A 144,179-nucleotide genomic window follows, 5' to 3' on the forward strand; every position below is an offset into this window, starting at 1 on the left:
AGTCTATGCCGTTAAAGGCAAGGAGGATGTGAACTGCATGAGTTAATGCCCTAGATAGTCCAACCAGCCTGACCTAACCCGTCGCCACTCAGGAGAGGGTTGGGTCTCAGGACCCCGGGTGCAGGCGGGGATCCCTGGAGGAGAATGTAGAAAGGGCAGGACTCTTGCGATCTGCAACAATTGGTAGCAACTGGTGCGCATGCTCAGGCCTCAGACTCCCCAGGGAATAGTGACACATTCAGAGTCTTAGATTCCCCAGAGCAGACTCAGAAAAGAAACAGAGTTCATAGGTTTCATTCACTCGGTGAGAGATTGGATTGTAAGGGAAGAAGGCTCCAGGTGCCCCATTACCTTTAATGTTGACTGTGAAAGCGTCGTGCCAGGAGGCGGAGTTAGAGCTAATCGCTGGGAACAGAAGGAAAGCAACATCTTTGATGTGTTGAGAACTGGGAACTAAGAGGGACCAAACTCCCATCACGCTGCCCATGCCTTTCCAGCTTTTATATCTCACAGTCCTGAATAGCAATCTTGGAAGAGCTAAGAATACAGATATCGGGTCAATTTTTTTTAAGGGGAAGAAATAAACATATTGTGAAACAGAGACAAAGGCAACAACAGAAGAATTATCTAAGGGCACAAGAGAAAATACAGTAAAAATATAATTACAAAAGAGAAACTACTGTTTAAAAAAAAAAGAGCCTCAAACTGTCTGTATCCTAAGCACTGGCATTTGTGAATATGTGTTTCCTCAGCAAAAGGGACTCGACAGTGAGATTTACTTAAATATCTGGAGGTGGAAAGAGTGTCACGGATTATATAGTTGTGGATCATAACACAAAGGACCCAAGAAGAGGTTAGGAGAGTAAAGAGAGATTAGAAGGTGGTAGCCTATGAAGATCTTTTTTTTTTTCTTGTGGTGAGGCTCAAACAGGAAGACTCACAACCACCAGACATGACAAACAAAACTGATAAAGGTTTTAAAAAAAACTATTTTGGGGATTTCAGGAAAGGTTAAGTCTCAAATAACGTCACAAGGGAGGAAGTGTTCAGCACCAGCCGTTGGTGGACTGCAAATGGAAACACAGATAAAATTATTCTTCTTTTAAAGTGGAAAAAAGTGAAAGAGAAAGAAAATCCCATTTGCACAGGTATTTGTCAACATCACAAAATACTGCAGGTTTATGTCCGTTGAATTCAAAACGCAAGATGAAGAATAAACCCTCGTGGAGCCCTTGTGTGTCTTACAAGGAATCTTCGCACTTATTTCTAAGAGCAACAAGAACCAGAATCACATGGAAATAATGTAAATGACATCGAAGATAGTAATACAATTTTCCGTTATAGTATTTGTAATAGAGAGAACAAACTAGATATATATGCGTCAAGACAACCAGACAGATCCCGAAAGCATGAATGTAAGAGAAAATGGTGAACATTCCATGGGTTCATTATACTGTGTAACCATTTGAATTGTGTAGATATGTGGATAGAAAGGAGACATTCTATTTGGATTACCAGTCTATTCAAAAATTGGTGAATGGAAAAGTGGTGAGGAATCTTCTATTGCAATTACATTTTGTTATATATGGTTTTATTAAATATTTATATTATATATAACATGTATAATATATAAATATATAATAATTATAATTTATTACTTTGTTTCTTTAAAAAAAATTCTGAAACAAGAGCTGGGTTAACTAGGGAGCAGAAAAAGGAGATGACAAAATAAAGTCCGTGATATTGTTTTCCTTCTCAAATTACCTTGAAGGTTGGACTATATATGTAAACAGGTTTTTATTCTTCTTACTCTGGATCACTTAAATGAGCCACTAATTTTTAGGGTACTCAGTGAGGAAAAGAGGCTGAACTATGGGGAGAAAAATCCCTTTATGTCCTAAGAAGCTCCAGTTGGCTTCTTTAAGGTGGCAGAACACAGCTCCCGAATAGACAGCTTCTGCTTCCCTGGCTTATGAAAACACTGAGGGCTGCTTATATGCATCTGAGTGCTGCCTTCCTTCTCCTAAGTGTCCCCTCCTCCACCTGCATAATGATGCCTTCCTGTTTGGATGGATGCCATGTCCTAGCTCCTCAAATTTCACAGTGACCATGGAAAGAACCCTACAGGAGCTGTATTTGAGCCAGACATGACACCAGCTATTTTACTTTCAGAAAAAGATAATTTTTCTTCTGAAATACAAGGATACAAAAGGCTGCTTTCAGATCTGCTCACATGATTTAATATGTTGATTAAAAAAGAAAGAACTGTATAAAATGTAAAGATTCAATGCCATCGCTTGTCTCACTATTTGTAATTCTTAGCAAATTTTAAGCACCATTAAGAATACATAAGCCATAACGGGTAATGCATATGATAAATAAAAATCTGAATTAATGAGTTTATTTTCTAAGAAAGTTTAGAATACATTTAAAAAGAAGTACGACAAATGCCTTTCAAATGCTTTCCCAAAGCTTCTCTCAGCTGTTGCTATAATTTTAAAAATAGGAATAGTCACAGCTCATCTATTTCTAGAGTTTCTACTTTAGAAATAAATATCAAGAAGTTAGCTGCTCAGTGTCTGTGTTAAGTCTGAGGTCATTTATGTGTACATGAATGACTGGTATGGTCATGGATGTCTTCTATGTCAGCATTCCACAGGCTTTATATTACATAGCATTGATATATTTAAAAAAGAGAACATGTAAATTTTTACATGTCCCAGTATTTCTATAAAATCCATTACACTCCATTTACTGTTGGTGTCCTGAAATGAGACATATTAAAATATATTTCTATTTCAAGTTTTAAGATATATCATTGAACTGGAGAAAATTTATGCAGCGAGCAATTCATTTCTCAAGTATGTTTTCTTTCTTTTTCTTCAAACAATTAAAAAAGCATTCTATTCACAAGAGGACTTTTAACATAATATGATATCTAAGATACAATGGTCTTATTTTGATTTTGACAATTTGTAATTCTAAATTCTGTCCTTCCTTAAAAATCATTACTTGGAAAGGCTTCATTCACACACCTATTAGTTGTTCTATTCTATTATTCTGTTACTTTTACATAGGAAAGTTTAATTAGAATGAATGAGAATATAGTTTTGTTAGAGCTATAACATCAAGAATTATATCTATATTTTAAAATAAAATATATATATATATATATATATATATATATATATATATATGGGCATCCTAAGGTGTACAGAAAACAAAACAAAGTAAAACATTGTCCTTTACGCCAGAAAAAAGTATGTAGCTCTTGGACTACATAAAATATCTTTGGCCCACTACACTACACAATGTGAAAAACCTAAAAGGCAAAACAATGTAACAATGAAGATGAATTAACACGTAAAACCAAATGCTCCCAAGTGTAAAGCTCTTATCCTGTAAAGGCTCAGTTCCTTTGCTGCAAAACCAAAAAGAAATAGCTACTTATTCAGCCTTGAACCAATCCAGCAGGAGCCCAGAGCATGATTTCACAAATGACAGATTGTCTCTAGCAATTACATTACTTCAGTTTTAGTACTCATAGGTATCATTGTAAATCGGGCTTTCCAAGAATTATCCAATGCTGCAATGTCATAAAGAAATACAGTTGACTTCTTTCTCCTTCTATTTGGGTCCAGGTGTCGACTCTGTCAGGAAAATTATTCTTAAGACTTTCCAAAACAAATCATTTTATTCTTTTGCTCTGTCTCTGCCCATACATTCAAGTTAGGTAATTTGCTAATACAAAGAGGAGGCGAGCCAAACTAACTGCAAAAGCAGGACCCGTCACTGACAACAACTGACCTGCTCTAGACTTTGTATCTTCAGCAACATGACGGGAATGTAATGTTTATATACTGAGCTAGTGAGGAAGGGCATGCATTTGTGTATGAAAAGCCAAAGAGTGAGGTAAGTTGGCTCAGAACTGAAATGAGAATGCACCTGTGATTGGATCTCTTGGCAGCCTATTACATTTTAGCTCCAGCGGAGAAATCAATTCAATGAACACATCTAAACCTTGCATCTTGACACTTTCAGCAATTATTTTTTGATTCATAGTTGGAATATAACTGGTACTAGAATGAGTTTGATTCTGAGGGTTATAAAACTCTATGCCTGAAGATGGATTAACAAAATAAAATGATCCCAGGATAATCCACCTGATTGGCTTTCGCGTTTGTAAGGCTTTCTACCTGGAATATGTTCTCTGTTGGAGTTAAGATCCAAAAGATGGGGTTCCTAGCAAGTGCTCATGGTGGAGAGAAGGTCTGCTTCTTACTAGACAACATATTGACCCAACACAAATTTGGAATATTAAAGTTAAAATTTTGAAGTTTAGCCAGAATGTGATCAAAGTAACATAGTTAAGTTTTCATTTTCATGCCCATATATTTTTCATTTCTAGATTTCTCTGTACATAGACTTTTAAAATGGTTCTTGGAATATTTTTGTCATGTGTACCCCTTCAGGAACTCTACCCTTCCTAAGAAGCCTTTCCCACAGCAAACAATGGCATTGTCACGTGTCAGGAAGACCACATACCTGTGGCAGATGTCCATGAGGAAGAGAATGTTAAACTGAGAATTCTAAGTGCACATGGTAGTGGGAGGGAGAAGGTTGGGGAATTTGGATGCACAGATGACAGGATAAAGTTAACAAACTCTCAAGAGTATAGTGAGGCTTGGAGTAGAGGCAAAGGCATGTCAGAAAGTCATAAAGGGCCATAATGAATGAATTTGAAAGCATTTGGTTTTTAACCAAGAGCAAGACCTCATAGGAGGTCCTACAAAGTTCTCTACAGGAAATGAGCACAGCAGGGTATAGGAAAATATTTAAGCCCCAAACTCCTTTGTCTCTGCTTTCTGATACAGCTACATTTTTTCCTTCCTGAAGTCTGTTTTACTTTGTACCACATGCATATGATAAAATACACCCACGGATATGACTTTAAACTTTGTAAAGCCAATCATAAAAGAAAGAGAATGACCTAATTGTTTAGTTCTAATGTTCCAGGAAGGGGCTCACCATGGTCACATGACCACCCTTGGACTTGTCATGTGTAGTCAAAGAAGATGTGAAAGCTGAAGCTACACCCGGTTTCCATGGCTCCATCACAGCTGTGCTGTACAGAGAAACTGGGGGACACTTCCCAGAAGGAGAAGGAACTCAGAGCAGGAGAAGACAAGCCTACACATCAAATGCAGGACATCCAAATGCTGTCCTGATGACTAACACATATAAAATAAACAGGGATGTATACAGCAGTTGTGGCCTTAAGTAGTAGTAAGATTTGTACAAACTTGTTAGCTTTTCTTGGATCCTGTGTTTGTAAGGCTGGTAAAAGGGTTTTTGCTTGATTTTTCAATAACAAGCAAAAGTATATCATGTCCCTATCCCATGCATAGTTTTGTACATAAACAGGTATAACAACCACAGACTCCAGGAAAAGGGAAAAAAGACATGACTTCTTCTCATCTGTATCAGCTAAATTATCAAAGACCAGTTACTGGTGTAGCTATTCATGTAGTTGTCTTATGAAGTAGATATATCTGCCCCCAGTTCCTATCTTTCCTTTGGGATACACACAGCCAAAGAAGATCTGTGACCTAGGTCTTGTCTACCTGACTCTAGCATAGACCATGGAAGGCAGTTAGAGGACGTCTTTCTCCTCCCTGGCCTCGACATGAAGAGGAATGAAACAAGTACAGTATTTAGGAAAGACTTGGAGATCACAAATCAGAACAGCAAGCAATGATCAGAGACTTGCAAAGCAGATCACCCTCCTTATACCCCATTCCTATGAGGTTCTACGCTGACACCAGAAGGCAAGCCACTTTACCTGCCATTTTTCAACATAATAGAATTTTTATATACTCATTCATTTTGACAGGGTTTCAAACTATACCTTAAGTTGGTATAGAACTTGCTGCATGGACCAAGGTAGCCTTGAACACTTACTTGATACCCCTGTCTTAATGTCCCAAGTACTGGAAATGCAGACAGATATCAGTATGCCAGATTAAAAATGTGTTCAGACTTAAGAGCTTCAATATATTTCAATGCTTGTATACAATGTATAGAATTCAAATTTAGGTAAACACCCATCTTTTCCAATCTTGTGCAAATTCTGTGTTCTAGGTATTTTTCCCTTAATTTTCTGTGAATTATGATCAATATTGCCTTGTTGTGGCTGACATACGAGAACTTCTTAAGATAATTACAAGTATGAATAAGAATTCACTAATTGGGAGCTGGGGAGAAGGTGCAGAGGCTAAAAGCCTAGTACTACTTTTGCTGTAGGCTTGAATTTCAGCACCCATCTGACAATGGATCATTGTAGCCAGCTACTCCAGCTCCAAGGGACCAGATGCCCTCTTCTGGCTTCCAAGATCACTGTGCTCGCTGCCTCCTTACACATACATAATTTTTTTAAAACAGTAACAGATAAATCATTTAAAGAACCTATTGACTACCCCTTTCCCATCTGACATCACTATCACTATAGCATTAATGTCCTTGACATCTGCATTTTTAGGTGACACAGTTAAGTGAGGTCATGCATGGCTTGTCTTTCTATACCCCAGCAGTTCTTCACTTTTAGTTGTTTACAGTGTAAAATTTGATTTCAAAATACATAATTTTGGAGACAAAATAGACCAAAAGTATTTTTTTTTATTTCAAGAAAGTTCCATGGATAGAGGTTAGGAATTGAGGGTCGGGAGTTGGGGATGATACCCAGAGGGTGACTCCTCCTTCTCAGAGGAGTAGAGGGGGGAAGGGAGGAAGGAACTGTGTGAGGGGGGTACAGGGAGGAGAGTGGGAACTGATATTGGGATGTAATGTGAATAAATAAATAACTTTTAAAAATATATCTTTTCATATTTATTCAAAAGAATGATATCTAGATACTCTTTCTATAGATTCTAAATTGATACAAATGCCTAACGGTTATAGAAAATAATGCCTTACTATAAACGTATACTGTTCTATTTTTATATGATAGACATTACTAGCTACTCACATGAACTGTGATTAAAATGGTTGGGTTCTACCGGTCTATTCATAAAAGCTGTAGTAACTGAACGGTTCACTTTGTTAGATTCATTATTCATTATTTAAATATGTGTGTGTATGAGAGAGAGAGAGAGAGAGATAGATAGATAGATAGATAGATAGATAGATAGATAGATAGATAGAGAGCATATAAATGAAGATATCTGGAGAGCTTAGAATGCCCAGGTCTGAACTTACAGGTGGTTCTGAGCTTGCCAGTTACTGATGCTAGGAACCAAACTCGTGTCCTCTGCAAGAGTAGCAAGTGTCCTTAAGTGCTAAGCTATTTCTCCGACCCCTAAGAGATGACAGACTTCTGTTGTACAAACATTTAAAAATTTTTGTAGTAATTTTCAAAGTGGTACATTGTATGTATATTTTTACCTCTCTTTAGTAAACATACTAATATACTATCCTTGTAACAAGAAATGCATAGATGTTTCTAGAGATATTGCATAGTCAGAACTAAGCAGTTGGTAGACTCCTCACTGCTCTGGGTTCCTCCCACAGGATGTGGACTGCCAGATCATTGATGGGAGCTTCAGCAATAGACGGGGTCCATTCACTTGACACTGTCTACTGTAAATAGTTCATAGGTCATCCATCTCTTGTTCTCCCCCACCCTTTCCCACTCATTATCATTTAGATTATGTTAATGCTACTAATAATGGGTGCTATTGTGATGCTTTCATAAGTGTATATGTAGATGTGTTTAAAATACCTTAGTCATATTCATTGCTCTATTACTCCCTCACCTTGCATTCCTGCCTCGCCTGCCCCGCTCCCTATTTTTAAATAGTCTACTTCGTTGTCTTTCTGTTGTTGTTAAATCTAGACAGCACATATGAAAGGAAGCCTGCTCTATTTTACTTTCTAACACTGGCTTGGTTTGCCTGAAAATCCGTTCCCTTATCTGTGAAATCTAGTTGTCCTTGTCACTGTATTTATGTAAGCTATCATTATATAAAGAAATGAGATGTGACTGAGAAAGCAGAGTTATTTGATTTGAACATTTCATAAATTCAAAATGTTTGAAATTATATGTGAGATGAAGACAAAATATTGTAAGAAGTTCAAACACTTGTGTCTTCATATACCTACATCAGTCTTAAGTTTCCATTTTAGTTAGATTCCAACTGGAAATGTAAGTAATGTGTTTTAGTTATCACGTGTGTAAGGAAGGGAATGTGGGGACTGGAGAGATGAGTTATCCAATAAAATATCTTCTGCACAAGCATGGGAACCTGAGATTTGTCGATCTCTAGTGAGTGCCTATGATCTTATAGTGCTGAGAAGGCAGAAACACGAGGGACCCTGGGGCTGGCTAGCTAGCTAGTAATGCCAAATCAGTTTGCTACTGGCTCAGTGAGAGATCCTACCTCAAAAAATAAATGAGACATAGATCCACAAAGAAAGAAAGCTGACTTTGATTTCTGGCCTTTATACACACATGGACATATGCGTGCACATAAACACATACCTAGTCACACATAAAAGAAGAAGAAAGAAAGAGAAGGAGGTACTTGGTTCAGCAGTGGAACCTGTGTTCTTGGCCACCTCAGTAAGAATTTATGTGTTTTAGTTTCAGACAATGCTTATGGTATATATTAACTACTTCTAAGGTAACTGCCTTTCAATTAAACGACTAAGTTCTGAAGAAAAGACATGAGTTCCTGTGGTAGCTCTTCATACCGATGACACCAGGTCCATCACTTCAGATCTTACTGCTCCTTGTATTTGATAATCAAAACTTCCTTTCTTTCTAAATTTTTCATTAGTTAGCCATCAAGCATAAGTTACCCACAAATTACAACAACTTCAAAACAATGGCCTGGGTGTACCATTAACACATGTTCATTTAATCGACTGTTTCAGTTGTTGTCATTTTCATGGAGAGTTCACTTCAAATATATCCATTAACTCGATTTGGCAAGTCTAAGACAGAAATTATTGTTTTACACACATTTAAAAGCACAAGCATTACTGACTCTCATATAGCTTGTTATAAACAGCACTATTGGATTGATTCATTAAAAATATTAAATATTTTTATACAGTACTGCTCCTGTGTATATAAAAAAGCAAATCAATGGTTATACAGGGAAGCCTGATGGACCTCTTGTCCTAGTTACAGGAAAAGTTCCTTTTGATCATTTTATACCAAGTGGCATGAAACAGGCTGTGTAAAAAGAGAAGCGAAGTCCCATAACATAGCTTTAAAAATCTCTATCTCTTGAAAGCATACTTGAAAGTACAAGAGCAAAATCTATTTTTTCCAATAGAGAGCTAAGAAAAAAATAAAATCACAACGACAAGGGGAAGCCTCAAGATATAGAGGAAACGTTATTGTTTCATTGATATCTGCTTCTCTGAAGTCTTCTTTGGATTTCTTCTCAAATCTATCCATTGAAACAAAGCCTGGGATACTCTCCTCGTGACTGTCTTTCCCAATGCCTGGCTGCCCATGACAGCTCAGACTCAGGAGCCTTCTCTGCAGGAGAGGCAAAGCCTTTGGGGAAGAGAATTTTCTATCAGAGTAGACATGCCATGGTAGATCTGTCAGAGAGAGTTAGGCTGGCATTCTTCTCCCTAAGGGCAGTAAGAAAAAAAAAAGAAACCACAGTGTCAAAAAGCATGCAAACATTTCCATTGAAAGCATTTGGCGAATTAGTAAGTATTCGAAGAAATCAAAAACATGGAAAGGAACAGAAACTGGAATCTTTCGATTTAAATATTCCATACAGGTAACTAAAAGAAATTGCCTATATTTCTTCTGATGATCCAGTGACACAAATGCATGGTTGACACTATATGATTTTATATGTGGCTCCTATTCAATTTTCATCCACTTTAAAACTATGTATCAGCTTTATATCACACAGTGGTGGGCTCTGTGTGGGGTTCTTGTTGGCAAGAACAGGTATAAAGCTGTTTTACATATAAAGTGTAGAAAGAACAGTTATGGTATCATATGTTAGAAAGCATTAAAGACATGTATGTGTAAGGATAGAGCTGGAAGTTCTGCATCTTTCCCTGTTTGTCAAAAATGCTGCTTGACCTGCAGGATTTGTGTTCAGAAATAGTATAATTTAGTATTCTTAATAGGAAAAGGACAAACAGAAATCTGGTTCTAAAACCAAATCAAGTATGCAGAACAACAACTTCAAGGCTGTTAGTATGGCTTCTGGGTTTATAATGAGTAAAATATTCTGTAACTGCCAACATTAGTTACATGCAAAAGTGAACAGTGTTCCTTTTAGAAATGTTGCATATAGGGAAGGTGCAAAAGATTGGAAGTATGAGAATTCTAAATATATGCTGTGCAGAGTACACTGAATAATATTAATGATATGCAAGATAACAATGGTGTACTGTTATATCAGTAATAAGAATCATTTTCATAGACTATTCCAAAGAGGCAATTAAGTAATATAGCTATAGAAATATGAACAATGTCAGTTGTATTCAAAGTATTTTCATATCAGATTTTCACGAACATTGCTTGTAGGAGACATTCTCACTGAACTTGAAGCCTGGGCCCTGCTGAAGTCTGATTCTGTATGAAAGAACCTCACTTCAGCCCACTCCATGTAAATACTAAGGACTGTTAATTTTATTTTGTCCTAGCTATTTATACCTAGTGAGGAGTCTGGCAGGAAGCCATAGTCTTCAGTCTAGTCAAGCTAGTAGAATGTATTTGTGTGTGTGTGTGTGTGTGTGTGTGTGTGTGTGTGTGTGTGTGTGTGTGTGCGCGTGCGCACGCGCGCGCGCGCGTATGTGTGCATTTGTGCATTTGTGTGTGCGTGTGTGTGAGTGTACTTTGAAGATAGTAGAGCAAACTTCCAGCATCTGATTATGTCTTTACTCTATTCAGGTTTTGTTATTCCACTGGGAGGCTGCAGAGTGTGCAAAACCATAGCTGCCTCTGAAAGTCACTGAATTGTTTCCTGCTCTGTGTAACTCTTCTCTTTCTCCATCTCTGGGTTTTGTCACTTTGAAGCTTCATTTATCCTGCCATCGCATCTCCATCCCATTGTGACATGGTCAAAGCTATTATATTAGATTCAGAAATGAAGAAACTGTGACTCTGGACATTACAAGTACTCATCCAAACTAAAGAGATTCCAATAAATACCTCTGTGCCTGACAAAGTCTAACCTTTAAAGGGAGAATGAAGCCTGATTAAGAAAAGAATGTTATACCCATATATGTGTAATTGTGGCCCCGAGTGCAAAGACTGGAAGGGGAGTCTTTCTATGTTATACACGAGGGTATCAGTGTGGTATTATGCATATCTATTCAGCATGTATGTGAATAAACTCAGTGATTATAGCAGATGAATTTGAGACTTGCTCTTTAATACTAAGAACCTTGAAACAACCATTATGTCCCTCAACAGAAGCATGGATACAGAAATTATTTCATTACACAGTGGAGTACTACTCAGCTATTAAAAAACAATGATTTCAAGAAATTTGCCTGCAAATGGATGGGACTAGAAAATATCATCCTCTTAGGTAACCCAGACACAAAAGGATACATATAGTATGTTATCATTGATAAGTGGATTTTAGCCCTTAAGCTCAGAATACCCAAGATACAACCCACAAACCATATACTGCTTAAGAAGAAGGAAGACCAAAGTGAAGATGCTTCAATCCTACATAAAAGGGAGAACAAAATAATCACAGGGAGGAACCTGGGAGGGAAAAGGAGGCGAAGGAACAGGTATTGAAAGGGACAGGAGAGAAGTACAGAGGGTCAGAAACTTGAATAGAAATGTAGCAGTGGGGGATAAAAAGGGGGTAGCCACTATGAAGTCCCAGACTCCAGATAGACATGGCCCCCAGTTGAGGAATAGGGCCACCCACCCATTTCAAAGCTTTTAACCTAGAAATGTTACTGGCCAAAGGAAAGACACAGACAAAAAATGGAGCAGAGATTGAAGGAAAGGCTATCCAGAGACCAACCCATCTAGGGATCTATGCCATCTGTAGACACCAAACCCCCACACTATTGCTGATGCCTAGAAGTGCTTGCTGACAGGAGCCTGATATGGCTGTTCGCTGAGAGGCTCTATCAGCACCTGACCAATACAGATGATACTACTCACAGCCAACCATCGGACTGATCTTGGGGGCCTCAATGGAAGAGCTAGGGGAAGGACTGAAGGAGCTAGAGATGATTGTAACCCCTCAAGAGCAGCAATATAATTGGACCACCCAGAGCTCCCAGGGACGAAAGCACCAACCAAAGAGTACCCGTAGAGGAACCCATTTCTACAGCTGCATATGGAGCAGAGGATGACATTATCTGATGTCAATGGGAGGCGGCCCTTGGTCCTGTGGAGGTTTGATGCCCCAGTGTAGGAGGATGCTAGACGGTTGAGGCAGAAGTGAGTGAATGGGTGGAGGAGCACCCTCATGGAAGCAAAGGGGACGGGGAAAGGGAGGATGGGGTGAGTGGGTTTGTAGACGGGTAACTGGGAAGGGGGATAGTATTTGAAATGTAGACGAATAAAATGATAAAAAATAAATAAACGAACAAAAACAAACAAAAATTTCTGGAGGTTTCTAGACACACATTTACAGAGACACTGGGAGAGTTCAAGAGCTATTGCTTGTTGTGACCTCTACAGTCTCAGACTGGATTCATTTCTAGATCAGTCCAGAATTCTCCGAGGAATAGCTCCCTCATTTGCCCGGCTGCCACAGTGCAGTTCCCAGCCTCAGGCTTCCAAACTGTTTTGATTTTACTAAGTTTGCACTTCAGATTGGTTGGACCTTTCAGTAGTTGCCATCTTGATCTGAAAATTCAAGCGCTGTGTATAAATAAATTCACAATATAATAGCTAGTATAAATTAAACACAATGTGTGAATTGGCTACACATTTTCTTCAGAAAAATAAAACATGATTATTTTACATTAGCATGGAGAATGAGTAGAAATCTGTGCAGTTGTGATTTACGTATACTTTCAGCCATGAGCTCATTAAAAGAAAATCGTGACAGTTAATCATCATGCAAATGACATGTTTGTGTATGATTTAGGATGCATTTTGTCATACCAAATATAAAAATTTAATGCATTAGTCTTGCAACAGAAAACACTAACTATAGAAAGATCTGCCTGGCTCACAGAAACGCTGAAATAAAAACCGTAATTAATAGTTACCAGATTAGCATTTCCCCCTGTTGATCACAGGTGCAGCACGCTCTCAGTGCTCACTTCCAGACTCCAACTCTCTTCAGGAGATGCTGGGGTGTTATTCAGTTCTGTACCTAAAGCTTTTAGACTTGTACTCAAAATTAAAGTGTGTCTACTTAAATGGCCACCCTGAATTATGCTCTCTTCATCAATATTCTAAAATGCACTACAGTTTCTGAATGTCAAAAGGGAAGTTCATATCTCCTTTGTTAGGAACTTCACAAGGTTCCTAATGAGGGAAGGAGTTGGAGGATCCTGACATAAGAAGGTAGGTAGGTGCAGAAGGAACTGAAGGAGCTTGCAGTTAAGTCCTTCAGCTCTGAGCTCTCATTCTCAGCACTCCCTTAGGAGAGCCTTAAGGCAAAGTAAATTAACATCGTCTCACCAGCCCAACTAGACATCAGGCTAACTGACCACATCCATTCATTACATTCTCCAAATCTCAGTATATCCAGAAAGCATGACAAACCGAGGTTAAGTCATGAACTTGACCAAGCTCAGAATTTCTGAACATAGAGATCAGTGTTTGTAAACCAGGTGTGGCTCCAGACCCCATGAAAAGAAACACTGTAATAAGATACACAGGACAGACAGGTTCATTTACTTCTTTCTTCACACTTCTCTTTCATTTCCTTGGTCGATTATTGGTTTATGATGACATAAACTTTCCCAAGAAGTACCCACAATCATTCCCTTTCCACAATAAAGACTCCCTAATAACTACTGTTTTGTTTTGTTTTGCTGACATAGGAACTAACATTACATCAAAAGAATGTATACTGTAGAAATTATTTAACCTCAACCTGGGTTTCTACCCTGCCTTTAACCCATTAGTTCCCAGATAAAAGACACACACAGCCTTTATATTTACAATAAGCCTTAAATAGCACAAGAGGTGGGCAGATACCTACCTGCTATGCTATTAGAATTTACTTTCCCATCATAACCCCAAATTATTGCTTACTATGTTTTATCTGGGCTGCTCTTAACTCCACCTGTCCAGCCCTTAGGGCCAGGTTTTTATGGCTCACCTAACAAATCATGGCTTTTCCTTATCTGCCAGCACCTTCTTCCTCTCTTGGTGGTTCTCCCATGACCCCAAGGCCAGAAAACTTAAGCCCCAACTATTTCCCTTTTTCACAGCTATTAGCTGTGGATATCTTTACTTGACAATTAGCAATAACTTGGGGGCTGTGTTGTGGGTTTATATGGGTACTCTCTCATCGCTGGGGCAACCATCTTGGGGGCCCAATATCAGCATTAGAATACAAGCAACATCAGGCCAACCCACAACAGAGTGAGCTGAAAGAATGTACATAGATCTCTGCAATTTCTTACTTTTTTATTGGATAATTTTTATTTGCATTTCAAACCCTTTCCCGGTTTGTCGTCCATAAGTCCCCTATCCCATCCGCTTTCCCCTTCCTCTATGAGGGTGTTCCCCCTCCCCAACCACCCTCCCTTCCTGCCTCCCTGCCCTGAAATTCCCCTACAATGGGGGTTCCAGCCTTGGCAGGACCAAGGGCTTCTCCTCCCATTGGTGCCCAGCAAGGCCATCCTTTGCTACATGTGCAGCTGGAGCCATGGGTCAGAGCTCTGGTTGGTTGGTATTGTTCTTATGGGGTTACAAACCCCTTCAGCTCCTTCAATCCTTTCTCTAACTCCTCCAATGGGGACCCCATTCTCAGTTCAATGGTTTATTGCCAGCATTTGCCTCTGTATTTGTCATGTGCTGGATGAGCCTCTCAGGAGACAGCTATATCAGGCTCCTGTCAGGATGCACTTCTTGGCTTCATCTCTACAATTTCAAGGCCAACCATAGCTATCAGGAAGATCCTGGCTCAGAAAACAAAACAAAAAAAGAAAATGAAGGAGAAGGAGGAAAGAAAAATTGATATGGGTAGAGAATTAAACAAATGGGGCCTTAATGAGCCAGTGCTGTGTGAAATAAAGACAGGAATTGCAATGAGAAATACATCATGCTTGTTACAGAAATGTAGCCATGAAGTAGGAGAAATGAAAACAGGCAGAGAAAAGAAGGAAAACAGAGAGGGAAATGAAGGGAAAGAAGATAAAACATGTACAGACTCATCTACTGTGTAGACATTTTCATATATGACAATCTGTAAACTTCATATTAATCAATTCAAACGTTTTGTGGAATACTTTCTCTCTTTTTTATAAATGAAAGTACAAGCAAATTTTAGATAATACTTAACTGATCAACGGTGAAGAACCACAAGTAGAAGTAACATCTTGTAATTGCTGGATGCCATTCATGTAAACTTAAATGTGAGGGAGCAAATAAAAATACATATTTAGATTATTATGAAGAGATGCACTAGAGTGCCTAATTTGAAACGTTCTCTGGGACGCTTCTACTTATAGTATGTTACATATTTTTTTAACTAAACAGAAAATAATCTTCTAAAAATTTCTACTGTTTGGTACATTCATTTTATAGGCTAATATTTGCTTTTATTTGCAAATTGGAAGATAATTTTGTGTGTTTGATGATAACCTCTTTTGTTTATGTTTATTTCACCATATAAGGAAGCCTTATTAATAGGGCCTACTAGACATTGTAATGTCCGTGTCTGAATTGTTTTGATCCATAAAAAGAGGAACGGAGTAACTTAGTTTGTACATTCGTTTAACCAGCTGAGAGCTAAGACAACTCAAGAAAATGGGAAAGTTAACGTTGTTTCTTTGGAAGTGAATTTTTCTTTGCTCGGATCATAGCAAGAAACAAATTAGAAAGAAATTGTTAGTGCACATGTACACACATGTATACATATGTATGTATATACAATCAAATGTGAATATATTTTTGTCTATTATTATGTTTGTAGTATTGTGTTAATGAAAGAATGTAATTGTAAATCAGGAACTTCATGTTCCTTCAGGTAAGTGATTATAATGTTTCTGTATGACTAGCAGTTACGTCCTACATAATTAAGTATGGCATATGCACAATACCTGCTAAGGCTTTGGTTCTAGATAAGGCCCTAGCTTATCCAGGCACACAGCACCAAGGATTTCTTTAAGTGTAGGTATTTCAATACTTAAAACCTTAGATACTTAAATGAAAAGGCTTATTTGGCCTTCCAGTTGTTGGGATTCAATCCATAACTAACTTATTTTGTTGCTTTGAGCCTGTGGGAGTACTTGGCAGAGTAGAAATTGGTTAGGGAACAGAAGAGAGCAAGAAAAAGTCAATGTCCTTCATAGTCAAGCCTCCATGACCTAAATGTCCCGTGAGGCCCAGCATTATAACAGTCTTTCAATAGCTTCATGGGATCACATCTTTAATACATTGGCATTTCGATAACACTGAAGGTGCAAACTACAATAAGAACACTTCTTTCCAGACACACTTGGTATAAGGTGGCAGGTTTTGTGTATCCTTCCTTCATTTTTCTTCCCTTTGCTCAAGATGCAGTAGGAATCTCAGTGTTTCACTAGAACTCATTCAACTGTACTGGGGAAGGGTAGACACTTCTTTGCACTTGACTTTGGCAGAATGGATGTTGACTAATTCACTAGAACTCTGCATGAAAGAAATCAGTCAACTGTTGATGTTACCCACATGAATCTAAAAATTATCTCTAATATCTTTTATATATTCACAAACATAGAATGTATACACAATATACAATATATACTATATATATATATATATATATATACTTGAGTGTGTGCTTTGTCAGTGCTAGAATTGGACTGTGCACAGGGAACTTCACTGTGGATCTTCATGTGCTCTGAAATTTCTGACTTCTTACATTATAAATTGAACCGAAATTCCTATTTTTTTAATTTTTTTCATCTTTATTAACTTGGCTATTTCTTATTTACATTTCGAGTGTTATTCCCTTTCCCGGTTTCTGGGCCAACATCCCCCTAACCTCTCCCCCTCCCCTTCTCTATTGGTGTTCCCCTCCCCATTCCCCCCATTACCGCACTCCTCCCAACAGTCTAGTTCACTGGGGGTTCAGTCTTAGCAGGACCCAGGGCTTCCCCTTCCACTGGTGCTCTTACTAGGATATGCATTGCTACCTATGAGGTCAGAGTCCAGGGTCAGTCCATGTATAGTCTTTAGGTAGTGGCTTAGTCCCTGGAAGCTCTGGTTGCTTGGCATTGTTGTACATATGGGGTCTCGAGCCCCTTCAAGCTCTTCCGGTTCTTTCTCTGATTCCTTCAACGGGGGTCCTATTCTCAGTTCAGTGGTTTGCTGCTGGCATTCGCCTATGTATTTGCCATATTCTGGCTGTGTCTCTCAGGAGAGATCTATATATGGTTCCTGTCAGCCTGCACTTCTTTGCTTCATCCATCTTATCTAGTTTGGTGGCTGTGTATGTACGGGCCACATGTGGGGCAGGCTCTGAATGGGTGTTCCTTCTGCCTCTGTTCTAACGGAAATTCCTCTTAACTGCTTGTTCAGCATAGTGGGCTCCTAATGTCTGCTGACTGAAACTAAAGAATAGGGAACCTGGTCTCTGGCTGTTTATTCAAATTACATCCCAGATGATGTTCTTTAAATTCTCTTAAAATTTTCTCTTCAGGAGAAAGTAGAATCCCACAAAATCTAAAAAATTACATGCAAACATTAGTAACAAAGGATGATTCTCCTGATCATGGGAACATTGTGTACGCAGCTATCTCTGCGTATTGTTCTACATTAGTAAGAGATAATCTTGAAGGCTCCCTATGGACAGCAATTAGCATGTGCCCAAGGACTGTAAAACATTTCCTCAGAGTCCTGAATCTCCAGCCTCCTCACCATACAAGAGACAAAGACATACCTGATTGTACCTTGTGTGCTTCTTTCCTTTCTTGTGTTTTGACCTCATCTCTCATTGATCCTGTGAGCTTAATTCCCTCCTAATTTTCTGTTCTCTGTGCCTAGATCATCTTGGGATTTCTCAGTGTTTTAAGCATCTCCCTTGTTTATTGTCCTCTGGATGTCTCTTTCTAGTTATATTATCTGACACTTACAATTTTTCCTTTCTAATATTTTCTGCCATGCCACTTTCAATTTTATTTTGACTCGTTGTGACTGACACGTAATAATCATGCATGTCTATATTATACACTGTAATAAATTAGTTTGCTTCTGCAATATGTAATGATCAAATCAAGATAATTAGCTGTTGCAGATGCTTACTATTTTTCCATGTTTGGAGCCTTTGGACCTCTCTATTTTACTTCTTCATAAAGTACATGACACATATATACTATCATCACCATACTATAATGTGAAACATCAGAACTTACTTCCCGTGACAGACACCTGGGTAGGTGCTACCCAACTTCCCGCTGAACTCATTCTCTTCCGTCTTCATTGAGAAATAGAGCAACTAATCTATTGCCAATGATAGCAACTCTCTCTTCATTAAAGTTTAAAGCATAGTCTCACCCAGAGGCACATACCATGCTTCTTAAGCACAGGACATACTGGCTGGTTTTTTATGCCAACTGGACACAAGGCAGAGTCACCTTGGAAGATGGGGTCTTAATTTAGACAATGCTTTCATAGGAGTGAGTGGTAGATAATTCTCTAAGGTATCTTCTTAATCTAAAATTGAGGTGGGATAACTCAGTTTACTGTGGTGCTACCCTTGTACAAATGGTTCTAGGTGGTATAGCAAAGCAGATTGAGCAAGCAAGCTAGTAGGCAGCACTCTTCTATGGCCTCTATATCTGTTCCTGCCTCCAGGTTTCTGCCTTGAGTTCCTGCCCTGATGTCCTTAGATGATGGATCTATGATCTGAAAGTGTAAGCAAAATAAATCCTTTCCTCTCCATCCAGCTTAGTTTATAGTTTTTATCAGAGTAATAAAAACTCTCTAACAACAGGGCAGCCTTACCTTTTATCACTGTTGCTTTAGTTTCTGGTCATACTTTGAAGATTTTTAGACTAGATGGTGATGGTGGTGAAGGTGATGATGGTGGTAGTGATGATTATTTTGCCTCATCCTGTAGGACTTCAGTATTCAGTATCCTAATAACGCTCTTCACTCCTACTGCTTCTGGAAACTTTTATACCAGGTCACATAGAAAGCTGACTTGTGTGATGAACACAACATCTTTCAAGATAGAAATCTTGAGCGAGTCTCCTCTTGAAACAAGAACGATTCTAGTTTACTGCCAAAACCTTTCTGAAAGACATAGCCTATCTAGCATGAAAGACAGGGATATGAAATCTAAAAGTAAAGTAAAATTAAGAACCCAAGAAGGTAAGTGACTAAATTAGCTATGATTAAGATAATGATTAAAATTGCTAATGCCTGATTGCAGCATGGAAAACAGAGTGTCAAAACCTCAGAACCGAGGTGAGTGAGAGAGAAATCCTCTCACTAAAGCTAGATGACGATTTCAAAGAAAGTTTTCTATCTGGAAAGTGGTGTTCTCTGGGACACTCATGACCATTAGCATGCTTTGCTATGGATATTTCCTTCAAATTATCACTATTGTTGTTGTGTGACTGAAATGTGTACAGTAATTTTAAATTAAAGTAGTTTTGGCTTTCGTTAAAAGGAAGGAACATCAAGGAATTGAAAGACTGAATATTAAAGTTAATAAAAGCCAGTTTGATATGCAACATGCATTGGGGAAAGTTCACAAGGACTTGCGTCTAGATGGAGAGATAAGGAGTTGAGGGTCACTGAGAGAAGGAGAATTGGTCTTCCTCAGGGATAAATCCCTTGATAGTTTAACCGATTCTAAGTAATCAGTCTTAAATAAAAAAAACAAAAACAAAAACAAAAAAGCACAATGACAACCAACAATACTAGGCAGGGCCTTTTTATGAGAGAGAGAGAGAGAGAGAGAGAGAGAGAGAGAGAGAGAGAGAGAGAGAGATTTAATTAAATTAAATTAAAGAAGATCATGAATTTGAGAGCGGGCATGGTGAGAGAACATGGGGAGAGCTGCAGTGAGACAAATATTGTTAAAAGTAAAAAAGCAAAACCCACTGTATAATGAAAGGGATATAAAGGGAAGTTCATATCTGAAAGCATTTGAGTAGTTTCAGAGAGTAATGAAGTTATCACTAATATGGAAACATGGATAAGACTGAGAAAAAGCAAAAATAGAAGCCAGCTCTTCACAATTCTAGGAAGAATAGCAGAGACATTAAAGAAATGACAGCTAAAGATTTTTCAGAACTTGGAAGGCACAGCAGTGTTACCAATGTATCCCCACATAAATAATAATCTTCTCCAAACATGATAAAATCTTTAGGGATGAGGGGGCAGTGAGATGGCTCAATGGTTAGACGCCCATCAAACCTGATGTCCTGAGTTTGATTCCAGAGATGCTGAGGTGATTTGAATGAGATGTCTCCACATCTGTGGGACATGTGGATACTTGGTCCGAGTTTTGGGTGTTGTTTGACGGGTCTTCGAGGGTATGATCTTGATGAAGAAACTGTGTTACTAGAGTCTGGCCTTGAGGTTTCAAAAATGACATGCCCTTCCCAGTTAGTGTGCTGTTTCCTGTTTGTGGTTTGAGATGTTAGTTGTCAGCTTCCAACCTCAGCTGCCATGTCTGCTACGGGCTGTCCCAGCGTTATAGCCTCTAACACCCTGGAAATATAAACCCAATGTAAACTTCCTTCTGTAAGCCACCTTGCTCCTGGTGTTTTATTATAGCAGTAGAAATGCAACTAATACAGACTCACATGGTGGAAGGAGAGAACAGAGTTCTGAAATGAAAATTGTCCTCTGTAATCCACAGTTCGGCCGTGACATGTTATCACCCCCACCTCAACCCCTGTCTTTCCATATGCACACAGAAATACACAACAGTATAACAAAAAATAATCTACATGGATGATTGAAGGCAATAAATAGATTAGCCACAGTTTTCACAATTCTTAGATAGGAAATGAACACTTTCTGCTTCCCTCTACACCACGGTCTTTGGAATAGGGAGGTTTTCATGAACTTTTTCTCAGAAGTCCATTTTGTTGTTGTTAATGAAAAGAGGAATGCCTGCAGAGAAGAGATTTCATTCTGGCTTCAGGGACATCATGAAAAATCCAGGACTGAGTGAACATGTGTCTCTGTACATCTGATCTGTTTGTTTGTATTTATTACATTATTATTCATATATCCCCTTTTTTATGTGTTTAGTGAGAGACTGAAACAGGCAGACTCGGAGAGGAGAGGAGGTAGGGAGAACATTAGAGATGTTGGAGGAGGAGAAAGATTAATACAAATATAATGTATGAAAAACTCTATTTCAATGAAAGAAAAATAGAAAAAAATATCCAGAATTTCACACACAGCAGACACCAAAACAGAGTCATGAATCACCACACCCCGTGTTGCTTCTCTTTGTGGGCTTGCAATTTCTCAGTTTCTCAATCTTCAAGGGCTCATTTACGTCAGTTGAAACACAATAAACACCTCTGGGGTTGTAAGGTTGCTCTCTTAGCATATACTGTTTTATTTCTTGGCTGATTCAAGGGATTGTCATTTTATTGGCCAAAATTGGAATTCCAATATTAAATAAATAGAATAACTTTTAGCATCTTTCGCTGTGCATAGGCACATCCATAGGCACACACAGGTACATGAATACATATGGGCATACTGTTAGCATATATTTTCAAATAACTATGATATTAGAAGGAACCATTATTGACAGATGGCAGGAGTGGAAGGCAATGGGATCCTACAATGGCAATTCTAAGGGATACTATGCTGACAAGTCACCAAACGTCAAAGATGAGTCTAGTAAGGAAGAGTAGCCATTGAGCTTATCTGTCTCCACCCCAGGTCTGACAGACTACAAGGAAATGCTCATGAAAGATACTTTTCTCTTCTCTGCTTGTGAACAACCTGGATAAGTTCATCTAATGATGCTATTTAGTCTATGCTGACATCCTCTCTATATCTCTGTCGTAACTGTCCTCCCAGTATCCTAGCATTCACTGAGGTCTTCAGGATCTGACTCACAAAACAGAAAGCCACAGAAGTCCAACATGACTCTCTCCCTTGTTACCCATGGCTTTCTGTCCAGTCCTCCCCTGGTACACTTAATTTCAGTCATCTACTCCCCAGGTCACATTCTGGACTTTCTACCACCTGGCACCTCACCTCTGAAGTCTCAGCTCAGAAGTTCCATTCTTTGAGAGCAAAGTCTCAAAGACTTCCTCAGACTTCCAGCTTTCTAACCTTGTGACTTCCACTGAACGATGATCATTCACGGGTATCTTAGATCTCTAGTCCACATCTATGAACTCCTTTTGATGCTCGTACATCCCCAACAAAGTTTACATCCCACTGATCTTCCTTGTGGTAAGGATCTTGAACTCTTCCTTTTATCCAGTATGGCACATGCTCTCCCATACTCCTGACTTCTGCACTGCACCGGCTAACTCCTCCTCCCCAAACCAGTCTTTGTTCTCTGCTTTTCCCCATCACTTTCTTAATCCTAACCAGTCTTTGTACTGCCTTTGCAACGACGTCTCTCAGAGAGCTTCCCCTAACCTCCAGGTCTGAGTTACTTCTGAGATGCTGGTGCAGTGTCTTATAACTCTCACTGTAGCCCTGTGTATCTCAGACTCAGATATGCAAACACTGGGATAGGATCTGCTCAGGGTCTGAACCATATGCACTTCAATAAATGACTAGATGCTTAAAATTAATGAAAAGGGGTATATGTACATAAATTAAATATTCATAGCCTCAAATTAGGATATTCATTATGACTCGTGTATTTACTACTGATGGAGCCTTATTTACCATCCTGGAGAGTTACCAGAAAAGTAATTATAAAATTCATACAGAAGTTTTATGTATAACACTTTAAATGATTGTAACATGCAAATTATATACTTTTTAAAAGCCGTGTGCATGTGATCTCCACACCCAGCATAGAAAGTTAATTTCCTGATTTCACATCAGTTTCTTTGAAGAGTCCTCTTCTTTTAGTTCAATGCAATGGAAGGTGATTTCCTGAGAAAGGAAACAGGCTTTTCTTAAATCTCCCACGACTTGCCTGACAAGTCACTCTAGGTCCAATTGGTCTTCTAACATTTTCTGACAGACTCTCTACCTTTAACAACATCACTGGCTTTATATACAGCCTTTGCCACAGACTTTTCTTCATAAAAATCTCAGTGCTAAATTTGCTCGTGCCACAAATGTGTGAGCTGCCCGAGAACATTGGTATTCATTCCACTGCTGGTCTCCTCATAAAAGTGGAAGTGTCAGATCATGATAATTCTGTCTCCAGAAAAATGCCTATAAAATGCACGCAAATTGAGGGAACATAAAAGTTAGAAAGAGACATGTAAGAATAAAAGAAAAATGCTAGGCTTTCATAACGGCTGACACTTCGATACACCAGTCCTGGAAGACCATTAGGCTATCTCCACCTTCTCGCAGCTGACGCGTCAGAGTTCCTGCCGCTCTAGCAAAGAGATAAGTCTCTATGGAGGGAGCAGGCTTACGACGACCTTGCGCTTTCAGATACAGGAGAGTAGGGAAGGCATATCTATGCTAGTAATTTCAAACATGGGGATAATAACAACTAGAGAAATGTACAGTGCCAAATATAAATTGCTGTGTGCAACGTCCAATAGTCTGATCCACTGTGCAGTTTTTTTCTTCACTTCCCTTTTTATTCTTGTTTTAAGACAAAGGTTTAACACATAGCCCGGGCTGACTTTATACGCATCCCAAGCCTCCCTCCTCAGCCACCCAAGGGTCGGGATTATAAACCACTGTTTGACTCTTTTATTTTATGTACAGCATTCTGCCTGCATATGTGACTGCAGGCCAGAAGAGGGCACCAGATCTCATTACAGATGGTTGTGAGCCACCATGTGGTTGCTGGGAATTGAACTCATGACCTCTGGAACAGCAGTCAGTGCTCTTAACCGCTGAGCCATCGCTCCAGCCCACCTGTTTGACTCTTTTGTTTAACTTTTAATCACACGTCTCTTTACTTCAATAGAGCACCAAGTACAGAGATGATTCGCCCAAGTCTAACACAGTTAACCAAGGAGTTCATTGAGCTGCCTTACTGGAGTGTGGACAACAACCGAAAGAAAGTCACATCACAAAAACCCACCCAGGCTGTGGCTACTCACAAAAGCCCGAGAATCAAATTCAAATCTCTAGATGTGATTGTGCTCACCTGTAACCCCAGAACTGTATTGAGTGGAGACAGGAGGATTGCCAGGTTTGTTAGCTACCAGTTTTGCTCCAGACGCTGTCACAGGGATTTAAGGGGAGAGATATAGAGCAGGATGCACAGCATTTTCACCAGCTTCTGTGCACACATATGGGAGCCCACACCTGTACACGTATATACATGATTCATGTCATACACACACACACACACACACACACACACACACACACACACACACTACATTCTTTTACATTCACCTACATATTTATATTTTCTTCTGATCTCAATGCTTTCCTGTAGGTCTGAGTTTCAAATATTTTAGAATTCTCAATACACAGAAAATCCTTTTGAATTTTCCTGAGCTGCAGGTATGCTAGACACAGATCATCAACTGTTATTTGAAAAGTCTGTACTGTCTTTCTTTGTGAAGATATATTCTTTCTGGAGACAAAATTCCAGTGGCAAGAATTTTCTTTTAGCAACATAAGAAGTTTATTTGGGGGGCACTCCTCCTTGCCTTTCATGAATCTAGTGAGAAATCCATCATCTTTGAATCACCAGTTCCCTATACATAATATTCTGTCACCTTCATCCCCAACTCAAACCCACAACTCTCTGGCATCCATTTTTTTCTTAGTTATAGTGTTTTATAATCTTTACATTTATGTCTTTCAATGTATTCATTTCCACTGGTATTTTGTTTTGCACATTCCAATATCTTTTGATAAATTCAATTTCTTTTTAAAAATTAATTTACTTTCCATCCCAACTGCATTTCCCTTCCCTCCTCTCCTCCCAGTTCTTCCACCCCACCTCTCCTTCCCTCTATCTACTCCTCCTCCCTTTCTCTTCAGAAAAGAGGAGGAGTCCCATAGACCAGCCCTGCTATATCAAGTTGCAGTAAGAGTAGGCACATCGTCTCCTACTGAAACTAGATGAGGTAGCCCAGTAGGAAGAAAGGGTGCCAAAGGCAGGTAACAGAGTCAGAACCAGCTCTTGCTATGCTGTCAGGAATTCTGCTTCCAAGCCCAGCTGTTCAGCTGTAACAGACAGAAGGCCTAAGCCTGTACCATACCAGCTCCCTGGTGGGTAGTTCAGCCTCTGTGAGCCTCTATGGGCCAAAGTTATTTGCCTAGTGATATTTTTAATTATAGGTTTGTTTGTCAAGAAATTTGAGGAATTCCATATATTTTCAACATGTCATTTTCTATTTTCTTCCTCTTTGTCAGCTGAGAATCCACATCTTTGTGAAACAGTCTAGTATGAGCTCTCACATCACTAAATAGGTGCTTCTTATCCTCAATCACTTTTCCTTCAAACTGCATAACATCAACCAATCATTATTTTGTCCATAAGAAGTTTGTGGCGAACATTTTCTCTCTCTCTTCCTTCCTTCCTTCCTTCCTTCCTTCCTTCCTTTCTTTCTTTCTTTCTTTCTTTCTTTCTTTCTTTCTTTTGTTCTTTCTTTCTTTCTTTCTTTCTTTCTTTCTTTCTTTCTTTCTTTCTCTCTTTACTACAAGATTCATCTTACAGAACTTCACTTTAATGGCCTTACTATCTATATTTATTTCAGATCAAAAGTTGTTGCTCTTTATAGAGACAGTGATTGTACACCCAATGGTTTGCTGGTACATTTCAACAATTTCTTAAAGTTGGCAGCACATCTTTGTCAAGATGCATGGCCTATTTCTTTAGCATTTGTAAGCTAATCTCCTTTCCCTTTTGAAAACAATGTGAAGTGAATTTGACAGAGGAGTAGACAGGTTCAGACAAATCACATTTGGTCAAAATGAATGAAATAGAAAAATAGAGTATCACAGAAAATCTGTGGATTATTTCCCATGCAGTCCAAAATCACTGAAGGGAGGCAATGACAAACATCAAGTAATTAGGAGTTTTCAGATGGCCTACTGACCATACCAGAAATGTGAATTCCTTTGGTTATTTCAAGTATAATATTTTCTCTGTAGATCATTTGTGTCTATTAAAGACACAACCAAATCTGACCTTTAAAAATCATTGCCTGATTCATGTCTCGAAAAAAGGTATGAATTTTCTGTCAAGTTTAGTGTGAGGCTGAACTTTTATTTTTTTATAGTCTTAAAAAAGCTAACATAATTGTCAAGACAAATGAGAAAGCTGGGCATGGTGGATCATGCCTTTAATCTCATCACTCGGAAGGCAGAGGCAGGTGGATCCCTGTGAGTTCAAGGCCAGCCTGGTCTACAAATCAAGTTCCCAGCAGTAGAAGTATCACAAAAAGAAACCCTGTATCAAATATCTCAAACAAACAAATAAAACATACCGGAAAAAAAAGGATGATGTGGTGTGAAACTGATGAAAAATGTAGAAAACTTCTTTCTTGTTATCTTAAATAAAATATGTTATCTTAAAATAAAAAATGGCCTCTTCTGATTATATGTTTTACCTAGCCATCGGTAGAGTCCAGTGTTTTGGTAATGACAATCATAAATGGACATTTCCACCATTATAGGGAAACATTCTGACAAAATTTCTAGTATCGGTAAAACAATGACGGACATGGTACTCTACGGTTTTGAGTATGTGTTACGTGAGATGCTTATGCAAAATTGTGAATAACAGTGGCTTTAGTACCATAGCAAACAGTTATCCCATTTTTGCTTTGGATGCATTAAATGATACCTCTTTTCATTAAAGAACAGAAATGCCTTAAATTAGTGGACTCTTATTTGTTCCCCTGCTTATTCTAGAGCCTACCACACGGTGTGAAGATGATCAAATTGTTATATCATGGTACTGATGTTCACAACGTTGCTTGAGAAAAGCATTTAACTAGGTTCAGTGGCTCATGCTTGTAATCTGAGCAATGAAAGGCTAAGGCAGAGTTGCTGCCAGTTCCACAAAAGCCTGGGCTACAGAGTGAGATACTGTCTTAAAAGAAAACAAAGCTAAACTAACATAACACGAAAGCAAAGGCAGGGAAGCACCTACATTCTGCTGTGGTGATTTCCCATCCATTCCATCACTAAGTGAGAATCCTATTATTACGAAATTGCACTAATTTACATATCCAGGAAAGAACATCTCTATCAGCAGCAGCCTGATTCATTCTGCCTGTAATATTTGGCAGGCACCGATGGCTTATTGCTTCTATTCAGTTCTAGCAGAGCTGAACAAAGTTAAAGATTCAATGAAGTCTGCTTTTGGAATGTAAAAAACGTTAATTAGCTTTTGATCACCATGATGAGATCCTAAAGAAAACAACTTCACGGAGGAAGGGGTTTTCTGGCTTAGGGTCTGCTTTCTGTTCATTGTTGGCTGAATACACAACACTGAGGTACACTGAAAGAATGATGTCAGAGGGTATGGCCGAGTGTGAATGCTGATGTCAGTCTCTGTTGTCCAAGACCCCTAGAGTCTGTGGAAGAGGTGGGGCAACAAATACCTTTTAAGTCCATGATTCGAGAGAGCAGATTTGTCCAATCTGGCCACACTACTCAGTTTCCACCACCTCCTAAGAATCCATTCGTTGAAGAATTCAACAATAAGTTAATTTATTGGTTTGGTCAGACTCCTTAGCAATCACTTTCCCAAAGCTCATCAACTGACAATCATTACAATTAACAACAGATTTTTGGGGAGTGTGGACCCTTCATACCCACACAACACAGGGACAAACACCTTACATTTGAAAATTAGCTTCCATTCCACCTCTTTATTACAGTTTATCTTTAATTGCCAAAAAAAAAAAAAAGCATCAATTCTCAGGGCTTCTGTACCATTTACAGATCCTCCCTCAGTGGTGACCATAGTCAAACCAGCCCCTGTTAATTATCAGGCTTTCTAGTGTAGTGATTTCTGCCACCTGAGTTTGTCATTCTGTTCTATTTATCTTTCTTTTGTGATCGAAATGAGGTATTAAGAAACATTTGAAATAAAAACTTATCCTTGTAATGTCGATTAGTTCACAATTCCTACATTTCACTCACTCCTGTGTGCAACATCCTGCCTAGACGGTCCTCACATTAATGGAGTGTGCAGCTGTTCCCCTTTCTCACCACGGCAGAAAGGCTTAGGATGCTGTGGCATCACAAAAATGAAACTAGAATAAAATGAAGTCTTTCTCAGAGAGCAGCAGCTAAAATAAAAAATGTCCCACCACTGAAGCCCTTAGAGGTTTTTTCTGTACTTGATTCTGAGCTTTTTAGTGCATTGTTTTGTTTAGTCCTCTGCACTCCCTGACATTCTGTTGTGAGCATTATTACTATTTCAATTTGTAGCCTTCACAAGGTCTAAGCAGTTTGTTTTGGCCATGCAGCCACAAGTCGAGTTCATCTGAGGCAGGATTTATGGCGGCAACTCCTAATCTGATACTTAAAGGATCGTGTAACATGAACCCAGCATTGAGAGCCACTGTGTTCTCAGTTCCAGAGGAGAGTGCTTCTACTCAAATGCTGTCTGAGCCGCCAAGCAGTAAAGTCTTGAATAGGTGTAGGTTTGTATTCATACAGCTACTAAAAGCAGGTCTGAGTGCTTTACTGGAGGACATGAATAAATGTACGAAGTCCTGGTGATCATCCCCTTCAACTCCTTGTTAACTCTGCATAGAAACACTGTAGGGTTAAGAATTGAATGCAAGTTTCTGGATCTCAGGTAACTACTGGTTTAAACTCTGTGCTGTTGGTAATACATGCTAGTACTCTGATTTGAGGACAGGGATATCTAATATGGCAGAGTCTGTTCGTATTAGGGTCATTAGAGACTACCCAGAACATGTCAACAACTTCTAGACTCTGGACTCTGAGGAATGAACACAGCTAAGTTCTGGCTTCTAAGGTACTCATATTCTGGTGGGAAAAGAAAACAGAAAAAGCAGGTCAGTAAGTCAGAAGATGAGTGCAAAGGGGAAATGTGAGGTAGAAGGTAAGTGTCTGTGACAGGGCAGGGTGGACTTTGTATCACTAGGCTGGATAGTGTGACAGTTACTTTAGTACTACATATATTTGGGAGAGAACCCTTGAACATGAAGTCCCAAGTCCCTGGAGAGAGATTTTCTTTGCCTGATGTGCTGAAGAAACAAAGACCAGTGTTTGGATAAGAAAAGAGAAGCATGGCAATAGAAGGGACCAGAGGCTCAGAAAGGGCAAAGGAGCACATTGGCTGGTGAAGGCCACTGCAGTATCATTCTATGGGATGAGAAGGCATAGACATCTGCTCCGCATGGCAATCCAGACAAGGGAAGCCTTTACTGTAGCGTAGGCAGCACAGTCATAGGGAAGCGTAAGAACAAACTTCTGGCTAGATTTTAGAGAATTATGCATCATTATTTTTCTAATGGATTGAGTGGGGAATACATAGGGAAAAAGAAAGAGAAGGTGACTAGACCTCATTGTGAATTTGGAGCTTAATACATTTGCTATAGATTAATTCCTCGCCAAGCTTTCAACTTGGTGAAACCTGATTAACTTCTAAAAAAAGAAACGTCTTCATGGAGGTAAAAAAAAAAACAAACTGCAAAGCATAGTTCAAATGACAAGGATTTATGAAAACACACATTTTCCTAGACATGAAGCATGGTGTGTAAACCATCCAGCATCTAGGCTCAGGGATCCATAGGTACATGATCCAGTCTGCTCGAGGTCATTCCTATCAGTAGGAAACAGCTCTTTCAGTTTTTTAAAAAATTTCATGATTCTGACATCGTCACTTATTATTGCTTGTGATTGTTTTAAAACATGTAGGACTCCTATTATCCTCAGAACTATTTCTTACTATTCTTAATTAAATTTAAAATTCTGTACTTTTCACTACTTTTGATAACACACATCACTCTGCTATTTAGATGTATCTTATCACTAGTGAGACTAATATAAAGTTTTTATAGCCATATATATTTATTATTCAATAGGAGTGATATGGCCTCATGTGCAAATTTTCTTCAATTCTGCTAGCATTCCTTAGACCAGATTATGCCTTGTTTGCCTAGTCCTCTTTATATGATGTGTATATATATACACACACGCAAACACACACACACACACACACACACACACACACACATTTCCCTCTTTCCTTTTCTTCTTTTACTTTTGTTATTTCCAGACCCAGCAGTGCAGACCCCCCTCAAACTTGCCGTGCATCCAGAGTTGGCCAGAACTGTTGACTCTGCCCCCACTTCCCAGATTCTGGGATTACAGAAATATGGCATCATGCCTGGCCTCATTCTTGTCCTTTTTTTTTTCTGAAGGTATGTCCCCTACTTGTCTTTTCTCACAAACTGTGTCAAGTCATTCTCAGGCACATCCTGTATGAGTAATAATTGAATACAAATGGATGAGCCGACCTTTAAAATACCCATTTTGCATACTGTCTTCTTTATCTTAACCTTCATTTATACTTTGGTCATTGTGTAGAAATATCTATCAGTGATTCCAACATTTGAGGAGAGACTTATCTTTGTAGTGTTTGGGAACATGCAAAAGAAACCCTAAGTACTACCATTTCATTTTTAGACTCCATTTAATTATTGGGAGAAAAAAAGTTCAAGGTCCCAGACCGTAGGAGAGCTGGGCACTTGCCTATGACTGAACAGCTTCTGTTGTAAACAGTTGTCTGAGTTCAGCTATCTCAAGGACAACTTTTCCATCTTGCTGGCAGGATAAAACAAGTTCATGTCTAGGAATGAACACTTACCCACTTCTTCAAATGTTTTCTTAATTGTCCGCTAACCAGCAAATAATACAGAAATTGCTGTTATCTAAACCAAGGTGCATAAGTTGTAAAAATATATAACCAATTGCCTGCTATGCTCAAATTTACTGCATGCAGTTGACCTTCTGGCCCTTTACCGCTCTGACCTCCAGACCTATGTCCAGGAGAATGAATTAAGGACCATAAAGCTAGCGTTGCACTGAATATGGTCCAGTCTCCAATGAGTACTCTCTTGCTTAACTTATAATGTCAAAATTCAATTGGATAACACTGCAGTCCCCTCCCTCTTCCTTTGTGTTCCCATCCTTAAAAAAATTTATAAACTCCCTTTAGTGACACAGTACCGATTTCAAACTGGTTCCCTCCTTGAATGCTAGGAAAATAAGGCTTTCATTTTTAAACTTCCTTATCTGAAGTGCGTTTTCTTGGCTTCCACCCTGCATCCAACAGTAGAACCTTATTTAATAAGGGATGAGCACATCTAACGTCCTCTTCTAAAAAGCCTACAACAATGTCTTTCTATTACAAAGTATGTTTCCACCTGACTCTACAGCTTACTCATTTTGATTTTAAAAGATCTTACCTTGGAGTAGAAGTGTTAACAAATGCTTATAATCTTAGTACTTGGGAGGAAAGTTTGGGTTGTGAGACTAAAAAAGGTTTTATCTTCCCTATAATACTACAAGAAACTGCTATTAGCTACACACAGCTACACACGCATACTTGTATTAACTGTTAAGGATGCTTGGGAAAGACAACTAATTATGAAGCAGCTAAGTTTAGCAAAATACTAAATTTTAAAACTGCCTTCTAAATAGAAGTAAAAAATCAGCTGAAAAATAAGAGTTTATGTAAAGACCTATTGTTTTTCCTCTGGGAATTCATTTGATTTCAAAGAAAAGAAAGGCTATTAAAAAAATCAGATGCCTGTAGAAACTGCAACAATATATGAAAACTATTTTCATACTAGATGATAGGGAGGTTAAGATTTTTAACAGATACATTATTTAACTCTTTAAAAATACTGTTAATAAGCAGATTAACTAAAGAAAACCTATACAAGATAAAAGAACTTTTTTTCTGGTGATTGTCAGGTAAATGACAATACAATGTCTCTAAAGAATCAAAATAGAATAAATTTATCTATGCAAACACTTTTGCATATTCTCTCTCTTCTTCTTCCCCATCTATGACTTTGTGATCCACATTTCAAGTACAAAACACAGGCAGAGTTCATTAAGATGCTGCCACAGTCTAAAAGCAGCACAGTCACTGAACTATGAGTGTCTCAGAGCTGAGAGTCTGAGATTCTTTACCCTTACCACTCTAATGATAATGGAAGCTGCAGACTTTGCAACCCATCAAATGCACACTTGGCAGGAAGGGGCATTTATCTCCATAAAAGAAGATCACAACTTTGAAACGTTAACTCATCTCAAGTTTCTTAGGGTTCTAATTACATCATTGAAGGAAAAAAATAATACACACCATTCCTGAAAGATTTCCTGACCTCATTGTACATATAATAGTACACATGAGTGTTCATAAGTTCCCAGGACTCAAAGGCAAAGATATCCAGATTTTACTAGTAGTTGAAATTTATATTTCCCTGATAAATAAGGATAGGCTATAAACCATCTAGAGATCCCAAGGCAGGAGCAGAGGAACATATATTTTATTTTCCCCAAAATTGTATTGCAAGAGTTTGGGTTGAGTCTTCATTGCCTTAATCAAGTTCAAAATTCCTAGTGAAAACCACACTGACGATGTCCTTCCTTCCATCAACTTTCTCTCTCTGTGAATCTGTCATGCATTAACAGTATCTTTAGGCAACAGCGATACAGTAGTTCTGTTCTTCGTTAGACAAGTCTCACCACCTAAAACACTGTGGAGGATATGGTGAAATCAGGCCAGGATGTCTAGAATTATTTATAGGAAAAACAAGATAAAAGACAGATTAAAATAATAATAATTAAAGAACAAAATTAGGAGACATGTATGAGAAACCACAACAGGTATCAAAACAAAATAATTACAGAATTACCAACTGAAAATACTTGGGCTGGGAAATAAGCAATGGGCTTCTTCCTCTCTGAACATGGACATGAGAAACAGAAGGTGGCAAAAGGAAAATTATACTAATGGACCCACAAGGTAATTCTATTTTCAAAAGCATACACATACGTTTTTAGGGAAAGAACATGGAAAACTGTAGCACAAACTAAAATGACTTCCTCTGGCATAAGCATAACAGCTAAGTCACTGTGTAACTTCACATATACTCTCTTGTCTAAAGCTCTCAATGGTATATACTACTTCTATCAACTATAACTATCTATGGTCAGGAGATGTGGTGGTATGAATACGAATGCCCCCAAAAGACTCACATGATTGAATGCTTGGCCCATAAGGAGTGGCACTATTAGAAGGTATGACTTGTTGGAGCAAGTGTGTTATTTTGGAGGTAGGCTTTAAGGTTTCCTATGTTCACGTTATTCCTAGCGTGACTTAACGGTCTTCCTTCTGCTGTCTGTGAATCGAGCTATAGAACTCTTAGCTCCCATTCCAGCACCACGTTTGCCTGTGTGCCACCATGCTTCTCATCCTGATGATAATAGAATAAACCTCTGAAACCGTAAACCAGTCCCAGTTACATGTTTTCCTTTGTAAGAGTTGCTGTAGTCATGGTGTCTCTTCATAGTAATAAAACTCTAACTCAGTCAAGAGAACAAGATTTAGAATGTAGTCAGGCAATACATTGGTTTAGCCAAGTAGTAGAAGTGAACTCTTCTTTAAGATCCGTGATGTTACCAGTTCTAGGCATTTGGCTAGCTTTCCAGTATCAGGCATGGTTCGCTTCCTTGCTGACAGGCTCTATGTCTAATTAGGAACTGTTGGTTACTAGTGACATGGGAATACCACTATTGCACTTCTATAGATATCTTACTATGCTGCTTTGCCTCACAGTTATCACAGCTGAATAGATCTTTCTATTTCTTCCCTCCCTTGGCAGCTTACATAGTATTTTCTGATACCATGGAAACTTGGGTAAGAAAGGGGTGTTTGGGTTAGATTCAGCTCAGATACCATGAGCTCTTTATCTTCCCTTGGTTGGGTTCTTCAGCCATTGGAGCCTATAAAAACAGAGGTTTCCTACACACCTGGTACTAGGGTTTTATTAGTCTATAGTTATTGTGGAAAGCATTGTCTACTCAAGAGGCACAATGTCTTTTAGAAATCATGCATTATTTACATATTTATATATTGACTCATATGCATTATATATAGTTTTAGGTAAATATAAAACAATCTTATCCATCTTTATTCCCAGTAGTAAGAGTAGCTATTATAGTACACAATAAAGACACTTTTCTTTACAGCAAATCTATACTATGAGAAAAAGCCACAAAAAGATACAGTACAGAGATCAAAAGACTGTGGAGAGCCTAGCTCCCCTGATATACCTACATCACGACTCCTGTATTTATGCCTTAAAAGCAACACAAAAAGATCAGAAGAGGCAGAGCACTTGGAAACCTGGGTGACAGTCTCTTCAAGAAATGGTTTCACTAATAAGACCAGAGCAATAGCAATTATCAATAGATATGCTAATGCAGATGGGGAAAATCCCATGGGGTCCTAGCCCTAGATCAAGAACCACAGGCAACTAATGACTGCTGAGAGAGCAGAATTAGCCTCTCCCAGGGGGTAAGCACCTAATTGGTTATCTAAGACAATGTGCTTAGGCCTGATATCATATACATATGAACAACAAAAACAAATTCAGCAGGTTATATTTATACGTGTGTGTGTATATATAACATTCACTCTGCAAGGGTAACAGGCCCCTAGACCTTAGTAGTTCCCTAGACCTTAGCATGATGAGAACTGACTCCATAATGGATGGGTTATTCAGGCTATAAAACTCAGCACATAGACAGTACCACCTGCCAAAACAAAGACCTAATCCATCAAAGCTCATAGTTTTCGGAAGTCTCTGAATGTACTAACCTTGCATTTTGGCTTCTGAAGTTCTGTTTCTGGCTAATTGCTCTTTGTCAACAGTGTGTCAGTGTAGGAGTTTATTTTCTTTCAGAAAGGATCTGGGGGCTACATTATGATACCAAACACCCAGTAAGCTTGCCACCACACTTTCTATTGGCTTAAATCTGTAGCTGAAAACATGAGGTGATCAAGAATTAAAGAAATGGTATGCATATGGAAATATTGCAGTATTCGGGCATTCATAGTTTTCTCAAAGCAGTGTCACCAAGGGTGGCCAATCAAATAAAGTGGGAGCAAGGGCATAACTCCAGGCTTTAAGGCACATTCTTTTTGTCTTAGAAATAGACCAATGCAAGAGAAGAAAAACAATCTCATGGTGTCTAAACAGATGTTACAAAAACTGAAAAATGAGTGAGATGTAAATAAACTGTTTACTTGAATTTGCATAATGTTAAATCAAAATAAAGATTCTAACAATGTGCACATGAAGGATCGATATTCAGCATAGGCCCAATGAATTACCATCCAATTGCTCTAGAAATGAAAATTTCCCAATGTCTCCTCTTGATAAAGGGTCATAGCATGTTCAACCATTAGATAAACACTATGTGCTAATGAAATATTTGTTCAAAACTGAAAAGAAGAAAAACTCACAATAAACAAAGAAATCACAGCAATGTGAGCTTATTTAAAGTCAAGAGAAAGCAGAGCAAGGTTCAGAAAGTTGCCCTTTGTGAATCTGGAAGTACAACATGACATATTTGGAGTGAGCAACCTGATCTTCTGGTGGCTTCCTGAAGGCAGAAGAAACGTGCATCTCACCTCTGAATCTCTAGAGCATCACCAATTTCAAACGTATTTGCTCAATGGACATTTTGAACCAAGAGTTCATAGCCTCTGAATGACGCATAAGTTTCTCACTATTCCCCAAAAGCTGGTAAGTCAGGAACGGAGGAAGATGGGAACTTGTAGTAGAAATGCATCAACATACAAAGGAACTGGAGTTTAGGATTACAATAAACAGGGGAGATGGGTTATCACCGAGGTATTAGAAATCTTCTACAATGCTGGAAAACACACTGGTTGCTTTCAAATTTACCTCAGCTGCGCAAAGTAGGACTTAGATCATATTCATCTCAGAGTCCAGGTTGTGGTGACTATTGGTACAGATCTCCTGAACTCAGCATGTGACTAGCATTCAGAAGCGCATGACCAAGTTGGCCTTTCAGTCTTCTAGTCAGATTAATTAGTTGTGAGGTTCAAATATGCACTTGGATTTGAATGCACTTGGATTTGAATACAATACTTAGTATGCAGCCAGTACCAAATATTTGAAATTAGGCTTTTTTTTTTTTTTTTTTTTTTTTTTTTTTTTTTTTTTTTTTTTTGCTGATTTAGATTTCTGTCACAATAGCTGTGATGATAACTTATAATAAGGAAATATTGATTTTGACTCATGGCCTTAGACATTTCAGTCCATGGTCACTTGCCTCTGTTGTTTTAGACCTATGCTGGATATCGCACTACAGTGAAACAAAAGGTAGAGGAGGGCAATTCACCTCACGTCAGGGTAATGCAAAGAATGAGAAAAGCAGAAGTCAAGGCCCCCAAGTCCCCTTCTAGGACACGGAGCATACAATCTAACTTCCTTCTATAAGCCCCACACCTTAATGTTTCCACAACCTACTAATGATGCCATAGCCTACTCAACATGCCTTCAATACCTGGTCCCTTGGGGATATTTATGATTCCACTTCATGTTATTTCACCACTCAACACACTGCAAATTAATGAACCCTTCAAAATGTGTGCACTTATTTTAAGCTGCATAGATCTGTTATCTTAGTTTTTAGCAAATACCTAAATGCCTGGGCCAGCCCTGGTGGGTCTTCTTCCTAGTTTCAGTGGTGGTAAAACTTAGTCTTATGAGAGATTTAGGATTGCTGTATAATATGTTTTCCTATCACAATTCTATGTCACTTTGCTTCATTAGCTGACCTGCCTGAGTTCCTCTGAGGTGAGAAACTGTTTAATGCCTCATCCTAAAACAGGAGATGATTAAGTAGCCTTTGTTCTGTCTCTACAGAATTGAGGGGTTCAAACTTTCAGCCTGCTAGTTGAAAAAAAAAAGGGACACCACATTCAAAAATTTACAGATGGTCAATGTGGACGAGAACTAACTGCTGAACGTCAAATAAAGTTGCAGAACTGCCCCCCCCCCAAAAGTAATTTTACCATTTATTTCTAAGTTGTCAAAAGTTTCCTATGAAATATCTTTAAGAAAAAGGGGAAGAGGGATTGTAAGAGAAGAGGGATAAGGGATCTAAGAAAAAGGGGCTAAATGGATTGGAAGAAAATGTGGGATAAAGAGTGCTAAGAAGAGAAAGATAAGAAGAATAATGCTAAGAAAAGCAGGGACAAGGAGAATAAGGACATAAGCGTGCCCTCTTCTCTTTGTCCTCAGCACCTACACGTCTTTCAGATTACATGATCACATGGTAAAAAGTTTATCACAAGTTTTCTCATAAATTTAAATCATAAATTGAATAAGAAGCTTACAATGTAGACTTTTTATATGCATATTCAGTTGGAGTAATTATCTGGCTAAACATTCATCATCTGTCACAGCTCCACAAGTTCATGGAGAGTGAAAAAAATGATTAAGTTATTAGTAAAGCTTTGTATAGATAAACCCAGCTAATATTTTTACCTTTTGTCCTAGAACCTATGGTAAATCATTAGTTCCTTTTTTATGATCTTTGGTTAATGGGTTTTCAACATTTTGGAATGTTTGAGTAGAATGCCTGTTTTCTATTTCAGAAGCAAATAATTGGTGACACTTGGAGACTGGCAGAGCTCTCATTGAAGTTTTGACCATCAGAAAGGACCTAATAGCAGCTGCAGTATAAAAGAGCTTAATAAATACTAATATAATTTTAGGAATTCTTATAGGATCATAATTAATAATTAGGAAGTCATCTATTTTCCATATAGCATCACTACAAGACATTATGTCTTTGTAGTTCTGCAGAGATCTACTCAAAAGAGTGGGCTAATACCTATTGATTGTTATATATGTTTAATAATAACAGGAAAATCATATTAATAGGAAGAACCTTTCCTAAAATGAATTTCTCCTGGGCCTTGGCTATTGGAGCTCGGTCATAGATTTTTTACTCCAGGCAAAGTCATCTTGGAAAGAGCATCTACTAATCAATAGCTTGTTATCTCGAGACACCTACTTGTGTACACACACACACACACACACACACACACACACACACACACACACATCATATATACACTCACATGTATTCAAAACTGAGTATTACTGGTTTTAAACTTGTTAAACACAACTCTCCTTCCTGTCCTGTGGCCTGCCTCACCTCTACCCCTGAAGCCACATGTTCCATGAGCTCCTTCTCCAATTGTACTGCCATTCTCTTGGATCTTGACTAGAAATTTGGTGCTGACCTAGCTTTGTTTCTTCCTGTAGACTCCACCAGCTTTCCCTTCTAGTCCATTCTTAGTGGGACATGTCAGCCATTGATACCTATATACAAACTCTATCTGTGACCTCATTGGTCACACTGGGTTGGGATTCATCCTATCTTTCATTCCAATCTCTGAAACAACCTGCTTACAGGTGCCCATCCTCCTCAACTCCATTCACAGGAGACTCCAATTCTTGGTACAGACCCAGGATCCACTAGGACTTTCATCCCTGTCTCTCCAGAATATTTTATCTAATTGCACCTACTTGTAGGAGCCACTCCCACTGTACCATGAACTCACTAGGGATTCCTCTTCTTGTTGTGGACAGGACCTCCTTAGCGCTTTCCAAAACCCCTCTCAGGCTCTTATCCTAGCCCATCTCTATTTCTCTCTGCCACCCATTGCACTGCAGAAGCACTCTCTACCAGAGAACCCACAGTCAGCACACTTACCTGTACACCAAAGAGAAGACCATATATCAAGATCTAGAATCATCTCAAAAAGCATAACTTTAGATGCTCAGAAACCAGCACAAAACCACAAAGATTTACAGCCAAGACAATACCATCAGAACCCACTAACCCTTCTACAGTGAGCTCTAAGAAATATAATATAGCTGAAGCATAAGACCAGGCCTTCTAAACATCAATTATGAATATTTTTAAAAATCTAAAAAGGGATATAAGTAAATGATTTAAAATTAAGTCTGTAAGAGTACAAACAATTGAATGAAATAATGAAAACAATTTCTGACATGATGGTAGAATTTGGTAAAGAAATGGAATTACTAAAGAAAACACAAAATGATGATATAAAGCTGGAATAATACATTTGGGAATTGAAACAGAAAACACGGACGTTGTTTTATCTTAACGAAAAGATGGAAAGACATTGAAAAGAAATTCTCAGGTGTTCAAAACAAGGTAAAGGAAATTGACACCGTGGTCAAAGAAAACACTAAATCTAAAAAACTTCAGGCACAAAAGATCCATGAAATCTTGGACACTATGAACATTAATTTAAGAATAATAGGAATACAGGAAGGAGAAGAAATCCAGGACAAGGGCACAGGAAATATTTTCAACAAAACAATAGAAGAAAATTTGACCAGTCTAAAGACTTAAGGATCTATGGAAGTACAAGAAGCGTATAAAATGCTGAATTAACTGAACCGGAAAAGAAATTCCCTATGATACTTCATAATCAAACCACTAAGCTAACAGAACAAAGGAAGAGTATGAAAAACTGAAAAAGGGGACCAATAACATATAAAGGCAGACCCATTAGAATATTTGACTTCTCACTGGAGTAGAACTCTAAAAGCAGAATGGCCTCAGCAGGGTTTGACAAACTCTAAGAGACCACAGATGCTATTCTATTCAATATAGTAGTTGTAGTCTTAGCTAGTTCAATAAGGTAGCTGAAGGGGATCAAGGGGTACAAAAGGAAAAAAGTCAAAATATTTTTATTTGTAAATGGTATGATCCAAAATTCTCCCCACCAGGGAACTACAGCTGATAAACACGTTTAGCAAAGTATTAGGACATAAAATTAACACACAAAAATTAGTAACTTTCCTAGATACATATAATAGATGGACTGAAAAGATGTCAGAGAAGAAATACCTTTCAAAATATACTCAGGGAGAAAATATCTTGGGGATAACTTTAACCAAACAAGTGAAAGACATGTACGATAAAAAAATTTAAGACATTGAAAAATGAAATTGAAGAAGGTATGAGAAGATGGAAAAATCTCCATTGCCCAAGGATTGGCAGGACAGTAAAAATGGTCATCCTACCAAAACTAATCTACAGATTCAGGGCAATCTCCATCGAAATTCACTCCAGAGAACTTGAAAAAGAATTTTCACCATCAAATGGAAACACAAAAAAGAACTAAAACAACACAAAAAAGAAAAGAATAGCTAAAACAATTCTGAATAATAAAAGAACTGCTGAATTTATCACCACCCAAGATTTTAGTACTAAATTTCACTAATAAAAACAGTATGGGGTTGGGGATTCCGCTCAGTGGTAGAGCGCTTGCCTAGCAAGCGCAAGGCCCTGGGTTCAGCCCCCAGCTCTGAAAAAGAAAAAAAAAAAAAAAACAAAAACAAAAAAAAAAAAAACAAAAAAACAAAAAAAAACACCAAAAAGCCAGTATGATATTGGCATAAAATTGAAACTTTGACCAATGGAACTCAGGCATAAATCCGCACACTTTTGGATACCTGATTTTTCATAACGAAGCCAGAAATACATTCTGAGAAAAGGACAGCATTTTCAAAACATAGTGCTGGCCAAACATGTAGAAGAATCCAAACAGATCCATACTTAGCATCCTGCACCTAACACAATTCCCAGAAGCTCAAAGACTTCAACATCAAACCAGACACACTGAACCTGATAGAAGGGAAAGTGAGGAACAGCCTTGAACACATTGGCAGGGGAAAGAGTTTCTGAACAGCACACATTAACACAGATAGGCACTAACATCAACAATAAATGGGTCCTCATGAGATATCCAGCCTCGGGGACTCTCAGTGACACAAGGGTATGGGCCTAGGGAAAACCCAAATACTACTGTTCTGCTAAAGGTGCATAGCAGTAAAGTGACCCTTAACATTCTGCTATACCCATATACTCAAGGTTCCCTAAAGTAGCAGAACTTATAGAATGGATCTGTTAATTCTTCCTTTCTCCCTCTAGGAAGCAAATTTATTAGAATGACTTACATGGTGTGCTGCAGCTAATCCAACAATGGCTGGTTGAGACTAGAAAGTACAAGAATTAGTAAGTATTCAGTCCCCGAGGTTGGATTTCAGCTCATGGTGGTATCCTAAAGAAATGACCTCTAATGCCAATGCAGGAATGGGCTTCTTAGCAAAGGCATGGTTAAGCAGGCAGTGAACACAAGTCTTCTACCATGTCCTTAGACAGGCTTCCAGCAGGCTTGGATTAGGTTAGATCAGATCTTGATTAAGGATGTGTAGTCTTTCTTTACTCAAGATCTGGATTAAAGGAGTCTTTTCCTAGCTCAAAAGACCTGGAATAAAGGCCCGTATTCCTACCTGAAAGATTAGAAGTAAGATTTCCCTTTTCAAATTAAGCAAGAATCCTAGGTGTGTCCTTCATCTTTGGAATTTTAGTTTCCGATATAGTCAAGTTGCCAAGAGTAACCACCATATCACAGATCAGCGCCTCACTTGGTCATCATGAGAGATTCATCTTGCAGCAGATGGAAACCAAGGCAAATTCCGCGTCTGGATAGTATATGAAGTGTGGGATATTTTAGAACACTTAGTTTTCTATCGGATGTTTTCTTTGCTTTCTTTCTCTGTGAGCCTATGTGAATTCTGCTTAGTGATTCAGTGGGCCATGTGTTCCTCCTGTCCTTCATCCCCTGACTCCTACAGTCTTTCATCCCCATCCTGCATGTGGTTCTCTGAGCTCAGAGGGGAGGAATCCTGATGGAGACCTCCAATTTAGACTCTTTCATAAAAATGTCTGACTGTGGGTCTCTGTCCCTGCTCCCATCAGCTGCTGGAGGAAGCCTCCCTGAGGAAAACGGAGGGAGAGTGGATCTGAGAGAGGAAGTAGGGGAGAGCTGGGAGGAGCGGAGGCCCGGAAAGTGGTGGTTAGGAAGTATTATGTTAGAGAATTTTTTTTTTAAAGTAAATCAGTGAAGGCACAGATCTATGAGTATGGCAGAATATCATTACCAATCATTTCATTGATTTTTTTCCCCTCTGTTACGTTTTGGTCTACCCTATCTTTGGGCTATCCAATCTCCAGCTCCTGACCATCCAGGCAGTATATGCCAGGCTCTGTCTTGTGGCATGTATATCAAATTACACAAGACATTGGTTGGCCACTCCCACATGCATGTGCTTCCTAAATGGGTTGTTTTCTTCAAACCTCTCTCCTAAAGGCTTGGGGAATTATACAGAAGAAGCAGAAGGACTGTAAGAGCCAGTGAGGATGGAGAACATTAAGGAAACAAGGTCTTGTAGACACAACAGGACTAACACCCAGATGAACTCAAGAGACTACCAGCATGTACAAGGCCTATACAGATTCAAGCCAGACAGGGTCACAGTGCTCATTGGAACTGGATATGGGCTCCCAACCACAACCAAGAAACTATCATCAATTTGCAACCACTGACAAACACCTAGCTTTCTCTATGGAGTTTCACTAGTATTATTAACCCAGAAGTAAATGGCCAACAAAAAATAAATTCAATGGTAATTTGTAAACATTTTGGTTTCATATTAGTTTAAATGGGACTATCTTTCCCTTTTTGTCATATGGGCCTTTTCTTGTATGTTATCGTTTCTGATTTTGTTTCAGAGATTATTTTTGAATGTGTGTTTTTTATATTCTGGCTTATTATTTTTACCTGTTTTTTTCAAATGTATCCCATTTTTACTTTTTAATTAGATAATTTATTTATTTACATTTTAAATGTTATCCCCTTTCCCGGTTTCCCCACTGGAAACCTGTACCCATCATCCCTCCCCCTGCTTCTATGAGGGTGCTCCCCAACCCACCCACCTGCTCCTGCCTCCCCACCCTGGCATTACCCTTCCCAGGACCAGGGGCCTCTCCTTCCATTGATGAGGATATGCTACATATGTGGCTGGAGCCATGGGTCTCTCCATGTGTATTCTTTCGTTGGTGGTTTAGTCCCATGGAGCTCCTAGGGGTTTTGGTTGGTTGATACTGTTGGTCTTCCTATGGGTTGCAAACCCCTTTAGCTCCTTCAGTCCTTTCTCTAACTTCTCCATTGAGGACCCCGTGCTCAGTCCAATGGTTGGCTGTGAGCATCCGCATATTTATTTGTCAGACTCTGGTAGAGCCTCTCAGGAGACAGCTATATCAGGCTCCCGTCAGCAAGCCCTTCTTGGCATCTGCAACAGTGTCTGGGTTTGGTGGCTGTATATAGAATGTATCTGGATAGCCTTTCCTTCAGTCTCTGCTCCACACTTTGTCTCTATTATTTCCTCCCTCCAGTCTTTTGTTCCCCTTCTAAGAAGGACTGAAGCATCCACACTTTGGTCTTCTTGTTGAGCTTCATGTGGTCTGTGAATTGTATCTTGGGTATTCTGAGCTTTTGGGCTAACATCCACTTATCAGTGAATGTATAACATGTGTGTTCTTTTGTGATTGAGACCTGTTTGTTTTCTAAAAAGAGTAAAAGATCATGTGCAGAAATGGGTGTATAGAAAGTTTCTGGAAGACATTAAGGAGGAGAAAATGTAATCAAACTATATTGTACAAAATATTTTTTTTCCAAAAAAAAAAACCCATGTAAATTGATAAACACTGTTGAAAAAATGCAGAACATTCTATTATGTTAACACCTCAATAATGCAATACAGGAATGTTTTACATAAGACTACTGAAAAAAAGTAAGATACAGATGATTCATGAAAATATAAATCCTATCACTTTATTAGTTGGTATGAAATTAAATAGCTTCTAGTATTCCAGAGAGAAGCAGAAAGTCACGCATACTATTTGGTTCAAAGAGATACATTTATCCTGAAATGGGCATCAAGAGCACCCAAACAAAGCCATGTCTTCTGAAAGGAAACCCTCCTTTTAGTATATCCCCGCTTGGTGAGACGGCATCTGTTCAACAAGCACTCAGTTAACCTGATACTCATGTGTGGAAGTAGAGGGAGAATTCTTTCAGAAGTTGCTAAGCAGATTCTTCTGTACAAAAAAAAAAAAAAAAAAAGAATCAAACAGCACAGAAGGAGAAGTTGCTACCAGTGTTTTAAAAATGAGAGTGGGCATTCTCCCCAACCAGTGCTGTCTCATTTTATACTCCCTGGGACATGATGAGCAGCAAGGGATTTCTGACATGTTCACAAGATGGCATAAATAACAAAATAGTTTTCTGTACAAAAGAACTACAGTGAAAATGGATACAATACTTTTGACAATAGCCAAGTGTCTTCTGAGAATCTCAGAGTCATGACCTTTTCTAAAATTGTAAAATCCATACACACTGCACTGAATGGCAGCACTAGACATCTTCTGCAACCGTGGTGTCAAAAATCTGGTAGCAAATTCGTTGTTCTGTTCCAATGGTGACATTGTAGGACTTGATGAGGCACTCAAGCCACGGGTATGCATCTATGGAACAAAGGAAACATCATTTAGACATTAAACTAAGCACAGAATTGGAAATGCTAACTAATTTTATTTTATTTTCCCCAGGTACAGATGAACATGGTTGGGATTACAGAACACCCAACAACAGAGAAAGCTGTCACATTTCCACCACATTCCCCTTTCAGTGGCCTCCCTTGACTTTTCCTTGATGAGCTGGAATGAAATGGAACCGGAACTTCAGATCCGATCAGCCTGAGTGTAAACATGTGATCTGCCCTGAAGGAAGCAGCTATGAACGCCCACCACACTGGCAGCAGTGATCCCATCTTCACTCTGAAAACTGTTCAGACTCATTTCTGTCATCAACAGAAGGCTCAGGATGCTCTGAACAGCATCTGACACAGTCTTAAGGACACTTCTATGCATGGCTGGTGCAGAGAAACAGAAGGGCACAGTGGCAGTTATAACTGGTACAACTTCGTCTTGGCTGGAGCATGTTAACAAGCCAGTGTTTGTGCAGAAACAATTAAAGTTCATAAATTTTGCAAAATCAAAATTGAAAATTCTGAAGTCCATTAATATGTAAAAGAAAACTCATCAATAAGTCAAACAAGTAAACACAGTTTATTTTTAGGACATGTTTCTTGTAGAAATTATATCCACTTTGTATAATTATAGTTTCAGTGTCTGTATGCTGCATGTGTAAAGTCAGAGTCAAATGTTCTGTGACCAAAACTGCTATGTTTTAAGTGTATTTCAAATTATTTTAAAACTTCTTTTATTTTTATTTGTCTCAGCCACTATCTTATCAAAACATTGGTAACAGTTAGTCATTTAGGTGAACTCACAGTTGGCTTACTTCCAGGCTACAGATTTGAAACATTCCAAGAAAAGGTGGTGGGGGTGGGTGGGAGGGGGTTGGGAGGTGGGTGGGGCAGGTACAGATAGTCATCTTTTAATTACTGCCTACCAACTTTTATTCCAGGAGGGCATATCATATCCATGATCGCTTCCAGATTCCTCTGAAGGTTGTCATCAGTGAGGACTTCAGATGCTGGGATCTTGAAAAAGTTTTCCTAAAAATAATAAACACGGGAAATACTAATCTTTTAAAAAAAACCTTCAATGTGGGGATGGAGAGATGCCTCATGGGCTAAGAACACTGGCTCCTTTAGCAGAGGACTCAGGTTAGATACCCAGCACCCACACAAGTGGCTCATAGCCTGTTACTCCTCTTTTAGGGAACCTGATATATTCTTCTGACCTCCAAAGGGACCATGTACACACAGCACACACATGGCAAACTTACATAAATATAGGCAAAACATTTAAATAATAAAAATAAAAGCATAAATACAAAGAGAAAAATGTTCAATGCACAGAATTTCAACATCTGATTTGCTAAGATGACCTAATACATTCATCAGTGTTTTAAGGCTGTGGGATCTATAAACTGGAATACCTGTCTAAGTTAAAACCCGATTCACTGCTTTACTGGTAAAACAGCTTTGAAATGCACTGGCATACACACAATACAATCATGCAGCCATGCTGATGGTTCTTCTGTACCTTGGAAAGTAAATCTATTGTGAGGTATGATAAGAGTCTAACATTAAGAAAGCAAGCACTTAGTTTATTCCTTTTCTAATTTAGGTTCCAGAGAATAACATTTTCTTGCTTTGCTATTTATTCTATGTTCAACAAACAAGGCACACAACAGCTGCCTGTAAATATTCATTTAATAAGTGAATGGATGAATTGGGGAAAACAGAAGAAGAAAATCTCTTAACCTTAACTTGGATTGTTTTGTGATTTGTATAAGTTAACCCATACACCCACACCCCAAAATAATTAAATCCTCTTATCCCAATAAATGGCTGGTCTTCCTCTCAGCTTTTAATGTTTCATGCCTTTGGAGAGCCACTGGCTCTCCACTGTGTCCACTGTCACTATGGGTTACTCTGGAACATCTAACAATGTCATCTGAGGTTGAAGAGTTTGGGACATGAATCATTAGCCTTACCTCAAGAAGAGAGCCCTCAGCTACATGGGCAGTCAGTTATGAATGAAAACATATAGGACAAGTCACAACAGGATCTAGGTTAATCTTTCCTCATTGTCATGACTCCACACAACACATGGAAATAACATGCTCTGAGTATATGGAGAGGATGATGACCTTCAAATGATCAAAGCTAAGGGCAGCCTCAAAGACTAGTCAACGGGCAACTGTGTCAGAAACGCAAGTGTTCGCTCTGCTTCTCTACAGCTTATTCAACACTACACGTGTATCAAGTGAGTTCATTGAGGCTTAGTTCCAAAGCACAGCGAGATGACGGCAGTGTGCCTATCTATCTGTTTCTTATCTACTTCCTGGTAGCAGCACTTCTGTATGACAGAGAGAATGACACCTCAAACTTTGTATTCCTCAACTTTGTATTTTTAAAATATGATTTATAATAAAATCAAAGGCAAAGATATAATATTGAATTTATGTGGTTATATTTTATTTATCTACTTTAAGTTAATTTAAATCCTTCTAAGAACAAAATACAGAGAAACTGAGTTTTATTCTTCAAAAGTTCTCAATAATTTACACTGAAGTAAAACTAAGACGTATGAATATATAAAAGACTTAAATATAAAATTTTAGTGAGCTATCTTTAGCAACTGAGTTACTCACAGAATCCTTGAGGTAAGTGTCCAACACTCCTGTTCCATCATCCAGAGTGAACGTCATAACAAACACATACTGCAGAGGCACAATGCCCAGGACTGGTGGGGAAAGAGCACATTACACCAGGCAAACAAACACTTTTATAAGATGAACTCGTCATGGAGCTGCGAAGGATGCTTACTAAGAACATTTAAGAGAGAAAGAAAATGTGTACTTAAGAACTGTCTGCTGCAGGATTAGTTTGTTAGATTCATGAAGCAGACCAATGCATTTATATAGGGGTAGTCTCATGATGTAAGCAACTGTATCTTAATACTTGATAGAAAGCATAAAAAGTGGTAATAAAAGTAACACACTGCATTCTAATATTATGAAAAGTCAAACTAAAAGGAACATGCAGTTGAGTCTTTTTCTTAGTTTAACAAATAGTTATTACGAGGAGAGAGAACTTTTTTTAAGGAGATGTTATTTGGCTGAAAGAAGAAAACTGTTAGTATCTGGACTCCATAACTTGCTAGGATGAAGAAGAATGAATAAATGAGACACACCAAACCACACGAGACTTTGCCATGAGGAACACCCTGTTACTGAAAAGCTGAAGTAACAGCATAGATGTCTGAAGTGCTACACTCCCTTCAACCACAGCCCACATTCCAGTAGGAGAATCAGTTAAGCACTCAGACAAGTCAGAAGAATAAATTGGCAACAGACAGAATTTTAGAGGAACAGAGTTTGGGGCTTCAAAAGGCCCCACGAGGTTATAGTGAAACAAAAATGGTGAACTTAAAAACTATGCTGAGAAATGCAAAAAGGGATTATGCAGTTCAAAGTAACATGGACAGCAGGATATGACATAGTCATATCACAAAGCCAGATATAAAAGGCAACCCCCCAACAAGCACACATACATTTATAAAATTCCAGTCTAACAAAAAGAATCTGGTTGTCGGTTTGGGTTGCCCAAAGGATACTATCAGCATCTCTGAAAGATAAAATGTGAGGAGAGAATTGGCCAAGCGGAATGCGTATGGAGGAGAGACAGAGGAGTAAGGAATGAGGAAAAGTGATTAAGGGAGGGAGGGTACTGGCTTTAAAATATGGACTCAATGAAGGCGCACTAGATACTGTCAAACCTAGAGTGTCTACCTTATAGAAGTTTAATGGATACACACACTAAATAATTCTAGTAGACAGGACATAATCCATGTAACTTGTGTATAGGCGGACTTGGCTTCCACATCAAGGACTGTCTAAAAATTGCCCCGGTCCTGGAAGCTGCAAACTTGGGCGAGGTGATCACTTATGTGTGTAAGAGATAAAGACTCCTTTCTCCTGGCTAAAGACTTGGGAGGAATCTAACAGTCATCTCAACATCTCTTCCAATGCTACGATAAGAGTCTGAAAGATTTGCTCAGGACCTGTGTTTGGGATCAATGATTAAATGGAAAACAAATGAGCGAGTTCTAAAATATGATTATGATTATGATGCTTGGAAATATTTGCAAACGATTTAAACATTCAGTCCTAATTATCAATACAATTATTGTAAGCAGATTTCAACTTAGCAAAGTTAGGCTAGTCCTGCCAAAAATATCAATAAATATTAAAGAACAAATCAATGAGATGGTAGGGAGAATTGAAATTACATGACAAAGCAATTTATCTAACCTTTTGCCACGGAGGAAGGAATCCATGGTCCTTTATTAAGAAGGGAATTTAGGTTTTGTATAGGTTTCAAGCTTGAACACTGTTTACATCTGAAATGAGTAAGTGAAAAACAGTAAATATTTAAATATAATCAAATTCAGCTAATTATCACATCCCGTTCAAGTATGGACAGTTTTAGAAAGTCAGTTATTAAAGAGAAAAATAACACTGTCTATACTGTGGTTATGCTTGTTTTAAGAGAATTATGAATAACTTTCTACATAAAAGCAATTAAAGACACTGTGGGTGTGGTGGAATGAGAAAGTGCCCCTAGCCTCTTATCTTTGAATGTGTAGATCCACGTTGGTGGACTTTGAAGGAAATCTTAGGAGATGTTGTGCCTTGCTGGGGAAGGCTTTGGGTACCCTCCTTCTAATTCCAACTTGCAGGTAAGGTGGGAGTCCTTAGCTACTGCTCTAGCACCATGCCTGCCTGCCTGCTGCTGTGTCCCGAACTGTGATGGTCAGGAGCTCAGCTTCTGAAACTGTAAGCGAGCCCCAAATTCAATGCTTTCTTTCATAGGCTGCCTTGGTCATGGTGTCTATTCACAGTAACAGGACAGAAACTAAGATAATGGCCTTGAGATTAGAACTTTTATGTTGAGAATCAGGAATTGGACTCTAGATCAAATAATAAATTTGTTATGAGTTTTCCTGTTAAAACAAAAAGAGCCAGAAGTTGCAGAAACTCTTTGAATTTATGGCTCTGTTAGCCATATCTGATGGCCACAGCATTACCAAAACAGCAAGAAACAATTACTCTGAATGAAAGGTAAGAACAAGTAATAGTTTAGGTGAAGTACTGTTTTAGTACCCATATTCAGAGTCATATACTTTATGATGCCTGATTTTAACCACCTAACATATAATATTGGACATTGTTTCATACAATTTGCTCTCCCTATATATTAATATATTTTAAGGACAAATAATTCTACTTTATTATGATCGGTTTTGATATTTCAACTAAGTGACATATAAGCCTTGCAGAAGGTTTAAAGATATGGAGACACTGGGTATTTTAGAGCAAAAATAGTTACTAATTTTACTTCAATCCTGAAGGTGTTCAACCATTGTGTGTGAAACAAAACAAAGGGTAAAGCTCACTAGTCACTCTAAGGACCACGATCAGGTAGCTTTGATAATGGCAGAAAGTAATTTTATGATGAAAATCTAAATTTAGTTTGATTAGTAATAATGACTAGCAAATGCTACACCTTAGGAGAAGGACAGAGAGATAGGGAGAGAAGATGAGATGTAGGCTGCAGAACAAGGCTTCTCAAAATGGTGTGTTACTAGGGTGACTGCTTCATAAGAGTACAGGGTGCTTTGCTTCCTCTTCCTTCCGGTCTGTAGACCCTGTACTGCCAGTTCTCAGTGGCAGCGACTCTGCAAGGTGCAAGCTCAGCAGCGATGTCATTCACTTACTTGATTTGCACCTCTGAACTGTCCCTTTAGGCAGCATCTTAATTGTTATAAAACAAACTTTAGGCTATGACTGAGGAAGAAAATACTCAGTCTTATACCCACTGTGATTTACCATGTACACACAGAGTAAGTATGTATATATGTGTGTGTGTGTATATATATATATATATGTATATATATATATATATATATATGCTCTAGAATAGAACTATTCAAGAAAAGTTTGGTATGGGTGCTCTTGAACTCACAATGGGGCTACATTAATACATCTAATCTATTGAAAATGGCACAGAGCGCACAATTCTGTCCACTCAAATTCTGAATTTGTGATCTCTCCCTAGCATATGAATGCCGTGCTACACACCACTCGACTGGAAACGATTACAACTCAACATTTAAAGAAGAGTTTGCTGGACTTGCATTGTACCCATACATTCTAAGACAATCATTATAGCCCCGGAACTGTTTCTACCTACAAACTGGTACAAGTAAGCCCCTACTGCAAATACAGCAGTCTGCTGGATAAACCAGAGACACAGTTGTAACCACAGATCTTGCGCTGACACATACCCATAGTGATGCAGCTTTCCCTGTATGAGGAATGGGGCTGAAATGTCGAGGAGCTCCAGATCCTCAGGGCCGGACCTCACAGGGATCACACTGTGGAACTTGCTGGACAGCTTGGACACTTCACAGAGTCTTCCTCCTTTAAATTATAATTATTTAATTAATTAATAAACAAACAAATTCTTCAATAACACGAATATAATTGGAGCAAAATATGAGACATAAAAGTAACACATGAGATACAACTAATCCTACAAAGCAGGACAAGGAAAGGGAGTTGTAAATTTAGAAGAAAACTTAAACTCAGCAGGACAAATAACAAAATAAAATGAAACAAAACAAAAAACCTCTTACATAAAAATTAGATTAAAAAACGCAGAAAATAAAAAAATAGTATAATTCCATTCTATTAAAGTTGTCATTCTCCAGGCTTTTCAAGGTTCTTTCCCTTGACTTAGGTATTAGCTGAGAGCGTTCATCCCATTTTTATGAAACAACAGTGACATCCAGAGGCAGAGACTCCATCAGACGCCCATAAGCAATCAGCCTTTCTACTACATTATTATTCAACTAGATCTGCTCAAAGCTGACAAGACTACAGAAAGAAATTCAACAAGGTGGATAAATGCAAGTTTTTACAACTTGAAAATGCACAATTCAGGTAAATGTGTTTGGTCATACGTACTTGAATCTAGCTGATGTACTATTTTCGTCAATTAAAAGTAACAGTATTTTACTAGGTGCCCATGAGGCATAGTTAACATAATTCATTTGCAAAACAATATTCTAAAAATCTAATTACAAGTATCTTACCTTCTATCAAAATTAGACATTCACTTGAAAGTGGGAGAACACCATCCTTCTTCACAAAGTGAACAGCGACCTGCCGTCCTCCCTGGCCTTCGGTGGTCCAGATCTTTGATTCATACAAAGATGTACCTTGCAGCCTGATGTCTGGCGCTTTAGTTGCAGCATCTTGCAAAAGTTTATCCAAACTGTCCTCATGTGGAACTTCTTGTCTAAAATTATTGATAATGAAGAATCAGAAAAGTATATATATATACATATATATGTATATATATATCTTGTTAAAAATTCAAATTTAATAAATTATTCAAGTGAATAAAAAGCTGGGGGGCTTGTTAAAATTTGCCACTCCTGCATAAAATCCAGTTTGACTTGCCAGTACCACATGACGCCGAGAAACCACCTATAACTCCAGTCCCGAACACTGTGGGTGTCAGGCATACACATGGAGTACGTGCACACATGCAGGTAAGACACACATATACATAAAGTAAGTGAATATAGAACAATTTTTTAAAAATATTTCATATGAAGATTAAATCAGCTATGCTTTCTTAAGTTAAGGAAATAATTCATTTTTCAGATTTAATGGATTTTACTCAATAGATATTCAACATTTCATGGCAAGGTAAGACCATGTCCTAACTGGGGAGATATATTTGACTCAGTTGGCAAACACCACCATGGTGCATGTGGAAGTCAGAGGACTACGTCCTATCACGTAGGCTCCCAGGTCAGCAGGCATTTCCACCTGTCATCCTGTCTCCTTGGTCCATGCCACAGTTATTCCCAGGACCAGTCTGCTGGTAGACAACTGTACAAGTGGCTCTGCCTTCACCCCAGTGAGTCCCCTGTTACAGGGTCCCTATTTTAAAACATAGTAACCTCAGTCGTCTTTAGTAGTCAATAATTCATGTAAGTCACAAATGTTCACAGGGTACAAATGGCATGGCTGAGAACTGAAAGGTTTAAGTGCTTGTCCTCATTGTGTCACCGGCTGTTTGGAACTTCGGGCAATCTCTCACACTCACTGACATGCTTTATTTCTATGCTTTAATCACCTTCAGGATGAAACCTCTCCAAAACACTATAATCTCAGAATTTGGAAGGAAAACATACATTATTCTAGAGATATATTAACGAAGACCATGCAAACATACAAATTATGTGTAGAGCTATGCGTGTGATTATATGTGAAGTACACTAGAGCTTTAGCTTCATGGATGCTGTCCTGGTACTGATTGTCATGCACTCTGTATTCTGTATTCTCCCAAATACCACTTTTTATATTTCAAGGGAAGATGGCACATTATATTAAAGAGACTAACAGGAAATAAAATCATTATTTAAACATGTTTTATGATGAACTCATATTAAGAAGATTATAAAAATTCTGTTTATATATTCACATAATAACTGGGGTTTGGAAGGAAGACACTGTATTAGTACACTACCATTATTCAGTATGACAGAAAATTTTCAGTTATATCTATCAAACCTACGAAACCTTGAATTTTAAGCATGCAAATAGATTCTATTTTATTATACACAGAAAGAGTTTTTGGAGCAATTTAGTACTTTCCCTTTAAGCCATCAGCATTCTTTGAAACTACTACAAATTAATCAAATCATAACTTCTTTTAGGACTTAAAACTTCGCATATACAAACAGGCAACCAGACAAACATATGGGCATGCATATCTATAAATTATGAACAATATGACATGGAAACGGTTTCTGTTTGTTCTCATTTTGGGAAAACTTACAGTGAATGGCACTGCGGACAGATCAGTTTAACAGACTGGGGAAGTCTCCTGGGCAAATACGACCTCAGCTTGGCACGGACCCGATATTGCTGCGGAGCCTTTTGCTTCAAAACGGCACACAATGGAGTTTTCTCTAAGTGCTGGTGATCTGTGAGTACTGTGAAGAATTTCTACATTACATCAGAGTAACTAATGCATGGGAGTTTTAGCTACATTTGGCATGGATTCTCCTGAAGCAAAGATTTATTGAAATGAATCGCAGCTAGTTACTGTTTCTAGATGGACCCTGTGCCAGGCACAGAGCAGGAACTCACCAGACTAAAACACAGAGGCTGAGTAACTGGGATAAGAGGTAATTTAATTATATACACTGTGCTTATGCATATTTATACCATTAAATATTATGTGCTTATGTATTTTAATATAGAAGTAACAGAAATTTCCATGAACTAACTTATGGGAAACTTGATGGACTATTTTAACTAGAAAATGACTATTAACCTACCTGTATAAAGAGTCAATCAGTTCACGGCCAACCTCTCAGACAATGCATTAGGCCACAGCTTACATGCCAATTGGATTTCAAACATTAACAAAACGTGGACTTGCTAAATAAAAATGATCTGCCACACAGGCTCTTGTCTTGGGGATCTCAAATTCAAGACTTCATTGAACCTTCTTTCATTAAAGAGTCAGAATGTGAGACTAGAAATGGTGATTAGGAGAATTCAATTATCGCAGTCATGTGGTGTGTGAAAGAAAAGGGATTCGTTTTGTAAACAGAGAGGGGCAATAGGAGAGGAGGAAAAGGAGGATGTGGAGAGAGGAAGGCATCAGAGTTAACAGTAGAAGGAAAGACCAGTAGGAGGAAATGCCTGGAATAGAAAACTAACTGCAAGGTTGGGAGAGGTAAAATGAGTTTACATTAAACACTCTAATGCAAAGCTCTGACTCAGCTCTTAGAATACAGAAGTCAGGGAGCTAACACCGCCCCAGACCTACAAACCCCAGTCAGGCTTCTCTACATAGCTCTACTGCAGCCAAGCCTTCCTGTGGGGTAAGTGCTTGTGGGTAACACCCATGTTGTGCAGACCTGATCAACTTAAAGTAAAATGAATACATGCCACACTTCGCCTTTGAGGTGAACTTCGTATTACTTTCACACTGAAATAAAAATTCCAAGAGCATGAAGATGTCCTGAATATGCTTCAAAAAGATTCCGTAATATACTTGTCTCTGTGTCCACCTTTCTGTCTCTCTCCTTACAAATTTGTAAGTGAATTGTTGCGAGCAGCTTCCAGACATTATGTCCTTCCTAACATTTCAGTATTTTATGAAAAGAATGTTTCATTGAGATAGCTGTAGTAACCGTTTCAAAGATAATCAACTTGGATTTAATACTATTATACAATTATCAGATACGTGAATCTTCCCAACTGTTTTTTTACCTTTCTGTTCTAATCTTGACAGTGGGAAATATTTGACTTTCATGTGTTCACAGTGTAACTTGAAATGGCCCCCAGTCTGCGTTCACATCATGACAATGGCTTGATGATGAGAAACTCACTTTGCTGAGTAAGCATCATTTGGGCATTCCTAGTATTTTCTCCTGCTCAGATTCCGACATGCATTGTTGGCACAGAAGCTCCTCTGTTACCCTGGTTCTTAATGCATTCTAGGAAGAGGTCTGTTAGGGAGGAGCTTGCCCTCCAGGGGAGGGAATTGGTTTTGGGGAGTAAAGGATGTTCAACTTTACTCTGAACTAATTTCCAACTTTGCAATTAGTACGGGAGTAACGAGAAAGGAGTAACCGCATTATTCTTTATCAAACATTTAGAATTCAATCATTTGTTCCTGACCACATTGTTTCAGATTTGGTATTTTCTACTAAGTGAGATTTTCTTTACTTTCTAGCAGTTCAGGGTTCTCGGTTTAGCTCTAGTTTCCTTGTCCAAATGTTGGAATCTGCCTTTTCTCTAAGGATACCCAGACTATCCCTATAATCAGGATTTGTCTGTGCATTTCCTGTGACTGCTGCTCTGCCTGACACTACCTGTAACAGTCTCACAGAGGCCTCTAGAGCCTGAGCATAACGCCGTGCTCAGCTCCAGCACAACTGATCTTTCTTCCATCCCGCACTTACACCTCCTTTCTCCGGGAGGAAACGCTTCCATTATTAGAGCATTATACATCCAATGAACAAATTATTTAATGTGCTTCTGTTAACATTTTTTTCTGAATTAAGGTTTCTTTTCTCAAGTTAGGTAAAATAACTGGGTGTGTAGTAAAATACGTACTATTACTGTATTAATGTTAAACTTTGGGAGCATAGTGAAAATATTTTCTTAGGTATAAAAATAGTATCTTATTAAATTAATGCCAGAGTACAATTTATATTGTTAAGCTAATAACACACCCAATGCAACAAATTTTATAAATCATAATGATCTATAACTTAAACTACATATTCGATATAGAGATATGCACATGCATGGGTTTTACCTTATACCACTACAGGAGCAGGTAGGGGGATCAAAGTTACACACAAACACTAACTGCTCCCAGGAAATCCAGGGTCACGGATGGTACACAGGAATTGGTTGGGAAGTATAGACAGGTGCCTGTATGCTGGTTACTGAAATGTGAGCAGTCTTACTTGTAGAAGAGACTTGCTGACATCGTTCTTCCTCATACAGGGATACTGAGCCTGATGCAGAGCCTAAAGCAAGGGAGACGGGAAATCACACAATTACATAGCTCTTTAGCATGTCTATTAGAAACTTAATATAAAACTTAAAATAAGGAACTCTGTTCAAAGAAAACGAAGACAGCCTAAATAAATGTTGACATGTCTGTTTTCCTCAAATTCTGGTGTTCCTAGCAAAAATATCAGGCTTAGTTGTAAAATTTGACACGCAAAGTGTCTCCTTTCTTTGAGGAAAAATATAGAATTTTGAATAGCAACTTAGTATATCAATCAAGGAACTTTGGTATTGATAGAAAGACTGACAAACCAGAAATGTTTAGAAATCAACTCGTGTTTTGATTGTTGGCTAAGGAAGGTCATTCAGAGAACACAGGTTGGATTTTTTGTTTGTTTGTTTGTTTGTTTTTGCTTGTTTTGCTTGTTTTGTTTTTTAAGAAATAGTTTTGCAACTACTAGGAATTATTACAAGATGTTTCAAAATATACCAATAAGTGATTCCTAGGAAACCCCCAATAAGACCGTATTAATAGCCACTGAATGTTTTGGTGGATACAGAAGCCACATAGTCATGAAAGGAGACGGCAGTGCTTCTACTCCAAGGCCACTCATCAGCACATCCCTCGCACTAAGAAATGAGCTACTGGCACATGTTCCAGCATAGACGCATCTCAGAACAGTGTGTCAAAAGCAATCACACTAAGATTAACAAGACTATCTTTGAGAGATTTGGATGATTCATGTTTATGCATTAGACATCCATGTATGGGGGAAAACCAACTTGGGCTAGTTAATATAAGGGAATCTCAATATTTTTTTGTTACCTTTAGGAAAAAAAAAAAAGAAACTGACAAGGAAAATGGCTGCTTAGGGAATTCATGAAATTTTTCTTTTTTTAGTGAATACAAAATACCACGTATACATCAAAAAACAAGTAAACACTATTACTTTAATTTGAAAATGTGATTATATATTTAACAGTGAACCATGCTAGTGCATAGGACAAACCAAATGTTTAAAGAGTTACTTTAATGAACATACACATATGCCCTGTACAGTCAGGTGAACTGGAAAGAGACCTAAGCAAGAAACCACTGAAAAGGAAAGTGTGCTTCTAAAATTATGAGGCAGTAAAATATCAATGTTATAAATTGTCCTTACTTGAAAGTACAAAGCTATCCTCATTTTTTGATTGACAGATACCATTTGAGGGTTGAGTGACTGCCGAATCTGCACATTCTAAATCTCTAAAATATAAAAGAATATAAAATATATGAAGAATATAAAAGCAAATTGTGTAGCAAATGCAATAGAAAAACTTGTAGCTATACCCTAAAAATCCAGGAGTTCGTTAAGTTACATCATTTGGTATGATTCTAATCAATATTCTATAGCTTTTATCAGATTATCTGAGACCTCTAAAGCCCTCACAGTAAGCTGCAGTAGTTGAGAAAGATAGGAGTAGAACACTGAGTCAATGAAATACTAAAAACAAAAAATCTGGGAACTTAATGGTTAACATTATCAGTTACAATGACATCACTGAAGCTTAGAAAAGTACGGTTAGCCCCTTTCAGCCTTCCCTTGAAGTCCATCTCCACTGCTTTCTGACTCCACTGACCTGCAGAAAATCTGTCTTTTAGGGACCAGTGACTGCCTCCCAGCATGGGGTTCAGGTAGGAGACCTTCAGTCTTCTTCCTGTGTCCCATTCTGACCTCTTCACACATAACCTTAGTCCAGCTGCAGCCTACTTGTCTGATTCCCTTTCCCAGTTCACAATCACACCCTTGGGACTCAACGTCTTGGTACAGATGCAAAGTCTCTATGGTTTTTCCCAATCGCTTCTTCCAGCCTTTCCTTGTAGGCTATCTCCATTCCTTCATGGGGTCCCACCAACCAGCAGAACAGTTCTCTACCACAGACCCCAGAACCACCACCCTTTTCTAGGACTAGAACAGTTTGTTACCCAGAATCTCATACTGAGCCAAAGCAGTCAAAGAAGAGAAAGTCCTCCAACAAACAGAAAATCAGTTATCTTCAACAAAATACACCTTAAATCTGCAGATGCCCAAGTCCCAGGGCAAAGATCCAAGAATGAAGAACAAGACAGTATGACTCCTCCAGAATCCTGAAAGCCTATTACAATAAGCCCTGAGAAAAGCAATTAAGCCAAAGTATAAAACAAGAACAAAAATAGCAAATGGAAATATGATCAATGACCTTAAAAAGATATGAATAAATTTCTAAAAGACCATAAAAAATAAATGAAAATACGAACAGTTGAATGAAATAATGAAAACAACTAAAGATAAGTAGACTTTATCAAAAAAATAAAATCAATAAAGAAAACCCAAAAAGAAATAAAAAGGAAAATGAAAAACTGAAGTTAAACAAAAAAACCTCATAGGTAAGTCTACAGAGAACAGAATTTCAGGTTTTGAAGACAACATAGAATAGATAAATTTGTATGGTGGTTTAAATATGCTTGGCCCTTGGGAAGTGGCAATATTAGTAGGTGTGACCTTGCAGGAATAGGTGTGGCCTTATTGGAGGAAGTGTGTCACTATCTGTTGGGGTGGTCTTTGAGTTCTCCTAATGTTCAAGCTATGCCCAGTGTAGAAATGGAGCCTCCTCCTGGATGCCTGCAGATAAAAATACAGAATTCTTGGCTTTGTCTGAATGTTTTTAATGCTTCCAGCCACTAAACCTCTGAAACTGTAAAGTAGCCCCAATTAAATGTTTTTATTTTTCATAGTTTTATTTTTCAAGAGTTTCCGTGGTCATGGTGTCTCTTCACAACAATGGAAACCCTAACTAAAAGAGAAGTTGGTACCAGGAATTGGGTAGGCCTGAACATGTTTTTGTGTGAAAGAATGTGGGTTTGGGGACTTTGGAAAGTGGGGGCTTAATGGGCCACCCAAGTAGGAATGGGGAAGACATTGGTGCTGAGGGTAATTTGAACTCTGTGGGCCTGGCTCAAGAGGTTTCAGAGGAGAATAATTTTAGTTTGTTGCCTAAAAATCATTTTTGTGATTTTTGGTAAAGAACGTGGTGCTTTTTGCCCTTGTCTGAAAAGTCTACCTGAGGATAAGGTAAGAGGTTCAGATTAGATGCAGTAACAAAGCAAGTCTCACAGAAGCCTGGCAGAGACTTTGTTCTCTGGTTCACTCTCACGAACTACATGTTGATCAAGCGTAGCAATCCCACCCAGCCACGCTTATCATTTCTGTGTCTGCAGTTGAGAAGGGGATAGTGATACCACGGTGGGCATTATTAGGACCTGGTTATTACTTTCATTTGGACAAAGGGAAAGCTTCGTGTGTAAAGCTGAAACGAAGTGGATTATGCTGGGTGGATCTCAGTTCTCAGCCTCGTCAGAGAAGCTGCTCCTTGTACTTGATGTTAGCTGATAGTGACCCAGAGGTGGACAATATGCCAAGGTTGACAGTCTTTGGAGCACTCGTACTGAAATATGGTTTCTTTATCACACTGTTCCTTTCAAGCCTCAGGGATTGATGCAGGACAGAAGGCAGGAAGACAAAATCATCTGTCATACACAAAAGGACTGATGCTCACATGAACTCAGAGAGACTGTCACAACATGAACTTGACATATACAGGCTCACACCAGGAAAAAATCCAAGCTCTGAAAAGGGGAAGTGGATATAAAGACCTTCCCCTAACCGAGAGGTTAGTTTTAGCTGTACCTGATAGAAAGGAAAATCAGTTTTCAGCAGTGGGCTTTCTCATGGTGTATCAACAGCTCTAGGTCCTACACTGTCCAGTGCCCAACACAAAACAGACTTTGTTTTGTTGCTGCTTTTGTTTTACGCAGTGTATGTTTTGTTAGTTTTTGTGTTGTTAACTTTCTGTCTAGTTTATGTGTTTTGATTTGTTTTCCTTTTTTTTCTAGAGAGAAGGGGAGGAGAGACAGAGAGAGAGAGAGAGAGAGAGAGAGAGAGAGAGAGAGAGAGAGAACAAGAACATGAAGTTGGGTAGGCAGAAATGTGAGGACGAATATGGGAGTAGTTAGGGAAAAGGATATGATCAAAATGTATTGAATGAAAGCATTTAAGAACATAGAGATAAAGATAGGAGTATAGTTCAGTGGTACAATATGCTTAGCAGGTAAGAGTCTGGTTTTGATTTTCAGCAAGACAATGAGGAAAACAAACAAACAAACTAAGGCCTTACACAGACATAGAAACAGGCTTGCAGAGTGACCTAACAAGTATCTCAGTTATGTTTTTCAAAAAGAGACATAAAATACTCACTTTTTCAGCTGATCCACACACGAGCTTTCATCTGGCAAAACCCTAATCCCCCGACCATAACTGGTCCCTCCATGGAGATGAAACTCCAGCCTTAACAATGACTTGCTGGTTTCTGAATCAACAGACTGAAGTTTGGTATGGAGGCTATAGATTCGAATAAAGCTTCCAATCTACAAAAAGATGATTTAAAAAAATCTCATTTTAGAATAAAAGGGATTAATTTAACAGTTTCTGATATTTGAAATTTAACAGTTTCTGATATTTGAAAATTTCACAATTAATAGGAAATAATAACCAAGGACACAACAACCAACGATACAGAAGATACTGGAAGCAGGACAGTACTGTGACTAAGATCAGCTGCATGGATTTGAAAAATGTAAATATTATAAAACATAAGCAGGCCCATTTCAGACTTCCATCAATAAAGTATAGTGAATGTATTTATGATTGAAATGAAATTCTATTTGATAATATTTAGAAAAGAACTTGTTTGAACTGGTCTAAAATATTAAAAATGTGACATAAAATGCCCTCATTATGACACATTATAAAAAAATTAATCATGTAGTTTCATTAAAATAATAGACTTTTTATTTCACAGGTTAATTTTCTTGCTAGGCATAGAAACGCTCCTTGGCCCTGTGAGTGCTGGTATTATATGTATGGGCCACCACATGCTTTCCCCATTGCACGGATTCTATAGAAAGTAAAGTTGCAATGCAGCAGTGGTACGTCTATCATGGCCGTGTAAAATACATCATGTGAACTCAAGTATGGAATCAAACCAGAATGTTGAATTAACTACTCTATAGTCGATGTCAACTATTTCTCTAAATTCAGTCAAACCATCTTCAACTAGAGAACTTAGGATTTTTCTCAATGAAGAGGTCAAATGAGAAAACAAACTCGGCGTTCACAGACGCTAACCCTGAGCCAAGTGCCGTTCGTTGTCCAGCCTCTAGCATCGGCTAAGGGGAAACAGTTTGTACCTACATCTTCAAACCTAGCCCCGGCAACCCCATTTTAATAAAATAAAATAAATAAAGTCAAGACTTTGACATCTATGCAACAGGACAAGTTACATAGTATAAACTGCATGCATTTTTATATAGTCTTATGATCGAAAAAGAATGCAAGAGGAAATTTAATTCATTTACATATAAACAGTATTCCTGAGTATGTGATAAATGAGGAGCCATCTTTCTCCTTTTCCCTACAAATTCAGTAACTGTGGTAAAATTAGAAAACAAGCATCAAAGGGAGGGGTGGAAATGGGGTTGGGGTGCAAAGGGAGGGAGGGAGGGAGGGAGGGAAGGAGAGAAAGGCAAGCAAGCAAAGGTTCTACTCTGAACACTCCTTGTTAATCTTTAGTGCTGGTGGAGCAAAGACAGTAGAGAGGAGTCAGGAAGACACAGCCATACGCGCAGCTACTCCTTCGCCTCGAAGCGCATTTCTTCACGGTCCTTGTGGATTTTCTGACGGTAGGCAGGAGAAGGTATCCAGCCTATTTTCTCTCACATCCCTTTACCTGCTTCTACATCAGAGGTAGAAAAGGGAATGCAGAGGCTTGGGGAAAATATGCAAAAACTCAATAGAAATATGTACTTTACTGAGGATGCTAAAGTGAGATACTAGAATAATAAATACTAAAATGTTTGTTTTGTAAGCATTTGGGAACGTTCACTATGTCTTGATTATATATTAGTACAGCATTTCCATAGTACAGATGTTGATAACCTTCAAAGGACCAGAAAGAAAGCTGATACACAGGGAAATGACCTACATTAGTTAAACTATCTCAAGTACAATTTCATTTGCATTAAAATTTAAATTTAAGGCTATTTCAGCTGGACACTTCAGGGTTTTCCATGACATTTGACAACTTATTTCAAAAATGTGTATGGAGGAAAGAAGGGTCACCTGAGGAGTAGGACGTGGGGCAAGGTGGAAGCACAGTGCACACTCTAAGGAGTACACTGGTATAGCTACTAGAGCAAGAGAGGGGACTCGAGCTGTAACAGACTGAGATCCGCAGGGGCTTGAGAAGGTTCCATGAGTAGCCTATCTGGAATAACTGATGTACAATCTTCAGCAGAGAATGCAAACGGTGGGTGCGTGCTGCTTACTACGGGTCTCCTTCGCTGCAGTGCACTGGTACACAGCATGTACAGGCCAGCAGAGAGTCAACACGACAAGCTGTTAAAATCAGAAATGCCTTCTGATGGCAGCATTGCATTTCTGTGAAGATGGAGTAGATTATGAAATGTTTCTGATGATCTAGTATGTTAAAAAATTCTTTAATTTTGTTAGTCATGCAGTATTTTCCCCAAATTTACAAGCTAAAGAGTTACAATAAAAACATAAACGTGTAATGTAATGTTACAAAGGTTTAATCAGTAGCTAAGCCTAACAATATACAAGTAGAAAGAAACCTCTGCTTCTGCAGAAGAGGATCCTCCAGTTTGTGTTTAAAAAGTAGGTACGGTGCAATGGTTTTATTTCCTCCTCCTACGGCTAACTATAATTAGTAGGCCACTAAACGACGAAGTGTGATTATGACTGTATGCCTTACGCTGTTTTAAGAATTACAGCATGGTAAGACTGTATTATTTTGGGAAGTTGATATCATACTTCATAATAAAGTCATTATTAAAAACACTTTCCTGCTCCAATACAAGTTATGAAATGATCCATGCATGCTGATATGAACAGCTGTCTTGAAGTACTGAGAATAAGGTACCTGTATAAATGACATGTGACTGAAGACTTTCTATTGATTTGTGAGAAAATGAATAAAATTGGTACCAAGGAACATTACGTAGTGATATCATACACAGAGAGAATTGTTTGCATCCTGATACAGCCCTGCAAATGCTATAATGCTATAATGTCCTTGAGAGAAATGACATGCCATCTATTTTCTTACTTATGTGTGCTCACGTCACCCTCTAGTGGACAATGCACAGGGTACAACATTTTGGCTAAAAATCCATTCACAATATTCTTGGACTGCTTAACCAGCAGATGTTCTTTAATCCCCACTGCCCCGAGAGCCTTTGCAATGAGCTGTTTGAGATTTAGGGAAGAGAAGCAGGGCAGGCAGAGGTGCATGTACAGTCAGGACAGTAGCATGGGAAAGAGAATTCAAATGATCCAAAGGTCAAAGTAGACAATGGAGCTGAGTAAAAGTACACATCCTTCCTCCTCGATAAAGACTCCTTCCTGGGTATATAAAAACACCTTCAAATTTATGGTTATTAATGTTTCCAAAGAAAGTCAATCCCTGTAGACAGAATCTCCAGAGAAAATTTGAAAGTCTATCTCCAAAAGCATTTTTGCCAAGTGCAGGTGCCTGTATGCACATACACATGTCTAAGGATAAGAAGATGCAGTCACAACCCTGGCCCTGCCCAGCACCTTGTTTATTGATCTTAGTCAGACAAGACCTTTTGTAACACAATATGAGAGTGCAAGTGTGCTCTGCTCTAGGATATTTTTCTCATAAAAGGGAACAGCAATAAGCTGCACATACACAGTTTTATTCCTGTGTTTTCTCTTCTATAAGTAGGTTGAAATCATCTACAGCTACGATCATTTCCTCTCAGTGTTTATTAAGCCTGGAAAGGGATGCTGCAGCTTGGTCTTCGGAATGCCCTCACTTTCTCATCACGTGGAGTGAGGCCAGCAGCTCTCCTTTCTTGAGATACTATCGAAAGCACTTTGCATGCTGTTACTCACAAGAGTGGTATCTGCTACAGGAAACCTTCAAAATATATGGGTAAAAGTTAACAAAAAGTACCTCTATCATTTATGAGTCTAAATTTACTAAGGACTGCCAAATTTCCATGGACAGTAAGATATACAGAAACACATTCAAATTACTGTGTGCACTACAAGTGGTATAAGACTTAAGTAAGATGCACATAGTTCTTGTCTACATTCATCAAGCAAGTTTAGGAAATTACATTAGAGAGCTGGAACTGGGACTAGAACCTTAGTCACACGTCTATCACAGAGCCACCTGACTTCACTGGGATAGACCTGTGAGGCCAACGCCCAATGGTCCTTGTACAGACAGTGACCTGTGACGATTGGGGACCTCAGTCTGTACTTTCCCACAGCTACACAGGAATAGACTTCTTCCGGGCTGTTTGGTGGTGTCAGGAGCTGCAGCGTGAGTCCTAGTCAGGCCCAGAGCAGAGGCTGACGAATCTGCTTCCAGACAATCAGACTTTGCTCCAGCACACACGATAACTCAAAATCTATTTTTGGAAAAGAACAAACAAGCGAAAAAGAATCCAAGGAGATTCTAAAGAAAATATGTGGCCTGAAGATATTTTCTTATTGAGTGTAAAATCTTGGTTCTTACAATGACTTGAAAACTATACCAACACAAAATATTTTGCATCATACAAATTAATGTATGATGAAAATCCATATATTTCTCTTGCTTCTAGCCTTCTAAGTTACTTATAAGTGGATATTACAAATGAAAACTAGCATTGGCATATTTACAAATACATGCTGTCTAGAAGCTAGCCATTTAAATAAAATAATTTTTATTATTATTATCACATTGGAGATAAATACTGCTTTAGTGATAGCTTTCTGATGGATAAAACCTGAAGTTCAGGCAACATTTCAAAAACAGGAGTATGAAGGAAGAGATAAGTGTGACAGACTAAGGGGACTTTTGAAGTTAGACTAAGTGCATTTCTGCATTATGATATGGCTATAAGCCTACAGGGGCCAGGAAGTGGAATAGTGTGCTTTGAATGAAAATGGCCCATATAGGCCCACAGGGCATGGTATTATTAGGATATGCAGCCTTGTTCGAGTAGGTGTGACCCTGTTGGCTTTGAGGTTTCAGAAGCTCAAGCCAGGTTCAATGGCTTGCTCTTCTTGCTTCCGCTGATCCAGATACAGAACTCTTGGCTCCTTCCAAGAGTCATGTCTGATTTCGAAGCCCCCATGCTTTCCACCATATTGATAATGGACTAAACCTCTGAAGCTTAAACCCAGTCACAATTAAATGAAAGAGTTGCTGTGGTCATGGAGTCTCTTCGCAGCAGTAGAAACCCTCACTAAGACAACGAAAGGCCAACTCTGAAAACATACATGCAAGTAACATTTAAGGATGGAATAGATACTGTTTATATATTTAGAAAACACACACACTCTAACAAAGCAAAAAAGGCCATGAAAATAAATTTAAAGACAGCAAGAAATGGGGAATGCAAGAAAGGAGTTGGAAGAAAAGAAGAAGAGTTAATTATGCAATTATATCCACAAATAAAACTAATTTTAAAATGTCTGTTTCTATGATATATATACATATATATCATATTCAAAGTTTTTAAATTTAAATTAGATACTCATTTTTCAAGTAAAATTTTGAAGATAAATAAATCTGAAGTTAATTTCTACACATCAAATATCGCTTGCAAACATTATATACAAAACTAAAAAGGATATAAAAACAAAATAATATGCATCTGTCTACTTAACATCACCTTGAGGGATTTTGCCACTTGAACATGATTGTCATAGACTAGAATGTCTATCACCAGACTCTGTAGCCGCTGAATGTGACTCAAGTCACCTTCAAAGGTAAGATTTTGTATGGAGACTCTCCAAGAGGGAAACATAGTCCTGGTTCCGTCCCATACCTGCCATGGGATAGCAAAGCAAAGCTTAATGACCTTAATCCAAACACAGCGAGGCAAGCCTAAAATGAACAGAGGCATGCTCTAAGTACCTAGTGCTTTAGAATGGTGAGTATCAATCTGTGACTGTAGGAGGAGTCACTATGAACTACTGGGGATAAGCACACCACCGTGGAGATACAAAGACCAAAGAGTCGCTGATGATACAAACAAACTATGAACTAGCTATGAAATACCTCACCCCTTTCCCCTACCCTTCTCTCCCTCTCTGTATCTCCTCCACCATACCCGTCAGCTCTGGTCGTATGCCTTCTGGTTACTACAAAAACAAAGATATGAGGCAAACTAAGACAAAAAAATCATTAAAACAATCAGATTGTACTTGTTTCAAACTGAATATGAAGAAGTCAGAATAAGTTCAGAGAAATTTAAACTTAAAAGTATTTTTTAGCATGTACATTATATGAACAGAGTAATAGAGAAACATTGAAGCTGTGTTTAAAATCTTTTCAGGGCAGGAAAGAGAGGACGTATAACTGTTAGAGAAGACGTTAGTTTGGTTTCCTGTACCAATGTCAAGCACCTTACAACTGACTGTAACTCCATCTTTACGGGACCTAAGACACTCTTCTGGCCTTACCAGGCATCTATATAAATGTACACATACACAGATAATTAAAATAGAGGCTAGAGCAGTCTGGCCAGGGTACATGTCTGTGGGGTTCTCTTTTGACTGTTGATTGACAAGCAAGGCTCACTCCAGAGAGCAGCAGCATCCCAAGGCATGCTGTCCCGAAGCTAACTGAGTGTAAGCTACTCTATAAGCCAGCACACAGGAACACCCTTCATGATTTCTGCTTCACTTCCTGGGCTGTGCATGAGTAGAATGCGGACTGAAACATGATGCTTTAGGTTCTCTGAATGTCTCTCCTGACTGCCCTCTGGGCTGTGCTCTGTAGGCATCATGTCATCAGCTCTTCCCCTCCCTACAATCATTTTGGCTAAGGTGTCTTACTTATCAAAGCAATAGAAATGATACTAGATTCATAGCTACTAAGAAAACCTGAAATAGATTTATCATGATTACTAAAAAAGGGACCAAGATTACTACTGTACTGTAATTGAAAATGAAAATAATACTAATAAGTGTAACTTAGAATAATGTCTATTTCCCTGTTTTTAATATTTGATTAAAATTATTTTTGATGACTAAGAAAATCAACGTCAGAGAGAAATCAGTTTTAATTCTATTCCCTCAAAGTAGTTGGCAGCAGGGCACTGCCGTGCATCCTTCCCAGGGTAGTTTTGCTAATGTGTGCACACAGTTAGCACACAGACAAAGACACGTTAAAATTTATTGTAGCAAGCTCAAGGCTACAATTTTACTGTGTAGTCATAGAACATTCTAGAATACAAAAATAGTTTGCGCAGTCAATTACTACATTTTTCCCTTCCAGGTTTTGACTGTATATAAGGTAAACTATTATTTCTAGTATACTTTTTCATATCCTTTAAATGATTTCAATTATAGAAATTCATAAAAATATTGATTTGCAAAGATGTTTCAGACAAATTAAGCTGTCCTCAAGAAAGCCTTATTAATTTTTTTATGTATTTATTTCTCAATGCTCTATTTTAAAATAAATTCCTTGATCTTACTTACTAAGACCTACTAATGTTCAAACCAGGAGTGGGAGGAGCTGACCAGGTTTCACCCCTAACATTTGTGGTCAACAGCTTCTGGAGGAGAATCATTTTCTCTGGGAAATGCGACCACTTTACTATGCTTACTACGTTTACTATGCTCCAGTAAATGGACTCACAGTCAAGGATATATTGGCAAAACTAAATGACCTTAGTGAGTTATTGAAAATAAAACAATACGGAAAAAAAAGAAAAACAGCAAAAGGAAAGGACATGAAGGTGGGAATGAGATGTTTTGTGAGGATGAATGAAGAAATAAAAGGAGAAATAGGAGGTGGATCTAACAGTTTATTGTATAGATTTATGAAGGCCTCAAAGAATACATCTAAAAAGACAATATAATAAGGCCTTTACCCAAGGTTCACCTATCAGGAAATGGATTATCTACTAATATTAGCAGACATTGTGTGTGTGTGTGTGTATGTATGTATGTATATATATATATATATATATATATATATATATATATATATTAGTTCTTTAGAAAGAAATATGCATGTATGACTGTATCAGCTACAGGGTTTTAACAGTCATTAACAGTCAACAGGTGCTATGTGCAAAGACAGAGTGTTTTTGTTCTTAGTAACGTTCAATGCTTAATAAATGGCCATGTGTTAAGGAAATCACATTGACTGGGGAACATAAGTGATTTATCTAAGATTCCTTCTAACTGTAGATGATTTTACATTTGTTTGGTTTAGCTTTATTTACTTTACTTAACTTTCTTTAAAATGAGAATTTATTTCTATGCTCTGTTTATATAAAGCTATCAACTTCAAAATCTTTGTATTTTATTCAGTGAGTTCTACTTTTTCACTGTTCCTTTAAAATGCCCCAACCATAACCGCAATGCTAAGCCCTGTCTTGTCTAAGGACTATGACATTGTATTTCTTGTCTAATTATTTCAAATAAGCAGACAACTGATAACAGTTGTCTCAGGATAAACAAGGTTCTCAGCCAAGAAGATGCTGCTAAAAACCCCTCTATAATATGGTCATGCACGGAAAAAGAAGTATCTGCCCTAGGTTTTTCGGGGTGTAGGAGTAAATGAAGATTACAGTGTTATAAGACTTCATTTTTTTTCCTGGCTGATTAAAACCCAAGATAGCAACAAACATTTCAAGTTCTTTATGCCTTTTCCCATGAACCAGGCAGTGAAAGACATGGGAACAGAAGCCAATGGCCAGAAGAAAGAAGATAATGGAAAACAATAGAGTTCACTTTTACGAAGTAGCAGAAATCCCAAAACAGAAGTGTCATTATTCTCTAAGTTATTCTTATTAAAAGGAGTGAGGGTCACACTGTTTCTAAAACTCATACTTGACCATACTGTTTTTTTCTGTGAATGAAAAGCACAGGGAAATGCAGGAGTAGAACTATGCCAAAAGGGGAAGGGGGATGTCAACAACAATACATTCGGTTACATTCAGTCTGAAAAGCAGTGTACAAACACTCAGAATGCTACAGGCTCCTGAACGACAGGTGGGACTAAAGCACGATTTCATATTACAGTCTACCTTTAGAAGAAAGGCTGTTCCATCCACTTCTGCTTTACCCAGAAGCTGACAGGTCAGGTCATAATATTGCAGGGGCTGAGCGTCACACAGCTGCACTAAACTTGAAGAAGCTGCAATGTGCTTGGATGCCCAAACTCGCAAAGCTTCTACCATTTTTTGGTCCTGAGAAGTGAAGCTAAAAACTTTGCTTGAAGTACGTGCTGTGACAGGTGTCCCTAATGTTCCTTCAAATGTCAAAGACGCGAACCCAGAGCTGTTGATTCCCTGAAGCTCATTTTTATATACTTGGATCTAAGAAAGTGGGACAAAGTAGAAAATAAATAAAACTCAGGAAACAAAGACACTGGAAGTTATATATTTTTCTAGTATAAGTAACAGAGCAATTATTTTTTTATCCATTGAATTAGCTCGCAAAACAATACAATCAATTGATAATATGTCACAATACACAACCATGTAAAATTTAAACCATTAAGAAAAAATTTATACTTTAGAAAAATAGTATGCAAATCCTATTAAACTTGCATTTTTATGTTTATGAGTTTTTAATTAACCCTAATTTTTGATAAGATGAAGGAATAATGTGGTAGCTATTTATGTGGCATAGCAAGATCCTGAAGGCACGAACGTGTTTAGTAATGCACACGACAGAGGCTCAGGCGTCTTGATGACGGAATACGCTGAGTCCTGTGGTGAGGACGTTCTCTCTGCAACTCTGTGGGCTCCTTTACAAATGCACACCGACCAAACATGTAGTGTTAGTACTCAGCTCATGAGCTCACCTGTTCATATGAAATACTTCCTCGTGGTTTAGAAGCTGTGGTAATATTCTATGACTGAAAAAAGTAATTATTTCATTTTCTGCTTGCTTGATAAAAAAAAATTCCTATACTCATCAATTTGTGTTTGTTTTCATATTTAAAGTGAAATTTATAAGCAGCAGATATTTGACTCTTGATATTTATGTAACTTATATTTTCCAGTGGTATTCAAGCTCTCTATAAACATTATGGTTATGGGTGAGTATCCTCTGTCACCTCCCTGTTTTACTACTGTTCCTCACTCTTGTTTTTTAAAACTCTGTTTCCTATTGTTCGTTTTTCCCCATGTCATGGACGTCTTGACACTTCATTTACTTTCTTAGGTATAAATGAATTGTTTGCATCATGGTGTGTACAGAATCACGAATGCTGTACAAGACCCTCCTTGCTTTAAATTTCCCACTTACCTTTACATCCTCCGTACCATACAACTAACTGTAACTTGTCAGTGGTGTAATTCCACCTAATTACCTATCTGTCCCTTGTATTACTATTACTGACCAATACGACTGCTTTTGCTGAAGTCATTTACCTCTGAGTGAAATTATTAAGAAAAATCAAAAACCACTCATATTTACTTACAGTCAAAGAGTTTTGCAACTTTGCCACCAATTTTAGTTGGAAAGACCTACTAAAGAATAGTTTGGCTAAATATAAAATTCCAGGTTCATCAATTTTTATCAGAGACCATTGCTACTGATGCCTACAAAGGACATGCTATTTTTCTTCCAGCTGGTAACAGGTCTGACCGTGCTTTTCAATGCTTTCCTCAGCCATTACGTTTTTTAAGGTTTGCCTTGCTCTCTTAAATATATTCCCCTCTTTTGTTTTTTTCCCTCCCAAACGCTAAGCTACACATTACATTACTAGATGCTGCAAAGGTCATTATGGTCTATTTTTCTCCACTCTGCCTTCATACTTGGTAGAGTCTTTGGATCTACCCTCAGTAAGTAATCCCTATGAGTGCACACAGTAGACTTTTCGTTTCTTCTTCCTTTTAGGTACTGTACTGCTCTCTTGTTTCTTGTTCAGTTTCTATCTGTCTGCTTTGACTGCTGATTTATTTTTACTTGTTTAACATTTAAATTTGCTGAACATACTATAAAACTATTTAATAGACTCAATGCCTGAGTCACCGTGGGATTTGTTTGGAAAGTCCATTTACTTTTGAAAACTTTCTTCTTCTACCTCTTGGTAGAGAGCTCCTAGACTCACAGCAAGCCTTCTGTTCTTGATGGTAAGGAACTGGAGAGCAAGGCCTCAAAGATTTTGAAGGTTGCCTCTTCCTATGGACAGAGGTCTGCTCCTTTTGGCAAGTTCCTAGTTGAGCACCTAAAACTGACAAAAGACTGAATTTATGCTCTCTTAAAGGGAAAGCACAGGGTGTCCCCCAAGCCCACCTTAGCAGGACTCACCCTGCAATCTGTAGTAGGACTTGTAGTTCTTGACAGAATGAGTACAAGAAGACTTCTAGAAGGACGCCCTTCGTGAGATAAGGTAAAGCTTTGTGGGGGGGTCTTACCAGACTTGTACAAAGGCCTAGTTATGGGTTGTGTGAAAGGCTCACTCCAGGCTCGGTGGTAACACTGGTTGTGGTGACTACAGAGCACAGGGCCTCAGTGCTAGTATTAGGTACCCACACCCTCTAGTTCTACTTCTAGACCTGTTTTCTTGTGCATCTTATTCTGGCAGTCACCCAAGACATGCTGCTGTCAGTCTCTCTGCGGGAGAATGAGCCCAAATGAACTGCCTTTTGGTAAGCTGTACCTGTCTGGCATTTCATCACAATAATAATGAAGAACAAGACAATAGAACATTAGTTATCCTTGCCCAGACTAGACCACAAGCATCTCTATTGCAACCTTAATTCTGCTAACACAGAGGTTCTTACAATCCTCACGCGATCTTGTCTGGCCTGTACAGCACAGTTTTCAGTTGTATTCAGAGGCAAAACACCCCTAAGCCCAGCAGGCTTCTGGATACAACTCTATACCTTTGTCTCTCTAGAGAGAGTCAAGTTCTTTTAGCTGGGTAGAGTTTTAGTCTTCCCTTCCTCAGTTTACCAGAACTATACAACTTGTACTTCCGGAGTCTGAAGCCAGTCGGAGCAACAAAGTAAGAACCCCATCTTAAATTAATCAAAAATAAGTTACAAGGATGTATCCTATCCTTTGCAAATTATACATGGAAACTTGAGAACATCAAGTGTATTTGGAAATAACAGGACAAACTGGAAGCAGTCGGAATCAAGGCTGCTACTACATGTCTAGGGAAAGAGGACATGCAATTTATTTAAATGAGAGGAGTCTAGCTATTAATGAAGCCTGAGTCTATTTACATTTCGTATCTGGTCACATTTTAACAAGGCAGCCATATAATTAGTACTAACTGCTGTTAGTGAACAATGAAGACTTCTTGTCTAATAATGTAGGTTGCAGAAAGGATGAATTATACCTTCAGCCTATGGAAGCGAACAATGTCTCCAACTTTGTAAATGATCGGAAGGGCTTCATAGTTTCCACTAAAGAGCATGCACGTTAACTTCACATTTGTTGGGTCCACAATTGTTACAACTGAGCAATAATCTGCGAAACAAAAAAATATTTAACAAAAAATTAAAGTATTTCAATGTATCTATCTGATAAAAGTAGAACATGCTTATTTTAAAACAACAAATTGTACTCACTTCTATTATTAAGACTTCTAAGAAAAAAGAGATAAGGATATCTTTTTAGTTTTGAATACAATTACAAAATTAAGCTGAAAAGTGATCCACAAAATTTAATCTTAAGATATATACTAAAACAAAAATAAATAGCACACATTATTTTTCTGGAGAAGAAATAACTTTTTTGTTAAGGTATAAAAGTCATGAAAGATGAATATATTCAAGTAAACAAAATTAAATTTGTAAAATAAATATAATTATACTGACAGTGAGAGCTATGGGAATAAAAATGTTTGTCTAACATGAGCAAGGCCCTGAGTTTGACTCTCACCATTAATTGGGGGGGGGGGGGAGAGAGAAACAATATACATGAGAAGATGTAAAAATTCTTATCTGTACTATATAGATATGAATGATAAGAAAGTTTACAAACCCATCTTGTCATAGTAAGCATATAATAAAATTCAGAATTTATATAAAATTACATTTCAATAAACAGGCCAACAGGAATAATATTTTAATTTGGAAAAATTAACATTTGTGCTTTCAGGGAAACACATCTTTAGCATCGTTACTATTTAAAGTTGTAGCAGATACTGCTGTAGTTCGGGAAATGACACACTAACCCAGTGCACTGCCGTCCTGCCTTCCCTAACCTAAGTAAGATGGCACACAATAGACAAGAACCCACATTAGCAAAGAGAGAGAAGAAGGTATGAAAATATATTGTACATTATTGTTCTGGGAAAAAATTCTTTTGTTACTTTAAAACCAAGGAGGGCAAACCAGGAAGAGGAATAACTTTTGTGTTTTCTTGCATGTTGTTAACTTCCTCAGGTTGAAGCTTTCCTTCTAGTGTCTTCTGTATAGCTGGATTTGTAGACTGGTACTGCTTAATTTTGTGTTGTCCTGGAATGTCTTTCTCCATCTAGACGTTGAAACTTCTGCTGGGTATGAAAATTTGGGCTGGCATCTGTAGTGTTTTAGTTTGTGGAACATCTATCTGTCAATCTAATAGGTCTGGTTCCGAATGCTACTTGGTTATTTTTTTACCCCTCTATAGCTTTTAAATTTTTTCTTTCCATTTAGTTTTGATTATTGTGTTATGGTAACTCTCTTTTCTTGTCCAGTCAAGTATTCTGTATGCTTCTTGTACCTTGATAGGGGTCTCCTTCTTTAAGTTAGGGAAATTTTTACCTTCAATCTTGTTGAAAATATTTTCTGTACATTTTACTTTGCTTTCTTCTCCTTCCTCGATTCCTTATTCTTAGATTTAGTCTTTAAATAATGTCTCATTTCCTTGATGTTTTGTGCTTAGATTTTTTTTTTTATTTAACATTTTCTTTGACCAAGGTATCCATTTCTCCTATCTTCAATACCCGATATTCTCTCTTTTATCTTTTGTATTCTGTAGTGGAAGATTGTCTCTGAGATTTTATTTAGCTCCCTAAATTACTCATTTCTAGTTTTACTTCATTTGAAGCTTTCTTTAACAGTTTAATCTTCACTTTCAGGTTTTGAACATTTTTCTTAATTTCATTCCAATGTTTGTTTGTATTTTCATTAAATGGCTTCATTCCTATATTCTTTAAGGTCCTTGAACATTTTCATAGAGGCTATTTTGAAGTCCTTGTCTCCACCTCTGTTGAAATGCTCAGGGTTACTGGACTGGAGCTGCTGGGATCTAGGGATATATCTTGTCCTGTTTTATGTTGGTGTCTAAGCATCTAGGTCTGGGATGCTTATAATTCAAGGTACTGATTACCAGACCTTGTTTCTCTTGAGTGGATTTTCCATTCCTTGGTTTCTGTTGCCCTCTCTGCATCTTAAAAATGTATTGGGCATGGGCTCCATGGTATGGAGTGCTAAGTCCTTCCAAAGTGTGGTAGCTGTTGGTCCAAGACAGAGTTTCTAAGTTTTGGAAGCTGACACTTAAGAATAAAGATGGGATAGAAGAGGGTGCTGTGGGGGTTCACAGGAGGAAAGATAACTGGATCTGGAAAGAGAGTCTGTGGAATTCTCAGGAAATAGTGGAAAAAAGGGAAAACAAGTTGCTATAAGCAGTCTGCTATAAGACTGGGGACGCATTAGGGAATGTCTAAGTCATAGAGACTATCTGTATGCCCTGAGTTTTATAAACAGAAGCCTATGAAATGGGATGGATTTATATCAGAGAGAAACACTCTAGCAGCATCTGACTTGGCAAAGAGGCCTGAAATCTCAAAATGTGTGTGTTTCACCTAAAGTCCATATCTGGACAGAGCACAACATGCATTCTGGTTCCCAACTTTCACATAATTTTCAGTTTCTCTTTTGTAACTACATCTACCTATCCCTTTTAGCCAGTGTAGGAAGAAAAAAAAAAGACCTTCTGTGTCTTTCATGTTCTTAAATACTTTAGATATGATTTTGTTATTAAATATAGGGAGGCCAGAAAAAAAGAAACATTCTTTGCATAAATCAAGAGCTCCCTTGAAACAAAACACAAAAACCTACTTCTATCTCTGTACATCCATATAGGTAAGTAACAATTCACAGGCATATGATAGTTCCATAATTCTGAAAATGATGGCCAGAATACAATGCATTCTATGAACCTTAAATATTTATGTCCTTGCATAGTTTACATAAGCCTATCTGAAATTTAAATTTCCTCCAATGCCAAAAACTCCATTGTGGTGGCCAGTATTTAATATTTTAATAATGATAATTGCATAGATATGCTTCACAAATTCCAGTTATATTTCTAGAAATAGTCTAAGTGAACCTAATACTTTCATTTGTCACTTAATAAAGACACTAAATAAATTGTTCCTCATCCTCAAAGTTTAAATTTTCCACATGCTGACAGGTTTTCTTGGGAGTCAGGGTTCATTCCTCAGTACTTGCTACTGGCAGAGTTTATACTCTCTGCATTGTTAATGATTCATAATGATAAGAACAGAACTAATGATGTGTGTGACATTTTCCTAAGTAAACGGGAACTGACATTTGAGTTTGGCACACATGGATAGAAACTTAAAAAAAGGAATTAAGCATGCAAAGTTTTAGAGAAGTAACAAAAACAAAGTTGCAATTTGAAACTGGTCAAAGTTTGAAATATCAGACTGCAGGAAAGGAACTCCATTAGATTTCAACACTGATCTGCCCAGAGTTAAACTAATCAAGACAAACTAGATACTGTTAATTTAGGAAGCCAAATAAAAACTAGTAAAATATAAAATACCTTAGTTGACAATATTTCAAATATAGAAGTTGAGTAATTACTACTTTTCAAATATGAAAACAAATTATTTATGTTAATCAATATATCTTGCAACCATGGCTCTAAAAGGGAAACCTGCTCCCACTTAGTGGTTAACAATTAACAAGGCCTCATTGTGTCTAAGGAAAGGAGCTAAGTAATTACAGATATATATGTAATCCCAAAACTCGCCTGAATTCTTATAAACCTGAATGCAGCAGAGAAAATTGCTTCTAACTTTAAAAAAGGAAATCCAAGTTCTCAGGCAAGTTAGGTAAGGTGTCTGAACCAAAGCACCCTGGAGGTGAGAGAGCACACCAAGTGTGAGAGAGCACACTTAGCCTATCTAATTAATGTCCCTACTGTGCACACTGTTAAAGATAGTATAACCCCAAAGAAAGATAAGCTTAAACCAGTAAGGGAGCATCAAAGCTTTCTAGTGAGGTAAATTATGCTGCATCTCAATGATGTTATGGTAGTTACAATTTCATGAAGATAACAGGAAATAGCAAAAAGTAAGTTCACTACAGAAGAATGGAACGTTTCACCTATAAATTTAGAATCCAAGATCATTATGAGACTATTTATTCAGTCTAATAAAACTGCTACTAAACTGCAATAGCTATGATTCATACACATGACTAAGCCATGTGGAGTAAGCAGCATGTTCTCCATGTTCCCTGCATCCCTCCTGCCTCCAGGTTCCTTCCCTATTTGAATTCCAGTCCTGACTTCCTTTGATGATGAATAGAGGTGTGGAAGTGTAAGCCAAATGAACCCTTTTCTCCCCAGGAGGCTTTCCTCCCCACGTGGCTTTGTCATTATAAGATACTGTCTTAATAAGATAAATCTACTGCGTAAAAATATTCTACCAAAACACAGTGCCAACCTGGTCAGAACTGGCATACAACTCTGAAAGTACAGACCTGGTGTCTCAATTAGCTGCTTTTATTTAGCTGCTAACCTCCTGGAAAAGGAAATTCATTGTGGATATAAAGGAAGTTTCTAGAAGAACTGAGCATAGAACATAACCATTTATACTGTCTCTCCTTATTCAAAAAGTAAATAAAAATGTCAATGTATTAGTCAGGGTTCTCTAGAGTCACAGAACTTATGGGTAGTCTCTACATAGAAAGGGAATGTTATGATGACATATAGTCTATAGTCCAACTCCACACAATGATCAGCTGTGAGTGGGAAGTCCAAGGATCTAGTAGTTTCCCAGTCCCACAAGGCTAGTAGATTCCAAAGAGATGTGCTGGCAAGTAAATGTGAACAAGTGAAGAAGAGCAAATCTTCCTTCGTCCAATGTCCTTATGTTGGTCTCCAGCAGAAGTTGTATCCCTGATTAAAGGTGTGTACCACCATGCCTGGATCTGGGACTTACTTTGTCCCAGGTGACCTTGAACTCAGAGATCTCCTTGCCTTAGTCTCCTGGGATTCATAGTCACTATACCACAAGATCTCCATGCCAAGATCCAGGTCAGAAACTTGTATCTCCCAACCTCAAGATCTAGATCACAGGTGAGCCTTCCAATTCTGGATGGTAGTTCATTCCAGATGCAGTCAAGTTGACAACCAGGAATAGCCATTACAGTCAAAGACACACAATGAGGCAATCCCAGTAGAACCAAGGATAATCAAGGATGAGAAATACATAATGTCTCAATTCTAACTCAAGACTAAGTGTACCAGGTAAGAACGGCAATGAGCCTGTCTCAAGAGGCTTTGATAATTGCTCCAAGGAAGTGATCCAACAAAGTTATTAGATAGATTACACATATTTTTACCCTAATGTAAACTTTCAATCTTTCCCAAATGAAAACACAAAATTAAAGATAATTCAATAGTCTGTTGCCTTGATACCTGACGTAAATAGTGAAGATGGAGAGAGCAGAAAGAATAACTAAGAATATCATATCATATCATATCATATCATATCATATCATATCCTTTATCCCAACAGTGCATCCTACAAGTATGCATGTATATAAATACACATGTATATGCTTAAATACTTCAGGAATATTTTAGATTCAAACTGAAGAGAAGGTATTTAACTAGTTTTACTCTTTGGTAACATTTGCATAACTTGACATAAATCTGAAAGCATAACAGATGATAAATTAAGCTCTTTATTGCAATCTTGAGCAATTCACCCAATTTCCCCAGCATGACTAAGTGTAAATTGCCTTGGTGTTTTATTGTAAGGGAAAAGAAATGTAGCTTACCTAAAGAGGTCTTTAATCAAAGAAGCATGCATACATAAAATACATAATCCATGAGAGATGCCTCTGCAGATTTTTTTTCATTTCCTTTTTATCTATAATACTGTCTCTTTTTTATTGCTATTTAATTCTTTCAATGAATACAAATGAGTAAAAACGTAACAGGTTTTTTTTTTTTTTTGTTTTTGTTTTTTTTTTTTTTTGGAGCTGAGGACCGAACCCAGGGCCTTGTGCTTGCTAGGCAAGCGCTCTACCACTGAGCCAAATCCCCAACCCCGATGTAACAGGTTTTTAGACAGAATTATACAGTTAATAATTAGCTACAGGAAATTATAAAAGGCAAATGTCATATTATGCACCAAAATCTAGATATAATCCTCAAACTCCAATCAAAATCTTTCATGTATATGAAAATCAGCAAATACGAACAGCCAACAGTTTCATGCCCCACCTCCAGGGAAGTGATGAACAGCTACAGCTTTGATGGCTTCTATTACTGAAAGTAAGTCAGTGAAGTGTCTCAGAGAGGCACCATCACTGAGAAATACCATGGCAATTCATTGTAGGCGCTGAAAAAGGGAAAGCCAGTGCCTGTTTTCACTTAGAAACTGCAACATTAAAACTCCCAAATCCTACAGAGACCAGTGTTTAATAACAGAATGACATCTTAAAGAATCACATGGAGGGCTAGGGAGATAGCTCTGTCACTAAAGTCCTTGCTGAGTAAGCATGAGGAGTCCTTTGGTTTCCAGAACCCAGTTTTAAAAACAAACAACAACACAGGTGCAGTGAGTGGCATTTGTAATCCTGCACTGATGAGACTGATCCCCGGGGCTCAGTGACAGGGCTCCTGAATCTGAACAGTCCAGGCCTGAGAGACCTTGTCTCAAATTCAAACAAAACAAAAATGAGTGGGTAGACAGGTCCAGTGGAACACTACCAGAGGTTGTTACTCAGCGTGCATGCTTGCACTCACAGGGATGAAAGGGAACACACATGAACAACATACACATATCCAAGGATTCTAAAAGTGTCATAGTTATGAAGTCAGTATTTTGAATATTGTATGTTCTTTTCATAACAAGACTGATCGACTTGTAAAAAGAATAAGCATTATTCTTCTTCCATGACATAATATAAGCTTTGGGAAATAGAGCATTTCCTACCACACAAAGATTGTGATCAGAAATAATAGTACACTACAGACCATATATAATCTTCGATATTCAGGATGCAAGGAAAAGCTTTTTTAAATCAAGTAGTAAAGAAGCCAAATTGCACCTGCCATCTCTAAAGTAAATTTAGCATTTATAAAATAAGTTTAATGAAAGGTTTTACTTGGTGATATATATAGATATATACATTATAACATTAAGAAAATTCAAAACATGAGCCCCATAAAGGTGATTCCCCTACCTACATAGTTAGGTATACATAGACATTACTGACACTATGCAACCAAACTGTGACATCACACTACTTTATGTAAGAGACCCAGCCATCGACTGGGTCCATTAGAACACACTTATTCTAGTACTTCTCTGTGCTGATATTCACTAAGTTGAGACGTCGCTGAACACAAACATCAGTGTGATTTGCCTGACTTCTGTTGCTGCACTTAATCCTATTGAAGGATGAGTTCTGTCAACAGAAATAAAAATGCAACTGTAACTAAAACTATAGGATGGATAGTTTTAGATTTCACTGCCTATCTTGCTAGAGTGCAGACATCATGCTATGTCTGAAAGATGCATTTTAAAGTCTCAATGACTGTTAAGATAAAATTGATAGCATTCATTTTAATTTGGTATCTCAGAAGAAACACAGAAATACATTATCCCCATAATAACAGATGTTTCATTACTAGTCATGAATTTTTTACTAATGCACTGGATTCATCTAAACATATCTGATAGAAATATGAAGCATAAGCATACATACTAAGTAATTATAGCTCCCCATGGCATTTTTTTCATTATTTAATAATATGATCAGAACAAAGAATGATTATGCTACCTAGTAACTAAATATATACTGCCATCAGTGTTTTTAAATAACATTTTAATTTTATATTGCCATTCATAATTGCTTCTGAGAATGATGTATTTTCTGATCATGTTATTTAAAAACTTTCAATGGTATGAATTGACATGTCAAATGCAAAGTTGTAAAACTGTATCCTCTGTCAAGTTAGATGACTAAGGTTGACAGTTCAGGCTCAGACACTGAGACTGGTAGGAAGTAAGAGGGTCACAGGTGCTCATTATGACCTGATATTCAGGCACAGAAGAGGTCATCACCATCAATCTGAAGGCAATTAAGGGCATGCTGAAGGAGGAGGGATGAAGGCTCAGGAAAGGTCAAGTTGGAATGAAAATGCTTAAGAAATCCATACTTAGATCAAGATTTATCTCTTTCAGTTTGTTTCACTGTCCTTTAAAACAGAAAATGCTATGAAGACTTTTCATAAATGATTCCTTTAGTTTATAGTTCTAGCCCAGTCTACTTCATAATTATCTTTAGATCCTAGTCTTAATACTGTATATTAGTAAAGTATGAGACAGATTTTTCTCCTATTAAGCCTACTTAAGAGCTTACCTTCAGCTAACTGCTCTATAATACAATTTGCATATACTTATGTTTATGAATGCAACATGAACTCAGTGAGGACATATCTGTGCTCCCAACATGACCACAGCTTCTAGGATGAAATATTTAAATGATATTTTTTATCAGTAAGACCTACTGTTTTGTTTTTTAACATGTTCCCATTGAAAATAAAAAAGAATACTTTTGTAGTATTCTTTGTAATTAAAAATACTGAGGATATACCTTCTTCTCAGCACCTCACAGAACCTTCTCCAAAACTGACCATGTAATCGGTTACAAAACAGGCCTCAAAAGATACAGGAAGATAGAATTAATCCCATCCATCCTATCAGATCACCACAGAATAAGACTGGCCTACAATAACAACAATAATGACAGAAAGACAAATATACATGGAAGTTGAACAATTCTCTACTCGATGACAACTTGGTCAAGGAAGAAATAAAGAAATTAAAGACTTCCTAGAATTTAATGAAAATGAAGATACAACATTCCCAAACTTATGGAACACAATGAAAGCGGTACTAAGAGGAAAACTCATAGCTCTGAGTGCCTGCAAAAAGAAACAGGAAAGAGCATATGTTAGCAGCTTGACAGCACACCTAAAAGCTCTAGAACAAAAAGAAATAAATAAACCCAAGAGAAGTAGTGTTGGGAGCGATGCCCTTGAAACCCTCCATTATTGATGCTATTATTATGGTTAGAATTAATTATGACCAGGTTAATGGAAAACCCCCAGCCAGCTGCAGAAACTAATACAAATCTGGTGGTCAGGATGAATAATGATATGATAAAGTTGTGACCTTGCTGAGAAATACATCTGACGTCAATATACCCAATGTGATGACCTGTAACCTTTCTGAAAAACCATCATCCTACTAACCAATAGATATGACAAACCTGTGACCTTTCTGACATCCTGTCAACATCAGTCAATTCCCTGACCACGCGAATACTGTGTCCTTGGCCTGCGTAAATGTTTCATATTTCCCCCCTCTCTCTGTTACCCCTGTTATGGTATAAAGTCAGCCTTGGGAAAAAAATAAAATTGTCGCCTTGATCAGACTATTGTCTTGGCATCCTTCTTTGCGTCTCTTCTCCCCCATTTTCTCCCAGGTACCCTCAGCACCCTCATTGACAGAGTAGAAGGCAGGAAATAACTAAATTCAGGGCTGAAATCAACCAAGTAGAAACGAAAAGGACTGTACAAAGAATCAACAAAACCAGGAGCTAGTTCTTTGAGAAAATCAACAAGATAGATAAACCCTTAGCCAGAGTAACCAGAGGTCACAGAGAGTGTATACAAATTAACAAAATCAGAAATGAAAAGGGAGACATAACAAGAGAGTCAGAGGAAATTCAAAAAATCATCAGATCCTACTACAAAAGCCTATATTCAACAAAACTGGAAAATATGGAGGAAATGGACAATTTTCTAGACAGATAGCAGGTATCAAAGCTAAACTACGAACAAATAAGCCACCTGAACAACCCCATAACTCCTAACGAAATAGAAGCAGTCATTAAAGGACTCCCAAACAAAAAGAGCCCAGGTCCAGATGAGTTCAGTGCAGAATTCTATCAGACCTTCATAGAAGACCTCATACCAATACTATCCAAACTGTTCCATACAATAGAAACAGACAGAGCACTACCAAATTCCTTCTATGAATCCACAATTACTCTTATACTGAAACCACACAAAGACCAAAGAAAGAGAACTTCAGACCAATTTCCCTTATGAATATTGACTCAAAAATATTCGATAAAATTCTTCCAAACCAAATCCAAAAACATATCAAAGCAATCATCCATCAAGATCAAGTAGGCTTCATCCCAGGAATGCAGGGATGGTTTAATATTCGAAAATCCATCAATGTAATCCACTATATAAAGAAACTCAAAGATAAGAACCACATGATCATTTCACTAGATGCTGAGAAAGCATTTGACAAATTCAACACCCCTTCATGATAAAAGTCCTGGAAAGATCAGGAATTCAAGGCCCATATCTAAAAATAATAAAAGCAATATACAGCAAACCAGTAGCTAACATCAAACTAAATGTAGAGAAACTTGAACCAATCCCACTAAAATCAGGGACTAGACAAGGCTGCCCTCTCTTTCCCTACTTACTCAATATAGTACTCGAATCCTAGCCAGAGCAATCAGACAGTGAAAGGAGGTCAAAGGCATACAAACTGGAAGGGAAGAAATCAAAATATCACTATGTGCAGATGATATGATGGTGTACTTAAGTGACCCAAAAGTTCCACCAGAGAACTACTTAACCTGATAAGCAACTTCAGCAAAGTGTCAGGGTATAAAATTAACTCAAACAAATCAGTAGCCTTCCTCTACTCAAAAGATAAACAGGCTGAGAAAGAAATTAGGAAAATGACACCCTTCACAATAGTCCCAAATAATATAAAATATCTTTGTGTTTTTAAGCAAGCAAGTGAAAGATCTGTATGACAAGAACTTCAAGTCTCTGAAGTAAGAAATTGAGGAAGATCCCAGAAGATGGAAAGATCTTCCATGCTCATTGATTGGCAGGATTAATATAGTAAAGATGGTCATTTTGCCAAAAGCAATCTACAGATTCAATGCAATCCCCATCAAAATTCCTACTCAACTCTTTATGGAGATATAAAGAGCAATTTGCAAATTCATCTGGAATAACAAAAAACTCAGGATAGATAAAAATATCCTCAACAATAAAAGAACTTCTGGGGGAATCATCATCTCTGACTTCAAGCAGTATTACAGAGCAATAGTGATAAAAAGTGTATGGTAGTGGTACAGAGACAGGCAGATAGATCAGTGGAACAGAACTGAAGACCCAGAAATGAACCCACACATCTATGGCCACTTGATCTTTGACAAAGGAGCTAAAACCATCCAATGGAAGAAAGACAGCATTTTCAGCAAATGGTGCTGGTTCAACTGGAGGTCAGCATGTAGAAGAAGAATGCAAATCGATCCATTCTTATCACTCTGTAAAAAGCTTAAGTCCAAATGGATCAAGGACCTCCACATCAAACCAAACACACTCAAACTAATAGAAGAAAAAGTGGGGAAGAGTCTCGAACACATGAGCACTGGGGAAAATTTCCTGAACAAAACACCAATGACTTATGCTCTAAGATCAAGAACTGACAAATGGGATCTCATAAAACTGCAGAGCTTCTGTAAGGTAAAAGACACTGTCATTAGGACAAAACAGCAATGAACAGACTGGGAAAAGATCTTTACCAATCTTACATCTGATAGAGGGCTAATATCCAAAATATACAAAGAACTCAAGAAGTTAGACTCCAGAGAGCCAAATAACCCAATTAAAAATGGGGCACAGAGCTAAACAAAATATTCTCAGCTGAGTTATCGAATGGCCAAAAAGCACCTAAAGAATTGTTCAACATCCTTAGTCGCCAGGGAAATGCAAATAAAAACAACCCTGAGATTCTACCTCACACCATTCAGAATGGCTAAGATAAAAAAACTCTGGTCACAGCAGATGCTGTGGAGGATGTGGAGAAAGAGGAACACTCCTCCATTGTTGTTGGGATTGCAAACTGGTACAACTCTGGAAATCAGTCTGGAGGTTCCTCAGAAAATTGGATATTCCACTACCTGAGGACCCACCAGTGGAAGGGGAAGCCCTTGGTCCTACCAAGGTTGGACCCCAGTGTAGGGGAATATAGAGGTGGGGGCAGTATGGGAGATGGATGGGGGGAATACCTGTATGGGGGAGGGGGAGGGTATGGGGTGGCTTATGGACAGGAAAACGGGAAAGGAAATAACATTTGAAATGTAAGTAAAGAAATATATCTTATAAAAAAATCAAAAAATAAATAAATGTTAGATTAAAAAAAGAACTAGTATCATCATCATAAAAAATACTGAATACAGTGACTCTAATAAATTAATGTTTCATAACAGATGAAATACACTAATAAATAATCAATTTACTATGACTGAATTACACTAAGGTAAAGTGTGGTCTGTGCATTTTATTTTCTTGTGAAAAACACTGAAAATGATTTCTGGTATACCTTTTTTTTTTTCAAAAAATTTCAGAGAGTTATCATATAATGTATGGATTATACATTCTTAATTTTCTTTAAATGTATAGATGAAAACAGATATAGTTTACATTTAAATCTTCTAATTTCATCAAATATTCTTTTTTGATTGATGGGGCAAGAGGATAAAGCATAAGGTCTATCAATTGAACAAAATTCTACTGTAGAGCACAAAGTACTACACAAGCCCAATTATCCCTGCACTCTTAACCTTGCATAAAACTGAACATTTAGTCACTAAAGATCACAGTGCCAAAGACAAGCCACACTTGGAACTTTCTAATTTCTGAGGACAAGCTTTATCCTCAGTGACTAGCATTACGTTAGCTGTGAGAGTTCCATATATGTAGTGAAGCTGTGATAATTTCTTCCACATATTCTACACTGAACTTTTATAATGACAAACTTAGATTTTTTTTTTTTATATTACATGTATATTTCTCACAGGTATTTTCTTTGTGGTTACCATGGGCTCATGTAGTATACTTTAAAGTATCAGTAATCTATTCCAAGCTTACAGATATTTACCTTCAATTACTTAAAAACTCTCTACTTTTACATCTCCTCTTAGCACAATTTATCAGATCATGCTCAGTATATTCTATATTGCAAATCCATTAACACATATTACAACTAGATTTTCTCTTCTGTCTGCCTTTAATTTCTGTGCCTGTTGATCATGTGCTTTCACACCATTTAGAATCCTTTAAAAAACTGTATCCATGTGGTGTTAAATGAAACCCTGGAATCTAAAGACCACATTCACATCACAAATTATGGCCAAAGAATATTCACCACTATTGTTTGGCAATTAAAAATCAGGATTGAGCTTGATCTAAGTTGTGACTCTGAGATCAATAAAGCAGTTCTTGATCAGAAAACACCACACACATTGATACCTACCAGTTCCTTTGCTGAGATATGGAGGCTTAAAGAATTTCACAACACCATAGACATTGGCAACTGCACCTTCCTTAAGTAGATTCAGGGGTGTATATGTATAGGGAGTTACCGGAACCTAAAGAAAGAAAAGACAACAATTATATGACAGCTACATTTAAGATTATGGTAATACCTATAAATTACCATGTATATTTCATTTCATTTTCTTTTTTTTTTCTTTTCTTTTTTTTGGAGCTGGGGACTGAACCCAGGGCCTTGTGCTTGCTAGGCAAGCGCTCTATCACTGAGCTAAATCCCCAACCCCTCATTTCATTTTCAAACGGTATCTTAGAGGACTTCAAAATGTAAAGGGGAAGAAACATCTATAAAACAACATAGTAGCTTTCAAACGTTACTAGAGAAACCAACTAGTTTTCTTGAAGTAATTTTGTTCAGAAGTAGAGAAATTAACACACCAACCTATAAAAGTATAACCAACTAAAAATGTAATTGTATAAAAGGAAAGTATAAAGTCCATTAAAATATCAAAAGTAGTTGTATATCCTGAAGTCAAACAGAAAATACTTTTAAATATGTGTACCATCAGTGTTAAAGCTCTACAAGAATCTTACTGGGAGATGACTAAGTGTGGCGAGACATCTGGGAAGGCCCAGAGGAGCCACTAGAGTTCTGTCCTGTATTTGTATTTGGCTCTAAGAGTTCTCTGGTATTAAATCATCCCAGCTAGCATTCAGTTACTTCTTTCCTACCTGGCAAAAATTAAGTTGGAAAATGAAATTCATACTATAACATGGCAGAGAAAATGCAAAACATGCAAATTTTAATGCCAGTTTTTAAAAATATATTATCAGTTCAAAACTTGGGAGCCAATCAAAATCATCCCCCTACACACAAAGCTATACTTGAAAAATCTGAGACTAGATTGAGAAATCAACTGAATAGAACAATTCACAACAATAACAAGGAAAAAGAAAGAACAAAGAAAGTGTTGCATGAGGTTGTATCTGCATGTTAACACGATCACTAAATTAACATGTAAAATTTCGGTAGCCCATTTACTCCTGCCCCATTGAGAAACAAACTTAGCACATCTCTCTGAAGATGACTATTAAAAACCCAGAGATTAATTCTTTTTTCTCTTTCTTTTCTTGATGCAGATAGAGAAGGGCTTTGCAATTTAATCAGTTTTTAATGTACAAGACAAGTGTGGCTCATTAATTATGTCAGAATAATGCTCGGCAAAAGGAACAGAAAAGAGAAGATCTGAGCTGTCACAGTATGCCCACAAAATAACTAGATGGGCATTCTGCCTTACCCAGTATGTCCCTAATAGGAGAAGAATGGGAAAGGCAGCACAGCTTCGTGAGACTGAACAGTACCTGCGTAACTTCTTACAGTTCAAAACAGAAAAAAACAGGCAAAACAAAATTTATTAAATTACCTTCCCATGAAATTAGTCACTATACATTCATATACCCATTTGTATTGCTGCAATTCTTGTATCAACTGATTTGTCTACGTAGTCATTCTCTTATAAGTTGGGTTAATGAAGTCTTCAATGGGTATTATCTGTGAATATCATAAATTTATATAATACTTCCAAATAATACCAACCTGAGTAGCAATTTGTTTCTATTGCTAACAGTGAAGGATGATGCCCTAAAGCAAGACTGCAGGGGAAGGGGACATCTAAGTCACTTTGAACTTGAGATAAAGTTGTTAGGGGACAGTTAATAGCAATAGATAGGAGGAATGATAAATAAATGGCCAGCGCTGATTAGGTGTTTGCTAGATTCATCGTGACTGTAAAAGGGACATGATACAGTTTCTACCCCTGGAGCAGAGCTAGTAGGGTTGGGGTTTTTCATGTTGCAGGGAATGCTCTCCTTCCCAAGGTTAATGACTCCATGATAATTAGAAACAGCATAAGTCTGGGAAGCAAGAATGTGCCTAATGTCCCTCAGCAAAATGGTAAATCTGTGATCTTTAGGACAGCCCTTACGGCTGTGGGAAAGAACTCTGAAAACATGAGTTCAAAATATATAAACAGTTTTTAGAAAGACAAGCAGATCTCTGAGCTCAAGGATGTCTACAGAGCAAGTTCCAGGATAGTACAGCTTAGGCAGTGAAGGAGTTGGAAAACAGAAAGCTAACTTGTCACATAAAAATAGCTCTATATCTAGATTTAGCACCACAAGTGCTATGCCCAACAAACTGCATAGGACTTGCTATATTAAAAAATATACCTGCTGTCTTTTCTAAGAATCAAGGGGCTAAGGTCATAAAAGGTTATTTGTGGGATAATCTAAAGGAAGCAGGGAGTCATGATTGAATTGATAGGCAAATAAAAGACTGGGCTTTGGTTTGAAAGAGCTCAGCTATTTAGACAGCTAACATAAATAGCTCTTTTAGAATTTTGTCTACCAGGTTTTCTAACCAAAGATACCTAAAAGCTACCCAGAGAGCTATCAGAGCTCTTGTAGAATTTTTCAGAAGGTTTTCTGAGTTTGATTAGAAAATCCAAAAGATATCTAGAGATATATTATAGCTCTTTTAGAATTTTTCTGTCAGGTTTTCTGACTTTGGTTGGAAAATCCATGAACTACCTAGAAAGCTGTGTAGAAAGCTATCTTGAGCAGGCAGCAGAGCTGTTAACTTGCATCCATCACTGACTTTGAATAATTTCTTCTACTGCTCTCAAACTCCCCTTTCCCAGAACCTTATCCCTAGCTGAGGCTGGTCCTTGGCAACTGGTAACAAGAAAACATGAACAAAATGCACAAAGCAAACACCACTTACAAACACTCGGACATAAAATTATATCACGGATCTGAAAATAATCTGACAAGCTGGTGCTAAGTGTCTAATATCGATGATAATAGGAATATAGTATTTAAAGCATCCTATCATGGGTTGTGGTAAATATCAAAAGGCTTAACCTTTTATTCTGCACTAGTACCCGCACTGCTGGGCCACATAGTACTGTGGGATATTTTTATCTCAGGGGCTCCATGCTGCCCCCAAGTACTCTCAGACCCAGGCAGTCAGTGAGCCATTCCAGTGTGGCTCCTTTCCACGCTGGTCCCTAGAGTTAGTCCAGATGCCAGAGGGCCCTATGGAACTAGCCATAATTTATCTCTGGTTAGTGTCTCTCCTGGCGGCTATCTACTAGCCAGGAACTCTCTGGTTCCAGCTACCTGGTAAAATCAGGACTCACTGAGTTCTATCATGCTGAGACTACAGCACATGCCAACACTTAGCTACTATACATATATATATATATATATATATGTATGTATGTATGTATGTATGTGTATATATATATGTATGTATGTGTATATATATGTATGTATGTATGTATGTATATATATATATATATATATATTCATGTCTACCTGCTATAGCATTACACAGTATAGATCTAGAAGTCACTTATCCTAAGATACTAAACATATTCATGAGAAAGTTACAGGATGTAATATCCTAAGGATAATTTGATGACATCTTCAAAAAAACCTTTAGCACATAGGTCACCTATCTATAGCCAAGACATGAAAGACTTCTATTATGTCTTGATAGCTTAAGACAAAGCTCATCACATGATGGGGCAAGTGAAGCAATGAGGCAAGAGAATGTGAGAAATAGTAGGGACTGAGAATGTACCTCAGACACAGCCATGTACCCACCAATCAACCAAAAACCCCAAAGAAACAAATGGCAACACAACCTCTCCTCAATCAAGAACAAACCCCATCCCTAAAAAAATGGGTTAAATGAAATATAATTTACAGCAGTGGATAAAAACCAAGACAATTATGCTTGGAAGACTAAAATGTATCTATCTGGACTGGGGAGATGGTTCAGTAGAAGTTCGTTCTCTCTCTCTCTCTCTCTCTCTCTCTCTCTCTCTCTCTCTCTCTCTCTCTCCATATATATATATATTACAGACACACACACACACACACACACACACACACACACACACACACACACACACATTGGAGCACCTAGGTAAACACTTGGTGAGTTTGGTGGTCCACCTGTAATCACAGCAGACAGAGGAACCAGGCTAGCTATCTAGAGTTAGCAAACTCAATGTTTTAGTGATATATTCTGCTTCAGATTATATAGTAGATATTGATAAAAAGAAGACAAATGACCATCAACTCCTAGCAGAAACATGTACTTCCCATGTACACAAACAGTGGTTAATGATCTCTTACTGCTTTTGGAAAAGACTAAAGTTTGGATTCTAGCAGCCGCATTGAGTGGCCTACAAATTTATATAACTCCAGTTCCAAGGGATCCAATGCCTTCTGGCCTGGGTGGGCACCTCCATGCAGTATATAAACTCAAACAAACATATAAAGAAACACAGAAAGAGAAAGGAATAATAAATGAATGTATACAGGTAGAACACACATTATATTAAACTATATCAATGTATTGCCTTCTTTCTAATTTCATTCAGCTGTAAGTATCCAACCTGTAAAAATAAAAATTACTTCCTGATATCACATATCACAATTTTATAAAATAAAGGAAAATTGGTTAAAAATGTATAAGTACAAAAATTGTTTTTTATTTATACAATTTGTTAAATCACAACTCTGTACCCAACAATCTGCTTTAATACAGGCTAACAAAGGAGATGAATTTGCCATGGTTTAAACTAATAAAAACTATATCTTCATAAAGAACTGGTTTTCTTCCAATTTTCTTACATGTGTACAGCATATGCAGAAATGTTAGTAGATGATACAGGTAAAAAAAAATCAAGTATCAATAGGTACATACAGAACTATAATGTAACACCCTCACATAAAAAAGTAAAGATGCTGGTTTCCATTGGATTAGCACCAATGTAAAAGCTGACTATAAAATAGGGTAATTTAAAATCAAACTATAAAGTAGATCAAAATATGGAACAGATGCACAAATGTTTATGTATCCCTGTATATTAAATATTACCTTACCAAAGACATTGTTTGATGGGAAATCCTCTCATAGATTTATCACAAACCTGGAAACAAAATAAGAGGACTTACTTGCATGTCACTTCCATTCAAATGTGGTTAGCTGTACATTTAACAACACTCATGCTCTCCAGCATGGTATAGTTTGGTTCCATGACTCATGTCAGGCACATAAAACCACCTGTACCTGTAGTTCCAGGGGGCCCAACATGCTGCTCTGGACTCAACAGGCACCTGCATTCACGTTCACACACACACACACACACACACACACACACACACACACACACACACACACACACACACTCCCATAATTTAAAAACAAGGTTCAAGCTGTAAGATCAAAATAAGATAAGGAAACGGAAGTGCTCTCAAATCTCCTTACAGCAACTTCATTAGCCGATTCAGACTCCGCACACAGAAGGGACTAACAATCCAACACTGCAGTAACGGTGCAGGGAACTTCCTGTTACAGAGTCCTCAGACACAGTTTTGTTTCTTTTTTCTTTTGCAACACATAATTTCATCAGAGTAGCTAATGACTTTAAAAGGGGCGGAGGATATTGAAGGCTCAAAATTTGGCCATTGTGTGGCGTGTTTATGGCTCATGTGCACCGTGAGCATCTTTGCTCCCCTTTAACCTGTCTAATGCCATTTTGTTTTGGGAAACACAACTCAATGAGAATGTTTCAGCCTCCACACCAAACTAAAAAAATTCAGACGTAGTATTTCACTCACAGACTTAAATATGATTCTATCCAATTACTTTGTCCTAAAACCACAACAAGAGTAGAGAACGCCAAGTAACCAGAGCTCTTTATAGTAAATCCATGAAGTTTCCGTCTGAAGCTTCTACTTCTCTCTAGCATATGCTAGAACAAAGTAAGTACAGTCTCACATAATTTTCACAAAAAGTAAAATACACTTGCTTTCAATTGACCTCAGAGTCTCAGAGCACTACATTACAAAGTAAATGAAAATACAATTTTAGTCAAAGATTTACAACTATGTAATCTAACATGTCTGTTAATTCTAAATTCTAATGTACACTCACACAAAAGTCAGGCACACAGACACACATACAGACTGAACCTATAGTCACACACACATACAAATCCCTGGCAGTTCACATTTACTATTTCACGAAGAACATTTTCAAATATAACATTATATAGAAAAAAATACAAAAAAATCAAATGTATAGGGAACACATAATATCAAAGAACAGCTGGTTTTTAATCAAAATTTTCTTAAGCTAGAAAAGGAGGAAAATTTGATATTTAGCATTTTAGAAAATTCAAATTCAGAATACAGGAAGCAGATATTATTTCAGGCATCTTTGTTGACTGAAAAAACAGTGAAAACCAAGTTCTTCACCGACTCCAACACACAAACACCAGGATAATCACCCATCCTCTGCCAGTGTCAGTGAAAGATCCCACGCAGAGAGACCCTTACTCAAGTCTTGGGAAATCGCGGACCCCAGACACAGAGAGACCATTTTGGATGTAATAAGCAAAGGCGAGGTTTATTACGGAGACCTATTACAGAGATCTCCGGGCCGACACATATCCCACGCAGGAGACAGAGGTGTCGACCCCGAGAGGCTGGGAAAAAGAGTATTTAAAGGCAGAGGCTGTGAGCACCAGGGGATGGGGGATGTCAAAGGGGAATGTACCACAAGTTACAAGATTGTTTTATGGCTCCAGGAGATAAGGGGACGCCAGAAGGTTTTATGGCCCCCTGGTTCCTGGAACAGAGCTACTAAATCAGGAGAAGGGTAGGGTCTTCAGGTCCTCATTATTTTTAAACGTTTGTCAAAACTGATGGAGCATTTGTATTTGAAACACCTCTGGTTAGGCTTGGGCTGCCCGGTTTCTTGGAGTGCTCTCTGCAGGACACAATGGCTGAAAAGCACAAGTAGGGGCTTATCAGGGTCTGGAGGACATCTGGTTAAAGTATGACTCTGAGTAAGCTGGGGGGATGTCTGTGGATGGTTTATGGCTCAGTCCTCGATAGCCTGAGCTGGTTCTTGCATTCCTTTTCTTTATCTTTATGGCCTGCTATTCCTGGCAGCAGGGCTTAGCCCTGAGTTTGTGGCTTTTGGGGCTAACTCTTTTAATTTTATATTTTCAAACCTAGAATTCGTAGAATTTTCTTTTCATCAGCAATGCTATCTTTAGTGTCCATCATGAAGGACAGTCCTTTAATTAGCACAAAACTTCTACAGTGTGTTTTCTATTTGAGACCCCACTCTGGTACAAAACAAACAAACAAAAAAGAACAAATTGAAAAACAATGTATTAAATAGTCATGAGAATGGTCTCACTTGAACTCTGATCATAGAATGAAACTACAATTAAATCATTTATATTCTAATAGTGGAGCTGTGTCTGTGGACATACCAAAAAGATTAGGAAGAACCATGGAATGATGTGTACATAAATATTAGGATATATTTTGTTAGAAATAGATGAGAGAGATGTAGAGAGATGGTTCAGCTTTCTGCTCTTACAGAGGACTCCAGTTCAGTTCCCAGCACCCATAGCATGTAGCTTGCAGTCACCTAAAATTCCAGTTCCCGAGGGATGCAATGTCCTCTAGTGGCCTCTTCACCTTCTGGTACCACCATGCACATGCTGGCCCAGACATAAACAAGCAAATCTTTTAAAAACTGAGGTGAACATTTAGATAGCCTAATGGTCCTATGACATAAACATGTATACATGCAGGTATAATTTTTGAAGTCTAATATACATTCTACAATACGGTTTAAATTATATAATTTATAAATTTGCTTCAAAATAATACACAACACACTTAAATGAGTTAAACATTCAAAGGAGGAAATAAAGTACCCAATAACTGTAATTCTTGATCTTGATTGGACAGAGAATCCACTAAGTAACATGCCTTTGGGGAGGTCTTTGAAGAAGAAGCTCTTCCAGCAGAGTAGGTGGTAAATTCCAGCTTAGACTTATATCAAGACTCACATATCCAGGAGGTGATAAGGAAAGAGCAGTGCAGCTTGACTGCCCACCTTTCATTCCTGCTAGTGAGTGCGTCAATCCCGCTGCCGCTGCTGCTGCTGTCATTTACTGACATCAGACAGCAGCTTCAGAGTCTTCCAAACGCTCTGCAGAAATACTGTAGGGTTTCAGCACCAGGTAGGGACTGCTGAAGCATCAAACAGATTGGCTGAACAGGACCGAGGTTCTTAGTCTCTCCAACACGCAGACAGTCATCGTTAGGCCTACAGCCTCTACAGTATAAACAAATAATATATACTTTCTATCAGTCCACTAGAAAACTCTAATATGCTGTTCAAATTAGGTGGCAAGTATATGACTATTAGCTAAATAAGTCTCACTGGTGCTATATGTTTAAAGTTTTGCATAATAAAGGCTCAATCAGGTAAAGAAGCTGATGGCAAACCTGACAACCTGATTTGACTTCAGGACCCACTTGGTAGAGAGAGGACCAACTCCACACGTTGTCCTTTGACTTCTATATTCCTGAACACAGTGTTACCTATATGTCTCATAAATGTCTTTATCACAACAAGCAAGTACCCTCTTAACCTCCTGAGTTCTACTATCATGAAAAGTGCTGGACTTGTCAAATATGTTTTCTGCAGCTACTGATATAATCATTTTATGTTTCCCCTTTATTTAATTAAGGTAGTATATTACAATGACATTATTATTATTATTATTATTATTATTATTATTATTATTATTTTACATATTTTACATCTCTTCTTGGTAAAATATATTTGATAATTTTTCAAAAATGAATCTGTAAGTGAATATTATTGGTAACTCTTTATCTATTTTAAAACAATAAAAATAAAATTATTCTGCAACTTGAAAGTAAATGTTTTCAGCCATTTGATAATTTTTCAAAAATACTACCACATTGTTGACTTTAGATTTTTCTGTCACTTGATAAAACATTCATTTGTATATAAACATATTAAATATAACTGTTTTATTCATAATAAAGCTGGTAAGTATATCTTCACAAGCAAGTTGTTTTGAAATATAATTATGAAGAAAATAATTTAAATGTCTGTACTTAAGGCATGCCAGAAAAATAAGTTCATAAAATGGGTTAAACAAAATCAACAGAAAGCAGACATGGTGCCATGCCCACAATTCTAGCACTTGAGAGACTGAAGCCAAGGAACCACAGTACCACATCCTTTCTAAACTGTACAGGAAACTAGCACAGATGGGTAGCGCAAAAGCACAAGCACAACCTGAATAAATCCCCAAGTTTAAAGTGGAAAAAAACATGGGCTGGAGATAAGGCTCAGCCATTCAGAGTTAAAAACCACTGGGTGCTCTACCACAGGACCTGGTGTTGGTTCCTAGCACTCAAATTGTGGCTCACAAATGTCTTTAACTCCAGGACTAGGAGTCCAACACCCTCTTCTAGTCTCTAAGAGTACCAGGCACACATGCAGTGCCAGATACACATGAAAGCAAATCATCCATACAAATAATAATAATAATAATAATAATAATAATAATAATAATAATAATAATAAGTTTTTAATAAATAAATAAAAAGGTCAAAAATTTTAAAAAATAGTCAAGAATACTAGCAGAAAGGATTTAATTAAAAATTACATTGGAAACTAAAGATGTACTGAACGGAGTTAAGAGATCAACACAGAAGAAGGTACTATAATAAGATAAAATACAGAAAGTTGACATAAAAAGCTGACACTTCCAATATATCAAATAGCTGGAATCAACCAAGCAAAAGCATATTATGCAGTTAAAAGCTAGAAATGAGGCATCACTACTAATCTTATCAACATTAAAATGCACCAAAGAATAACTTTCCAACAGTTCATTGGTCGATGTAAATGAAAGGGGCAATTTCCTATAGAAATACAAACTGTCAAAAGTTCCTTCAAGACAAAACAGGTAAAAGTATAGAGAGGAGGCTGACCTCAACTTGAATAATTACATTTATTGTAATATTTCTCCCATGAAAATGTCACTTGGCACAACCAGCTTTACTGTAGCTTACTTTTCATTTAAGGCAGCAATAATCATTCCCCGAACTATTCTTAAGTGAAGAGGGGGGGCCACTAACAATCTCTGTCACAAGAAGTTCATTCTTAGACAAGAGCGTCATCATAACAAAGCTCCATATTACTAGCTTTTAAAGTCGAGAAGCCAGAATCTGTAGCCAAGTATTAGAGACCCAACCGAACAGTATATCAAAAATAGTTTTTTCTAAAAATACAAGATAGTTTTAAAAGGAAAAGAGATGAACAATCAAGGGGAACTACAAACTAGCATAATAAATTAAGAGAACCAGTGATCAGCACACAAGGTAACGAGTGTCTTTAGCAAAACCCAAAGTTCAAATAAGAAGGAACTCTCAGTGAATTAAGGTGTGAAGACATTTGCTCAATCTGAGGGATATACTTACTGATAAACATCATTTGAAAGGATAAATGACTTACTGACACTACGTTTCCACAGATGGCTTTCACATATACAGTGTCATCTGTCTCTAATGCAGTTACAGAGGTTCTTCTGGTCTGTCCACCATATTTCTGTCTTTGGTATACAACACTGACTACTTGGACAAGGAGTAGAATGAGTACCCAAGTTCTATTCCTGATCTCGGGGAAAGGTTAAAGTGCCACACCATTAACTATAATATTTGCTGCGACTTTGGAAGACAGCTACGGCCATATCAAAAGAGGTTTCTCACAGTCCTAGTCATCTATGATAAACTACTGTAAAATTAAATCACACACATTTAAACTACATACATGTAAAAGGTGAAAAATATAATATGCTGATAATAGTGTACAAGTCACCCAAATTCTCATAAAAATAGTGACGGAAATGTAAACAAGCATTAGTGCTCTGGAAACACTCAGTAACAATAAATATGTAGATGGCCTAAAACCCATAAACTTCACTAGAAGTTATTCTATATGGTCAGCAGAAACACATGCTCCTAAGAATAAATGCAATCATACTTGATACAGCCAAAACCATAAAACTTCAACTGTCTATCAGCAGTAGGACAACAAGACCAGAACAGATAAATGGCCACATATGCACAGAAATGAATAGTCCAGGGCAACAATAGGCCAAAAATCATGTTAAATCTCATTAACATAAAGTTCACAGACGAGCACTGTGAGGCCATACATTTCAGTAAGGAAAGACAACTAATGTATGGCTCAAAAGGACACTCATTATCCTTGGATGGCAGTGACAGAAAGAGCTTGCTCTACATCAACCTGTGTTCTGGATTAGACACTAATTACAAGTGTGTGTTTCCCTTGTAAAAACCCGTATGACCTGGTCATTTTCACACAAGGACGTACACCTGAGAAAACGTAAAGGCTTAAAGCAACAAGCCCATCTGGACTGAAACTGCAGTGTCTGACCTGCCACATACTACACTCATTTGTCACTGATTACTTAATAAACGAATGGCTTCTCTGAGAAGATCTCACAGATGAGGTCCACAACTGAGCCTTCTGCTCACTTGATCTCTGGCCCAGTGATCATCTACCAAATCCAACTAAGAAAAACCCAAAATTAAAAAAGACAAGTTTCAAATCTTCTGCCAATGCATCTTACATGATGAATATAATAAGAGACATTGAATTTCCTCAAAATTTATTCTCTTTCTACTCCACAAATTTGTTTTTTAACAAGATGATACTTGTATTTGGTATTGTAAATTTTATAACTATTCATTGTATTCCTTCTCCCCTCCATGATGTAAACTCTAGGAAGCAAAGGTTAAATTTGGTCACCACAGTCTTCCCAGTACTAACAACAGTGCCTACTCTTTTGATGGTGGTAATAATACCTGCAGTTCATAGTCTGACTCCCACTACAGCCCTGGACTATACAAACAATTTACAGGCTTTAAGTGTGACAAACCGGTGGTATCTAAATGGCTAAGTTACACTTCCTAGATTGCCAGGATTACTTGAGCATTACTAAAAAGAGAGAACTCTCCCTATATAGGGGGCCATCAATATAAAAATTAGTATGTCAAGGGCAAAATTTAAAGAAGGTTACAAAAATAATTAGATCACGCTAGTCAAAGTACAAACAAAGCAGTCAGCCATTGCAACAGTCTGGTTGTGGGAGTAAAGGGATCTCATGTAATGGTGAAGAAATGAGAGTTAGGAGGACATGCTACAGAAAACCTTTGGCAAACGGAGAAACCGCATTGCCTTATACAGATATTGGCTGTCTACTTTTCTGTAAACAAATTACCTATTAAAAATCGTTGAGTGTGTGTGTGTGTGTGTATCCACAGCCCCATGTGAAATGTAAATATATAGTTACCTCCTTCCAGAGTATAAGTAAAAAGGTAAGCACAAATGAAGCGTGGTTTCATTACGTACCTCAAAGTCTAATCTTCAAAACAGCTGTTTTACTTCCGCAAGGCATTAAGAACAACTGAGTTTTCCCTGAAAGGAAAGGAAAAATAGTTAGCAAAGAAGACCATTTTTAATAATATATAAGCAAATGTTACAATAGATTTTGAAGACTTAGAGTTTATGGAGCTGTATAACATTAGCAAAACACATAAAGACTCTTGGAGAATGGTTCCCACATATGAGCACCTGAGAGTTACTATCAGAAAGATCTGTGTTTACCACACCCACCCACACCCACACCCACACCCACCCACACCCCCCCACACACACCCCTGTGCAACCCTAGAGTGATATAATCATTTCTACTAATGTCTCTGACCAAGGATTATTGGTTCACAGTATCCTCAGTGAGATGCTCATTTGCCTTTAACACCTTGTGGTGCCCTAGCCGTTGCTCTACACCTACTGTTCGCTACGGAAAGCTTTCTTCGTTGTAATGCTATGCTACTCCTAAATAAGCTGAATTAATCATCAGAGAATTTTTCTTCATGTTCATTTAGATCATTTTTTCAGGAAGACAATATACTGTCATCATATAAATATTAATATTTACTTGACAAAAATCAGAGGATCTAAAAATGAGAATCATCCATAACTCGCTTTTTAAACCAACCTTTTAATTTAGATATAGAAAATGATGAAGTAAATCAATTTTCCAAAGCTTTGTTTTATCCTCTAATATTATCTCTTCTTAACAGAAAAATAAGCTTGGATTTAGAAAGCTTAAATGACAACGTAATGAAGAAAACAGCTTATAGACATGAAATGACAAGCTGATAAACTAGGATGAACTAGGTTTTGTTCTAGTTCAGCAACTGACTATTCTGTCAACTTAAAAACATCATTTACTCAAAAACACACACAAAATAAAGTGTTTCGTCATGAGTTTTCAAATTTCTTTGGTTTCTTATTTCTAATGACTCTTTGTAAACACCATAGATATCTATTTTATTTATTGAAAAATGTTTAAAAGTAGATCCTATAATGCCTAGGCCTCGCATTAATAGTCCAGACTTAAACATAACTCACAAAGCTCCAACTTTCTGATGAGACAGAAATCTACCAACTTTATTCATAAGAGTCATCATAAAACTATGGGAATAAACTATGAAGACACTGTTACTTAATGCATACTCAGGTAAAATGCTAGAAAGAATGATAGCAAGTGGTTGGACAGCCTACAAGTTTCAAACACTTCTTTGACTCATCAAAGGAAATACAGGACAATAAACTTCCAGAGAGCTGAGTGAAAGAAGAAAGACATGCACTTGCTTGTCCAAAGCAAATGACAGATACTGTCTAACATTTGTGAGAAAATTTATCAGACATTTTTAACGGACTGTTAAGGCCAACAATGGGCTTTGCAATTGTACAGGATACTTAGGAACACCAAGGGAATCGGTCATTTACAAGTTCTTTACAGACATGAAAAGGTTAAGTCCAAGAGGCAGAGAAAGGCAAGGCAGAAATGCAGGAACCTTGGATGACTCTTTCCCCCTCTCCTTTCATCAGAGCCTAACAACATGAGGAGTTGAGTAAAAAGCCTGTGAGCTTGGTGGAAATTCACTGTGGCTGGCACAGGGACCAACAACAAACCAAACTAAGCAAACAAACCAAAAACCATTCAATTTCTATTTGGAACACACAAGAGTAAGTCAAAAATCTAATGTTTGGGGCAAGGTAAGATGCCTCTAGACTGAGACCTCTCTAATATCAAAACCTAAACTCTGGGCACAAGACTGTGTCTCTGCTCCTTTTACTCAGCATAGATGGGAATTTAAAAGTTAGTTTCCTGACCTCATTGCTTCTCTGTTCTAATTATTCTGGACTTTATCTCATCAAGTCTGAAACAAACTGTGTAGATTCAAATGTCATCTCCACCATCTGTTAACTATCTGATCTCAAGAAAATTACTTAACCTTTCTGAAATACGGCACCCTTTTCTACATAGGTAAGATATAAAGCATCAATGTCACAAGTCTTTGCGATAATGAAACGAATTAACATACACAAGACACCAAAATGCCACACCACAGAAAAAAAAACCTAAGTTGTACTGTTCATTAGCTTTAAGTTACTATTTTTTCCTAACCCTTTTACCACTAATTCAAATCACTATCAGCACTTATGTTCATTGCTGTCGTTGCCTAACTGGATTTTCTCCCTTTAAGCTTTCTATATCTTATATATTCCTTGTACAGGAGGCAGAGTGGCTATGTCTTTCTCCTGCCAACACCTAGTATGAAACTAACTGAATCTTACTATTACATACAAATTCTTCTGCATACATGACTACTCATACGCAAAAGGAAGAGGAAGGTTAAGTAAAATACATCATCACCCCGAAAGTCCCAGTTTTACTTTCTTAATCTAACATATCAAACCAAAAAGTTATCTCATGTTCACATAACATACTGCTGCACATTATTAATTAGAATTAGAGATCACCTTTAGTTAGGTCAGATATATTTATCTTGGACCTCAGAAACATATCCCACTGTATCATAAAATGTTTGTTAAGTGCCTGCTGGAAAATTATAACATTGATATATTCCGTCTCAGTTGTAACTATAAAAAGAAAAAAAAAAAAAACTCTCACCAAGATTCAGTATATAAAATATGGGTATTCCTCCAGGAGGAAAATGTTTTCTGAGTTAACAACCTTCTTAGCTGGAAGCTTTTATATTCAAAACTAGCTTCTAAAAGCTAGCTTTTATATCTGTTATAATTTCTCCAATTTCACCTTGATATTTTAAAATGCTGGACATGGGAGGTGGGTAAGTACGGGTTTTATTCTTTAACTCCTTTGTCAATTAAAATACTGTGTAAGCACACTGCACCAAAAGCTTCCTGATTCCAGTATTTGCTGCCTCCTCCCTCAAAACTCGTAAATAACGTAAGAGAAACTGCATTTGCTGCTAATCTATGAAGTCTAGGTTGAATCTTTCTTCTCAAACTTCTTGCCTGGGATACTCAATAGCGTCACTACGAAGCATGAGGGCGTTCTTGGATCTATTCACGTCTCGCTCCGATAGTGTTCGGCCAACACTAACAGTACGTAATAGAGTTCCTGCAAAACTGGGCCATATTTTGCAATGAACTAAAGAGTCCCCGTAATATTTATCCAGGGCCGGGCCCGCCGAGTCCCCACCATGAAATCCAAACCTCCTCAGGCTCACTCACCAGCAAGACCCGCGGACAACTAAGGTCTGCATTGACGCGCCCATGACGTCATGCGCGCGCGCGGGCTCGAGCCGCTGAGCACACGCATGCGTACTCCACTAGAATTGCACAGCGGTTTGCTGAGGTCTCCCGGGTAAACACCTAGAAGAGGAGGAGCGCGGAGCCGCAGCAAGCTGCTGGCCCCTCCTCTCCCAGCTTCACGCGGATTTCCTGTCCCTCAAAGGAGACAACCCCTAGCCTGCAGGGGGAGCCAGACCAGCTCCTAAAATGGCTAAATCGTGGACTGGTGATGTTGCTTAGCCAGGAAATGCTAGTCTTACAACCCAAAATATAATTCTTAAATACTATACCCAGTAGGAACTCTATTCCAAACCAGACATTGGATCCGGATTCCATTCTGTCGACTAGAAGCCCTCGAAGCTAAAGCTTTTATTTACCTTTTAAGTTAAACATTCAAATGCAGCTTTTCCAAGGCTGTAAATACATGGTGGTAATGATGTTATTTGTTTTATAGCAGTTTGGTGACATTTGTGCTGTTTTCAGCTATTTAAGCTGAAGAACCTTGCCATTATTTTCTAAAGCTTCCTTTTCATTCCCCACCCCTGTGTTCATAAAAGATAAGTGAACCAGGAATATCAACTAAAGTGGAATTAAAGGGCTGTCCATTAGAAGAGCATAATAAGGCCCAGACCTATACTGTTAGTCACCTCAGCCAGTTGTGAAATACTATTTATCTCTTAAGTTTAGTCCAGTGTATGGATTTTGGTCCGTGCACTTTGGCCGAAAGCAGGGAACCAGAAGATTCTCCTAACTCCAGGTAAGGGCCTAAAGGCAGCATCTTTGACAAGCAGGACATCAGAAAAAATTAACAAGAACCAGCAACCAAACGGGTGACATACCAGTTATGACTGGTTATAGTTTCATTATAATAACAGGTTAACATTCTTCAGGAGTGGGAGGGACATATATATATATGTATATATATATATATATATATATATATATATATATATATGTGTGTGTGTGTGTGTGTGTGCATATATATATATATATATATATATATATATATATATATATATATTTCGAAGCTTAAGTGGCTTGTGAACAAAGTCCCCCTTTCCTGGAAAAAGCGAACCTTTTTCTGAAGGAGAAATGCACTGTCGTTGTTTTATGAATTCCTACTCTGTTGAGTAAGCTGCTGTACTTGTTCTCTGCGCAAAGCTTTGCATTTGCTTCAGAACTAATTCTCCCATCAATTTGTATCTAACATCAAAGCCTCTACCCAGTTGACAACACCCTCACTTCCACAACAGTAAAATTATGTATATCCTCCTAGCAGATATTCATGTTTTCCTCATTGCCTTCCCACAGTGTTTAAATACATCTTTCTACATTGAAGTGTACTAGGAGCAGGGTTAGCTGTTCTGTTTTAGAACCAAGACTGCTATACAATGGCTGGTAGCTTTAGGATCTAAATATTCATTGGATGAACAATACTCTGGGGGAAAAAATGTTTCTTTTCTTACCTTGAACATCAGCTCTTCTATCCCTCCCAAACCCTCAGCTGAAAACTACATGGAAATTTTCCTTAACTAAAACAGGGAAGACTGTGTTGCTAAGCCAAAAGGAGATATTTCGTCTTAAGAAGTTTTTTGTTTGGTTGGGTTTTGTTTTTTGTTTTTTGTTTTTTTGTTTTTTGTTTGTTTGATTGTTTGTTTTACTAAGTCTAAAAGCATTGTGGTTTTCCTGTCAAAATTTCTAAACTCATTTTATTGGCCAAGGATTTGCCCAAGTTGTGTGAATTTAAATTATTTTTTTAAATTTTTTTGCAATAAAAAAATACAATTACACCATTTAGTCTCTTTCCCTCTTTCCAACTGCCCCCATATCCTTCCTTTCCTCACTCTTCAATTTCATGACTTCTCTTTCTTTAATCACACACACACACACACACACACACACACACACACACACGAGAGAGAGAGAGAGAGAGAGAGAGAGAGAGAGAGAGAGAGAGAGAGAGGGAGGGAGGGAGATGTTCCTCATCAAGAAATGTTTAAGATGAAATTCCCACTGGTTAATAATGAACATCAGAATCGGGATGGGAATATTACCAGATAGTACATGAAGCAGTCACTGTAGGTATTATGGGTTGAGTTCCCTTGAGATCCCTTCTTTCCACATTAGCCTGTGTATTGTAATTGATCCTGTCTTGTTTAGGCAGCCATATTGTTGATGTATCACTGGTATAGTGTCCAGGAGACACAAATCTCATGGCTGACTTCTTGGTCCACTGGCCCGTAAAATCATTCCAGTCTCTCCTCAGATGTTATCTAAGCCTTCCATATGGGGGTTATGCTGTAGATAAATCCACTGGGGCTAAGCATCCCAGGATCAGTTATTTTCTAAATTTTGACCATTAGTGGATTAAAAGTAATGTTCTTTTTACCCCTTATAACTCAATCATTTAACTTCTTCCCTCTCCCTCCCTTTATCATATACCTATTCACATACTATGAGATCTAATGAAGAGGTGTGCCAGAAGTATACATATCTGATTAGTTGGTTGCTTGTTCTAGTGGTTACTCTCAACGTCTCTGGGATGTAAGTACTTCCTACAAACCAGGTAATTTGTAATCCTGATTTGTTTCACGATCTCCCATTTTATATCAGAGTTCGGGATACATCTCACTCCAAACCCAATGTTGTATTTCTTCACATCAAAAATTAGTTTGTATAAGTGGGGAAAACTAACATGAATAGTAATAATAATACATTTTATTTATAAATAATAAAAGAATAAATTTAAAATAATAAAAGGACTCAGTGGCTTAACTAGCACCTAAACAATCAGTTCCTGGTTTCCTTTGCCAATTGAAACAGCTTAAAATGGCTACTTCGATTAAAATTATTAAAATTATTAAAATCGATGTAATAACTGTTAAAAGTTATAATTTTTAAATATAGTAAAATGTCTCGATATAAAATATGTTGTGTACAAGTGCTTTTTTAAAAGCAATGTTGAAAAGGAGATTCCCAACTAATAAATAATAAGCATCAGAAGTGGAATGGGCGCTTTATTAGATAATAATGAATACAAGGACTCAATGCAGTTACTATAAGTAATAAATGAAAGATGAAACATATTGATTTAAAGCTGACATTTCTTACATCTTCGTACTTTCAAATTGATTTTCAGTACTTTTGAGAATCTTGATATTGAAGTCACTCACTCAACAATTCAATGCATGGACTTTTCTTTTACATTTTGATATTTTTTTGCATGTTCTATGTGCAGCACGCCTGTTCTGCAATCTACTCTCACAGGTTAGATTCCTAAAGCACGACAACACCATCATGTACTGAAACCTAAGGTTTTTCTAGTAATAGTTTTTGAGACTTAGTCTTGAAATGTAACTTGGGTCTGGAATTTGCCATTTAGCCAAGGCTGTGCTGGACCTTTAAATCCTCCCCTGCGTCAGCCTCTTGAATGCTGAGAATACAGCTCTGTAGAGCTATACCATGCTGGGACACAGGGGCTTGCTGTAACTCCCCATAACTCCTCATATGCATACACTCAGCTGTCTATGTCTGGTTCAGTACACCATCCCCCTGAACTTTTGCTTCACAGATGCTAGATTTTTTTTGCACTTAATCGGACTTCTGCGTGTGCTACCAATCTTTCTTTTTTTTTTTTTTTCTGTGATTTGCTTTGACCAGATACAGACTAAAGTTATGATCACTAATATTTAGAACTGTTTACTTGTGGTATGTCATCTTCATTTTTCTGAGAAATCTCAAAATCACAACTGTTTGATCAGTATGTCTAGTTCTTTGGAAAATACAGAAATGTTCTTTTTTTAAAAAAAAAAATCACCTCACTGGAGCATTTAATCTAATTACTCTGGGTATTTGACTATCTCTTTCAGAGTGTGAGGAAGCTGTCAAGGCCTGTCAGGGAACTTAATGGCCTGCTGCTAAAAAAACTGTATAGTTCTCTCAAGACTCAGAATCGACTATTTCCCTAAGAATGTGTGGAAGGCCAAGGCTTATATTAACACTAGAGGAAAAATGGATTCCTTTCATTTCCAATTACATTTCCCTTGTCCCCTTTCACCTTTATCACAATTTTCCTGTGTACTTCTTGTGTGTGAGAGACAAAAGCATTTATCTGAAGTTTATCTGTCCCCTCCGTTTTATTTCAGTTGTTTTGGTTTTTGTTGTTGCTTTTCATTAATTCAAACAAAATTTTAGTCAATACCTTTTAATTGAAAATATTAGCTTAAAATTCATTCTCTTCACCAAATCAAGCTGCTTGCTTCTATTTATTTGTATAGAGATTCTGAAACTATGTTCATGAAATGATAATATAACTTGTTATTGCTGAGCAGACAACTTGATATTTGTTTTATTTAATTAACAAAATTACTGTTTTTATTATTTAGCCATGTAACTAACGTTAACTGATCCAGAATACTTTTGAAGTTTTCACTAATGTAAGCTCACTTTACCATTAAGATTATCTGATAGTCAAATATACATTTCATATACTATGAAGCTCATATTCTATATCTATAACACCCGTTCACCCCATACATAGAGCTCTAACCATGCACTCATGTTAATGTCATTGCTTTATTATGTTCATACTAACTATAAGGTGGACCAGATTGACCACTTGAACAAACCAATCTGTGTTGAACATTTATTAAGAAAGTTGACATCTATGTTGGGTAGATAGATTCTGTGTATGCAGACCTGCTGACTCCCCTAAACTGTGGGAATATTCTTTGAATCTGGCATCGTGTACCCCTGATTTTAACCTTGTGTAAAAATTCTAATTCTTTGAAACACATTTTCTCCCACAGGCTAAGAACTTAGAAGTTGCCAATGACTGTTGGAAAAGACAGATAAAAGAGGGCTAAAAAGCACAACTGGATGCCCTTGAGAAAGGGCTGTTTTCAGAGTGCCTGGATGGACAGCAAAGAAATCAAACCAACCACTTAAATAAAAATTTATTGACAATAAATAATTTTATACATTAAAAAAAGAAAGTTGATTTCGTGTCATTTCTCTGCTGCATATACTTCTTGGATTTTAGTAATTAAGTTTGGGCCCATTCTCTGACCCAGTGAGCAACACTTACCAGATCTAACATATTTTGCCTGATTATCTCAGATGGAGAAGCAGTTTCCTTAGCCAAACATTGAACAGCGTGCATGGCTGCCTGATTGTATTGGACACTAAGTTACTCTGACAGCCTGCAGTAGCTTCAGCAGACTATTATAACCATGTGGTGGCTCACACTATGCAGGCTGCAGGAGTCCATGCTCTAGTTGTCAGTACTCCAGGCTAACTGCACTGGCCTCGGGACGCAGCACTCTAAGAAAAACCTCAGAGGATCTCTAAGGATTCTGCTTCTTCAAACCAAGGAGAGAGTATTTCACTAGATAGCTCAGTGGGAAGCTTGGTGGTGGTAACTGAAAGCGGAGATTGGTCTGTGGGTAACACCCGGGATTGGTGGAACTAGAAGCTATGCTACAACTCACGAAAATACAGCATTGCATCTGCAGCCTTTGTTTTCAAGTCAGTTAAGAAACATCTACCTTTGCTAAAATAAAATGCTTCTTCCAAACATTCTTTCTAGCCTGTGTATGATATAGATCATGGGTCAAGTGACCCTAGGTGTTGGGACAAATAGGTAACTACAGCAACAGTGGCATCAGCAATAGTGGAAAGATTGTAGCTGAAGAGTTCTAGAGGCCAACAGGAGCAGAAATGTGAGAGACAGAGACAGCAGAGATGAAGGAAAGTGGAGGCACAGAGAGAGCATGAGACAGTAAAAAGCCAAAGAAAGATAAGGTAGAGGTGGCAGGGACAGAGAGGAGTAGAGGGAGGGGAAACTGTAACCAGAGTAGATTACATGAGAAGAGAATCTATTTTCAATAAACAGAGAATTCAAAACAAAAAACCTCTACTTCTCATTAGCTATGAACTTCTGAGTCTGTCAGCTGATTCAAAGGTGACTAAAGAATTAGGGCCTAGAATGATCCCCCTCTACGATGAGATTTCTGAGTAAAGTCTGTGACCCCAGCTAGCTGCATCATAAAAACGTGCCTCATAAGGCAGCTCGTCTATGAGGAACTGTTGATTGGACTTTACGAAAATGAGATATGAGTGTCACATTTACATACAAATCTGCAAGGACAGATAGGAGGATCCTACTGTCATCACCTACAGGAACTTTACAGCAACAAAGAAGGGGGCAGGAGAGACGGTTCAGTAGTTAAGAGCTGCTCTTCCAGAGGTCCTGAGTTCAATTCCCAGCAACCACAACCGTCTGTAACGGGATCCGATGCCCTCTTCTGGTGTGTCTGAAGACAGTGAAAGGATAAATGGTTAGCTAAGACATGCCTAATATACCAGTCATTTCATTTACAATTAGTCCAGAAGTCTGGCAAAACATTTCATCTTTTCCTATTTACCAATTGTTTAAAACTGTTAGTAGAACTGATGAGAAGACACTGACTTTGTATAAACACAAGTGTGCTTATATGTGACTATAAGTCAGACAAATTTCTCATATATGTCCAAGAAATAGAGATATAGAAAATCTTACTCTATAAACACCAATATTATATTTATGCTCTGTGTGTGTGTGTGTGTGTGTGTGTGTGTGTGTGTGTGTGTGTGTGTATTTCTCATGAATTATATGAAAACCTAGTATGGTCTAAAAATGATTCCAAGACCATATTTTGAGGAATATAAAAAAATAAGAGAGACCTTTAATAATAATAATTAGGGACATCTAATTTCTTTAAACTTAAATGAATATGAACAAGGCTTTTTCAATTATAAATTAATATGTTTCATTTATATTTCTATACTTATGCCCTATGTTTTCACAGGATATTACTTTATTGCCCAGGCTAAATTAACTTGCCTCAGTGCTCCTGCTGCAGACACCCCCCCCCCCAGTAACTAGACTATATGCATGTACTTATCCCTTATGTAGCTGAATATGTTATTGATATTCAATAATCCTTGGCATTTTCTCTCGGCCAAAGAAAATCATTTAATTATTTTTTTGTGTGTTTGTGTACATGACGTCTGGGCATTAGTGTTGAAGTCACAGGAATTGGTTTTCTCCTACCTTTACTTGGGTTCTGGTCCTAAAATTAGGGAAATCCATCTCAATAAAGATAACTTTGATTAAATTATACAAAAGATGTATACTCAGATGTGCAAATTGTTATCAAAATTGTTTTGAGTGTTTTAACTCTTTTGAGTGTTCTACAGGTAAACTGACTTAAAGTTAAAATAAAATTTCTGAACAGGAAAAATTATGTCTCTATTTCTGTGTTAGAGATGCAGAACTAATCCAATGAGGAGGGAAAATAAAGTGAGATCAGCCAAAGGCCAGAGAGATTTTATGACTCTATACTTCGATGCCTATGTTGCATTCAATTTATACATTGAACAAAGAAGTCTTAGCATCATTGAGGTAACAAATAGTTAACAATAGCAAGTGTACGGGCAAACATTGACACACATTGTAGACATTTGATATGTTTACAAATGCAGCACTACCTGTAGAAATGAGTACACAAAGAAGAACTAGGGAAAATATTGCTAAAAATGATGACATAGATATTAGGGTATTCAGAGAGATCTTTCAACTTAACACTATGGGAGTAATATTTACTCCATGATCTGGGAATCCATTAATTGGTATGTCTTAAATCCTGTGTCACTAAATGGCACCCTGAAAATGCCGCATGTATACAGTCCTCTTTCTATTTAAATCTTAGACTTAAAACGTAGTGTTGAATGAGGATCGTAGTCTAAAAGTCAAAACACTCAGGAGGAGCAAGCAATTTGTTAACTTGAAAAATTTCACTTTCTTCCCTGAATTTTTGAGTGATCAAAATTTGGGATAATTTTATAAACTTTATAAAGAATAATTTTGGATACTAGAAAGCTTACTAAGAGTTTGTATGCCTTAAAGGTTTATCGCGATTATTTGGAATAATTGGGAACCATTTGTATTGTGTTCAAAATGTACTTTTTAACACAGAATGGCATGTTGTTTCACTGTCAAAACTTCCCTCTATTAGTTAAAATTGAATACACGTCTATTCATTATCCTCATACATTTTCACAGGAAGTGCGGAAAATACTGAGATCCTCTTGATGAAAGTGAAAGCGAGGTGGGCACTCCTGAGGCTGCAGAGCGGAAGAGACCACCAACTCTGCTCACGCCTGCCCACATCCCTGGCCCAAGAGGAAACTGTATAAGGCCTCTGGGCTCCCCTGGGGAAGGGCCCAGGAGCGGCAGGACCCCTGTGCCTGAGACACCGCCGGAACCTGAAAGAAACAGACCGGATAAACAGTTCTCTGCACCCAAATCCCGTGGGAGGGAGAGCTAAACCTTCAGAGAGGCAGACAAGCCTGGGAAACCAGAAGTGACTGCTCCCTGCACACACATCTCGGACGCCAGAGGAAAAAGCCAAAGACCATCTGGAACCCTGGTGCACTGAAGTTCCCGGAAGGGGCGGCACAGGTCTTCCTGGTTGCTGCCGCTGCAGAGAGCCCGTGGGCAGCACCCCACGAGCGAACCTGAGCCTCGGGACCACAGGTAAGACCAAATTTTCTGCTGCAAGAAAGCTGCCTGGTGAACTCAAGACACAGGCCCACAGGAACAGCTGAAGACCTGTAGAGAGGAAAAACTACACGCCAGAAAGCAGAACACTCTGTCCCCATAACTGACTGAAAGAGAGGAAAACAGGTCTACAGCACTCCTGTCACACAGGCTTATAGGACAGTCTAGCCACTGTCAGAAATAGCAGAACAAAGTAACACTAGAGATAATCTGATGGCGAGAGGCAAGCGCAGGAACCCAAGCAACAGAAACCAAGACTACATGGCACCATCGGAGCCCAATTCTCCCATCAAAACAAACATGGAATATCCAAACACACCAGAAAAGCAAGATCTATTTTCAAAATCATATTTCATCATGATGCTGGAGGACTTCAAGAAAGACATGAAGAACTCCCTTAGAGAACAAGTAGAAGCCTACAGAGAGGAATCGCAAAAATCCCTGAAAGAATTCCAGGAAAACACAATCAAACAGTTGAAGGAATTAAAAATGGAAATAGAAGCAATCAAGAAAGAACACATGGAAACAACCCTGGATATAGAAAACCAAAAGAAGAGACAAGGAGCTGTAGATACAAGCCTCACCAACAGAATTCAAGAGATGGAAGAGAGAATCTCAGGAGCAGAAGATTCCATAGAAATCATTGACTCAACTGTAAAAGATAATGTAAAGCGGAAAAAGCTACTGGTCCAAAACATACAGGAAATCCAGGACTCAATGAGAAGATCAAACCTAAGGATAATAGGTATAGAAGAGAGTGAAGACTCCCAGCTCAAAGGACCAGTAAATATCTTCAACAAAATCATAGAAGAAAACTTCCCTAACCTAAAAAAAGAGATACCCATAGACATACAAGAAGCCTACAGAACTCCAAATAGATTGGACCAGAAAAGAAACACCTCCCGTCACATAATTGTCAAAACACCAAACGCACAAAATAAAGAAAGAATATTAAAAGCAGTAAGGGAAAAAGGTCAAGTAACATATAAAGGGAGACCTATCAGAATCACACCAGACTTCTCGCCAGAAACTATGAAGGCCAGAAGATCCTGGACTGATGTCATACAGACCCTAAGAGAACACAAATGCCAGCCCAGGTTACTGTATCCAGCAAAACTCTCAATTAACATTGATGGAGAAACCAAGATATTCCATGACAAAACCAAATTTACACAATATCTTTCTACAAATCCAGCACTACAAAGGATAATAAATGGTAAAGCCCAACATAAGGAGGCAAGCTATACCCTAGAAGAAGCAAGAAACTAATCGTCTTGGCAACAAAACAAAGAGAATGAAAGCACACAAACATAACCTCACATCCAAATATGAATATAAAGGGAAGCAATAATCACTATTCCTTAATATCTCTCAATATCAATGGCCTCAACTCCCCAATAAAAAGACATAGATTAACAAACTGGATACGCAATGAGGACCCTGCATTCTGCTGCCTACAGGAAACACACCTCAGAGACAAAGACAGACACTACCTCAGAGTGAAAGGCTGGAAAACAACTTTCCAAGCAAATGGTCAGAAGAAGCAAGCTGGAGTAGCCATTCTAATATCAAATAAAATCAATTTCCAACTAAAAGTCATCAAAAACGATAAGGAAGGACACTTCATATTCATCAAAGGAAAAATCCACCAAGATGAACTCTCAATCCTAAATATCTATGCCCCAAATACAAGGGCACCTACATACGTAAAAGAAACCTTACTAAAGCTCAAAACACACATTGCACCTCACACAATAATAGTGGGAGACTTCAACACTCCACTCTCATCAATGGACAGATCATGGAAACAGAAATTAAACAGTGATGTCGACAGACTAAGAGAAGTCATGAGCCAAATGGACTTAACGGATATTTATAGAACATTCTATCCTAAAGCAAAAGGATATACCTTCTTCTCAGCTCCTCATGGTACTTTCTCCAAAATTGACCATATAATTGGTCAAAAAACGGGCCTCAACAGGTACAGAAAGATAGAGATAATCCCATGCGTGCTATCGGACCACCACGGCCTAAAACTGGTCTTCAATAACAATAAGGGAAGAATGCCCACATATACGTGGAAATTGAACAATGCTCTACTCAATGATAACCTGGTCAAGGAAGAAATAAAGAAAGAAATTAAAAACTTTTTAGAATTTAATGAAAATGAAGATACAACATACCCAAACTTATGGGACACAATGAAAGCTGTGCTAAGAGGAAAACTCATAGCGCTGAGTGCCTGCAGAAAGAAACAGGAAAGAGCATATGTCAGCAGCTTGACAGCACACCTAAAAGCTCTAGAACAAAAAGAAGCAAATACACCCAGGAGGAGTAGAAGGCAGGAAATAATCAAACTCAGAGCTGAAATCAACCAAGTAGAAACAAAAAGGACCATAGAAGAATCAACAGAACCAAAAGTTGGTTCTTTGAGAAAATCAACAAGATAGATAAACCCTTAGCCAGACTAACGAGAGGACACAGAGAGTGCGTCCAAATTAACAAAATTAGAAATGAAAAGGGAGACATAACTACAGATTCAGAGGAAATTCAAAAAATCATCAGATCTTACTATAAAAACCTATATTCAACAAAATTTGAAAATCTTCAGGAAATGGACAATTTCCTAGACAGATACCAGGTACCGAAGTTAAATCAGGAACAGATAAACCAGTTAAACAACCCCATAACTCCTAAGGAAATAGAAGCAGTCATTAAAGGTCTTCCAACCAAAAAGAGCCCAGGTCCAGACGGGTTTAGTGCAGAATTCTATCAAACCTTCATAGAAGACCTCATACCAATATTATCCAAACTATTCCACAAAATTGAAACAGATGGAGCACTACCGAATTCCTTCTACGAAGCCACAATTACTCTTATACCTAAACCACACAAAGACACAACAAAGAAAGAGAACTTCAGACCAATTTCCCTTATGAATATCGACGCAAAAATACTCAATAAAATTCTGGCAAACCGAATTCAAGAGCACATCAAAACAATCATCGACCATGATCAAGTAGGCTTCATCCCAGGCATGCAGGGATGGTTTAATATACGGAAAACCATCAACGTGATCCATCATATAAACAAACTGAAAGAACAAAACCACATGATCATTTCATTAGATGCTGAGAAAGCATTTGACAAAATTCAACACCCCTTCATGATAAAAGTCCTGGAAAGAATAGGAATTCAAGGCCCATACCTAAACATAGTAAAAGCCATATACAGCAAACCAGTCGCTAACATTAAACTAAATGGAGAGAAACTTGAAGCAATCCCACTAAAATCAGGGACTAGACAAGGCTGCCCACTCTCTCCCTACTTATTCAATATAGTTCTTGAAGTTCTAGCCAGAGCAATCAGACAACAAAAGGAGATCAAGGGGATACAGATCGGAAAAGAAGAAGTCAAAATATCACTATTTGCAGATGACATGATAGTATATTTAAGTGATCCCAAAAGTTCCACCAGAGAACTACTAAAGCTGATAAACAACTTCAGCAAAGTGGCTGGGTATAAAATTAACTCAAATAAATCAGTTGCCTTCCTCTATACAAAAGAGAATCAAGCCGAGAAAGAAATTAGGGAAACGACACCCTTCATAATAGACCCAAATAATATAAAGTACCTCGGTGTGACTTTAACCAAGCAAGTAAAAGATCTGTACAATAAGAACTTCAAGACACTGAGGAAAGAAATTGAAGAAGACCTCAGAAGATGGAAAGATCTCCCATGCTCATGGATTGGCAGGATTAATATAGTAAAAATGGCCATTTTACCAAAAGCAATCTACAGATTCAATGCAATCCCCATCAAAATACCAATCCAATTCTTCAAAGAGTTAGGCAGAACAATTTGCAAATTCATCTGGAATAACAAAAAGCCCAGGATAGCTAAAGCTATCCTCAACAATAAAAGGACTTCAGGGGGAATCACTATCCCTGAACTCAAGCAGTATTACAGAGCAATAGTGATAAAAACTGCATGGTATTGGTACAGAGACAGACAGATAGACCAATGGAATAGAATTGAAGACCCAGAAATGAACCCACACACCTATGGTCACTTGATTTTTGACAAAGGAGCCAAAACCATCCAATGGAAAAAGGATAGCATTTTCAGCAAATGGTGCTGGTTCAACTGGAGGGCAACATGTAGAAGAATGCAGATCGATCCATGCTTATCACCCTGTACAAAGCTTAAGTCCAAGTGGATCAAGGACCTCCACATCAAACCAGACACACTCAAACTAATAGAAGAAAAACTAGGGAAGCATCTGGAACACATGGGCACTGGAAAAAATTTCCTGAACAAAACACCAATGGCTTATGCTCTAAGATCAAGAATCGACAAATGGGATCTCATAAAACTGCAAAGCTTCTGTAAGGCAAAGGACACGGTGGTTAGGACAAAACGGCAACCAACAGATTGGGAAAAGATCTTTACCAATCCTACAACAGATAGAGGCCTTATATCCAAAATATACAAAGAACTCAAGAAGTTAGACCGCAGGGAAACAAATAACCCTATTAAAAAATGGGGTTCAGAACTAAACAAAGAATTCACAGCTGAGGAATGCCGAATGGCTGAGAAACACCTAAAGAAATGTTCAACATCTTTAGTCATAAGGGAAATGCAAATCAAAACAACCCTGAGATTTCACCTCACACCAGTGAGAATGGCTAAGATCAAAAACTCAGGTGACAGCAGATTCTGGCGAGGATGTGGAGAAAGAGGAACACTCCTCCATTGTTGGTGGGATTGCAGACTGGTAAAACCATTCTGGAAATCAGTCTGGAGGTTCCTCAGAAAATTGGACATTGAACTGCCTGAGGATCCAGCTATACCTCTCTTGGGCATATACCCAAAAGATGCCTCAACATATAAAAGAGACACGTGCTCCACTATGTTCATCGCAGCCTTATTTATAATAGCCAGAAAATGGAAAGAACCGAGATGCCCTTCAACAGAGGAATGGATACAGAAAATGTGGTACATCTACACAATGGAATATTACTCAGCTATCAAAAACAACGAGTTTATGAAATTCGTAGGCAAATGGTTGGAACTGGAAAATATCATCCTGAGTGAGCTAACCCAATCACAGAAAGACATACATGGTATGCACTCATTGATAAGTGACTATTAGCCCAAATGCTTGAATTACCCTAGATCCCTAGAACAAACAAAACTCAAGACGGATGATCAAAATGTGAATGCTTCACTCCTTCTTTAAATGAGGAAAAAGAATACCCTTGGCAGGGAAGGGAGAGGCAAAAATTAAAACAGAGACTGAAGGAACACCCAATCAGAGCCTGCCCCACATGTGGCCCATACATATACAGCCACCCAATTAGACAAGATGGATGAAGCAAAGAAGTGCAGACCGACAGGAGCCGGATGTAGATCGCTCCTGAGAGACACAGCCAGAATACAGCAAATACAGAGGCGAATGCCAGCAGCAAACCACTGAACTGAGAATAGGTCCCCCGTTGAAGGAATCAGAGAAAGAACTGGAAGAGCTTGAAGGGGCTCGAGACCCCAAAAGTACAACAATGTCAAGCAACCAGAGCTTCCAGGGACTAAGCCACTACCTAAAGACTATATATGGACTGACCCTGGACTCTGACCCCATAGGTAGCAATGAATATCCTAGTAAGAGCACCAGTGGAAGGGGAAGCCCTGGGTCCTGCTAAGACTGAACCCCCAGTGAACTAGAGTATGGGGGGAGGGCGGCAATGGGGGGAGGGTTGGGAGGGGAACACCCATAAGGAAGGGGAGGGGGGAGGGGGATTTTGCCCGGAAACCGGGAAAGGGAATAACACTTGAAATGTATATAAGAAATACTCAAGTTAATAAAAAAAAAAGAATTAAAAAAAAAAAAGAAAGTGAAAGCAGTTTGTTGTTACTCTCATGCAGCAATATCAGAGTCTAAGAACAAACCTTAGTCTTTCCCCCCACAACCTGTTCATTATAGACTGTGTCGGCAAAAATCACAGGATTGGGTGCACAGTATTAATTGCAGAGTGAAATCTTACTGATCTTCCCCCGTATTTATATCAACTGTTACACAAAAATCAGTTAAAAATGTCTTCCCCTGTGATTAGAGAACAATAGGGTGATTGCTATGTAATCACATTACGTGTTAGAGTATGTTCTACACAAAATATGTCCGTTTGGCCCAGACAAAGGTATAGAATATGTAGAGAAATATGACTAATTTGATATTGCTATTTATTTTCCAATTTAAATGGTGTGAATAGGATGACTTTAGATGTGCTTACATTAGACCAAAGGGAGACTGTCAAAATAAAATGCATCTCCTTCCTTTCTCACTCGTGTCAGGCCATCTATGCTGTTACTACTAATATTAAGCTTCCTAATACTAGAAATAATCATCTAATAATAGGAAGGTTTCTTGTTATTAGAGGAGCTCCTATCTTTTTCATTTCTGCCAGAAAGCTTTCATATCAAACCAAGTGTCCTTCAGCAAAAACTCTCCATCCTCTTGGCTGTACTTAGATTCAACAATGAATCTGTGATCCAAGTCACGCTGAGATGCAAGGCATTATATTCAGGCATCTCTAGGCAGATATATCCAACCTTTCCATCTATTAACAGATATAAATGTGAAGTCAGTCACTTCTCTTCCTAGCACACAATGAGAAAATGTGTGCACCCATTCTGGCAGCCATTACATGATCAAAGGAAGCCATGCTAACAAAGAACTCACTTCGTGTTTGAGTGGGTGATGCACAAGATAAAAATTAAAGGCAAAATCCAGTTCTCTGCAAATAAAGGCAATGGTCAGCCCTTAAGTAAATTTTCACCAAAGCTCACTGACCTCAACATTCCTATTGATACACACTAGCATATTTTCTTACTTTTAGTTTGGGGTTTTTTATTAACAGGAGCAAAACACAATCTTCCTTAATATAAAAAATATTTACCCACTACTAATATGTACATTTAGTATATAGAATGTAGAATAATACAAAAAATATAATGTGGCTAGGGAATATAGCCTACACATACATCCTTGAGCCATGGCTTGCTGTGCCTATATCTCTAGTTTTGATGTTTCCATTCTCAACCTGTGTTGTTTTTTTTTAATTCAGCCCTCCTATTTCAGTGGCATATTAGATATTTCTAATTGGATGTCTTGGATTTTTCTCCAATGATAATAGTGTAAACTATAATACTGATTTAATAAACTCTTAACATTTCTTTGCTCATGTGTTAATCACATCACCTCAGTCAATGGTACCACCTTCATTCCATCATTTAGGCTACTTTGGACTGAGTGAGATGCCCTAGACAAATGTGAAAGCCCAAGTGTGATAGACTTGAAGGGGAAGCTTTGGGAAGATAACTGAAGCATGAGGTACAGCCTTCAGGTTGAGAGCAGAGTTCTTGTTAAAACAAAAAGTATGATTCCTTTTTGTACCATATGAGGAAACAAGAAAAAGTAGTCACCTGTGTATCAGGAACCAAGCCCTCACCAATCACCAGATATGCCATTGCTTGGATCTCTCACTCTTCAGATTCCAGAATTATGAAGATTATATGGTCATTGTATAAGTGACCCTGTTTGTGCTGTTTATTATATCAGCCTAAACTGGTAGATAGGATATAGAGCCTGAAGTACCTTAGAGCTTTTACCTCTTTGGTCATCACTTGGCATATCCATAGGTAATGTTATGTTGAGTCCTAAGAAGGGATCCATTTTCCCATCTTGGAATGAACCATATCCACTAATCCATTTATCCTTCATGGGCCCAAAATCACAGCATCCCTCAAGAGCTTCCCCATATCCACGCTTAACCATTTACATCTAATTCTCCACTTAGGAGCAGAGCTATTCTTTTAAAATATAATCACCAGATGACACTTTACCTTGCAATATGAAAAATATTTTCCATTTACACTAAGGAAAGAAATAACATGGCCTCTTACTAGTTTCCTCAATTCCTTTGTGCTAAATAGTACTCGTTATGGTTTTATTTTTGAAATAATGTAGACACATTACCTGGAATTCTCTTCTCATATACCCCTTTAACTCATTTCCTCCTACTTAAAGTCATTGCTGCAGTCACCTAATCAGAATGCATTTGCCTGTCATCTACTCTTTTCCATTTAGTATTTTGAATTTATTTTCAAGCAACTAGGCAACCGCATAATATTGTAAAAGAAAATGAAAAAGAACACTTATACATTCTCCTTAATAAAATCAACATTTTTTCATTTACCACTTGTATACAAGAACATCAAAGACTGTATCTAAACAAAAAGTATTTCAGCTGTGCATCGAATTAATTGGAGACTATCACTGGTGTTTTGTTTATTGGACAGCTAATAACTCTTGACTAGAAGTGAGCTCTATTAAGCCAGAGATTTTATTTTTACTTATCACTTGGAAGGATCTATAGATAGTTAGTAAATATTAGTTGACTTAATAATAGTTTTGGAACAATTTGAGAAGCATTGGTCTTAGGTATGCATTTGATTAAGTCACCAGTGGGCGGGGAGAGAGTTATTTTATCTAAATTCATAAGATAACAAAATATGTAATAGTGTACTTTGTAATTTATCTTCTTTTAAACCATGTATATTGCATTTTGATGTTAGTTATAAGCAAAATATCCTTACCATCATGGCCTTAAGATCTGTTTTATTCATTAAAATCCTACACATGGCATTCTTCCAGTAAAAAGTCTCTCCTAGAAAAAATTACTAAAACAAGTTTTTCAACTCCTGAGATAGCTAAATCCATGTAGATACTATATTACATTTCTATCAACTAACCATATAATTTGAGAATTATACTTAAATACTGAAAAACATATCAACTATTAGAATATTAACTACATTAAAGTAGATTGAATGGCTCCAACGGGTGCCTTCAACATGGAGCCAGTACATACAAGCTCTTGGAGAGCCTGCAGAGAAAGATTATTTTCGAGAGTACATGGAGAATCGTTGAGCAGTGTCATTTTCTTCCTTGAGCAAGGTGTAGAGGGCAAGTGCTTAGATCACTGAAGCCAGGCATAATCAGACAAAAGCAATTGGCACAGTTGTTCATCATTTTTCTTCAAAATTCTCCTGAGGCTAGCTCTGATGTTAGAATCTGTATCCACATCCCAGCAAGCAGAAATCATCAAATGAACTATCAGATGCTACAAAACCATCACCCAATTTTTACTTTGCTTTACTAGCAGAAGTCACCAGTTTAACAGGAAACCAATTTTGATAGGTTAGAGAGCAATTTTTCAAACTAATATAACAAATGTCTTAAAAATGAATCACAGACAGAAAGAGATAAAGAGGAGGAGGAGGAGGAGGAGGAGGAGGAGGAGGAAGAGGAGGAAGCAGCAGCAGTAATGGGCCTATTATAGATAGGATTAAGCATAACTTAATAACAAAAAATTCACTCCAATGTCTAAATGAAATGGAAATACTTAAGGAAATAATTACTGCTTAATTGTAAATTGACAGCAAATATAACTCAACATAAAATACGAATAACTGTAGGTAATGTGGAGGAGAGTGAAAGATTCCTATTAAAAAAGAATTTGTTCCTTAGAAAGATCAGTTTTTAAATTGCAAAGGAAATGGAAATGAAGTCTATGCTCTCTTTTACAAAAATATATGAAATACAATTATTATCCTAGATAAAATTGGTGAGCCAAGACTTTAAAGACCCTTTAAGAAAGACATCAAACAGCAATAAGCATATGCAGGAGATCAAAGGGGAGGTGATGTTGGATGTAGCTTCTTTTAGGCTTTATGCATGGGAGGGTGCTCTTTGCAGTGAAGCAGCTGCCCTGATTACCTATGCTTCTGTAAGTAACACCCCAACCTTGCTGCTGTAAGCTCAACAACCAAGATGGTTCACTTGATTCAAAAACAAACAGAAATCCGCTAAATGACTAAATAAGCATTGAGACACTTTAAGACCAAAGGCTGAGATTGTTCACAGTTACAGAAAGCCTTGCAATTTGCTAGAGGGGCAGATCTCCACAGGATGGATGCCGTGCGTGAAAATTACAATAACTGGTATCCTTGACCTCATTATCAAGAGTGCAGGCTGTACGGGCAGCCTTCCTGATCTTTGTCTTTATGATGTTGCAGAATCATTGGAATTGAAGAAAACAAAGTTGTATGTTTCCCATTTTTGCAACAGGGAAGTTAATCATTTCTCTTGTACATGTCTACTGAAAGCTCTGTTTGCATCTTGTCCACTAAGCTTTAAAAGAAATCAACACAGAAAACAAACCAAATGACCTCAACATGAAACAAATAACACAAAACTGGGGCAAGAGAGAACTTCTCCTGCTGAAAAGCATGGGAGGTGGGGGAAATGATGCCAAAAATAACATATATGAAAAGCTTAAAATAAAGATGACCATCGAAATACTGCAGTGTGGAGTACATGGAAATTTTGGTTTGGGGTTTTCCCACGGTGTCAAGTACCTTGACTGGTCTTTTACTGTGAGTCATCATTCTGTCACTGTGAGAAATAGCCAAGACAATTGACTTATACCAAAACAAGGGGTTACATTGGTTTATGGTTTTGGAGGTCAGTTCATAACCAACCAGCTCCATTGGCACTGAGTTGTGGGATAGTGATTAGTACATGGTAAAATAGTCAATAAGTTTAGGTTAAGAATAAAAGAATGAGAAAAAACTGCAGAATTCCAGTATTCCCTTGGAGGGCATATTTCTAATGGACTTGAGGACAGTGCCTTAGGCCACAACTCTCAGAATTTCTTTTTTTTTCTTTTACTGGATATTTTCTTTATTTATATTTCAAATGTTATCCCCTTCCCAGTTTCCCCTCTGGAAACCCCCTTTCCCATCCCCCTCTCCCTGCTTCTATGAGGGTGCTCTCCATCCACCCACTGCCTCCCCACCCTGGCATTCCTTACACTGGGGCATTGAGCCTTCCCAGGGCCAAGCACCTCTCCTCCCATTGATGCCCAACAAGGCCATTCTTTGCTATATATGCTGCTGGAGCCATGGGCTGCTCCATGTGTACACTTTGGTTGGTGGTTTACTCTACTGCTTCCCAATAGTGACTCTTGGTGATGGAAGTTTTTCTCTTGTTGTTGTTATTGTTGTGTTTTTCCAGACAAGGTCTCTCTGTATACTCTTGGCTGTCCTTGAACTCTTTCTGTAGACCAACTTGGTCTCAAACTCAGAGATTTGTGGGTCTCTGGGTCTCTGCTTCCCCAGTGCTGGAATCAAAAGCATGTCATACCACCACAATTAGTCTACAAATTCTCTCTCTCTCTCTCTCTCTCTCTCTCTCTCTCTCTCTCTCTCTCTCCTCTGTGTCTGTCTGTCTGTCTCTCTCTGTGTCTATCTCTCTGTCTCTGTCTCTCTGTGTCTCTGTCTCTCTCTGTGTCTGTCTCTATAGATCTATATCTCTATCTATATATTCATTCTATTTCTATTATTTCTATTGCTCTTAAGGTACACCATGGTCACAGCAACTCTTTATAAAGGAAAACATTTAATTGGGGCTGGCTTACAGTTTGAGAGGTTTAGATCATTGTTGTCATGGATGGAAGCATGGTGGCCTGTGGGCAGATATGTTGCTGGAGAAAGAGCTGAGAGTTCTACACCTGGATCCTCAGGAAACAGGGAGAAAGCCGGCTTGAGCTTCTGAAACCTCAAAACTTTTTTTTTCCTTATGACACACCTACTTCAACAAAGCCATACCAACTCTAGCAAGGCTACACCTCCTAATAGTTCCACTTCCTATGAACCAGCAACTCAAGCATGTAAGGAGGTCATTCCTTCAAAGCAACACAATATGGCAATACATTTTTATATCAAGGAATACCCCGTAAATGCCAGGCATTGTTACAAGCAGAAATGTTAAACACAGTTAAAATTCATCAAAGCCCCATAGATGGTACTGTTCTTATTCTCATTTATAGACGACTAAACTGGTCATTAGATTTGCCCCAAATTGGACTCAGATGATAAATAGCAGAGATGAAATTTGATTTTACAAAAATGTAAGTCTAGATAGTGCTTTCCAATAAAATTTAGTAATTAATTGTTCTGTCAGTTATAACTCTGTTCAAGAATATACTTTGATAAAAAATGTTTTTCATAGTATTAATGAAAAAATTCAATGTCATTCCTAGTTTTGATAAAATCTTTGACAGTGTCATTTAACGCTTTTGTTGCTCATGTTCAGAAATTTGGTTTTTCGTTCATTTTCATTTGTTGGAGAATTTGCTGTCTTTGTAATAGAAGCTAAATAGTGCATAAGAATCACCAAGAAATGAAAGTGACTTAATAAGGTAGCTGTAACTGAAGTAGAGCATTTCTCCTCTAGAATAAAGTTGAAAGCACTTAAATAATTTGGAGTCAACAATGTATGAAATAAATAGAGGAAACACACAATGCTTTTGCTGTTGGGTGGCTCTAGGCTTCTATTTTCAGAGCAGTTCACAAGAGACTAAGGTGTTGGTGTAGATTGAAGACGGCTCTCTCTGAAACACAAGAGACTGCTGCTCTGCTACTTGAAAACCAGGGTCTCGGATTGAGAAGAAATAAAAATCAATGGTGAGAACAGCAAGACCTCAGTGAAATTGAAGTTAATAGTCTGAAAAGTGAAGTGATGTTTAAAGGAAAATAAAATCATAAAAGTCCTTATTTTCTCTGTGCATCTACTGTCTTAGTCTGTTCTTCAACGTGTTCTTTTAAACTCACCTGCAGGAGAATTGTCTGTTAGGCAAATTCTACTATGCATGTAACCAGGGAAATATATAACAATGTCTGTGCATCCTACTTGGACTTGATGTTGTGATTGTAATTTCTATTTTATGTGGTAATTTTTAATTACATGTAAGTATCGATATCTAGAAAATCATATCATTATTTTCAAAATCTGTATAAATTGGCACAAAAAATGAGGTTTTTGCTACATTTTTCAACTCTTACATTGGAAACCCCAGGCTATCCTATTCACCATGACAAAATCATTATGACATGAATGCTGTAGGATTCTGTTTCCCCTAATTTGGAAAAGAGTGATATTTTTTATTTATCAATATCTGACTGCATCTTTTGTAAGTTTAATGAAAACCCTTCCGCTTATTTTATAATGTTTCTATTTCCCATCAAACAATTCAAAGGAAGTCCTTAAATAATGGATGATATAAAAAGCAAACAAGCTCCTAAAAGAGATCAGATAAAACTGTGCCCAAATACCTACTATCCTCATCACTTAGATACTATAATTAAACTGTAACTAAAATCACACACACACATGCAACACACTTATGAAAAATAATGAAAATTTCTCATGTCAAATAGAAAAGCAGCAAGAACACAGTTGGTGCTGTTCATCCACAATGCTGGGAGACCTGACGTTTAATTTCTATGTAGAGACAAAAGCTTTTAGTGTTCTGCGGCAGTTGAAATGCGACTTGCAATAAAAGCAGCTACTCTAACCTTTGATGGTAAAGAACTGCAAAAGGCTTCCAGTGACCCAACACAGACTATCTGATCATATAAAGAAATTCTCACGAGGGTTTTAAATTTTATTTGTCATGCATGAGCTTCAGGTCCAATCTTAAACTTTTTGTATGTGTGAGTTGTTTATATGTGAGCATTAATGTTGATATGACTCCTATAGCTCTAAGTGTAGGCATAGAGATATGAGAACAGAAACGGAAGTGCAGGAGTAAAGGTTAAATTACAGTTAAATTTAGGACAAGTTCTCATTCAGAAATCCCTAGGAGATGAAACTGACAATACTCTATGTGCTATACGCTGTATACTGTCTGAGGTGAGGGAGAAGAAAAGGAGGCATAAGTGGGAGAGAAGAGAAGAGGATGATGTAGGAAATGATAGATAGGGAAAGGAGGAGAGGAGGAAGAATGGAAGAGGGGAGGGGAGTCAGAGGGGACAGAGCTGAGGGAAGGAGTGGGGAAGGGAGGAAACAGGAGAGTACAGTAAGTTAGAGAAAAGAGATTCATAACTGGGGAGATTTACCATGTTCAGATTCTGAAGGATAGGCAGGGAAGCTACAGACCCAGGGAACAGTTGTGGTTTTGAAGGTCACTCTCTATTCTCTTAAAGCCTTTGATTAGTCAGATGAGGCTTACTTAAACTCTAGAGAGTACTCTACTTATTAAACGTCAAAGCTGTTTTTATATGAACACTATACCTATATCGTTTCTATCCCTTCCTCTTCAATGTTCCCCCACTCCATCTCAAGACATTGACCTCTTGTTCTTTACGTATTATTATTATTATTATTATTATTATTATTATTATTATAGTGTTATACACACACATACACAAATACATACACAGAGAGAGTGAGAGAGAGAGAGAGAGAGAGAGAGAGAGAGAGAGAAAGTCGACTACTGTTCATAATTCTTTTTACCTCAAAACAAAATTAAGTCAGATATTCTGAGAAATTTGCTCCTTTTGGGGTAATCTCTAACATAGCTTGATATTTGATTCCACTAATTTTAATTTTAATCTATTGAATTGATTCAGTGAAATAGGCAGAGGTGATTCAGTATATGCTTTTGTGTGTGACCAGAGATTAGCCTAGTAGTCACATTATGCTATCAGTACCTCAAGGAAATGGTGTAGGACCCTGCGAGTCTTTGGATGGTACATAGGAAATAAGTCTCAAATTTTAGTTGGACAGTTTAATATTATCACGTGTAAGAAGAAACACCCTTTTATCCTCCATATAGTTGTTTTATATTTTATTAAAAATTCACTTTTAAACCTTAATTTTATTTGTTATTTATAGGCATAATACAAAGGTCACCTCATCTCATCATGACATGATAGATCAACTGGAGAAAATTCTCAGGTGAATGCAATAGACAAGTCTTTTTGTTCCATACTTACTATGATGTGTGTGGGGCCGTGCACACATGGCCTGCCTGTCATTCATGTCTAGTTTGAACATGTAAAGGAAGCACATACCTGTAAATAACAGTGCAAAAGTAACTACTAGGAGCAGGAGGCTTATCTATGAGTTCAAATGCATCCTGGTCTACATTAGTAAATTTTAAGACCCTGCAGAAACTACACAGGGAGGAGAGGTACTGAGGTTGGGAGCACAACAGATATTCATACACACTCAGGCTTATCAGGTTCATATCTCAGCATTCTGATACAGTAAGACAATGCACACACCATTGAGAAAATGTTCAAGAGAGTCAAAAGTCAAAATATTGGAATACTAATCTCATCTAAAACACACTTTGACAGCAACACACAAAGCAATACTCGACTAACTCAATATTATGGCCTAGATAAGTTAATATGCAAAATTAAGCACCTTTCCACAATGTGACCATGAAAAATGAAGTATTCATGGGCAAAGAGTGAAGTATTTACAGAACTGAACTTAATCAACAAGAAAAATCACAAAATAATCAATATACTTAAAACTTGTAGAGAAATGATCTGGGGTCTGATGTCCTACAAAAAGCAATTCCTCTAAGTGAGAGGAAATAGGTGTACCTTCAAATGTTGACAGTTTCAATTTAACTTTTTATACAATATACTTTGGTCATATTTTTCCTCCCTTTACCACCACTGCTTGCTCACTCAATTTCATAATTCTTCTCCTCACTTAAAAACAAACAAAACATAATAAAAAAAGCTTTACCTCCCTCAAACACATACACAAACAAAAATCAAACAACAAAAAGCAAAGACCATAGAATCCATTTTGTGTTTGTCAACTGCTGCTGAGTATGCCAGAGTTACCATATCTCTTGCTGCTCTATTGAAGAAACTCATTTCCCCTTCCCAACAACTGTCAACCACAGATAGCTTCTTGGTTAGGGTTGGGAGTTTGTATCCACTTACTCTTCTCCATGATGAGATTTCTGTCTGCTTTGAACCTGTTCAGATCTTATGGATGCTGTCGGCCTCTATGAGTTCATATGCACATGAGTGTGCATATGTGCTTATTGTGTCTGGAAGAGACTGTTTCCTTGGAGTTGTCCACCTCTGGTCTTTTCAGCCACTCTCTTCTGCAAGGGGAGGAAGACTTTGATATAGACATACCTTTTAAGGCAGACAGATCTTTTTTTGTTTGTTTTGTTTCTTATGTTTTGGTTTACTAGTGAGACAAGGTTTCTCTGACTGTCCTGGATCTCTCTCTGTAGACCGGGCTAGCCTTGAACTCAAAGTTCTTCCTGCCCCTACCTCCTCAGTGCTGGGATGAAACCTGCCCATCACTATAGCTGGCTCTGTTGGTTATACGTTTAAGGATCGCATAGAGAACATCCATCATGTCTACCTAATGATTTGCTTCAGGAAGAAGAAGTTTGTGTTCAGAATCAGGGCAGGAGTCATAAATGGATTTGCTAAAAGGATATGCAAAATATGTTATAAATGTAAACCAAGACTACTATACAAATAGTGACTGAGCTTGTGGAATTCAAAAACAAGATGTGTCTTGTAAATCAGTTATTTACCTGGAAAAATAGTATGATGACCATATATGCAACCATACTTCCTCAATTTAGAAGTAGAGGGTGAGTCACTAGATAACAGACAAAAGGATGTACACCTTCAACAACTCAGGGAAGATAAATGGGAAAAAGATGGTTTAAGGGAAGAAAGCAGAGATGAAGAGAATAGTAAAATCAAGTAGAAGATATATGGAAGAAATAGAGCAATTAGAACCACAATAAGGAAGATCAAATAAACTTAACAACTTGGAGAATTTGCTCAGTGGTATGTGCTTGGTTAGCAAGGGCAGGCTTAGTTCTGTTTCTTGTACCATGTCTACAGACATGTTAGATGTTTACTACTATAAGCTATTTTGAAAGTGTAAACCATAGTGACATGATATATTTGAAATAAAAACAGATGGACATGGCAATGACTACATACCAGAGTGTATGTATGTATATATGTATATATATATATATGTATATATGTGTATATATATATATTATGTGTGTGTGCATAAGTTTACAATTCTCAGGAAAATAGTTTTAGACTAAAAGCTTTATTAAAGTTTAAAAGAGTCATTGTAGAATGATACATTAGAAATGCTAGAAAGATAGAACAAGAGAAAGATACAGAAATCAACTGCCTATTATTCACACACATATAATTTTCAAAAGGTTTAACACCAGATTAGACTTATCCGAAGAACTCCTATTTATTCCCTGATCTCTCCCCTTGAAAATTTAGATCACATTTCTTTGACTAAGCCTTCCATTTTTGATTTTTTTTCTACTCCTTTCTGCCTCCCTCTTTGTTGCTGTATGGTGGTTGTATATTGAGTTAGAGGAAACCTCACAGGAGGGTTGTCTTTTATGTGTCTATAAGTGCCATGTACCCTTACAACTATTATAAATAAGTAATCATCATCATTGGGGATGAAATAAAACATAAAAATGTCAACCTTTCAAAGAAAAATGAGTTAGCTTCCTTTTCTAACTATACCTTAGAGGAACATTCTTATAAAATTGAAGAAACTTTTCAAGAAGTATGATATTTAGGTTAAAAAAGAGAAAGAGAGAGAAACAAAGGGTGATGCCTCCATCTAAGGTAAACAATTTTCCTGAATCACCACCTTGTTTGAATGGTGAAAGTCTTATGTTCCCAAAAACTCTTAATAACAGACAAACTGGGGAAGATGGATGTCCCATATCATCCCCCTTTCATACATGAGAAGCAAATGCATTTGACTAAAAATTATGAAGCATCAGTTTATTGCTTGGCACCATGGAATATTGGCTATGAGCTGTGAGCTACAAATAAAGGCTCCAAACATGACATGGCATTCATTGCGTTAGAAAATAAAGTCAATGAATAGGAGCTCAACTGCATAAAATGTATTTGTCACAAGTGAGAGCAGTTGTTAACCAAGAAATAGGCGAATGATATGAGTTTCCCCTGAGAGGCCCAGAGGGCTACATAAGTTACTTACATGGGGTAAGGCTGGACAAATGCTTTCCAAAGGACACATCTGTTTCAGTTTTCTGGTTCTTTCCATTACAATCTCCAGTACTTAAGCAGTGACTGATATGCATGTGCTGTTCTTGTTAACTTTCTTGAGATGCAAATACTAAATTTTACATCATATTCCAAGTCTTTTATATTTTATCCCTTTGATCTAATACTCTTTTCCTCATTTCTTTTTAGTTGGCCCATCAGACTTGTTATTTAATACTGTTTTCCCTCCTGCAACATTTTTCTTTGTCTCTTTGATCCTGATTCCTATTCTTTTTCTGATACAGGATAAAGGAAACTGGGGAGTAACAGAAAAGTATCCCCAGGACAAAGTCAATATACATTCTAGTGTATATGGTGAAAAGGAACTAATTAAAATAAGGAAAATATCAACAGGGAAGCAAGAATTACATAGGTAATCTTAATTTGCTACAATATATTATATGTGATTCTACTGTTTAAAAAATAGATATACTAGAAAAATAGATGTTTTTAAATAGCAACCATGTAACTTGCCTCCATCTTGACTGATGACAGCATTAGGATGAAAGCAACCTATGTGACTGGCAGCCATCTTTACTAAGGTTAGGGGATACAGGTCATGTAACTTCACCAGCAGCTTGGTTACGATGATCATTTGCAATAAAGCCACAATTATAAATTCTCTTTGTTCTGCTAAGCCTTCTGCTTATCTCTGCATCTCCTTTTTATACTAAGAAGACAGTAACAGGTCTACTCAAGATATCTAAATGTCTACTCAAATTAACTAAAACTGACTTAGAGTTGTATGTCTAACTGTGTCTTTGCCAACTGTTTTCAACACCAGGCTCCAAGAAATTTTAGATAAGAAATTATTTATGTTAGATAAATTATATATATTTGATAAATAGGGTTTACAAATTCCTAAAGTGTACTCAGGTCAGTAGTAACTGAAGAAAAGAAAGATGTCGTCCCTTGATCTCTGCTAACTTTATTAAGTTTTAGATATTTGTCTAGCCTCATGTCTTTGGTCACTTTATTAGGCGTTAGGTATTTGATAAACTGAGTCATATAAAAAAAAACCTGCAATATTCTACAACAGTACACTATGAAAGGATACAGTTACCTGTGGACTATATTTATGGTTTACAGCTATACTTAGATGCCAAAAAATCTTCAAGTGAATCTTCAACTCAAAGTTTTTAAGGTTCGAACTTAACAGAGATAAAGATGTAAAGTCCTAATCTTACAAAAGGTACTAATGTATTGTAAAGTGTTAAAGACAAGACATGTAAGTTAATGGTCAGTTATCCCATAATGGTTCAAATTCTTTAATGGTCTCAGAACTGTTTATAGCTGAGCAAAGTTCAAATGTAATTCATTCACAATAACAAGCTTTACTTAGCCTTTTAGTACGTGTTTTCAAGGTCAAGCCTAAAGAAAGTAACTAAAAACAAATATAATTTGTTTAAATCAGAATAGTTAATGGATAATGGTCCTCACAGTCTTTAGAGAGCTGTTGAATATGACATTTAAAAGATTTAATAACAAAACCTTTCCATGATAGAAAGAAATGCTCTGTCAGAGAGTAGACACTAAGTTCTCCAAAGATCATGATAGGCACAGACGTCTGCACCTGGATAGTGGTAACACTAACAACTGAGCACACCTGCTCCCTACCTCCACTGCTTCCAGGGTTTTGCCCAAAGTAGACACCTTTGTGTTGGTTGCCCTATTCTCCTTGGCCTAGTTAGGTCAGTTTTCCCACCATTTCTGGGTCAGGGAGCAGAAGGCTAATGCTTTCCTGTATGACAACTGAAGATTTAGTACATGGTAGCCAAAAAGCTACCACTATTCCATCTTCCTCCCCCAGACACCCTTCCATCCCCATTGAAGCCATTGAAGCCATTGAAGCCACCAAGACCACAGGAGCCTAGAGTAACTGCCCACATAGTGGTAAGTCTCTGTCATTTTAATTGTTATGTAGGCCAATAAATGATACATTGGCATATATCCCTTGCTATGTTATCCTTCTTAGATCTTTGACAGCATTGGGGATAAAGCTACCTGTAGGTTTATCAGTTTAACAGCAATAACATACCAATTCATTCCCAGTTCTGCTGCTATTTCTCAGTTCATTGTTGCTAGAGCTGCTAGGTCGACTGAGAAAGGCAGACTCAGTTTACCTTACTGGCTGACTTCAGGCTGATAAAGATACACTCACAAAACAGGTTTCAAAGCAACTTGTTACTACTCCTTTGTTTAAAGGAACTTGCTCTGCAATGACTGCTTTCAATAATCAACCATCTGTGTCTCCTGGTAAATGATTATATAGAAGGAAGGGTTTAAAGTTTTTGAAAGCTGTGTGTGTCTAAGAAAGTGATTTAAGCTGTGTAAATGCAAGTTGAAAAGGGATAGGAAAGTGATATAAAGTACATAAAAAGGGAAATCATTCAGACTTCTTTCCCGATGTATGCTATTGCTATACTAAGACTCCAGAAGTTCAGAGGTTTAACATTAATCAATAGTTCATTAAGCTACTAATCTACCCTTGGTAAAGCACTGATTGCTATTACCCTGGTCACAAACTCAAAATTTTTCTATATTCTTTGTTTGTCTTCTACGTGTAGTTAAAATATGCTTCTCATTGAGCTGAAAGCATCTTTGTCCAATCTATATATAAACTCTCCAGACAGAGGAAAAATGTTCATGCTTTTACCTAATACCATATTTGGATCCCCAAGCTTTATTATTAGTTAAAGGCAGGAGTCTTCAGGCTTTCTTTTTTTTTCTGTTTTTGTTTCTTTTCTTTTTTTTCTGTCTCTCTACAATGTGGATTTCACTACCAGTTACAAACAATGGTAATGCTAATACAGTTAAAACTTTTATCTCTTTTTGTAGAGTTTTAAAAAAATCATGTAAGCTTCAGGGCGTTGATTTGTATCCACCTCTCACAGGTCAAATAGACTCAGATAAATATCTCTAAGTTTCCATGCTTCCTGAGGATGGGTATCCCCCTCCTGGTCTTCAGACTCCCCTCCACCAATACCTTGAGCCTAAAAGTTTCAAATACACACCCAAGATACAAATTTCCCTGAAAACTCCTTAACTTTACCTTCTTTCCCTAGTTTCTCTTTCCCAACAGGTTTCCAACAAACTGCCTACAACTCCCTGGCCCTAGGTGTATCCTAGACTACTCCATGGGGCCTGTACTTCCCTATCCCCAGGCAGTTCTACAGAACCTGAGCACTGAGTAAAATAGCAGTCAACAACAAAAGAAAGCAAAACAACAACAAAAAAAAATCCCAAAACAACAACAAAACCCACACACACAAGTCTGTCTCTTTCTTCCTGCCCTTTAAACATCCTCCCAGCCTTCTTGAGCTCCAATCATAACACCCCAATCTCAGCAAAAAGCAGTAGTTATATATTACTTTGTTCTTTGTCATCAACAAAAGTCAAGAAGGTTGGTCTGAAACCCAGGAAAAGCCTCACTCAGTATCTTCTTCCAGCATTTCTCACCGTGCTCCTTACACTAAACCTCTCCCTACCAGGGACTGGGCCTCAGCTTCCCCCAACCCCCAGACTCTTAGCTATATAATGTAGACATTTTGGCTACTCCAGTCTCTTGGCCTGGGCTGCTTTTCTTGGTTAGCTGCTCCTGTTTCTTTCTCTATTCTTCTCTCTTCTAAGTCCAGTTTCACTGGCTGGCCTTGTTCACCTTGGACTCTTCCCTCTACCTGCCTTCTCCCAGAATCAACAATAAAAATCCCCGCATTTTAGGAGTAGCCATGACCTCCTTGTCCTCCCTTTATTTCTTTTCTCTTGTTCTACTTTTCAGGCCTTATGGTTGATAGCTTAATTTATGAGTCAAGTGAGCAATTAAGTTGCCATGCGCTTTACTTAAAATCTTGCACATTTTCTGATTAAATGTGATCTTTTGGTTCACTGCCCAATTATCATTTTTTTTCTTCAGCCAAATGAGTTAGTTTAGGACTGTGAACTATCATGTGTTGCAGGATATTTGATCACACTGTGAATCCTGAGATTGTGTTGTTTATTGAAAAGCCCTGTTTCAAATTATAATGTGGCTCAGCCCTTACCACACACCTTCCTTTCATCCTTCTGACTGGAATATAGACACACCCTAAAAGTACACACCTTTAGTCCTAACAATGAAGGTATAGTTAGTTTGTTGAAGGAATCACTCATGTTTAAAGGTGGTGTCTAATTGAATGGCAGACAATGTGAGGAATCAGAGAAAGATTTGACATGTTATGCCCAACTCTCACAAGAAGATAGAGGAAAGAGAAGCTACTTAAGGAACAAGGGAAAGAGAGAGGGGAAAAAAAGAGGCAGAAAGGCAGTTTCAAAGGGCTAGTTTTACAGAGATAGTTTTAAAGAGAGTTTTAAAGATAGTATTTTGGGCTGGCCTTGTTCACCCTGGACTCTTCCCTCTACCTGCCTTTTCCCAATATCAGCAATAAGAATCTCCACATTTTAGTAGTAGCCATGTCCTTGCAGAGAAAGAACAAGATAAACACAGGTGAAGACAGAATTAGTCAGAGAATGAGAAGGAGCCAAAAGATTAGAACATATTTCCAAAGTTAGTATGATGCCAGCAGAACAATTCAGAAGAGGTTGACAGAGAGAAGCCAGATTGAATCAGTTTTAAGCCAGAACATCGAAGTTGAACCAGCCAGCCAGGGATCAGAAAGTGCTAGGAAGGGTGAGCTTATTCAGCAGCAAGTCTTGGAAGCTATAAACATTCTAAGCCTAGGACAGATTATATGGAGGCTGGAAGCTTTCAGGATTAGGCCTGGGTTAGCAGACTGAGGCGGTGAACCTTAGAAATGACAATTATATCAGGTGAATAAGATACTTTTACAATCCTATAATGGTTAATTCAATTAATTCATCTCTACCGAGGAGACTTCCACGACAGTTTGCTAGGAAGTTTTATCAATAACTTCCCATAGTTATGATTCTATTTTCATGTATAGAACTGTTCACCTTGAACAATGCAAAACTCACTCCACATATCTAGGCATTAAATACTAATTTCCTGAAAAATTCTAGCAAAAAGTTTACTCATTTTAGTAATGATCCATTTAATAAGTAAACTTATTTTGTTTGACTTTAATATTTCTTTGGAGACATTTTACATTTTTAAAAAAGAACAATTCAAATACATGAAAATTTTCACAAACAAACCTAAACATATGTTCATTAATATTTTTACTAGACATAGAAATTTAATTGCCAATTAAATGTAGAAATATGGTGCTCTTTCTGAGGTAGACAAAAAAAGTATTCTGTACTGAGCAATTAAATTTATTTAAGGATACTTAAACTCATTCTTTTAAGTGAGCCTTTATGTCCCAGTGTTTGAAAAACTGCATGTATCTGGGTAAAAATAAAGTTATATTTGAATATACTCTCAAATTTTCACTATTTTGGTATGTGTTTGTTCTAAAGCTTGTGCTTTGTTTCTAAGTACATCTGGGATAAAGGAATTAGCCAAGAACATGCACATAAATGGCTACTAAGATGACCACAGCACTCATATAGTAAGAACGGTTTAATAATCTAATTTTGTCTCTATTTTTGACCAATTCTTAACTGTTTTCTTTTGTTGCTGTTGATATAAGTGTGCATAGGGGATTGGCTTATAGAAAATTTTCCTACTGCCTTTAATGTCATAAGTTGCTATCTTTGGTATAGACTTAAAGACACATGCAGCAGTAATAGTCCATCACATCTCAATAAAAAGAAAAGCTAAGCCCAAGAGTGTGGGACAGACATGATGGACATATGGGAGGTAAGTTGTCCCCATTTCTGGAAGGAAGTTTCATGGTTCCAAGAGAATTTCACATCTGCTTTAGATGTTTATTTTTGAAGTTAATGTGTACCCATTGTGGTGAGAATGTGACTTTCCTTCTAAATGTTCCTTTCCTGGTGACCTGGCTTTTATTGTGGCAGTGTTAAGATGAGGTGGTTCCTTTAAAAGTTGAATACCCGTAGGAGATGACTAAGTAAGTCACTGGGGAATCACCCCAAAATCCAAAGATGCTAGATCTTGTGGGTTGAGTTCCTGGGGCAATGAGTTGCTACAAATGACAAACTCTAACCCCCAAATAGTGCCATGTGTATAGTCTCGTGTATACTTATTCCAGTTACCATGATGAGAGAAGACCTCTCGCACCTTAGAAAATCCAGGACCATAATCTTGAAACCCTAAAATATTAAAGTAATCTTATTTTTTTTATTCAGGATTTTGTTTACAGAAAGGAAAATAGCCTGAACCAGTGGCTTGTTAAATAAATTCTATCAATGTCGATTGAGTTTTGTCATGCCACTATTGAAGGTGATATTTAACTATTTAACTTGCTTTATTTTCCTTCTCCTCCTTGCCCTTTTTCTTTTTTCCTTTATAATAATAACATTATGATATATATATATGTATACTTCCTCATGCACAGACTCATTAATATTTTTAAAAAGATTCTTAAGACATGAAGTCTTCTGTAGAGAATTCATATATTTTAATCTCTAATAGCTATGTTCAGTTCTTCAAAGGTACATATAGAATTCTGACTTCCACTAGTAATTCATAGATAAACTCATTTTTATTGGATATTTTATTAATTTACATTTCAAATGTTATCCCTTTTCCTTGTTTCCCCTCCACAAATTCCCTATCTCATCCCCTGCTTCTTTGAGGGTGCTCCCCCACCTACCTACCTACTACCACCTCACCACCCTGGCATTCCCCGAACCCAGACACTATTGCAGATCCCAAGAAGTGCTTGGTGACAGGAGCCTGATATAGCTGTCTCCTGAGAGGCTTTTCCAGAGCCTGACAAATATAGATGTGGATGCTTGCAGCCAAACATTGGACTGAGCATGGGGACTCCAATGGAGGAGTTAGGGGAAGGACTGAAGGATCTGAAGGGATTTGAAACCCCATAGGAAGAACAACAATATCAACCAACCAGACCCCCAGTTCCCCAGGGACTAGACCACCAACCAACGAGTACACATGGAGGAGTCCATAGCTCCAGCTGCATATGATGGCCTTGTCTAGTATCAATGGGAGGAGAGTCCCTTGATCCTGTGAAGATATACTCATTTTATACAGAATGGTTTTAAGAACTGAGAGACTTCCTAATCTAATATAAGCCATCCCTGTATGAAAAGAGAGAGGAAGAGAAGGAAAGAGAGGGGAGGGGAGTGGAGGAGAGTGGAGGGGACACAGAAGCAGAGACCTGTAATGATAATGGCAGACTGCAGTGATATGCCTATAGTGAAGTAACCACAGAAACAAGACAGAAGCACAGGACAGATTCTCTCTTTCAAAGTCTTCAGTATGAGTCAAATATCCAATACTTGGGCTTGAGACATTTACCCTCCAGAGATGAAATTTAAACTTGGGGATCCTCTGGTTAGTGATAATTTATTCAACCAACATACCATTCTTCTCCATTACCCATTTCCTACAGGGAAAAACAAAACAAAAATAAAAAAGACTGCTTTTAAAAATTTGTGCGGCAACTGGTTTTAGAGGAGAATGGAAAAGGTGATTTCCTTTTCTGATATGGGTAGAGGAATATCCTGAAGATCTATATAAAGGGACAAGGGACTCAAAACCACATATCCAGGATAGGTTGGTAGATAACAGAGACAGAGCAAAGCAGGAGGGCTTAAGTTTTAATGTAAATAATCATCCACTGGGCGAGATGAAAACATCCAAACAGCAGAGGGAGGTGGGTTGTTTAAAGCCTTAATGAATCAAATGTTTGGGACTGAAGGGGCCAAGACCAGGTAACATTAAAACAGCAATAATGAATAATGCATGGAGGCAAGGGATCTAATGGAGCTGAAGCCGCTGGCTTCCTTGTATCTCAGCTTCTTTTAGTTCCGGTTGCAACCCTTGCCTGGATGCTTATAGGTATTAAAATCTAAAAACAAATAGCTCACTACTATGGGATTTCCCAAGCAGGGTACAAACACAGTTTTCTGGCAGAAGAATTTCTTCTATTGATCATTTAAGCCAGCATCTTCATAAAATATTAACATTACAAGTCTTGGTTAGAAGATGTTAACCACTGAGAGCCTCTGGTGAGATCTAAGCTCATGCTGGACTATAACTCTAACATAACGCTTTCCTTTTAAGTCAGCAAACACAAGGATACTTTCCCTTTAAACGACAGAGGAAAAATTTTGAAGGTTATTGTGAAATACCCTGCAGTTCTTGAACAGTAAAGAAATATTTCTCATTTTGGTGCAATACCTGAAAAAAAATATGCTGGTGATTTTCAACATTTAATGGTTCTGAGTTTTCAGCATTCTGAGCTTAGTCAGTGTGATGTTTTGCTCGGAGACTGTTGTAATCCCAAATGAGGAAAAAAATGTGCAGTGCTATAAGAAATAAATACATAATGTTGTAGCTAACCACAAGCAGATAAATGAATGAGTGAAAAAATTTCAGAGACAGGTTTTTGCCACAGGACAATAGTTTGTCACTTGCTGAAATGATAAAGCAGATGTATGGCTGAAAACCTTAAGGGATATTTTCCTAACTAACTTAAGATAGAAATATCTTCTAAAGTCTTTTTAATAGCATATATTAAATGGTATGGTATCCATGATTTCCTAGTTTGGTTATTATTTTATTTACTTAAATTACACAAGCCTTTTATGAATAAGTGGGATTAAAAAGACTAACATATTATATGCATTCTAGGACATAGATAATAGGAGGACCTGCATTGGTCACGTGGCCGGAAGTGAAAGGTCAATGATAAATTCAAGTTACACATGGAAGCATGATTATGAAATAAGGGAATTCTCGTGCAAGAAATGACAGACGGGTGTGTGAGGCCTCTTACAAATTAGGTAGGGTTTTGGCAGGTATGAGAAGTAGTGAGGAAATCAGACAGACAGTGTTGAAATAAAGGCTTCTGGATAGTAGATTTAGAACTCACAATACGGTCCTGTGTGACTGGAATATAGTAGAAATAAATTACACTATCTGTATCTCGCTTTGACAGCGATATCAAATACAGTTAAGCTTCCTCACGCTGTAACTCTTTTGGGATGCTGGGAGAACACGTGTGTTAGAGTGATGGTCAGAAAGGCACAGACTGACAATTGTCAGCATCAAGTCACAAGGTGTCTGAAAGTTTAATCTGTTATATGAACTATGCCCTGGTGGTGTGTCAGTTAAGTAGACATTTTCTGTCAGGTGAAACAGTGTTCCATTCAAGACACAGTGTGAACACTCTCATTCAGCTGCTGTTGGAGCATGGCTAGCTGTACCACTGATGGAGTCCCAGTAAGGCAAAGGACTTTCAAAATAGTGAGAGTCTCAAGGTCAAGTTTGCCACCAATTAATTGTTTAAAATATCAAAAAACGCATAATGTACAGAAATTTGACCTTTTCAAAAAGGCATTTTATATTTTATAATATATTATATATAATTATATAATATATGTGTATATATATGTATATATTATGTATGAATGTATGCATGTATATATTAGCATGTCCTTCCTCTACAGGGCAGTTTCTCAGTCTCAGTACCCAGATGGAAAATTAAAGACTTTTGTTTGCTAAACAGGAATTATCTTTCTTTTGCTATTTCTTGAACGATTTCCCCTTCAGAGTCTTTTAATATTTGTAATATAAACCTTTGACATACAGTTTCTGTCATTTGTTTGACATACAAATGAGCTATTTGGCCAAGCCATTTGTGCTTGCGTATCATCAATAATTTGTCTAAGACATTGTAAAAATTAGCTTACTTATTTTAATGGAAAGAGTTAAAGGGAAGATTTGGGGGGAATATGATCAAAATGCACTGCATTAATTCCTCAGAGAATTAGTAAAAACATTTTCAAATTTCTGGCATTAATGTAACCACTGTTTCATTAATTGAATGCTTAAAAAGCAATCTGTCTTCCTTTTTTACCCTAATTTCTAGCATAAGATCCACAGAGATCACTCAAATAGCATCAAAATATGATGTAGGAATAAGATAACTGAATTGACACATATTCCTCAGAGCAATTCTACCCACCATTTCTTTTTCCAAAAGAGTTTTGACAGCTTGTCAAATGTTTTCTTATAAAAAGTCATCATATGACTGCCTTCATCAAACCACCCATCAGTCCACACCCATCCAGGCTTGAAATGGAATCAGTTTTTCCTCAATTGGTTTCAGTGTTGTGAGTAAGAATTGGTCAAGTCCTCATAACCTGAGAGGAAAATGCTTTAGCACATAAAGCAACAGAGGCGACATTTATAATGGAGACATCTATTTGTCCTTTATTACTCCATAGTTTTAAACAGGCCCCATAATTTTTTATTTCTGTTCTCTAAAGTAGCTGCTGGACTTCCCTGGAGACATTTTTCAGGTTAGGAAGGCGATGCTGATGTAGATGAGGTAGTCTGCAAAGGAGCATATCATTATGGAGATTTAGGGGATATCTATCTATCTATCTATCTATCTATCTATCTATCTATCTATCTATCTATCTATCTACCTACCTACCTACCTACCTATCTATCTCTCTATCATCTATTTATTTACCTATGTATCAATCTATCTATCTATATCAGAGAAACAACCTTCCTGTTCTCTTTTCAGTTTAGAGTCTTAATAAGATTCATGGCTCAGAGTCATAACTAAAAAGATTCGATGGAAAAGTTCCTAATCAAGCCAACTTCACGCTGGTGAGAACCTTTGTCACGTCTTTCCTTTGTTGTTAATTCTGTCAAAGTGAAACGTTCTGTGTTATATCCCTTGTTTATTTTAGACAAAAATAATGCTGAGCTGTTTGTAAAAAAAAAAAGTCTCACATTCTACAAAACATGTTTTCAACTGTTCTAAATAGTTCTTTAACAACTTCACAGTCAGTTTAGCATGTCAGAACCTTAATTATATCATAAAGATCAAGTTAGAAATTATTTCCATCACTTGAAAGGATAACAATGATAAACATTTATCCTTTCTATAATTCAGGAACATTTTTTATGCAAGAGGGTATCATATTTAGCTAATATGGAACAAAAATAGCACACATTTACTAAATATATCAATTATATACTGTAATTATATATCTACACAGTATTTATCTGAGAATTAGCATTATGTCTTAGTTAGGGTTTCTGTTGCGTGAAGAGACATCTTGATCACAGCAACTCTTACAAAGGCAAACATTTAATTGGGGCTGGCTTAGAGGTCAGAGGTTATTGTTATAGCAGGAAGCATGACTACAGCCAGATAAACATGGCACTGGAAAGGAGGCCGAGAGTCCTACACCTGGATCCAAAGGCAGCAGCAGGAAGAGAGGAAACACTCACTGTGCCAGGCTTGAGCTTCTATAACCTCAAAGCCCATTCCCAGTGATACACTTCCTCCAAGGCCACACCTCCACTAACACAGCCACAAGTCCTAATAAAGCCACTCCCTATTTCCAAGCAATGGACTCTAAGAGCCAACTGGGGCTATACCTATTCAAACCACCAGTACTTTACATACGCCTGCTCTCCTGCCATTACCTCCCTAGAGCTGAGACTACACACCCTGCTGTATAAACAGGGCAGGGACAGAACTTATTACTTCTTTCATGCCCTCTAACTGAGCTGTATGTTCAGCCCAGACTGCATTCAATGGCAGGGGAAACAGTCTCTGTCGCCCACTATATTAGTCTAATTCTTTCAATAAATTGAAATGTTAAATTGACAGTAACTCAGAGAGAAATTGAAGTCCTTCCATGCACAATCCTTCTTTAGTTTTCTCTCTGGGAGCAGTTTTATCAGAAAAGGGGAAGGGTTTGAGACAGTCAGAAAGTTGAAGGAACACATTTAGGCCTGGCTCTACGCTTAGCATGAGGACAAAAGTAACAAAGGAAACCTCAGACTCTATATTCACTGTCCTTTTGACTAAGTAATAAAAAGCTTCTGTTAGAAGTGGGAATTCAATCCAGAAAATGTTACCTAGGGAAGACGGGTTATGTTCAAAATATGCAGATGAGTAACTTGCTGAAGGTCCGTTGAATACTTCAATGTACATACCATCTGTGAACCTCTGTATGTTAGTGAAGATCATATTTCCCATGCTGGAGTTTAAAGCATTATCACCTTTGAGACCACCTAGGCCCTAATTTATTTAGTGAGCTGTTTTATTTATTTATTTTTTGTTTTGTTTTTCTTAAACGGAATGAAGACCTATTGTGGTTAAAAACACATATAGAACATACTTAGAGTTGACTCTAAAGATCCCTAAAGTTAGAATAAGTTATTCATTCCAGAACTGTCTATTTCCATTAGGTTATGATTCCAGAATCCTTTAGAAGTTCAATATCAATATACCTCAATAAATCACTTTCCTGTTTCTATTAATGTTAGTTTCCATAAACTACACAATTATTAGTAAAATACAATAATACATAGGCCTATGCAGGCAAGAAGATAGATGAAAATAGAACAAATGTAGAAAATAAATATGTCCTAAACAGCTGCCCACTGGAGTGCTTTATCCTCTTTCCCCCTTTCTCTCTTTATTCGTGCATACAAAATACAGTTTGTCTGCATAATTTATACATGAGTGGAATTATAAATAATAATATGAAATAATGAAATAATATGAAAACACATCTAAATCACTTAGAGAGAATTTTTTTTGCTGTTAAAAGTTTGCTGTGAGGGGGTCGTAGAGATGGCTCAGTGGTTAAGTGCACTGACTACTCTTCCATAAGTCCTCAGTTCAATTCCCGTTAACCACATGATGGCTCACAATCATCTGTAATGGGAACTGATGCCCTCTTCTGATGTGTCAGAAGAGAGCGGCAGAATGCTCACATGCATTAAAAAAAAATTAAAGAAAATGTTAGCTATGAAAAGTGTACTTTAATATACAGTATTATGTATAATGCTTTTTACAGATGCAGAATGATTCATTTTTGAGTGAAATATTAGTTATTTAATAACTCCCTTTGTCCAATACTTATATTACAAACAATATGTTTATTTTATCAACTTTAAAGAAATAACTATATATTTACTTTGTCATCGTACATATTTATCTTCAAGAAAAGCTTTACAATGTCAAAATGTCTTGGTTAGACAGTATGAAGTTCTTATATGATACTTTTAAAGACATATGTCATAACATATTTTGACTACTTTTATCTTTATAGTCACTACTCTTGAACTTTTTTATTTTTAATGCAGTTCTTATTAAATATATCTCCTTGCTTATTAACAGGCAAGAAAGAATCCTTGATGTTAACAATTATACATAATTTAGTGATTTAGAAAAAGATAACTTTGACTTTAATAGTTTCTTGTATTTAAAATATCCATCTTTCATCATTATTTTTATCTTTTTATTCTTTAATCCTTTTTTACAGTTCTGTCTTCATCCCCCTCCCGTTTTGCCTACCCGTGACTGCTCCACTTTCCATACCTCCTTCTCCCCCAAAACATCCCGCCTGACCTCCCCACTCCAGTGGGGCCTCAAGTCTCTTAAAGGTTAGATGCATCTTCTCTCTCCCAGAGGCCAGACCATGCAGTCCTCATATCAGCTGGTATATGCTGCCTGGTTGGTGGCTCAGAGTCTGAGAGATCTCAGGGGTCCAGGTCAGTTGAGACTGCTGGTCTACCTGTGGGAATGCCCTCCTTCTCAGCTTCTTCCAGCTTATCTCAGTGCATCCGTAGTCGTCCCTGGCTTCCTTCCATTGGTTGGACATTGGTATCTGCATCTAAAGCTGCTTGTTGGGCCTCTCAGAGGGCAGCCATGCTAGGCTCCTGTCTGTTTGCACACCACAGCATCAGTAACAGTGTCAGGCCCTGGTGCCTCCCGTTGAGGCACCCCAATTTGGGCCTGTCACTGGACTACCTTTCTCTCAGGCTCCTTTCCATTTTTGTCCCTGCAGTTCCTTTAGACAGGAACAATTCTGGATCAGGGCTTTTGACTGTGGGATGGCAACCCCATTCCTCCACTTCATTTCCTAAAAATATGGAACGCTTCATGAATTTGTGAGTCATCCTTGTGCAGGGGCCGTGCTGATCTTCTCTGTATCATTGCAGTTTTAGTATATGTGCTGCTGAAGTGAGCACTCATCAGTATTTTTATTTTGTATTCCAACAGGTTTTGTAAGCTATAACTTCAAACTATTAGTCGCTCGTTTGCTTCAGTTGATCAGTATGCTCCAATAAAAGAAGCACAGTCTCGAAAACCAATGCTAACTCCACGTTAACAACTCTAACCAGTAATTTCCTTCAAATAAAACTGTAGACACTATCATTCAGCATTTTCTCCATAATGGCCTTCTTTCAATTATTTCATCAAAAGGCTTGTTCACACAAGGGCTAATTATTTCATTAGAGACTTGTTCTTTACTCAATATCCATATACACTGTCATTCTCTCTGACTATTGAGCACCATGACGTTGAAAGAGAATTGATCTAATGAATTCTACTATCAAGTAAAGAAGTACTGTAGAATAGAATGTGGGTGATACCTAATTATTGCCTAGAGCATGTATAAAACCTTGTTAGGCTCTCTATTTCGTATATATGTATTATACAGAGGTATTATAGCTCCATGCATAACATATTGAAGGCATGTAACCACAGAATGTTTTGAAGTGAAGTATAGCACATTTAAGCTAATGATAGAAAAAAAGTTCTTAGAACGTGGTGTTTTAATTTACTCGGGTTTTGCTTTTATACTTCTAGTTAGAGTTTGTATTCGTTACTTTGTATTAGAACAGTACATTTGATATCTGTTCTAGTCGAAAGATAACAATGTTTTAGTAAGAATATTAATAGCTATTATGTTGTCTTTTCTTCAGATGAATCAAGAAAGAATATGAAAACAGATGTAATAAGAACATTTTTAATACATTGATTCATTATAAAAATATATTCTCTATAACACTACATTTCAATCATAATTGTAAGAAGCAGTTCTTAATTATAAGAAATACCAAAAACGAAACATGCCTTGGCATCACATTTGGGTTTGTGTGTGTGTGTGTGTGTGTGTGTGTGTGTGTGTGTGTGTGTGTGTTTGTGTTTATGTCTGATCACATTGTATTATTCCATTGCAAAAAGTATTCTCAAGTTACTTTAGCACTTGCACAGTGCTCTGAAGGTCCAATAGAAGTTGTGCTGGTTTGATTATCTAGACTTGTCAACCAACTGTCACTTAGAGTGCAGAGGAAGGTTTTTATGGGTTTGGAGAGGGAGAACACACTGGCAGAGCAATTTATCACTTGGCCTCACCATCCGAAAGGCATTTTGGCTCTCACTCATCAAACCATTTTGGGAGCTACAGTGGGAACAACCACTTTACTACTATCACAGGTGTAGAAATGTCTTCTAATTCTGGTTTGCTTTCACTTTTATTGACGATTAGCAAAATTGTCATTTAGGTCAGGCTACCTTCTCATTGGAAAGTAACTTCATCTCTCACAGTCTCTTTTAGAAAAGTGACTGCTATGGTTTGAGTATTTCATAAATATCATCAGGGCCTCTGTTCTTTCCAATGAAATGTTTTCATTAGCCTTACATTAAGAAGATTTGTATCACTTTTTGGCATGTGTGCTATCCATGTAGCTTAGCATATGCAAAACAGTGGTGTCATTTTATTTTTTCACATTGCCATATTTTTCATAAAATCTATCACACTATCAGAAAAATTATGGATCTTGTAAAACAATGTATTGAAGTTGAGATTAGCAGGTTCTTTACTGAAATCTACTAGGCTTGGATCACCATTTGTCCTTGGAATATCAGATGGAGTGTCAGCTGTGTACGTCCTACATTTTC

At 37.7% G+C, this 144,179-nt stretch overlaps 1 protein-coding gene, 1 long non-coding RNA gene and 3 other non-coding genes across 10 annotated transcripts; 3 read left to right on the top strand and 2 right to left on the bottom strand.

The window, feature by feature from the left end:
• Positions 1 to 44,034: 44,034 nt before the first annotated feature.
• Positions 44,035 to 101,802, bottom strand: Pot1 (protection of telomeres 1). 6 transcript variants are annotated; one of them, XM_063286481.1, is made up of 18 exons: positions 101,715 to 101,802; positions 98,496 to 98,561; positions 93,946 to 94,349; positions 91,088 to 91,134; positions 86,112 to 86,226; positions 72,828 to 72,958; positions 69,553 to 69,843; positions 66,178 to 66,333; positions 60,662 to 60,831; positions 57,548 to 57,633; positions 56,339 to 56,401; positions 53,683 to 53,839; positions 51,923 to 52,128; positions 51,113 to 51,248; positions 49,077 to 49,165; positions 47,415 to 47,506; positions 45,702 to 45,807; positions 44,035 to 44,752 (listed from the first exon to the last, which is right to left on the bottom strand). In XM_063286481.1, exons 4-18 carry the CDS (start codon positions 91,094 to 91,096, stop codon positions 44,643 to 44,645), a joined length of 1,917 nt encoding a protein of 638 aa, XP_063142551.1. In that variant the 5' UTR covers positions 91,097 to 91,134; positions 93,946 to 94,349; positions 98,496 to 98,561; positions 101,715 to 101,802; the 3' UTR covers positions 44,035 to 44,642. The 6 variants fall into 6 exon arrangements, 4 of the variants coding, with proteins under 4 accessions (XP_063142551.1, NP_001382080.1, NP_001382081.1 ...); NM_001395151.1 differs by having other exon boundaries at positions 94,128 to 94,349; positions 101,715 to 101,757; NM_001395152.1 differs by lacking the exon at positions 93,946 to 94,349 and having other exon boundaries at positions 101,715 to 101,757.
• On the top strand, positions 88,575 to 88,635 carry LOC120102621 (U7 small nuclear RNA). The gene has a single exon (XR_005504250.1). It is a non-coding gene; the product is annotated as a U7 small nuclear RNA (small nuclear RNA).
• On the top strand, positions 88,649 to 88,710 carry LOC120102612 (U7 small nuclear RNA). Its single transcript, XR_005504243.1, has one exon. It is a non-coding gene; the product is annotated as a U7 small nuclear RNA (small nuclear RNA).
• Positions 101,793 to 106,768, top strand: LOC120102246 (uncharacterized). Its single transcript, XR_005503489.2, has 2 exons — positions 101,793 to 102,531; positions 106,583 to 106,768. It is a non-coding gene; the product is annotated as an uncharacterized LOC120102246 (long non-coding RNA).
• A 35,587-nt stretch (positions 106,769 to 142,355) lies between these two features.
• On the bottom strand, positions 142,356 to 142,462 carry Rnu6-321 (RNA, U6 small nuclear 321). The gene has a single exon (XR_005504206.1). It is a non-coding gene; the product is annotated as a U6 spliceosomal RNA (small nuclear RNA).
• Between the last annotated feature and the right edge of the window lie 1,717 nt (positions 142,463 to 144,179).

The sequence above is a fragment of the Rattus norvegicus genome, chromosome 4, assembly GCF_036323735.1.
Source record: "Rattus norvegicus strain BN/NHsdMcwi chromosome 4, GRCr8, whole genome shotgun sequence".
Lineage (NCBI taxonomy): Eukaryota > Metazoa > Chordata > Mammalia > Rodentia > Muridae > Rattus > Rattus norvegicus.

Excerpts from the sequence above, each read along its gene's own strand:
- Pot1 (XM_063286481.1), bottom strand. Across the intron at positions 60,832-66,177 it reads AAGTGGCAAAATCCCTCAAG|ATTGGAAGCTTTATTCGAAT; the intron begins GTGATGTTAAGT and ends ATCTTTTTGTAG. Across the intron at positions 45,808-47,414 it reads ACACTTACCTCAAGGATTCT|GAAAACTTTTTCAAGATCCC; the intron begins GTGAGTAACTCA and ends TATTATTTTTAG.